Raw genomic sequence first — 132,960 nt, forward strand, 5'->3', positions numbered from 1 at the left:
AGAGAAAACGTATCTCAAACCCGTTGCACACAGTTTCCAGGAAACATGTCGTTTAACCTGTAAATCGTAGCAAAGCATAGCGCACCGGTTTAAGCTTGAATGTGCCCCTGGTCACCCCTGAAAAAAAGTTCGGGGAGCCAAAATAGAGCCCTGTGGAAGGCCACAGGTCATAGTTGCCATGGAAGAGGAGAAATTACCCATCTTTACAAAAAACTTTGTCAGAGAGGTATGATTGAAACCATTTCAGAACAGTAGCTTTTAGACCCACCCAAGACTCTAGTCTAGGTAATAGAGTAGGGTGGTCAATAGAATCAAAAGCAGTCGAAAGATTTAAAAGAATCAGAACCGCAGTGTCTCCGGAATCAGTAGAGAGATAAATATTGTTTAACACTCTCAGGAGGGCGGACTCAGTGCTGTGAGCAGACCTAAAACCAGATTGAAAAACCTCATAGATACAATTACTTGACAAAATGTGTTGGAGTTGATCCAGCACAATTTTCTCCAATAGTTTAGAAATGAAAGGTAAAACAGAAATAGGCCGAAACGGAAGGATCTAGTGAAGGCTTCTTAAGCAGAGGAGTGACCTTAGCCATTTTAAGATTGGCAGGAACAGAGCCCGTTTGGAGGCACTTGTTACCATACCTGGCCCAATGAATCGCATCAATAATTAATTTTAAAAATCTCAGGTGAATGATATCATTAGGACAAAATAAAGGTTTGCGCTTGACAATCACTTCCTTCAGTGTCTGGAGGTTGATAGGTTCAAAAACCTTCCAAAAAGCAGAAAAAAACTCAAAGTCTTCACATAGAGCATCAGAAGCAACAGACAATGTGTTAACAGAAGGATTTACAACAGACTGAATAACTGAAAACAGAACCTTTGGTTTAGAGTGACTAGATTAAATTTACTAAGAAAAATGAGCAGCTTTCGCTGCATTCTGGTAAGATGTTAGAGAGTCTTTGAACATTTGAAAAGAGACATGCAGTCTGTCCCTTTTCTATTTGCATTTGCCTTTATACAAATTTGTCTTTGGCGACGGGTGTCAGAATGTTGCCACAGTTCAGATTTTGGTTTGCACTTGTGAGGCTTAAGGGGAGCAGTCACATTTGATACCTTAAGCCAGGCCAAGTTTAAAAGGCTAAGATGTTGATCCGCATCCAGGTCAGAGAATGGTTGATCCAAGTGCAGCTGAGAGCAAAGTTCAGCAAAGCACATACTGAAGTTTGCGCTAAACTGTGGAGAGTAGAACCGAGACAATGTTACAGGTGTAATAGAAAATTGAGAGAGATCCGGAAGAGACAGTGAGAATAAAATAGGCTTATGATCAGATAACAGAAAATCTGAGAACACAATATCAGTGACATCAAACCCATAAGAGAGTACAAGATCCAACGTATGGCCCTGAATATGAGTAGAGTCTTTGATCCACTGCGATAGATTAAAAGCATATATTAGGTTAACGAACTCCTGCGACAAGGGATTAGACTGTTACGTCACGTGGTAGTGGACATAGCAGAAGACGAAGGAATGATAATGATCTTTAATGACAAAACTAAAACTTTGACAAATGTTTTACAAACTAAAAAATGACAAAACTTTAAGGAGAAAACCACACTAAACATTGACGAAGACTGAGGGAGAACACAGGGTATAAATACACAGAGCAAACAAAAGGAACTAAATTAGATAATTAACAGGACACAGGTGAAGGAGATGACTAATTAGACAGACGGGAAAACTGGGTCACAAGACTAAACCAAAAACACTATAAAACAAGGGAGACAGACCATACATGTAACAGACAGACAGCAAACATAAATATTAAAATTGCCCACCAGTAGGAAGCAATCATAATTAGTAGCAATATTGCCGATAAGTTAAGTAAATTGCTGTATAAAATGCTTAGTAGAAAGTGGAGAGTGGTAAATCACCCCTAGACAGACAGTACCATTCCAGTCTATGTGGAAAAGCTGGGCTTCAAAACTGGGGAAGGCCGTTACAGGGTCAGACTGGCAGCGTGCAGAGAGAGAGTTTAAAATTGTAACTATCCCAACCCCACGTCCACTCGGACGAGGGGAGTTAAAAAATTTACAATCAGCTGGAACCAGTTCCAAGACAGGTGTTAGATCACCAAACTTTATCCAGGATTCTGTGATGAACATAAAATCCAGGTTATGAGATGAGTAGAAGTCATTTAATAAAAAAGGTCTTATTTACCACGGAGTAGGAATTTATTAATGCCATCTTAGGTGGAGGAATAGTGACAGGAGATGAAGACGCTCTCCTCAATGAGCGCAAATTTCCGTGAGTTACTGCTTGTCACCGGGAGCAGAGGCTGACTCGGTGGAGATCAGCCCGAGTGACAGGACTCAGGTGCAGGGGAAGAACAGAGCGGAGCCACCGGTAAGCCGAATCCAGCGGGTGCCAGGCAGCAGAGCTGCACCGAAACGACTCGTGCGAGGAATTAGAGTAAATGCCAGCCCATAGATGAGCCCTCAGTTTCACGATATATCCTCCATGGTTTCCTCGTTTCCTCCTTCAATTTCTCTGCGAGATGTTCAGAGGCCACCGGCAGATATCGTGCGGGATAACCATTCGGAGCGACGCATGCGTTTTGTAGATGGGGCAGTCCACAGTTCATCAATCTTACGAGACACATACAATGGCCAGGCTTGGGAGGGTTACTTTAAAAAAGTGTTCCGTTACAGTTACAAATTACTTCATAAAAAAAGTATTCAGTAACGTAATCCAAGTAGGCCTACCACAATTGACAGTACTTTCTTAATTTGCCTGACTGAACTAGGGGCGTTGGCAGTGGCACTTCCCCTACATTACCTAGACAGCGAACATCCCATTTAGAAGAGATTAGGAAAGGACATTTTGGGTAGGCTACTAAATTTCTACAGATTCCATCATCGCTAGAAATTTACAACTGTGATCATACAAACCACTGAATTTTAAAGCAGTAATAAACACTACATTTTAGCTATTGGTTGGATGTCGAGTCCTTTGATAAAGAAAGTGTTTTTGTTGCTGGAAGGCACAGTTTGCACTGTACAACCATGTTGTTTGCATTTTCTTCTTTGAAAACAAAATAGCAGCGGAATTTCCATGAATTGAAAGTGTTTTTACCCGCGGGGAGCATCGTTTCTTCTAGCAGCAGTGATTCAATCTGCATCTGAGAAGATTGTAGACAGCTGTTATTTGCGCATGCACCAGCACATGTGAGTCATTACTGGCAAAAGAACCAGGAACTACTGTATAATCAAGCAGCGCTTAATATAGTGTTATTTTGCCAAAATACTGATTCATTTGGTTTTAAATTAAACCATTGTAATCCTGAAAGTATTCCCCCTTTTTTGTAATTAAAATGTAACTATATTCTGATTACTACGTTTTTTTAAGTAACTGTTATGAATTACAGTTACTGGATTTTTGTATCCTGATTACATAACGCTGTTACATGTATTCCGTAACTCCCCAACCCAGACAATGGCACATACAATGACACATGAGCCAGGGATTCAGAGGGAAAAATATTTTGATTCTAGCCCTTTCAGTTATTAGCAGAAATGTAAGTGCTACTTTAAACAGTTGGTGGCACTAGAGGGATTAAGTTAGAGACTCCAAAATTGTTGTGGTTAATGCGGGAAATGTGGGAAAACCAACTGATACAATAGGTGCCTAAGCACCCCTTGGTGCTTGGCCTCTAAAAATCATGTCAAGTTGTATTTGCATTATTACTCTCTTAATTTTAAAATTCTTACCAATATTCAGCCAACTTTGTCAAATAATGTCAAATTGGTTACATAAACAGCACAGTTTTGACATAGTAACGACACTTGATCACAAATAACTATGGATTTGAACATTCAAATAGCTCAAAATAAAAAGTAAAATGACAGTAACAAATATATTTCCTCTGTTAAGAGACTAAATTAATAATTTCTGGATTTATTAGTGTCACTTTCCCTATATGATATCACGGATTTTTGCATATGTCCCCTCAGACTCATATTAAGCACCACCTCTTTCTGTTTCCTTCCAGGGTGAGTGTTGTGAAACGGGGTGATGATAGTCCAGGACTCTCTTTTGCCATGCCTACGGCAGTTCATGAAGCAGTCGGCTCAACTTCTCCTGCTGGCCCTGCTGGTCTGGATGCTGCTCTTCTTTGCTGCTTTTTCCTACTTCACTGACTCCCAGGTGAACCAGCTCCATAGGACGACTTCCGTCTTCAACTCTGAATCTCAACACTCAACCCATGTTCAGCGTAGTTCCCGGGCCATCATGGCGTCCCATAATGTCCCCTGGGGTATGTTTGCAGAGAAGAGGGGTACTTTCCAGCGCAAGCAAGTGTTTCAACCTCCTCGTGCTATAGAAGAGTTTAATTTCAGGAATTTTGGCAAATGGTGGGCAGAGTTTAGGAAGAATGTGATGAAGCCCCCTGAAACTGAATTCAACACCCCGTCGTTGGTCCGTGGTCTGTGGAAGGGACAGGTGTCCTCCAAATTGCTAGGCCAATGACTACAGCAAGTCAAGAATAACTATATTCTCTCTAATGAGCACAAAGTTTTCTATAAAGGCCAACGTAAGGCAGACAAGGGTAGGCAGGAGATACTGTGTCAGATAAAAGAGCAAGCTCAGCTCAGGACTCTGAATGGCTCTGAACAGCCCTTTGCTCACCTAGGTTTTCAACAGCTGGTTCCTCCTCAACTGCAGCAGGCATACAGGACATGTGCTGTGGTGACTTCAGCCGGGGCAATTCTTAACTCATTACTGGGGCGTGAAATTGGTGAGTTGGGTGGGGATAATATGCGTATATACTGTACACAACTACCAGTCAAAAGTTTGAAATTTAGATTTTAAAATATTTTTGAAGTATTTTATGCTAAGACCGCATTTGATGAAAAATACAGTAAAAACAGCAATATTGTGAAATATTATTACAATTTAAAATAACTGTTTTCTGTTCATTTTAAAATGTAATTTTTTCCTGTTATGACAATGAATTTTTTTTTAGCAGACATTACTCCAGTTGTCAGTGTCACACGATCCTTCATAAATCAATCTCGTGCTGATTTGTTGCTCAAAAAACATTTCTTATTATTATCATTGTTGAAAACTGTTTTTTGCTGCTTAACAGTTTTGTGGGAACCATGAGACACTATAATTTTAAAGTGTAGGGTAAGTGTTTTTTCAGCAAGGATACATCAAAAGTGATAGTAAAGTCATTTATAATGTTACAAAAGTTTTTTATTTTAAATAAATGCTAATCTCTTGACCTTTCTATGCATCAAGGAATCCTAGAAGAAAAATCATGGTTTACACAAAATATTAAGCAGCAAAAAAAGTTTCTAATACAGCTGTTGCCGCAATGCATTCCTATATATTTGTTCCTCTTTTAGAATGTCGTTAAACAATTCTTTGTGGATTTTTAGCTTTTGCTGATGGAGCATAGGAACAATAATCTTTGGTTGTAAATTTTATTTGCAATACAGTTATGTGTTGTCTTTGATATTCATCAATAATAAAGCATAACAAATATTTTGCGCGGCTACAGAGTGCTGCAGGGATAACATATTGTTGTCGGTCAACCCGGAAATCAGCATCACCCCCCCTGCGCAAAGTTACCTCCAGATGACGTAGTTTCAACGGTGTGCTTGTCCGTCCTATGTCGGTATCAGGAGGGTGCAGACTGTGACGCCAATCAACGTATTTTTCCGCCGTCTACCAAACTTCCTGTATCGACTTCCACAGGACTTCTGTTTAAGGGCTAAATGTAGTCCAGATATGGTCGTTGTGGACGTCTCATTTTGGTCCCCTATGGGTGCAGACTGTAACGCCAGACAACGTCTTTTTTTGTCGTCTAATGATCGTCCTGTACTAACGACCAGAGGACCTCTGTATTGGGCTAAATATACTCCAAATGTGGTCATTGAGGACTTCCAAGTTTGGTACCTTAAAGGTGCAGACTGTGACGCCAAATGACGTCTTATTTAGTCGTCCAACAAACGTCCTGTATTAACGTCCATCGGATCTCTGTGTAAGGGCTAATTGTACTCCAAATGTGGTCATTGTGGATGTCCCATTTTGATACCTTAAAGGTGCAGACTGTGACGCCAAATGACGTGTTATTTAGTCGTCAAACAAACGTCCTGTATTAACGTCAATAGAATTTCTGTATAAGGGCTAATTGTACTCCAAATGTGGTCATTGTGGATGTCCCATTTTGATACCTTAAAGGTGCAGATTGTGACGCCAGATGACGTATTTAGTCATCTAACAAACGTCCTGTATTAACGTCCAGAGGACCTCTGTGTAACGTTTAAATGAAGATAGAAGATGCAAGTGCAAGAACTCAGGTTTATTGAATGAACACGTAGAAGGAGATATAAGGCACACAGTCCAATAGTCCCTGGTAGCGCAGGATGGCAGATGGGCAACCCGAATCCCGTGGTGTGAAGAGGTAAGATGATATCCTTGATGAGACAAGCTGACGGGAACACAACACGAGTCCGTAGTGTGAAGAGAGGAGACAGGATCCTTGGAAGACGACAGGCAGAACGAACTCGACACGAACACCAAACCGGGAAATCAGGAACACCAACGAAGACCACACTGCACAGGGGAAAATCCCACAACGATCTGACAAACACAAGACGAAAGACAATGAGCTTAAATAGAGATCGCTGATCAGAATCAGCTGGCGCTGATGACAATCAGCGGCTGATCAGCGACCACGCCCACACACACACACACACAAACACAGCGTGAGAAAGAGTCAGTGAATTCATGAACCGTGACACTCTGGAGGTGCAGACAGTGCTTTTATACTGCACTGTTCATAACCTTTGTCTCATTTCAACTGTTCCATATATATATATATATATATATAGTGAGGAAAATAAGTATTTGAACACCCTGCTATTTTGCAAGTTCTCCCACTTGGAAATCATGGAGGGGTCTGAAATTGTCATCGTAGGTGCATGTCCACTGTGAGAGACATAATAAAAAAAATAAAAATCCAGAAATCACAATATATGATTTTTTAACTATTTATTTGTATGATACAGCTGCAAATAAGTATTTGAACACCTGTCTATCAGCTAGAATTCTGACCCTCAAAGACCTGTTAGTCTGCCTTTAAAATGTCCACCTCCATTATTATTTATTATCCTAAATTAGATGCACCTGTTTGAGGTCGTTAGCTGCATAAAGACACCTGTCCACCCCATACAATCAGTAAGAATCCAACTACTAACATGGCCAAGACCAAAGAGCTGTCCAAAGACACTAGATACAAAATTGTACACCTCCACAAGGCTGGAAAGGGCTACGGGGAAATTGCCAAGCAGCTTGGTGAAAAAAGGTCCACTGTTGGAGCAATCATTAGAAAATGGAAGAAGCTAAACATGACTGTCAATCTCCCTCGGACTGGGGCTCCATGCAAGATCTCACCTCGTGGGGTCTCAATGATCCTAAGAAAGGTGAGAAATCAGCCCAGAACTACACGGGAGGAGCTGGTCAATGACCTGAAAAGAGCTGGGACCACCGTTTCCAAGGTTACTGTTGGTAATACACTAAGACGTCATGGTTTGAAATCATGCATGGCACGGAAGGTTCCCCTGCTTAAACCAGCACATGTCAAGGCCCGTCTTAAGTTTGCCAATGACCATTTGGATGATCCAGAGGAGTCATGGGAGAAAGTCATGTGGTCAGATGAGACCAAAATATAACTTTTTGGTCATAATTCCACTAAACGTGTTTGGAGGAAGAAGAATGATGAGTACCATCCCAAGAACACCATTCCTACTGTGAAGCATGGGGGTGGTAGCATCATGCTTTGGGGGGGGGGTTTCTGCACATGGGACAGGGCGACTGCACTGTATTAAGGAGAGGATGACCGGGGCCATGTATTGCGAGATTTTGGGGAACAACCTCCTTCCCTCAGTTAGAGCATTGAAGATGGGTCGAGGCTGGGTCTTCCAACATGACAATGACGCGAAGCACACAGCCAGGATAACCAAGGAGTGGCTCTGTAAGAAGCATATCAAGGTTCTGGCGTGGCCTAGCCAGTCTCCAGACCTAAACCCAATAGAGAATCTTTGGAGGGAGCTCAAACTCCGTGTTTCTCAGCGACAGCCCAGAAACCTGACTGATCTAGAGAAGATCTGTGTGGAGGAGTGGGCCAAAATCCCTCCTGCAGTGTGTGCAAACCTGGTGAAAAACTACAGGAAACGTTTGACCTCTGTAATTGCAAACAAAGGCTACTGTACCAAATATTAACATTGATTTTCTCAGGTGTTCAAATACTTATTTGCAGCTGTATCATACAAATAAATAGTTAAAAAATCATACATTGTGATTTCTGGATTTTTTTTTTTTTTAGATTATGTCTCTCACAGTGGACATGCACCTACGATGACAATTTCAGACCCCTCCATGATTTCTAAGCGGGAGAACTTGCAAAATAGTAGGGTGTTCAAATACTTATTTTCCTCACTGTATATATATATATATATATATTCTCTGTGTTCAGCACATGATCAGTGACTATGTGGAGTGAACCCTCCACCTCCACTTCTTTGTGGTGCGTGTTTAAGGTGTTCTGAGGTGAAAGTTCTAATGGAGTCCTCCGTAGCAGTTTGGTCGAACTTCATAACTCCATCTGCACAAGTACAAAAACACACATAATTACTATCATACAAAGGCACTCTGCAGTCATACATCAAGTCCCTCATTCTTTTTTTATCTGGCCTTACCTTGTAGTGCTCTGTATATTTTTGTGTTTCCGAAAGGCCTCTTGCCTTTTTGCCCCCTCCCCTTCATATTAAAAGATGCCATCACGGCATTAGAGAAGAGTCTAAAGGAAAATAATTTACATTTAGAAATCAGTAGGAGAAAGTATGTTCTGTGGCCACAAACACATACACAAATAATATTCTGCATACACACAGTCATGTCAGTCAGGGAGGTTTACGCCATGGAGGTATTAATATAACTGGAGACAGTGAGAAGCCCTGTTAGAATAACTTCATAAGTCAATAAGGTTGACTGGCCCTCCCCAAAATAACCTAACAATGAGTGAGTGCATTGTATTGTATAAAGCTAGTTATCTTTTACTTCCATACTTATAAAAGTACCAAAGCATCATAGGCCTCCGCATCATGGAGACATTCCTCTTCACGGTAAAAGTCCTCCAAAGTCTCCATCCTTTCAATGTTTACTGGTGAACTGGCAGGTTGGCTTTGCTTTAAGCAAGATCTTAGGTCAGCGAGTATGTCTAGGACTTTTTTCTGGTACACTGAAATCAATAAACACAAATGAAGATCACAATCATTACAGTCATCTCCAAAGTTATGGGAACAGCAAGGCAAATTTCTTTCTTTTTGTTGTACACTGAAGACATTTGGGTTTAAGATAAAAATATGAATGTGAGACTAAAGATCAGAATGTCAGCTTTCATTTCCTGGTATTTACAGTACATCTAGATCTGTTAAACAACTTATATCACCCCTTGTATGGGAACATGTGACTGACAGGTGGTTCTCGTTGCCCACGTTTACTTTTAGGTTGATTGTTAGAACATTAAATAGAGCTGCATGACTAGTGTTTATTTTAGCCTTGAGTTTTACCTATACAGTTTGCATTTTTATGACCAACATTATGTTTCGTGATGTTAATGGGTCACTGGCATAAGACAGTTGCAAGCAAGGGTTTTGCAACTAAATGTTAAATGTTATTATTTACTGTAAGATGAGACTGTAAGATATAAGACTGTTTGTTCTTGAAAACGTGGTGGTCTGATAAAAAGGTGATATCTCCTAAGACGTTTCAAACTAATATGACCTGACATGATAGAAGCCAGTAATCACAACACTCTTGCTCAGTGACCTGACACTGTCACACTTCGATAACCTACCACTCCAAGGCAATGGGAAAGTCCATCTTCTGTTGGTCACTGCATCTGCACCACAGAAAGTCTGATTCAGCAATTACTACATCACAACATTTTCAAGATATCGGGGGCCGCCTTACAACCCCACCAAAAATGGGTTATATTCTAACAATAATGCACACGTACTACTCACTGCACTACTCATCTTGCACTTCAGAAATAGAACTCACCATGCCTTGGCCTGCCAAGGGGTGGTGGGGTTGCTGTTGATCTTATGCCGTGATGTGTGCTGTGATCATTCCTGGATCTCACAGTGTGTCTTGCTTCATCGCTGTGCCGCGACCCCCCACTTCTGGATCTCACCGTGTGTCTTGCTTCATCGCTGTGCCGCGATCCGTCGTTTCTGGATCTCACAGTGTGTCTTGCTTCATCGCTGTGCCGCGACCCCCCACTTCTGGATCTCACCGTGTGTCTTGCTTCATCGCTGTGCCGCGATCCGTTGTTTCTGGATCTCACAGTCTGTCTTGCTTCATCGCTGTGCCATGATCTGACACTTCTGCTCACGCTGGATCCACCACTGGACCTAGTATAATTTTAAATTATTTTTATCACTTGGCAATTTCATGACTGACACTGTGCCTTTTTAGTATTCTAAATAATTATCTTCACCCCCTGAATAATAAACTGGGTGAACACTGGAGCACTTTCAGTGAAAGACTAATCACTCCAAAATGTTCATCTGTGAGAAACAGTAAGTACTTCACACCATCAAATTACACTAATTTTCACTTCTCTGATACACTGCTGCAACAGAAGATTGTTCTCTTGAAAACTTTTTGCCTTTTCTTCTTACTCTTTTTTTATAATTTTATCTTAATACAACTTTTTACACACTTTAGAGATTGCTTTTTGTGACAAAACAATTTCCTTTGGGATTAATACAAAGATATTCTTATCCGGAGTCCTTACCTGGAGCGATAGTCTTCCCTGGTACAACCTCTTGCTGCATCACGAGACCCTGAAAAACGCAAGGAATGTTTTTACATTTCACTAGGCCTGATAAAATAAAAAATAAAAAAACATAGTTTAAAGTGTGATGAGATGAATACTCACTGGGTGTTAATGGGTCTCTTTGCTGAAGTGCTGTGTTTGCAGGAGAGACTGAAAAAAACTCAAAGAATATTGAAAGATGCACAATTACTGACAGACATGGCTTCATCTTCAGAGTCTGAAACACATCAGTCAGCCTGTATTTATCATGTTGTACACACAACATTAACATGCTTCAGAAATTGTCATCAGTACTCACATGCATTATGTAACATGCTGCTGTCCTGAATGGTCGGCAGCTTCTTTGGTGCAGTAGGGTAGTCAGGAAGCTGCACGCCTATAGAGAGAGTCAACATAAAGTAAAATAAGCATATCCATGGCATAATTTAAAGAATTATATTTATTTGGAAACTGGATTTATGCATAAATGCATTATAAAAATACATTACCCCTAACGCTCACATCCTCAACAGTTGAATCAGTAGATTCTGCAAAAATCATTGACCACCCTATTCATCAACAGATTTTATATTCCTAATGTCAGAATTATTTGTGAATGATAAACATACCATTTCTGACAAAACCCTCTGGCGTTCCCTTTTTAGGCCGGGTCCTTGTTGATCTAATCACCACCTCTTCTTCTTCTTCCACCTCCTCCTCCTGCTCTGTCTGACTGGTTATGTTGTAGTGATTGCATTCACTGCGCTTAGCTACAAATAGAAAAATTCAACTTACAAAAGTAACTTACGTTCAAGTTTGTCTTTAATTGCCTTTTCAGTTTTTGTGGCACTTAAACTGCTTGGCCATCTAACAGTTTTTTTGTGTGTATTAATCCAGTTGTGAGGAATTACTCCCTCTTCCTCCTCGTCTCCTTCCCGCCAAACGGCCCTTGAATACATGACCTGGAAAAGACAGCATATGCATGTTACTAAGTTAGGGAGTTAGGACGATTCAAAGGGCCTGGCACTGACTGGGGGCCCTTTGAGGGCTATTAATATTGAATATTTAAGGGCCATTTGGATTGAAGTTACTTATACTAAAGAAAGGTATGCTGCATGTAAGTGGCATCAACATATAAAGGTTAATAAAAGTGTTCAGAGCCAGACAAAAACAGACTTGAATTTAGTTTGCACGGCGTTCGTGGCTCGACTAGTCGAGACTGTTTTCCAAGATGACGCCTGCCTATAAACGTGTAATGTACTGTCTTTATAAAGTATCTTCTTATTAAACTGTCTGTACACTTACAAAGTTCTCCATGCTTCGTTTTGCATGTAGGGACCCTCATTATGCTACCGTGTTAGGGTGAGGCTATTTTGAGCCTTGTTAGTGGTATTAACTAGCGATTTACTTTTACTTGCACTGTGCCCCATATACTAGTGTTATAAGCTAATCTGTTTTTAGAGATAAAACTCTTTACATTCGATTATCATGAAAACGCATCCCAGGGAACGATCGACTCGGTAACCATGTTTTAATTACACCTAGGTTCATTTTTCACCGGAATTGTCCTTTAAATTAGGGAACAAATCAGTGGCATTATAGCCTACCACAGTTATCGACTGATTTCCAAATTCTACTCACTGATAATTGCTTACCTCATCTTCTTTTTGATCGCACATGAATATTATTCCTGGGTCTTTTGACGCTTACCTTCACTTTGCACTACATCAAAAGCAAGCGTTTACATAGGATTCCGCGCTGCGAAATGATTTGGATTTGCAAACATTCTGTTGTCGGGCAGATTTGTTTTAGTTTTCTTTATGACAAAAAGGCAGTGGCAGACCACAAAAATCGCGGCATTAGTCAGTTTAAAGTATTGCCATACAGAGAACCAAGCCATAGTGGCCTTGGAATGTGGTATTTTTAAAGGGCAATCACGGCCAGATCATTGGGCGACCAACGACGGCCAAAATGAAACCCCAGCAAATGTACTGGTCGCACATGTGCGACTAGATGTAAAATTCAGTCGCACTGTCTTGAATTTTGGTTGCAGTCTGGAGCCCTGAGAGATATTTGTGCAAAACATGTAGCGGAATGATGTTAGCTGCTACTTGTTAAGCTTCGGTGCAGTGCGAAAGTTGTTTTCAAAAGTAGGCTAACTATGGCCAATGTTAAGCTAACGCTAGCTGGTGGAGATGCACTCCCTCCCCCACAACAGGTTTAGGTAGGCTAGTTTAAGACAATAACGCTAAAACAGCTAAAATTAGTAATGCATAATTTAACATAAACTTCACTAAGTTGACCGAACCTACCTTGAAAACAAGGATTTTTCAGATTTATCTCTTGCTTGAAGTTGCTGCCGTTCACTTTTCCTGTGGTGTTTCCTGTGGAACTACCATACCGCAGGCGGGACTTCCTGTTCCATATATATATGCGGACCAATTCCGGACATCATCACGACGTGCAAACTACTTCTGCTTTAGTCCTAGGCTACTCATGAATCACGTTGAAAAACAATGTTAATATTTAACATTAAAAAATGCATTCACGAAGCTAAGCATGTCAATGATTAATGCCTCAGTCAATCAAACATTTCCCTACATTCATTGTTCATGTCAATTTCCTGCACCTGTCTTAGACGTCCACATGGCGTCACAGTCTGCACCTTCAGGGAACCAAAATCTGACTTCCAAACATGACGTAGAAAAGACCTCATTTGGAGGTAACTTTGCAAACCTAGATCATGTCAATTTCCTCCACCTGTCTTAGACGTCCACATGGCGTCACAGTCTGCACCTTCAGGGAACCAAAATCTGACTTCCAAACACGACGTAGAAAAGACCTCATTTGGAGGTAACTTTGTAAACCTAGATCATGTCAATTTCCTGCACCTGTCTTAGACGTCCACATGGCGTCACAGTCTGCACCTTCAGGGAACCAAAATCTGACTTCCAAACATGACGTAGAAAAGACCTCATTTGGAGGTAACTTTGCAAACCTAGATCATGTCAATTTCCTCCACCTGTCTTAGACGTCCACATGGCGTCACAGTCTGCACCTTCAGGGAACCAAAATCTGACTTCAAAACATGACGTAGAAAAGACCTCATTTGGAGGTAACTTTGCAAACCTAGATCATGTCAATTTCCTGCACCTGTCTTAGATGTCCACATGGCGTCACAGTCTGCACCTTCAGGGAACCAAAATCTGACTTCCAAACATGACGTAGGAAAGACCTCATTTGGAGGTAACTTTGCAAACCTAGATCATGTCAATTTCCTCCACCTGTCTTAGACGTCCACATGGCGTCACAGTCTGCACCTTCAGGGAACCAAAATCTGACTTCCAAACATGACGTAGAAAAGACCTCATTTGGAGGTAACTTTGCAAACCTAGATCATGTCAGTTTCCTGCACCTGTCTTAGACGTCCACATAACATCCAGAAAATTACCTATTCCGGCATTCAAATATTGAACATTATATTGACGTCCAGGTGGGGTCATGGTTAGATGTCCAAATAGCAGACCTAGATTGCACAATATAGACATGATCTGCCTGTCCAATAGATGTCTGATGTTTAGTGGGCCTGGTTCCCTTGACAAAAACCCAACAGGATTTTTCCATTGGCTTTTGGATTATTGCAGAAAATAAGATCTATGACCAACAAAAGTTTATGTTTCTTACACGTTCTGTTCAAGATAATCTTCTCAAATTAACACAACTTTTATGAACTTTGAGGCCTAACCAGAGGTAAAAAGTTAAAGTAAGGCTAAAAGAACATCTCAGGTTACGACTGTAACCTATGTTCCCTGAGAACAGGGAATGAGACACTGCGTCGAAATTACGCTAAGGGGAACGCCTCAGGCGTGACAGGTGTCTGAAATCACAATCAAATCACGGCAATCAGATTGACCGGCGACAGCCCATGAATCAACAGCGTGCGACCTGAAAGTATAAAAGGGCGCCTTGCAAACATGATAATCACCTTATCGTCAGGCAGGCCTTGAGGCATGGCGAAAAGACGCAGTGTCTCATTCCCTGTTCTCAGGGAACATAGGTTACAGTCGTAACCTGAGACGCAACCTTGGCTAAATTAATTATACATGAGATTAAATAATGATCTGAGATGTCATCGCTCTGCTGCAGAATTTCAACGGCATCAACATTGATTCATGTGACAATATTAGATCTAAAGTATAATTATGACAATGAGTAGGTCCTGACACGTGTTGTCTAACTCCAATAGTGTTTCCCAATGACTCATCCCAATGAGTCTTTTTTTCATTATCTACATGTATATTACAGTTTTTCTCCATTGGTTTGGACCATTTCTTGAAGCAGAAATTACATTCTCAAAACTCTAAGATCATTTGGCAAAACAGTCTTACAGTTCAGCACAACACTAGCTCACTTGCAAAAGCTCATATCTCTCCTAAAACTGTTCACTCATGCTTCAAAACTAAATTTGTTTCCCATATAAAGAGTCAGTGCCACGAAAATGGCAAAGATCCTTCTCAATTGCTTTGGCTCATTTCTTGAAACAGACCGGACGTTCTCAACACTCTTGGTGCTTTTGCCAAAATAACGTGGATGGTTCGGCACAACACCATGGTTCACCTGCAAAAGTTCATACCTCTCCCAAAACAGTTCACTCATGTGTCAAAACTAAATTTCCTTCTCATTTAAACAGTCAGTGCCCCCAAAATGCTTCGTCCCTTTGGCATTGTGTAAGCACTTCAAGTCAAAATGTTTAGATGTTTTGTCACTATGGCAGAGGACCATTGAAATATCCCTCATGTCCACCTTTCAGTCTTAGCCCAGTCCTTCACTGACAGTGGTTACTGTACTGTTTTTTGTCTAGCTAACAGAATACAATTGTGTATAAAACTGAAAAAAAGAAATAGGATTTTAGGGTAAGAGTAGCCTCCAAGGTTTGACATCACACATTGCACTCATACTGCCAAGGAAATTGTAACCATTATCATTCACACACATAAAGTAACTTCCATACATCAGAGTAAAAAGAAAATGTATACAGCATAATATACTGTAATATAAACACAAACAAAAAACAATGAAAATGATATGCAGCCTACAGTGCTGTAAATAAAGCTGGAGTTTCACAACTAACAGTTCTTCACTGGTTGCTGTCCTCGCCCTCCCTCTCCTGGCCACCATCCTCACCCTCCTGGCCATCCACACGCTGCTGTCTGTCTGGCCACAGATTCTCGTCCAAATCACAGCGTATATTCTCCCTTGCGATGCAACGAGGGAAGAAACGGCGTGCATGTCGCAACCATCCCCTACACTGATCTCCTGTAATATCCTCACACGCAGCGTCCATTGCATGGAGCAGGGACCTCTGATCTTGAGCCCGATGCTCATACACTCTCCACCTCCAAGCAGATAAATACTCCTCAATAGGATTGAGGAAAGGAGAGTAAGGTGGTAGAAACACCATGACCATCCTTGGATGAATAGTGAACCCGGCCCTGATGAGCGGGCCACGGTGGAAATTCACATTGTCCCATACAATGGCATATTGTGGTAGCCCTACGAGACCTCTCTCATTTTCAGGGATCAAATCAAAATGAAGGCGGTCCAAGAAGATGAGGAGCTTCTGTGTATTGTATGGGCCAAGACTGGGGATGTGAGTGGCCACACCATTCTCAGATATGGCAGCACACATAGTTATATTGCCCCCTCGCTGGCCTGGGACATCCACCGTGGCCCGGTGGCCAATAATATTATATATTCTCTCTTGGACTTGGATTATATACACTCTTGGAGGTGGAGAGTGTTTGAGCATAATATTCATGGTATTATGTTCTTGACTAATTTTGACAATTGAACAGACTATTGTGCATGTGATGACTTATACAATGAAATGACGCTGACACGTTTTGGAGCGAACAACCATTAGACTGAGAATCAACAATCAGTTTAGATCAACAAGATCTATTCACTTGGAATTTGTGCTAAATGTAGGCTACCTGTACTTAATCATTTGCAAAGATGTACTGAGACATTGAGACATGTACTTAGACATTTGCAATTTGATGAAATGAATGAGAAATTCAATTCTGTTGTGAACAATTGCCAAGTGGTTTGGAGGTTTGTCCATGTTGTTTTGAGAATGTCATTTCTGTTTCAAGAAATGAGCCAAACCAATGGAGAAAAACTGTAAAATCACCAACAATTAGGACTTTATCTGCAGCCAGTACTAACTCTGAAAATCAGCAAATTCTTTGATTAAAATATGTATAGTTTTTTTCACATGCTGTTGCAACAACTAGTAACGTTAGAAAAACTACAACACCACACCGGATCTAGCTAGACCGGAAAACAAAACAACAGGCATGCCGCACACACTTGTTTGAGCTTGCGATCCGGCCAAAGAGTAGTAGGCTAAAGGGGGTCGCACACCAGACGAGAAGCGCCGCGTCTTTAAAATTCGAACACATTATTCTCTATCAGTGTACACACACCGGCGGCGCCATTCGGCGTCTGTCCGCAGCGCCCAGCTACGGCTCAGGACCTTGTTCAAAATTCTGCCGCGCCACAGAGCGCCATTTACATAGTTTTATATTAAATTTACATGTATTTGTCTCAAATCTTCGTTAATGTATACTGACTTCACCCTGTGCTGCAATATACATTTAGTTTTACATTCATTTACAGAAATCAGCTGCGTGGATGAAAACTGCTGATGTTATCGGATTTTTATCTCACACTTTAAGTGTTAGATAAAGTACCTCACACTTTATCTGAGGTAAAGTGTTCAGACTGCAGACTTAGCAACGATTGTATTTAATTGTACAGTACAATCATAACATAGTACAGGCATTATCTTAATTCCACGATGTCCTTAAACATAACAATATTGCTGGCCATAAACTGAGAAAGTTTTCATTGTGAACTGAGCTATCATCGCAGCATGTCCAGTCTGAAATACCACTTGACGAGAATGCGAATTCTCTGATGCGATTATTTGCTCCAAGTGTGAATGTTAGTGTGAAATTGAACACTACCGTATATGCCAATGTTGTTTTCAATAAAAAAAACATTTGCACAAAGCAAGCCGATCCACTTTTCCATGTTGATAAGAGCATTAAAATGAGAAAAAAATAATGGGACAAAAAGAAATCAAGGGACATTTAGAATAGATAAAAATGTGCGATTAATTGCGATTAACTGCGAGTTAACTATGACATTAATGTGATTAATCGTGATTAAATATTTTAATCGTTTGACAGCACTAGAAAAAATATTTATTTTTTTTGGGGGAAGTTGCATTCAAAATCTTAGCCTCAAAAATCTGTGTACAACGCTTCTTATTACACACTTTTACAGACTTTTATTTGCCAAACCGCCACTTGTTTTGATAGTTGCGCTCTCTTTCTTTCTCTCTCGATTTTACTTTCTCTCCGTCATGCAATTTCTCAATTCATCGTCTCTCTTTCTTTTCTCCTTGTTAGTCCTTGTTTTGGTCTGCTGTTGAATAGAGACATTGATGCACAGAGTCCTAATTGTTGAATGTGTTGGAACATGAATACTGCAGCTGACAGCTAATGGCAGATAGGGGAGAGTGGGGTAAGATGAGCCAGTTTTTACTTATGTGGACCTCAAGGCAAGGGAAATTGAGACAGAAGTGCAGTGAAGACATCCACTGTTAATTTGGGATGTTGCCTATAAACTGAAAATTAAAAAATGCACCTATGACAAAGAGCCTTGAAAATATGACCTCAGAAAAAAAAGTGTTCATGTGACTCAACTTACCCCAGGCTAGGGGTAAGTTGATCCCAGTCAGTGGGTAAATTGAGCCATCTGGGGGTAAATTGACCATCCTATCTTTCACTTTTTTATGCAAGCATAATAATAAAAAAACTTGCCTCTTTAAAATAATAATTTAATAAGACACTTACCTTTCTAAACAATGTTAACCCTCTGGGGTCTGAGGTGTTTTTGGGGCCCTTGGGATGTTTTGAAATGCCCTGACATTTGTGTTTTTTTCAGTTGCTTATACACATATTAATGGCAAAGGTGTAAATGCACTATTTAGCACAAAACAGGGCTACCATAATATGTGAGCAGCATGTATGTACATGTTTGTATTTTTGAGAGAATAATGTTTATGCGTGGTTATTAAAAAAACAAAATCTTCTCCCCAAATGTGTCACTAATATAAAGCACAATACAAATAATTTAAAGAGAAGGCTTATATTGACCTTTTAAGATGTAGCTTACATCTACCTTGTAAATATATGTTTTGCTATTTTATTAAAAAGATTACAATTACAACAACAATTACAATTTCAACAATATTTCAAGTGTACTTTCTTTGTAAAAAATAAATTATAGGCCTACATTTTACTATATGTATTCATTTATTTGAATATAGCCTACATTGGAACAAATACTATAGTAACATCTTAGTTGATGACTTTATTTTGACAAAAAAATAATAATAATACTGTGCATATATATATATATATATATATATATATATATATAACATATGAGCAGAAATTGCTAAACAAAAGCTTATTTGATGTGGCAGTAGTCTATTTTAAAAAACTTTATAATTTATCCAAAACTAGTCAACAAAATATTGTCTTTCATATTTCGGCCGACTGTATCGTTTTTATGAAATATTAGGGCATATAAATGTTAATTGCAGTTTATACCATGGTCTGGGTGAATACTCGATTCTGATTGGCTGCAGGGTGTCCATTAAAAAGTGATAATGTACACCTAGGAAAGGCGTCCCGTCAATTTGCCTGATGACAGTTCTAAATGATTGCGCTGGCTCAAACTCACTGATCAACTGCTGCGGTCGGGTCGCTGTGGCCACGTTGCTTGGCAAAGCCTGTATACGGGAGATATTAAGTGACCATGTGACCATCGTAAGTGACCATGGTATTACCTGATAATGGACACCTCGTCGGGCATTAACCCTTACTTAATATGTTGCTTATACAAAGACATTTTATTTCAACACATTTCTGTCGATTTTCTCCATTTCAAAAAGGTTGAACCACTGGTTCAATTTACCCCACATCATTTGGCTCACTTTGCCCCATAGTCACCATTTTGGTAAAAACGGCCTAGCTTAGCAATTCAGGGTAACCTTTAGCTTAATGATTCACATGGTTTTAAATGTTGACAAATCACCAACATGTACCATACACAACTTTAGACCTAGATCAATTTTCTTTGACAAAATGGCTAATATACCTGAAATGCAGAAAATTTACTTTAACAAGCAAAAAAGGTGTTTTTGTGGAAAAGACAACTTCCTTCTTGCCCCATGTGCTTCTCCTCTTCACAGCAATATAGAAATGATGGAGTCCTTCAAAATGTATGGTCCCATGACATCAAATGTGCATAGTTGCCTAGAAACAGGGGGTGGGTCAACTTACCCACTGGCTCATTTTACCCCACTCTCCCCTAAGCATGAGAGCAGTGCTCCCTGTTCTCTGGAAGCCCTTGAACAGCATTGCCCTGTTTCATTGTCAGAAAGAACGAGAGCACTGCTGTCACACAGTCTTTACGTGTTTTTGTTTATTTGTTAGTGTCTTATTGGATGTTTTATTAAACAGGTTCAGAAACTGGACATGGACTTATGTCTAGAAACTTACAGCATTACAGCAACATATTTTACATTTCAAGCCACCACAAACGTGTGTTCTGAATTGTTTATTTGATCGTAAAATTAGTTTTACTTACATTAATAATAAATTGAAAACTTGTGATGTGAGTCTAGAGCAAATGGTTTCTGTTGCCAAGTGAATTGTATTTTGCTGCCATCTAGTGGCGATTGAATGTCTTGCACGTGAAATATATTGATGGAAGAAGATAATGCACAGCAGACAGATTGTTTTGATTATTCAGGTCAGTGAATACGGAATTACTCCGTTTAATAGGGATATAGAAGAAGAAAAACAATCCAATATACCTGTACATCAGGCTCCTGTCCATTAGGAGTTTAATATGATAGAATTTGCCTTACAACATTTTTTTTTTTTTTTTTTAACAAAAATCATTTTCAAATCAAAAAGGAAAACTAGTTTGCCACACAACTGGTTTGTCACACCTGGTGTGTCACATATAATTTGTTCTATCTCAATAACTCTGGTTTTGTGTCAAATGTCCTATAACACATGCTTGTTTTATGTTGGTTTCAAATACTAAAAACCTTAAGTAGAATTAAGAGTTGTTTGTGAATATTATTGATATCATTATTATATATACATTTAGACAATACATTCAGACAAGAGTCAACTATTATGCAGGTATTTTGGCTGAAAGGTTAAAAGGTTAGTCTGTTATCTCAGAATTCCAGACAAGGGTATGTTTCATGTCTGGTCAGGGCAAGTTTATTATTATGAAAATTAAGTACATTATTTTGGGGTAAGTTGTCAGATGTTTCAATGTATGCAATTTATAAAGGTGAAGTAAGTGATTTCTGAGAAACACTGTTTATATTTGAAATCAATACAATCACACCCCTCTCTTCATTGCTCTGCCCTCAAAATACATGAACACTCAATGTAAGAGTGGATGTCTCTTTATAGTGGAACTTCAGTGAAGCAAAATAATGCTTCACAAAAAATAAAGCAAAGATGACGAAGGAATGACCGGGAAGAAAAACAAAACAAAAGAACATACAGTACACAAGAGTATTAACAAGCAAGAGTTGGTTGTTAGTCGCCAGCATCACCAGTTCCTGACAAACAGTGACACTCAAACTGTTCTGTTACTAGGGCTAACATAACTACAGCCAATCTTGCATGGTTCTGTGAAATATAGAAAAACCAATGTTACTCGCGTATAGAGCAAAAACAATGCAATGTCGGCGTCCGTTTTCAGGCCTTCCCGTTTAGGTCTCTCCAGTGCTGGAAAGCTTTTCTATTATTAAAGGTGCTCTAAGCGATGTTGGGTGACGTCACTTCTTGTTGACGTTCGAAGTATTGTCAAACAAAACGGAGGTTAGCTCGACCCTCCCTCCTCCTCATCCCGTCCCCTCCCCCTCCCTTTCGTGCTTCCTGAAACAGGCTTTTACGATGTAAATTCAGGACTTCGTTCCTTCTCCTTTTCCCCCTTCTTTGCTATTTGTTCATCGGAACGTCGTCTCTTTGGTCGTGTGTCGGCCATATCAAAATTCAAGAGAATATAATTCTAACGTTAGTCGTTGTCGATGTCTAGGACATCTCTCCTCCAGCTAACTTCCCTCTTCATGCTTCTCTCTCCTCCACCTCTCTTCTTTTACTCTAACCATTTCTCTTTTGTAATGTCTCCCAGCCAGCTCTTTCTTCAGATCTTCCTCTTGCTCACTCTCTCTACTCCTCATCATGAGTGGATACGCCCCCTACTGCTGATTGGCTACAAGTGTGTTGTGGTGCTCGGTCCGATCCACTTTCAACAGCGTTTCTCAGAAATTGCTTACTGTACCTTTAACCCTTTCACACATAAGTTTAAAATATTCTGGCTGACCCCCCAGCGTGAGTTTTTCAAGGCGACGTTATTTAGAATGTGTCACTTTATGGTGTCCATGGTGACGCGTCATTGCTTGTCACGTGACACACCGCAGCAACAACAGAGCTGAATGAATGATGATCTGCTTTTATGTCATTTTTCCTTTTTTATTCAAAATATTCACAAATTTGTTAGATATGGCATGAAATATCTGATATTCCGATTGTCAAATATATGCAAGTGGAAGTGTTTTGTTGTTTAAACACCTTTATAACGATCGCGTTAGTTGAGCTGTATGCGCGATGGGCGCCGCCATCTTAGTTTGTGCCGCAGACGCAGTTCAGAGAATCGGATCAGTTGGATTGTTTACAACACGTGAATTCATCCACTTCTCCCGAAATACATAAAAGTAAGTGGCTGGTGAACTGGGAGAAGAATAGAGTAAACTTTAAAGTTACTTACACAATGTGTATCTGATATGAATAATAATTATAATGGAAAGGATTATTATTGCCTCTTCCTTTGACATCAGTGTGTATTTTACAAACTCTAAATGTATTGTTTTTTTAGTACTTATATGTCTGAAACCTAAAATAAACATTATGTGGTTGAAAACACTGAAAAGTTGTGATATATGACAGCTCTGAGTGCGTCTGTCTCTGGCTCAGCGCCAGCCAACGCGCGAAAGCACATTTGAATTTAGCAGTTGATCACGTGATGCGCTGACCGTTCTAATCACACCGGTGTGATTGTACGCTCCAGGGACCAGCCTAGACTGATCACACCGGTGTGATCGTACGTGTGAAAGGGTTAACTAAAATATTTTTTCATCAAAACAAGGAACTGATATTTAAAGGAGAAATGTATTTCAATTAATCATTAAATGGCCCTGATATGTCACTAGACATTAAGAAATCATGTTCATTTCAAATACTTATATCACTGACAACAGTAGTCCGGCCAGGATATTGTCATTTAAAAAGTGAAGTTGCAGCCCTTAACTGATGTTGATGTTGTCATGTTGTGTTTTGGCCTGAAGCGCCACCCTCCACCTATCTACCAATCATGAAGTCAGTAGTGTTTCGGCATCCGGGTTGCCAGCTCAGCTCTAGTTACCACAGCTGCAGCTACACACGTTCGTGCTGGATCCTGCAGCCTATCTGGCAACCTCGAGTCAGGGGGAGGGGATACACCGCTCTACAGTAATTTGAAAGTGATTGCAGTACCAGTTTTGGCCACAATCTTACATACGGCTCCTTTAAGTATGTTTTATAATTATACTGTTTAAATTTACAGCAGCTAAAAAAAAGCATGCATTGCTGAATAATGACAGTGTGACTGTAAGAGATGGCCCAGTGGTCAGGGAGAATAATTTGAACAAGCGGGCAGAGGTTCAGTGGATCTCCAAACGGTGGTTTATTATAATGAGAGAAAAAAAAAATATTTACATTAAAAGGTACAAACAAGACAAAACAAAAACTGCAACATTGTGCAAAAAGGCTACACCAAATAATTCGGTCCAATTCGCAACAGCATCACACCTCCAGCCTTAACAGACCAAGACTGCCTAATAGTCTCTACAGTTCCCTATTTATAAGGACTAACTCCACCCTCAGCCTGTTCCAAATGAACAAGCAGGGAATACACATACAACACATTATACACCAAAAAAAATAAAAATAATAAAACACTAAACATATTCACAAATAACACTGTGTAAACCCATGGGTACTTAACCACCAACACACTAAACCAAAAAAAAAAGGAAATGAAAAGGGAAAAATTGTTTACCAGATATTCCCCCACCCCCATACAAAATTACCAATGGTTCAGTCCAATTAGGCAATGCTAATGCTACAAAAACATGTTTGAATCAAACGGGCTGTTTGATGGTGCAGCATGGGATGAGACCAGTAGGCCAACAGCCAAAACAAAGTTTTGGGGGTAATTCTTTCAAGAAATAAAAGGTAATTCTGATTGCAATTATACCTGGTTGTGAAGTTATTAAAGAAAATTAATCATTGAGTTAAACAGAAAACAAAATGTATATCAGATTCATTTCAAATGGGGGAAACACATTACAACATCATTCTGATCTTAAAAGATGGTAAATGCCGGCATAATCAGATAGTGATGTGTGCATGTGTATCAAGTCCATGTAATTCATGTCCTGTCACCAAGCTTAACTTGTGACATTTTCCCCCCCTTCTCCAGACACCTCGTGAGGTGTCCGTGAAAGATAGTCCGCAGTACAGTTTTGGGTGCCTGATCTATAAAGGACTTCAAAATCAAATGGTTGAATAGCTAAAAACCACCTTGTAATCCTAGAATTAGTGTCTCTCATTTGCCCCAACCAGGACAGGGCCCGATGATCAGTTTCCAGTCTAAATTTCCGGCCCAGCAAATAATAACGTAGGGAGTCCAGGGCCCATTTAATAGCCAAACACTCCTTCTCTACCGTAGAGTACCTAGACTCACGGGGAAGGAGCTTCCTACTAATATAAGCCACCGGTCTTAATTGTCCTGACTGCCCCTGTAACAAAACGGCTCCAATGCCGTGCTCAGAAGCATCGGTTTGCACAGTAAACTCCTGTTCAAAATCGGGACTCTGCAGTATTGGCTCCTTGCATAGAGTGTCTTTTAAGCCCTGAAAAGCAAGTTCACATTCATCAGTCCACACCACCTTGTTTGGTTTGTCCTTTTTGGTGAGACTGGTCAGTGCAGCAGCTTGTGCAGAAAAGTTTGGTATAAACCGTCTATACCAGTGGTTCCCAAACCTGTCCTGAAGGACCCCCAACACTGCACGTTTTCTTTGTCTCCCTAATCAAACACACCTGATTCAACTCATCAGCTCATTATCACATGGGTTAATGAGCTGATGAGTTGAATCAGGTGTGTTTGATTAGGGAGACAAAGAAAACGTGCAGTGTTGGGGGTCCTTCAGGACAGGTTTGGGAACCACTGGTCTATACCATCCACTGAGTCCAAGGAAGGACCGCACTTGTTTCTTCGTCTGTGGTCTTCCAGCAGACTTAATAGCCTCAATTTTGCTGACTTGAGGCCGAATCATTCCATGACCCAGAACGAATCCAAGATATTGTGTTTCTTTCTTGGCCAAAAAACACTTGTCAGGGCGAAGGGTGAGTCCTGCACTTTTAATCCCCCCTAGAACATCTTTCAGATGAAGCAGATGTTCTTCCCATGACTTGCTATAGACGACAATGTCATCTAGATAAGCCGCTCCATATCCCTCTGTACCTCGTAGGAGCTGATCCATCATTCGTTGAAAGGTGGATGGTGCCCCATGGATGCCAAAAGGCAATACCCGGAAGTGGAAGTGCCCAAATGGTGTTCGGAAGGCTGTCACTTCCTGACTCTCTGGGGTCAACGGAACCTGCCAATAGCCTTTACACAGGTCTAGGGTGCTGATGTACTTAGCTCGTCCCAGTCGTTCCACAAGATCATCTACCCTGGGCATGGGATAGGAGTCAAATTTACTGACGCTGTTTACCTTCCGAAAGTCCAAGCAGAAACGAAGGCTGCCATCCTTCTTGGGCACCAAGATGACTGGACTACTCCACTCACTGGCAGATGGCTCTATGACCCCCAGATTCTGCATGGATTCTAACTCCTCTTTAAAGGCAGGCAAGAGTCGTTCTGGTATTCTGTAAACAGGTTGGCGAATGGGTTTAGCATTGTGCAGGGTAATGTGGTGTGATACCATTTTGGTCAGACCAGGTGTCTCTTTGAATAGACCCGGTGGTATCAGGTCCAGTAATTGCTTTTTCCCATGTTCGGACAGTTGGCACAAATCTAGTTGAGCAGATTGGCGAGGAAGAGGGAAGTATTGTTCCTCTACCTCCTCTTCGTCCTCCACTGCTCGAATGAACAAGGTTTCCTCTGGGCTTGATCCACTGGTGCTAGTTGGAGAAACAGAGGATGGAGGTCGCACATGCCATCTTTTTAGTAGATTAACATGAAATGTCTGCAAAGGCTTACTTCTCGATGGAATGTAAACTTCATAGGTGACTGGGCCTACCTTCCGTTGGACCCGGTAAGGGCCCTGCCACTTGGCCAGTAGCTTGTTTTCTGAAGTAGGCAGAAGTAACAATACCTCATCTCCTTCTTCAAAGCTGCGGGTTCTGGCTGTTTGATCATACCATTCCTTTTGACGTGCTTGGTTCTGAAGAAGGTTTTTTCGAGCCATAGCTGTAGTTTTCTCCAACTGTTCTCTCATCTTTAGGACATAAGAAATAATGTTTATTTGACCTGGCTTTGCTGATGCTTCCCAGGACTCTCTTAAAACATCAAGAGGACCTCTGACTGGGTGAGCATAGAGGAGTTCAAAGGGAGAGAATCCTGTTGATGCTTGGGGTACCTCCCGATACGCAAACAACAGGTATGGCAACCACTTGTCCCAATCTTTTCCAGTCTCTGAAACAAACTTTTTCAGCATATTTTTTAGAGTTTTGTTGAACCTTTCAACCAAGCCATCTGTCTGAGGATGATAAGGGGTAGTTCTTACTCTCTTAATTCCTAAGAGTTGATAAACCTGGTGCAGGGTGCGACTCATGAAATTTGGTCCTTGATCTGTTAGGACCTCCTTAGGTATGCCTACTTGAGTGAAGAATCTGAGAAGTGCAGTTGCTACCTGCTTAGCAGTGACTTCTCTGAGAGGATAAGCCTCGGGATACCTAGTGGCATAGTCACAGATAACAAGAATGAACCTGTTCCCTGACTGGCTCCTTTCTAGTGGACCTATCACATCTACTCCAATACGCTCAAAAGGCATATCAATGACAGGTAATGGGTGCAGCGGTGCATAGGGAGGTTTATAACTAGTTGTGAGCTGACACTCGGGGCAAGACTTACAGTACTCTTTCACTTCAGTATACATCTTAGGCCAGTAAAACCTCTTAGAAACTCTCATAAGGGTCTTCATGAAACCTAAATGACCAGACCAGGGAATCGTATGTCCGAGCTCAAGCACCTCCTTCCTGTATGCTTTAGGTACAACCAACTGAGTTCCTTCCTCCCTACTCTTCCTATAGAGAAGGCCCGCCTTGAGAACATATGTTTCTCCCAGGCCATGCAAGAGACAACCCTTTTCAGCTTGCTTAAAGAACTCCACCAGAGAGGGGTCTTCCTTTTGTAACTTAGCTAAGTTGTTGGGTATAGTTACATCAGACTCGGTTAGTTCAGGTTCCCCTAAATCTAGATCAACATGGTCAGCGTTGTCAATAAGTCCCTTCACCTCCTCCCTACGCCTCGCTAACCTCTCTTCATCAGTGGGCTTAAGCTCTGCCTCTATGTCAGCAGTTGAAAAAGGCATCTCATTCAAAGCATTAATCTCTGTCTCCTGCCTTTTATGCTGGGTTTGGGCCCTTGTAACTACCCCACACCAAGTGCTGCTCTGCACTAGATCTGACAAAATAGGGACATCAGTACCCAACAAAATGGGGAAGGGGAGATTGGTGGCTACCCCCACACCCATCAGATAAGGCTGGTTGTGTATTTCAATATATACATCTGCTGTGGGTAACTCTGTTCTATCTCCATGTACACAGACAATGGAGACGGTTTCCTCCTCATTCCACATATCTCTAGGGATGTACTGAGACTGTACCAGCGTACGGGAGCAACCTGTGTCTATTAGGGCAGTGAGTGGTTTACCATTAAGCAAGACGGTTATAGTGGGCTCTGGGTTGTGGGCATGGGTGGGGGAATGATTAGGACGGGGCACCCAACAAAGACTGGTGGTTTTGGGCTTTTTCAAGGGGCAAAAAGGGCTAGTATGACCACGTTCTCCACAATTAAAACACACAACATCGGTCCTGTCAGAATGTTGTCCTCCTTGTGGGGCCTTAGCAGTATAAGTCTTATTGTGGATGGGCTTCAGGATCTTGGCTGGACTAGTGGTATAAGAGTTTAAACCAGCCCCAGTTCCTTCAGACTTACCCCTGCCAGGATGTATCATGCCTGCATATCGATAGTTGCCAGGGCCTTTTCGTGCTGCAATGTAGGCCTCCACATGTGTAGCAGCTTCTTTAGCAGTGAAGGGATTCCTTTCTTTGACCCAAGTCCTTATTTCCGGGTAGAGCACTCGCAAGTATTGCTCTAACACCAAAGTCTCCATAATGTCCTCCTTGTCGCAGCTGTCAAACTCTACCCATTTGCAGAACAGATCCTTGAGGCGTACATAAAGTTCTCTGGGAGTTTCTTCTACTGGAGTCTCACGCCCTCGGAATCTCAGTCTATAGGTTTCAGAGTTGATTTCATATTTTGACAAGATTGCCTGTTTGACCGCATTATAATCCTGCGTCAATATTGGATCCATAGAGACAAAAGCACTCCGTGCTTTACCAGTCAACAGCTGGATAAGGCGTATAGCCCAGTCCTCCTTTGGCCATTTTACGACTTCTGCGAGTCGTTCAAAGGTTGTGAGGTAATGCTCAATGTCGTCGTTGTCTTCCAGCCTTGTCATACGTAGCTCTTGGTCCATTACTTGAGCTAATTTACCCGAAGTAGACACACCAGCCCTGGTGTGTTCAAAGTCAAGCTGTATCTGGCTGACCTGATGCTGGAGGACCTTGTATTGTTGTTCCCGACGGGCCGTTTCTCTCTCTTGCCTGTCATCACGACCTCGCTGATATTCCATAAAGCTCTGGAACATCTTGGAAAGACTGGTGATGGCTGCTTCTCCTCCCGATGAAGTAACTTCAGCAGCAGACGAACCTCCACTTGCACCTTGTCCCAGATCTTGCTCATTGCCCTCCTCAGGCTGACCCCTCAGCTTTGGTGGCATCTCAATGAGCAAAAATAATCCAGCTTGTTTATGACCAGGGTTATCCCACTTCTGACACCAACTGTAAGAGATGGCCCAGTGGTCAGGGAGAATAATTTGAACAAGCGGGCAGAGGTTCAGTGGATCTCCAAACGGTGGTTTATTATAATGAGAGAAAAAAAAATATATTTACATTGAAAGGTACAAACAAGACAAAACAAAAACTGCAACATTGTGCAAAAAGGCTACACCAAATAATTCGGTCCAATTCGCAACAGCATCACACCTCCAGCCTTAACAGACCAAGACTGCCTAATAGTCTCTACAGTTCCCTATTTATAAGGACTAACTCCACCCTCAGCCTGTTCCAAATGAACAAGCAGGGAATACACATACAACACATTATACACCAAAAAAAATAAAAATAATAAAACACTAAACATATTCACAAATAACACTGTGTAAACCCATGGGTACTTAACCACCAACACACTAAACCAAAAAAAAAAGGAAATGAAAAGGGAAAAATTGTTTACCAGATATTCCCCCACCCCCATACAAAATTACCAATGGTTCAGTCCAATTAGGCAATGCTAATGCTACAAAAACATGTTTGAATCAAACGGGCTGTTTGATGGTGCAGCATGGGATGAGACCAGTAGGCCAACAGCCAAAACAAAGTTTTGGGGGTAATTCTTTCAAGAAATAAAAGGTAATTCTGATTGCAATTATACCTGGTTGTGAAGTTATTAAAGAAAATTAATCATTGAGTTAAACAGAAAACAAAATGTATATCAGATTCATTTCAAATGGGGGAAACACATTACAACATCATTCTGATCTTAAAAGATGGTAAATGCCGGCATAATCAGATAGTGATGTGTGCATGTGTATCAAGTCCATGTAATTCATGTCCTGTCACCAAGCTTAACTTGTGACAGTGACACTGTGACAATGTACCCCATAGTGCCACAAAAGGTCTGCATGTGTTCTCCCTTGTAATTTAACTGGTCATTTGGATTGACTGCTTTTTTTGCCATTCAAGATTCTCATGATGCAGTTCTGCGTTTTAATGCTGCACCCTCCAAGGGCTATGAAAAAGATGTGAGCAGCAAGACAACCATTCGAATCATTAACTCTCAGGTTTGGGTAATTTGCATTAATGCACAGAGACACAAACCTTCACCCTCTGACTCATTCCCTGTCTCCCTGTGTGCAGGGATTAAATGGAGATGTGTTCTTCTTTTTTTATCAGATTCTAGCTAACCCCCAACACAGATTCAACAGCAGTTTGATCTATAAGAACATTACCTTGGTAGCCTGGGATCCGTCTCCTTATAAAATTGACCTGGATGAGGTATGAATATCATATCAGAGGATCTGTCAGGAGTGTTATGCTCTTCAGCCCTATTAAACTTTGCTTGTGTTGTTTTCTTGCTTGAAAAATATATTTGGTGAGGCAGGAGCAGGGTGACTTTGTAGGTGACATAATCAGCGCACTGGCCGGCAGAGGAATCATTTATAATGATTAGATCCAGAGCTTTGCTTCACTGACTGAGAATGAAATCAAAAAGCGGTGGACGTAACAAGAATGGCTAATATTTTCGCTAGAGTAGCCAATTTGAGAGGAATACAAAGATGACGACGAAACCGAGTTGGAAGGGGGAAAAAAAGATCCCTAGACTGGGACTATGATAATAAAATCTTTTGCAGTCTGGTTTTCTAAAGTAGTCTCCTGATTCACCAAGGCTGCATTTATTTGATCAAAAATACAGTAAAAACAGCAATACTGTGAAATATTATCGCAATTTAAATGAACTGGTTTCTGTTGTAATATATTTTGAAATATAATTTATTCCTGTGATGGCAAAGCTGAATTTTCAGCATCATTACTCCAGTCTTCAGTGTCACATGATCTTTCAGAAATCATTCTAAGATCAGTTCTTATTATTATCAATGCTAAAAAACAGTTTTATTGTGCAGTTTTTTTTTTTTTTTTCTTTTTTTTTTTTGGAAATCATGATACACTGCCATTCAAAAGTACAATAAAAAAAACAACAACAGAAATTAATACTTTTATTTAGCAAAGGCACATTAAATTGATCCAAAAAAGACAGTAAATACATTTATGAAATTAATAGTTATTACAAAAAAGATATATTTATAAATAAATGCTGTTCTTTTAAACTTTCTATTAATCAAATCCTGAAAAACTGAATTTCCACAAGAATAATAATTATTAACTGTAATATTATTTGACAGTATTGCTGTTTTTATTGTATTTCTGATAAAATGAATGCAGTCTTAGTGAGACTTTCAAAAACATTAAAAAGCCTTAATGTTTCCTAACTTTTGACCGGTACGGTGCGTGTTTTTATATATACCGGTGTATATATATATATATATATATATATATATATATAGATAGATAGATAGATAGATAGATAGATAGATAGATAGATAGATATACGGTCAAACCAAAAATTATTCAGACAACAGATACATTTTTTGGGGGGGATTTTTTTTACTAGTGGGTGCAGGACACTATAGTTTATAGAGAATAGCAAAAAAGTAAACTGTGACATATTATACCCAAAAATTCTTCATACAGTGGACTATCAGTAAAATTTATACAAGGGACCAAAATGTATTCAGACACTTTGACCTGACCATGTTTTGCTTAAATGTTTTTTCTTTAATTGCAAATGTGACCTTTTTACACCACAGACTGAACATAATTATAAGGTAATTGGTTGACCTAAATTGGTATTATCTAATTGTGTACTTAAATTTAGCAGCTGACAGCTATTCAACCTGATTCATTTGTGAAATATCAACTGATTTGATAACTTTGATTTCTTGTCATATTTTTTTATTACAATTTTCTAAACTATAGTGAATAAACTGTGATAATGTGAGAAATGTTGAAGGTGTCTAAATAAATTTTGGTTTGACTGTATATATATACTGTATGTATATAGATTGTTTTTTTTATGGAAGTAAAATAATGACAAATGTTTTTGAAACAAAAAAGCCAGTTGAATTGCACTACTTGAAAAAAAAAAGCATTGCATTAACCATGCTTGCATTTTAATGCATTGTATTTTTAAGGCTTGCACTTATATGGGCTGAAATTCAACATGATTGAATATTTAAGCAGTGAATATTTCAATTCAAAACATTTCAAACACATTTTCATTATTAAAAATTCAATAAAATTGAATAAATTCAAAAACATTTGGCATTATTTTACTTCCATATTCATTGCTTTTTTTGTCATGAAGGTGGAGGTAGATGAACCCAAAAGCAGACAGAATGCTCAAACACAATTTATTGTAGACAAAACAGAGAAAACAAAACCCACGAGGGGGCAAAACAAGACAAAAGGCAAAAGCCTTGACTAAGACTTGACGATGACTAGACAGAAACTAACAAAACAATTCTAATAATACGTTGAACAGGACTCCAGACAAAATACTCACAGCGAGATATAATAAAGATAGACTGTTAGACAAAGCTTGACAGCTTCTGACAACATTTGACAATGAACCGACCAAGGACAGAGAAACACAAGGGGGTTATAAAGGGAGGCTAATGATGAGGGCAACAGGTGATAATGGGGAAACAATAATGACTAAACAAGGATAACAAGGGGGCGGGGTTACATGACGAGACAACGCAAGCACATGGCCAAACAAATGGCCATGTGCTGCACATGAAAACATGGGCCTGTCATGATTCTGCCACAAGACAAGAGAAAATCAAGAACAAGATGGCAGAATCATGACAGAACCCCTCCCTTAAGGAGCGGCTTCCAGACGCTCCCAAAGGGGAACTAAACACGAGACATAACAGACTGTGACAAGGACATGAACCAACAAAACATGACAAATAACAACAATGGCAAACATGAATAAACAATTACAGGGTTAGGGTGTAGAATCAAAAACAATAAACAAGGCAGAGGAGGTGGGGGGAACACAAAGTCCTTGGGGAACAGTCCAGGGTGGATGGGAGGACAGGGGGTCTTGGGTCTCCGGGACGAGGGCTGAGGACGGGGAATCCGGGGGAACTTGGCTGGAGACACATGAGGAGATGACTTGGGAGAAACAGTCCGAGGCTGGGAAATGACAGGGGTGCTATCTGACAGAGGAACAGAAACAGAAAGCGGCGGGACAGGAATCTTGACGGGGGACACAGGAGGCGACACAACAGGAGACAAGACAGGGGATGCTGCGGGTGACTGTGGAGCAGAAGCTAGAACTGAGCTCCCCGAAGACGGCTCAGTATCAACGCTCCCCATCTCTGAATCGGGGAGATTGACGTCTGAAGCTGACTGGGGTACGGCGCTCACGGCAGCTGACTGGGGTACGGCGCTCACGGCAGCTGACTGGGGTACGGCGCTCACGGCAGCTGACTGGGGTACGGCGCTCACGGCAGCTGACTGGGGTACGGCGCTCACGGCAGCTGACTGGGGTACGGCGCTCACGGACTCAGGACAAGACATGACTGACTTGACGGGGACTTCAAGAATTTGGACAAGACGTTTAAGGTACTCAGACAATGTTTCGGCAGCGACGAGGACAGGCATCTTTTGATGAGCTGAAACCGAGCGCAAGACAGCTTCAGCAGCTGAATCGGCCGCGACCCTCTCTGCAGTGCTCACGACAGAAGACTCTGGCTCCGGGACAGCGCTTGCAGTAGCGGGCTCCGGGACAGCGCTTGCAGTAGCGGGCTCCGGGACAGCGCTTGCAGTAGCGGGCTCCGGGACAGGCAGAGATGAAGGACGAGAGGCTCCCTTCCTCCTCTTCTTTCTCCTAGGTCGTGGTGTGGAAGTCATAGCCGGACTAGTGACCAGTTGGAGAAGCTCAGCGGGATCTGTGACTTGAGTTGGACGGCCAGTCTCAGGCAGCACTGACTCGGTCGAGGATGACTCCGACGGAGAATCCCACGAAGTCCGTCTCCCCCGTTTGCCACGAAGATCAACAGGAGTGGATGAGACCTCGGGAGAAGTGGAGTGAGCCTGCTCCCCTTGAGAAACAACAGCCAGGACCCGACCCTCCAGGATCACAGGCAGCTTGGCTGGTGGCGACATCACGGTGGGACCCTGCGGCTCCTTTTGACATAGACAGTTCACCATGTCCCGGAACGGGCGGTGGACCAGCTTCTCCCGTTCAGCCAGAGGTGGGGGAACCTTGAGGCCAGCAAGGAAGTAGCGATTTAGGAGGATGTCAGGTAAGAAAAACCTCCTTTCTTCTGCGACTTGAGCGTACTCTTTTAGCAGCAGCTCACCCTGAGGGGGAATTGGGAGCTTGCCCCCCCTTGAGTCGGAAATGGTCTTGAGCCACCAATCCTTAAGAAGACCCAATTGCCGATCGCCAGGAGAAGACAAACTGTCTGCTGGGTTCTGCTTTGGTCGGTTCATTCTGTCATGAAGGTGGAGGTAGATGAACCCAAAAGCAGACAGAATGCTCAAACACAATTTATTGTAGACAAAACAGAGAAAACAAAACCCACGAGGGGGCAAAACAAGACAAAAGGCAAAAGCCTTGACTAAGACTTGACTAGGACTAGTGATGTTACGCCTGACACCGACGCTCCGAAGCTTGCTTCAAACTCGAACGGTCCTTGCAATGAACCACTGCTTCGGAGCTTGTATCATTACGTCACTAGTCACGTGAAAATGACTTCTGAAGCAAACACACTGCTTCATTCTTGTAGTGAACCACCTGACTGCTTTGATTTGCCCAATCCAGTGTTGACAGGTTTGAAACCTGGCGGATGTATTTCTTATAAAAGTGAAGCCAAACCATGGCAACACCGTGGGTTGTAGTCGGTGTTTGGATTGGCGTTATTGTTGAGGAGAGTGGATTGAGTTTATTTCAGTGTTGTGCCAGCGAGAAAGAAAATAAAAATAAATAATATTTCTGAATAAAAACCATACCATTTAATGAACACTTTGTCTAAGCCTTCTGCATGTACCCAAAGCACAGCCTCTGACACATTTTTTTATTATTATTAATTAGAGAACATATGAGCATTGTTACATAAAAACATGCATCAAAGACAGAAACTTCAAAAACCCTCTGCTACATTATACAAGTACAACACAAGCACATCCTTTTCAACATATAAAAATATCAGTCCCACCAGTTAACAAGTTATAGAGTACTGCTTCCCACAGCTAAACAAGATAAAGCTTTCACACATGATACTGCCCTGCTAAAAAAAAAAAAAACAAACAAAAAAAAAACTATAGAAACCATTATAGAAATTCTAATGGATTTAATGGTTTTCATGGGAATTTTATTGGTTGTAATGGGATTTATAGTGGTCTCTGTGGGTCTCTACTGATTTGGGTTCTATTGGTGGGGGCATTAAATCCTAATGGAATATATCCCAAATACCATGGGCGAGGCTAGCCCCTTTTTAGGGGTGCTTCAGCACCCCTAAAAAGGAGCTCAGCACCCCTAAAACTTGGAGTAAGAAATGTTGTTATTCTAAAAAAAAATATATATATTTTTTTTGTCTTTGACAAGGTTAAATAATGTTCTTCATCTTCAATCCGCAGCAGCGCCAAGCAGAGCGCAGGTCAGAAACAGAGGCGCGCGTGTGTGTGTGTTTGTTCATCTGAGCCTCATTGGTCTTTCACTTCTCGTCAATGTCAGAATATTTGAGATGACCAATCAAATCAAAGTAGGCGGGCTTTATGTTCACAGAAGCTGCTGAGCGCGAATTTTAGCAGCACGACTGACGCTTCAGTTTACGGTCAAGTGCGAGTTAAGAAGATGTAAGTAGCTAAACTAAACATTTTATATTTGACAGTTTTTTAGGTCATAAATGTTAAACGAATGACAAAAATAATTAGAAAACTAATAAACCTTTGTCTAATTTCGCCATTTTGAGCTGAAAATAGGCCTATAACGTGTAATTATGTCATTGTGAGGGGACAAGAAACATTAACAAAGCCGTTTTCATAGGCACAAGATTAATAATGCATGTGTACATGTTGAGAATTAATATAATACAATTTGTAGCCTTCAGTAAATTAAAAAAGTTCAGCTTTAGAGGGGAAGAGACAGGGCAAGATCAGGAGACTGAGAGAAAAAGACAGAGTAATGGAGATGAGGAGAGAGCAGGTTTTAAATCTATTTCTTATCCTTTTTTGGCCTCAAACGTCTTGAAATGCACATATCAGAGAAATAAAAATGTTTAACCCCATAACAACCTCAAATTTATGACCTCTTTGATTATAAAGCCCTGTCAACGGCCATGTATTAGGCCTAGATCAATAATGAATGTGTACATATTGTGAATGAATTTAATAAACCTAGCTTTCCTGGTAGCTTTGTCTGAGAAAATGATTCATGAATCAACCTATCAGTTGACCCTATGTTTACTTTCTTCACTGACAGACAAAAATGAAAAGCCTATATCAGTCAAAGCTCAGCTTTAGGAGGGGAAAAGACAGAGCAAGAGAAAAACAAAGAGAAAAAGAGTGTGATGCTGATGAGGTGAGAAAAATAAACAGCTGCCCGCACATGGTTTTAAAGCTGTTGTTATTCAATTTTTTTGGCCTTCAAAACATCTTAAAATGCACATATGTAGATCAGAGAAATCAAAATTTTCTCGGGGAAGCATGCCCCCGAACCCCCCTAAATACCGCACATTCGGTACCTCAGTGATTATAAAACCCTGCCATATCCATGTTAATGGATGAATGAATGAAACTAGTTAATAATGCGCATTAGACCATAAACTAACTTTTTTTTTTTTAAATCATACCCTCATTGGGGGCTGAGCACCCCTAAAATGAAAATCCTAGAATCGCCCCTGCCAAATACACTACAAAAAATAATTCTTTAGTGGTTTAAATGGTAAAAGCCAATGGTTCCTACTGGTATTTTAATAGAAACCATTAGAATTTCTGTGATGGTTTCCAACTTTTTTTAAGCGGGTCTGATCTTCTGTCCTTGTCTAAAGAAATAATTACACATACACATCATGCTTAATGTTTTATTATCAAGGTGAACACATGAAATTCATCAGTATCTGTAAAATTCACCTACATAAATGAGTTTCACAGCACTAACACTGGTTCAGCTTTGATCGCCTCGGTAAACACGTCATAAACGGGGCGTTAACATATAAGCCTTTGCATTTTATGGTTGTCAGCTTTGTTGCATTACATTTACTTCACCAGGAGATGGTGCTGTAATTTCTATCTGAATGAAGCTTCGAGTAATGAACCATTTTCGACACAATTGTATCAGAAAGCAATAATGCTTTGAAACGCTTCATTTGGCCATCACTAACTAGGACTTGACGATGACTAGACAGAAACTAACAACAAAACAATTCTAATAATACGTTGAACAGGACTCCAGACAAAATACTCACAGCGAGATATAATAAAGATAGACTGTTAGACAAAGCTTGACAGCTTCTGACAACATTTGACAATGAACCGACCAAGGACAGAGAAACACAAGGGGGTTATAAAGGGAGGCTAATGATGAGGGCAACAGGTGATAATGGGGAAACAATAATGACTAAACAAGGATAACAAGGGGGCGGGGTTACACGACGAGACAACGCAAGCACATGGCCAAACAAATGGCCATGTGCTGCACATGAAAACATGGGCCTGTCATGATTCTGCCACAAGACAAGAGAAAATCAAGAACAAGATGGCAGAATCATGACATTTTTATCTTAGTATTAACAAAATGTTTTACCAAATTACTTGATAAGGCTTTCTTGATAATGCTTTTTTCTTCATTTTAATATCAGCACAGCTTTACCATTTTTTAACTTTGTCTTCCAAAACTGTCAAAATGATTTTTTATTCAGAAATTAAAAACATGTTCATCATAGAATAGGTCTATTCCAGCCAATCTATTTATGGATTTAATTTTTAAATAAATCAATAGATCCAGACAAATGAGCATCATGTCATTGACCATTTATCAAACCATGCAACTAAGTGTCAGTACTTTATTTTTAAAGGGTTAGTTCACCCAAAAATGAAAATTCTGTCAGTAATTACTCACCCTCATGTTGTTCCAACCATGTAAGTCTTTCGTTCATCTTCGGATCACAAATTAAGATATTTTTGATGAAATCTGACAGCTTTCTCACTCCTCCATAGGCTTTCAGAGGGACCCAAACTCGCCGGCCCAGAATAGTTATTAAAAACATCGTTAAAATAGTCCAAGTGACTACAGTGGCTCTACATTAAGTTTATCATGAGACGACAATACTTTTTGTGCGGAAAAACAACAAAAATAACGACTTTATCCAACTATTAGTGTTCTTCAATGTGGGCCTCTGACGAGAGTTCACGGGAGCGCCAGGACACATGCGCGAGAACTGAGATTACGGCGTTCTTCTTCTACTCCTACTTGTTACTGGCTGCTCACTCCTATTACCGCCATCTACTGTACAAGATGACGCCCCGACATTTCCGGAAGCGCAAAACGGTCTGTTTATAAGCAGAGGAAGACGCGCGCTGTATGTAAGCTATTGAATTCGACACTTATTGTGATTTACGTCTCGATGAACATGATGTCGGGACGTCATCTTGTACAGTAGATGGCGGTAATAATACTCCCAAGGAGTGAGCAGCCAGTAACAAGTAGGAGTAGAAGAAGAACGGCGTGATCTCAGTTCTACCAGAAAGACTCGGGAGAATTATTTCAACAAATCGTACATTTATTGACAGCTCAGCAAGCTGATAACAAAGTCATTTGGCGTAGGCCCCATCCGTAGTGCATAATCCGAGGGTATCGGATCTGCAATTCCTGCCTAAAGATGAAGGCAGGGGCGCAGCCGACCCCCCCGGGAGGTATGGACAGGACCATCCTGGTGGTGGTGGGGAAGATGGGGGTAATCGTCGCTTCAGTATCTGCGAACTCAAACATGTGTAAGTACCGAGCTTTTATACAGTGAGCATAAGAATATGATTGGATAGAAGTGAAGCAATAGTTGACGTAGTAATTGAGTCTTCCCGGCAGAACTTATGCTAAAGCTTTCATTTCTCGCGCATGCGTCCTGGCGCTCCTGTAAACTCTCGTTAGAGGCCCACATTGAAGAACACTAATAGTTGGATAAAGTCGTTATTTTTGTTGTTTTTCCGCACAAAAAGTATCGTTGTCGCATGATAAACATAATGTAGAGCCACTGTAGTCACTTGGACTATTTTAACGATGTTTTTAATAACTATTCTGGGCCGGCGAGTTTGGGTCCCTCTGAAAGCCTATGGAGGAGTGAGACAGCTGTTAGATTTCATAAAAAATATCTTAATTTGTGATCCGAAGATGAACGAAGGTCTTACATGGTTGGAACAACATGAGGGTGAGTAAATACTGACAGAATTTTCATTTTTGGGTGAACTAACCCTTTAACATAATATTTGACTGTTTTCTCAATGTTCACAGTGGTACCAGAATCCCGATTATGACCTTTTTAATCCATACATAACTCACAGGAAGAACTTCCCTGAGCAGCCATTTTATATCCTGCATCCTTCATTTATCTGGAAACTTTGGGATATTGTGCAAAGCAACACACTGGAAAACATTCAACCCAACCCTCCTTCCTCAGGATTTATAGGTAAGTCTTTTCACCATTTACATATTCATACATATACACAATATCTATCCTATTTTGATCCCTGCACTCAAGAAAATTGTTGTGCCACATGTTGTGACAGTAATTTTAGAGGGATTTGCCATGCTGTGCAGTTGACACACACATTCGACCCTAATTTAAGCAAGATCAAATGTTTCTCTGCCTACTTCTCCAGCGTCTTCTGCTGACTTACAAATTATAATCACATCTGTTTGTATTCACTGTTCCTCTTGAATTCATGAATTCATTTATGTCTGAAGAGTGCAGGATGTGTGTGTGTGTGTGTGTGTGTGTGTGTGTGTGTGTGTGTGTGCACTAATGCTAAAATGTGTTGAGGTAATATCACTTTGATAGATGCCAGTTTGGGTGCATGAAGTGATTATTTCAGTCAGAAAGTCAGCTCATGTGGGGAAAGTAAACTCTCCATAAAATTTCTAGAGGATACTTACCTTGCCGGAGGCTGTACTGACAGAAACAGTGCCCGGTGCCTGTGGCAACAAAAAGCCCATGAATGTTCATGGAAACACACATACACACACTTTCTTGTTGTGTCCTTTTGTTTTGCAAGTTTATTGCTAAATCTTAATGAATGAATGAATGGAGGTTTGGCTTAAAACTCTGAGAGAGGCACACAAGGAAATTAACAAATGTTATGACAGTTAGCATAATTGTAGGTAGTTAGTTTATTTTCTTGTATGACTGACATATAATCAAGATCTGTGTGAATCGGTGCTGTTAATACAAGTTGATGGCTCTCAAACAGACAATCAACATTCCTACACCCATCAACATCATTGGTGCTATCAAAGGCACAATCCAATATTGCCGGTACTAGTATCTTTGTTTGTCCTCTTTCATTGTATTGAATGTGCAGTATTGGATTGTACCTTTAACATACCATTACAGCTTTGACGTAAAGGAATATTGTCATCATTTACTCCCCCCTCATGTCATTCCAAAACCATATGACTTTCTTTCTTCTTCGGGGAACAAAATTTAGCATTCTGTGATTCTTTTACAACAAAACAAAAGTAAACAATGCTTTTATATCAAAAAGCTTTTTTTTCTCTCTTTTTTTTCTTATGTTACATAGTGATATTTCACAAGCTCAATGCCAACTCGTTTTTGCATAAAGGATTATGGGTGATGGTAGAATATACTTGATGCATCCTTTAAAAAATCTGAATAAAGGACGCGAAACGAAAGCTGCCTTCCAGAGGTCTTGATTACGTGGAAGCCCAGATATGCAGCCTTACTAGGGCTGCGTTTAAGTCCAAATTTTTACGCCCTTCCCTCGCTAACTTCACTCCGTCTCTTTCACTCGGATGTACGTCATTGCTTGCATTGCACGAGTGCCCACTACAGGCGGAACCCTTGCAACCCTTTATGCACCATTCTATAGGCCTGATGTTAAAAAATTAAATATCAACAAATATTAAATATTATTATATTAATATATTTATATTCAAATATAAAATTATTAAAAATACAATAAACTATAACTGTATAAAAAAAACAGCCAGCTTAAGGTAGCTACAAGCATTAAATATGGTTAAATACAAAAATAACTCCAATACACACTAGAGTTGTGTGGGGTGGGGGTAAATTAGGCGTGACCAGCTGTGATATCACAATCATGGTGCATTGTGGTCTATGGTTCTGCTTGAAGTGTACATGTTGAGTAGACTCGCTCCCTCTGTCGAGGGGTCGAGGGTCTATCCAAATAAACTTCCCCGTGTTCACTTGATGAAGTTGAACACACTTCAAAATGGCATTGGGGATTCCCCCGAGGGGAAGTACTTAGGGAGGTTTGCAAGTTCATGTCTGAAATTGGACTTGAATGCAGCGAAGGATTGAGAATATTTGTTTTGGTGAATTCAATACCGTGACAGGACATTGCCTCCCTCTGGACTGGAGGGTGATGTGCAGGATGGTGCAAAGAAGGACAGTGGTGTCTGCCATGAGAGTTTTTCACCAGAAATGGTCAGATAGACCACTTGGTAAATGATCAGTGAGCCACATGGACTTTTATTTTTACTTATACTGCCATTGTACTGAATTCACCCAACCGGATATTCATTAAATTATCCATGTTCAGCAGCAGAAGAAGAAAAAAACATACAAGTTTGGAATGAAGGATTTTCCTTTTATTAAACTATTCCTTCAACATCACCACTAGTGACCAAGTTTGGATATACTGTCGTGGGTCACTGGACTACTTTGAAGCAATGATGTGACTAATGATCCACTTGTCAACATCCTTGATCTCCAGCAGCTAATGGTGAGATTAGGATCAGGGTACAAATAGAATACAAAGAAGTCATGGGTGGAGGATTTTGCCAGTTTTGTGGGTGTTTCCTTGAAATTCACAGCTTTATTCAACATCTTAATAAGACCTGGCCTTAAATGGGTTGGGAACATAAAAACAACATGGGGCCAAGAACATTTATAAGTAATGCACCAGCACATGATCTACACATCCAATTTAACAAGTCACCAGTAACTGGTTGCACTTTTCTCGCTCTTTGTAACATTTATATTGACAAATCACATACAAATACTGGTTGGTGTGTTAGGTCAGACAACAGTTTGACGGCTATAGAGATCACTTTGCTACAGTTCTGATTTTCAGCTTTTGATTGGTAGGCACTCAACAACACTACACAGACGATTTTGTCATAATTTTGTCAAATATGTATGTCGTGTTTTGGGTAGGGTGGAGCTGGAATAATAAAGGTGTGATTTGTGTGTGTGTGTGTGTGTGTTTGTGTGTGTGTGTGTGTGTGTGTGTGTGTGTGTGTGTGTGTGTGTGTATTGGTTCAGCCCGAGACAGGGGTGCTGCAATCATTTTGGAGACCAATGGAAGGAGGTTCGTTGCCAGCCGCTGGGTTGCTATAAGCCCTTCGGTTGAGCTGGATGACAGTAGTTTTTGAGGGCAAAGAGGACTGTCCATTCTCTAGAGAGCTGTGTTTGCAATGAAACAGGATAAGGAAACACCTGTAAAACTGCACAAAACACAATAAATTACCACTCATATTTTCAGAGACACAAAAGATGCAGAACCATTAAAGATTTTGTACATTTGTGTGAAATCCTTTGAATTGCACCTTCTCAGTACATTTTAAATGTATTTTTAAATGTCATTTTTTGTTTCATTCTTTTTATGGCCAGTTGTAGTGGGAATATCTTAATAGTAAGTGTTCACAATAAAGCAACAGACAAATAATTAAAAAATCAAGTTTAAAACACGTGTGCCAATTTTTTATAATGTACTCATTTTAATGTTGGTTTCATATGGTTAAAAAATAAATAAATCTTTAAAATCTTTATATCTTACAAGTAATACATCATGGAAGTGTACATATCTTAATCATTATTTTCAGAGGTTTTATAATACATAATTTTACATGAATTATTTATTAGTATCATGGATTATTAATTCATGAATATTATTACATTTTAAAGGGTCATCCCACATGACATAATTATTGAATGGAATGTTTTGAAGCACTTGTTTCTTATTTCTGATTAGATGTCGGATGTTAGGTGTGTAGAAATAGCTGTTTACATTCAAACCTATGTGTGTGTCTCTTCACAGGTTTTGTAGTATGCCTAGGGATGCTATTTAAATTCAATCCAGTCCACATTGGCAGGACCTGACCTACAGTAAACAACATAAATGATAGTGACTCAAATGATAGTTGCAGGGTTGATGCTAGTCAATACACTTAGATCACTTTGTCACCTTGACAACCTATAGATGTGTGCACCGAACAAATGGTCTAAGGTGATTGGCTATCCCAAGGGGTGGATGCCCTGTTGTTCATCTCATGATACACATTGTCTGATTGGCTGGGTGAGTGGTCTCGACCCATGCATCTAGGCCCCTGATTGGCTTTCATATTGCATGTGGCTACACTGCCAAGTGTTTGATGTGTGTCCCCTGCATGTGTGTGTGTGTGTAGTGAGAAAACTCTGTGTCTGATCTTGGCAGGGTGCTGTCAAGCTGTGTACTGTATGTTGACAGCCTGCAGGCAGATGACAGAGTCTTGATGTAAAACAAAAATTCAACAGTTCACAGAGTTGGCCAACATTAGACCACAGTACACACAGCTGACAATGTGTAGCGTGTACTAACATAGATTTAACCACAAGATCTTTGAGTAGATTCTTTCATTTACTCACCATCATGTCATTTCAAGTATGTATGACTTTCTTTCTTCTGTTAATGTACTGGTTCTTTTTTCTTACAATGACTTGGGTCTGGAGTTTTCAAGTTTCTTATGAAGTCTTTTGACATATCTACCTTATTCCTGACAAGCTAACTGCGTTTTGAATTATGGGTGGTACTTCCATTAAAAAAGACCGAAATTAATCATTTCAAATCATAAGGTTGCCCTACAAATAAAGCTTATCTATCAGTTTGACTGAATGAGCTGTCAATTTTCCTTCATGTTTTATTTTCTGACATCATGACGTCATAACGTTACACTTGGTATTTTAACGTGACATGATATAAAAAGGATATCTATGGCAAGAGCTATTTTCATAATAGCTATGGCAAGAGCTATTTTATATTAGCTATTAAATAGCAAGAGCTATTTTCATGATATCTATGGCAAGTCGCTGCATTGTGTAAAAGTATGAAAAAGGACAACATATACTGCACATTTGTGGTCTTTTCTCACGATTTATTTTATGATATTCTCCATTAATAACTCACTAGAATGCATGAAGACTCTCTTGTTTTTCTCCTCAAATCCTCATATCTCTTTCCAGGTTTGTTTTCGCAGGTAAATACAATTTATCTGTCAAAATGACGGAAATCACTTTGAACATTTAATGAAATTTTTTTATTAAGGCAACGTATGTTACACAATACAGATATATATTACTACAGTGATATTTAACCCATCCATTATTGCTGTGGAAAGAATCGCGCTTTTGGGGTTATTCATGGTCTGTTAAAAGTACCTTGTTGACGCTTTTACACTTTTAAATGTCCTTTTATTGTTCGATGGTTCGAAGGGTGAGTAGAATAATGTCATCTCATTGTACCTCATTGTTTTTAAAAAACAAAACAAATTATTGCGTTCATAGAGCGAGCCTTTCACTGATTGTTTACAGCTTAACGGAAGTTACACCCATAATTCATGCAAAGCGTCATGGAATAAGGTGGATATGATGTATGTTTACAGTTAAAGTACACAAAAGATTGTGTGAGGAACAAACTTAAATGCAAGTCATTATTCACTGACTATCTTTCCATCTGGTTCCTTTCATTCTTCACTTGGGGTAAATAGTTCAAAATACTTTGCAGCAGTATACTATTAGCAAACATCCGACGCTGCTAGGAGCAGCGTTTAGGTGAATATGTAAATATGTGCTGCCTTTCTCTCAATAACAAAATACTACAACAAAAGTGACAGCAGAGAAAACAGCAGTTAAGAAAGCATCTGATTATAGCGATGTGAATGTTTGCATCAGCTGTGCAATTCAGCACTCCAGTCAAGTCACATTTATTTAACATTTTATACAACAGATTTCTTTAAAGCAAGCATATTTACTGTATTAAGCAGTGTCAGTGTCACTTTCAATTAGAATTACAACTTACAACTACAACAGTTTATAAAGCAATTATTGAGTGTGTTCATGTTTTACTCCCATCTAACCTCGACAAAATGAACAGAATAAATGAACCGGTGAAGATTAAACCTACCTATTTTGTAATTGCCACGGATCAGTGGTCATTCAAAAGTGTTTACCATCTGAAGCAAAATTTTCTGGAAAGTTTGCTTTGGCAAGCTGTTTCGAACTCACAAAATTAACCCCAAACAAAAATATTTTAATAATTAAATGCTAAATATAACCGTCACTGGGGAATGAGCAGATCGTACAAAAATAATAAGTCATATGAATGAGAATGTTCGAATTCATATAGTTACAGATTGTATACTGTTTCACTGTATTCCATTTATTATAATGAATATATCAACTTTATGTGTATCTGTGTGTTTATGTGACAGGTATCATCCTGATGATGAACCTTTGTGAGGAGGTCCATGTGTACGAGTATATTCCTTCTATGAGAACAACTGATCTGTGCCATTACCATGAGAAGTATTACGATGCAGCCTGCACATTTGGGGCATACCACCCTCTGCTTTATGAGAAACTGCTTGTTAAGCGCATGAGCACAGCTTTTGAGGAGGACCTCAAGAAAAAGGGAAAGGTCACACTGCCAGGATTCAGTAAGATCAACTGTCCACTGTGATTTAAAGACATATCACAGTACAAACCCATCTGATCTAAACTAACACAGACTTTTGTCATCTAATAGGGGTTTTACATATAGTTTTTATAACAATCTGAGACAAGACATTATAATGAGGAGGATAATTAACAGCACTTTCACAGAAGTCTTGATGGGAGGCTTCATCTCATATGGCCCTTATACTAAAAGACTGGCAACATATTCAGAACTGACCTCAACTCACAGATGCTGTGAATACAAAACATGTTTGTGATGCAGGACAAGACGAGAGTTTCAAAGTAAATTCTCAATTTACTTGGACGAGCTACTGAAATTAGCACAGAGATTGTAAATATAAGGATCCACTTACACTATTTCCTGAGTGGAATCAAATTCTAGTTTGTGTTCTAATTATAACAAAGAAAAAAAGTGTGAAGAGAGGATTGAATAACGTAAGTTTTAAATTTCCCAAACGTTGGGATTTTTTTATCATTGTCATTTAAAGGTGCAGTGTGTAATATTTAGTAGGATCTGTTGACAGAAATGCAATATCATATACATAACTATGTTTTCAGTGGTGTATAAAGACCTTACTTAATGAACCTTATGTTTTTATTACCTTAGAATGAGCCATTTCTATCTATATACACCGCGGGTCCCCTTACTTTGAAATAGCCATTTTGCGCTGACATGTTTCTACAGTAGCCCTAAACGGACAAACGCGTTTCATCACAATGTTGTTCTTCAGGTAAAGAAGCTAGCTAAAGTTAGCGAATAAAACACTGATACAATGATGAACAAGTAACAATAATATTCGCAATTACATATCAATTTACTGAATAATTAAGTAAACCTAATTTCTTAATTTATTTTGTAAAGAAATGTCATTGCTTAACTAGCTACTCTCTGCTGTCTCAGACGATGACATCTTTTCCTGTCAGTCACCGTAACTTCAGTTGGTTGCAATTCGCAACCTCACCACTAGATGTCGCTAAAAATTACACAGTGCACCTTTAAGGATGCTCACATATTGTAAAGGATGATTACCTTTTTTTATTTGAATGTTTAATGTGGTTAGTGGAAAGAGATTTCTCATTTCTGTGCTGTTCTCATAATATTTTGTGGTAAATTTTGATTAAATCTTTTGCACTTCTCATCAATTAGATGAAACTTTTAAAGCTGTTATTATATTATAGAGCCAAGATAACTGGATTTTAACTGTAGATAACTGAGAAATGTTTTTATTTATTTAATTTAATTTAAATTTCATAAATTACTATGAATACTACTGACAGATCTCTCTGAGAAGCTGGACTCATGTGCATATTTCTATTATACTTTTTTATCTACTTGTTGCTCTTTATAATTAAAAACTTGGTACATGTATTTTAAAAACCTGCAATGTATTTTCGCAGAAAGAAAGTTTTAATTTAAGCTGCACCAATACTTATCTGCTGTTATTGTCTAAAGAACTCACATTTTAATAGGGCAGTGGTCGGCAACCTATGGCACCTATTTACCGAGGGTTAATCACTGGCACGAAAGCAAAAGAGAGGTGTATTTATTTCATTCAGATAAAATACCTCATACCTGCATACAGATGTAAATGGTGTAAATGGAACAATTTTACCAAAACAGATAGCCATCTGATAATTTAATACGCATGCATGACCTGGTATAAATAGGCCCTTTGGAAATCTGTTCTTCAAAGTCTAATTTAAACCTGAAAACAAACTAAAGGATTTTGAAAAATGTAAAACAAATTTTATGAAAAATTGCTTCAGGAATATTTAAGGTTCTGTTCTAAGTCCTAATTTCTATGTTAGCCATTATGAATATTTAAAATGTGTTTATGTGGGGTGGGGTTGTGGCACAGTGATTAACTCAGAAACGTAAAAATGGCACTTCATGACTAAAAGGTTGCCGACCAAGGGTTTAATATTATTTATAATTTCTTACAATCATTCCAGTACTTGACATTGTTACTTCTATTGGGTGGTAATTTGTTTTCAGTTTTTACTGAGTAAAGACAATGAAATCAATGTATTTAGTGGAAGGAATGTTCATTTAAGCACCCATGTGGTTATACATTGAGAAATATAAGAAAACATATCCTATGATTCAGTGCTAAATAAAAAGTTGGAAATGTCTAACCTGTTTGTTCATAAGGATGTAAATAAGAGGGTTGATGACTGTGCTGCTTTTGGCAAGGAGGGATGGCACCACGCTCGCAATGGGTGTGATGATCCCCGGATGTCCAAACGTAGCCATCATTGCAACAACCCCATAAGGCATCCAGCACAAAAGGTAGCACACCACTGTAGTGATGACCATAAATAAAATGTGGTACTCTCTCCGTCTTGCTGCTGTCTTCCTGATACGCCCTACCTGTGGAAAAACATGTAAATTAGATTGTATTTTTTGTTTGCACCAGCAGATGATTCAGAACTAGTCTTCAGGATACACAAATCCCTCAAGAAAGAATTTCCGATCCACTATAGAATGAACCTACATTGTGGTTTAGAGGAACCACTGACTCATCAGCTTCATGAACATAATTTACTGATATTTATACGATTTCAGCAATTTCACATATTTATGAGTGTATGAAAAGATAAAGTAAAATGCATTTCAAATATAATGAACCACATTAAAAAAATTGTTATAGGTTCTTCTTTATTATGTTAATGCACAATGTTTCATGTTCACTTTTAAAAGCTAGAATCTAGAGCAGTACATTCTTAAAATTAAAAGGTTCTTTATTGGCATTGATGGTTCCATGAAGAACCTTCAACATCCAATGAACCTTTCCATTATACAAAAGGTTATATGTTAGTGTGCTCTGTGCTCTGTTAGTGTGGTTCATTTGAATAAGTGTTGAACCGAACCCTGGTGCGCACCAAACAAGCGGATCAAGACCCCTGAAAAGATGGGTCTCGGTCCACTTCCATATGAACTCTGGTGCGGTCCGAATTAAATATGAACACAACATGGACCAAAGACATGTAAACGACCCAAAAGTGGGACATTATGTCACAAGATGCGACCCTAAAAAGGACAGAATGCTCAAGCATACCAGTTTTTTTCTCGTCATAGTCGCGATGTTGCCCATCTCAGTTCGGTTCAGGCATCAGAACAGCGTCTCCTTGCAGCAGATCCTCGTTTGTGTGTGTGGCGGAGGGATTCCTGCCGCTGTTCTGACTCCTTTACACATTTTATAAGCTCTTCGAGAGTTCTCAGCTGTTTAAAATACCATCATATATAGGCTACGCACATACAGTAAGTGCATTTAGCCCAGCATACAGCATTGTTTTGGATGTTCGGTAAGTTCCGTCATTAAATAGTATACGTATAATAAAAGCCGACCAATCAGGATGTGAACATATCCCAATGACTTTAGGTTCCGTATCTTTAGGTTCAAATGCTAAGCGGACCAGGATTAAATGTTTTTTGTTTTGTTTTTTGGTCTGGACCAAACGGACCAAACGAACCAAGCGAACCGAACTACAAGTGTGAACACCCTTCACACCCTAAAAGGTTCTTTAGGGAACAACAAAAAAAGTCCTTCTATGGCATTGCAGTGAAAACCCCCTTTTGGAAACTTTATTTTTAGCACTGACTTATCAAAAAAAATATAATAATAATTAGCGTAGAGAGTGTGGATTCCAGATATCACTGACTTAAACATAATTTGAGGCGGTTTAAAGTCTGAGATACTGACCAAGTTTAAGCTAAGAGAGACATAGTTTAATTCCAAAAAGGATTGTAAACAGCACTGCAGGCAATAGTTTTGAGTTGTGAAATCTGACTTTTTTAAACTCCTTACCCTGTTATGTAGAAATTTTACACACATAATTATATTGTAATATTAACTTTGAATTGATATGTTTTGATGGAATTTACCTGTTTGACAGCACAGAGGAGTCGACTGTAACAATACACCATGACCAGCACGGGGAGTCCCAAACAAAAAATGAACAGGCAGATGATATAGGAATGTGACTGGGGGGTGTTGGCGGTCCATGTGACCGAACAGCTGGTTCCTGCCCCTTCCAGTCCATAGCTACTCCAGCCCAGCAGTGGGGGAACCGTCCAGAACAGTGAGTAGAGCCAGGAACCCCCGACAGCCAACAAGGGTTTGCTGTAGTCTGGGGCTCTCTTGTTGTAAACAGTTAAAGTGCTGTAACGATCATACGAAAGGATTGCCAGAGAGATCAATGATACAATCCCTGTTAAAAAAATGAAAAGAGAAATTAGGCTGTATGCTCACAGTTACTACAGAGCCACAGTTAAATAGGAGGTTATTCAGACACTGCATATCTGTTATTATTTAGCATCGGGCTTTAAAACTATCATGTGATATAATGTATGATCAAGAGCATGTAATATTATATGAATTATTATAATGACATTAATTTATTCCCTCATAATGCCAAAATCACAAATATGATGACTACCTCATGAGGGACCCCCTTTCTAAAATATAAAGAATGTTAAATATTGTATCAATAAATATTGTCCCAAAGCAATTTTAGAGAGAATATTCCTTTAGAAATTACAGTGATGAGCAGTGTTGGGGAAAGTGACTTTTAAAAGTAATGCATTACAAAACTGCTTTACTCCCTAAAAGAGTAACTTAGTTACTTTTTAAGGAACGTAATTTATTAGGCCTTAAAAATTGTACATTATGGCACACCATTCTGGATTGCAGAAGAATTGGGCAGGAGAAGAAAGTTCAACAATCTTTCTTCTAAAAAAAAAAGGAAACACAAATGTAATGTCATTTTTGCTTATTAGTATGTAAACTAATAAGGGAGTAAAACCAGCAGCAGTGGGAAGTGTCTTGGGAGGCAAACAGATCTACCTGTGCGTCACCAAACTGTTCCCAGATCAGCTGAACCATCTGGGGATGGACATCACCTGACCCAGGGAGCGTGCCGTCACCTTCGTCGCCCGTAGAGCGAGGTCAGTGGTGGTATGCAGCTCTTGCATGAGCCCTGGATCAGCCCTGCCCTCGTACATGTTTCTGAGCACCCGTGCCTGATATACTTGCAGGATGGCCATAGCATGCAAAGAGGAGGCAGCCTGCCCCACAGCTCTATAGGCTTTAGCCATGAGAGTGGACAAAAACCTACAGGCTTTGGAGGGGTGCTTAGGGTCACCACGCCAGGTGGAGGATTGGGGACTGTGGAAGAAATTTAATGTTCTATTATGTTTGCACTTAATTATATTCATAGAATCTTAGAAATATGATGGTAATTAGATTAATGAGGTGTCGAGATACATATTCTTATTAATATATGTATGTGTATGTCCTTGTATATGACCGGACAAAAGTAAATGTGACTGAATGTATGACCGAGACAGAGAGTCTCCATTCAAGGGTGTAATATGATTAAGTATGATAGACAAATCTAAACAATATGTTAGTTATGGCTAAGATGTATCTTGATGTAGCCTCGGGAAAACAACCTTGGGGGAGGAACAACTATAAAGAATGAAGGATACCCCCCACTCGCTGTCACACTCTGCAGGCACTTTGTAATGACTGTATGACTGCTGACCTTTCCTTGCAAGGGAATAAATAATTGTTAAAGACAATTGATCCATGTTTGTCTCTTATTCAGTGATGTAAAATTGTTTGCCACTACAATTTGGTGTTGTCGGCAGGATTCCTTGGATGTGTCTCTTGGACCCGAGAGCGGACGGTGTTTGGCCACCTGGACTGAGTAGTTCCAGCCCTACCTCGCAAACTTGAGAGAGAGGGGCCGACCGCAAGGGCCCAAGAGAGACACCACTGGAATCATCAAAAGAACTGAGGTGGCGTAAGATTGTTTGCCACTACAGGACACAGTTGCATCGGCACAGAATGCTCCACCGGGAGGACACCAGTGTACCCTTTGGCCACAGCCTCATCGAGGGCAGAGGAGGCGGAAGAGGTTGCTGAACGGTCGCGAGAAGTCAAAGGAGACTTCCATGATCTCATGACCTCTTCATGCACTTCCGGGAAGAAAGGAATTGGGGGCGGCCCCAAAAACCAATCATCAAGCCTTGAGCGCTTGGGACATGGCGGAGGGTTCCACACAAGCCCGATGGTCGCGGCTGCCCGGGAAAGCATGGCTGTCAGTTCTGGATCAGACTTGGGCAATCCTGGCACCCCCGAAGGAGGCAGCACAGCCGAGTCTTCATCTCCAGATGACTCAATCCCACCTTGTGATGCGGCGATAGACATGACGTCATCTTCCGGGGCACCAAATGAAATGCTGGGCCTGCCACAAGACGGGTCAGCGACCTCACAGGTTGCAATGTGCTAGAGGGGGGTGTGGCCCGAGGAGGATTCGTCGGGTTGTTCCAGACTGTCACCCTCAAATCACCTTGGCCACCAGCCAAAGTATCCCCTCTCGTGGAGGGAATTGATTGGGGTGTGGCGGAGGGGACTCTACCTCTACAGAGGTCATTGAGTCTCGATCGCAACATTGCGATGATCATATTCCTGCAATGAGAACATGACACATCCACGAATGCTGCCTGAGCGTGATTCAAGCCCAAACACATCAGGCAGTGTTCGTGCCCATCAGCAGAATTAATCTGTCTACTGCACCCAGAAATACACGGGTGAGACATCTTTAAAAAGATGCGCCGTGTGCAGCTCTTTTAGAGAGGATAAAACTCAACAGCAGTGCTGATACGCCCAGGGAGAAGACATACAGTGTTGGCAGATCACTGCACAGACCAGCAGCAGGAATGAGATCTCACTGGAACACGCCGTAACACCAACACCGCTGAAGAGTCGCTCGTCTCGTATCTCAGAACTCGTAGACAGCTTTGCAGTGGAGAGAAGTGAAGAAACACTCGGCTCCGAAGCAGAAACATAATGTGAGGTTGCACGCGCAGCTCCTTATATACCCACAAGGTGGAGCGGAGTTGCGCTATGCAAATTCCGCAGACCCATGGCATTGTTTTGCCATTGGCTCGTTTTGTAAGAACTCGAAGGTGATAGGCTTCTAAGCGAAACCTCCATTCTGTCAGTCACTGACGTAACTCGTAATGACTGACTGAAAGGGAACTTGCGTTACTTGTAATGTGTAACCCCAGCACTGGTGATGAGGAGAAAGTTCCTAGAAAGACAAAACAAAGGACTATTTTTCAATGTTTTTACAAAGAAGGAGAGATTAATGTTTACAAATAAATAAATAAAAATTACAAACCTTTATGCACTATTTGTTTTTTATTTCTTAATGTTTGTCTTTATTTTTTAATGTTAAAAACTAGAAAAGTAAAATGAAATGATAACATCAATATTGTCACAATTATATTCAGTTTAGTTTGGTTTTCTGTCCTTGTTTTCTACTCCTGTCTGTGTGTTCAGTTGCTATGGTTTCTGATTTAATTGTATTATCCTGTTCAGCTGAGTTCACCATGTTAACCTGTGTATTTAAGTTCCTGTGTTTGAATCTTAATTTATCTGTTATCGTCAGTGTTACGTGGTCGTACTACTTTGCCAATCTGCCTTTATATGAGTTTGTTCTTTGAATCTTTATTATTAAAGACTAATTAGTATCTTGATCTTTATCGTCGTGCTTTGGACTTCCAAGAGTGTGACAAAAATAGTAGGCCTACATGCTACTTTTTCCTTTTTTTTAACAATTTAAAATCCCTTAAAATAAAGAACCCCAAAACCACTGAACACCCTAAAGTGAAACCCCTATTTTAATTAATTCACCTCTTGAACTTTAGAATAATAAATGATCAGGAAAATAAAATCAGCACCGGTCTGATAATAAAAGCAATTTAGTTTGAATGTCTGTTTATCTGCATTTATGTACATCATAAAAATGGATAAGATAAAGAATATTTCAGACAATGCACATAAATTCATTGCCTGAAAAAAAGCAAACATTATATAATAAAACATTTGGGTGTGTTGTGACATGTTAAGTAATTTGGAATAATTACAGGGAATAAAATACAATCTGCCTCTCTATTCACTTTGGCTTCCAAGAAAATAACTTAATGTCAAAGTGATGTTATGATTTAAGAAACAAAAATTAGAAATGACTCCCACGTACATATATTTTAAGAAACAAAGTGGGCTATTTCAAGCATAAAGTGGGAAAAATCCCACAGTCCCATTTTGTTGCTTTTACATATTAATTAAAATGCCTTTAAGCAACATTCATTCACTGATGTTCTTCAAAGGGCAAGTGTGGAATATTTCAGACTGGGTGATGAGACATATCAAACATTTGTATGTAAATAAGTTCATTCATATCATGCCAAAACAGATTCTTCTCCAACATTCAGATATGAAAATTCATTATGGACATTAATTCACCAGATATTCACCAGAATATGAAGGGGACATTTACTGTTCCTTTGTTTTCTCCCTTTAATTATGTAAAAGCCTGTGTTAATAAAGATGTTTGAGTCTGTTGATGGAATCTTAGGCTGTCTTATTTGTCACTGTGTATGCAAGAAACGGCACAAGAGCTGAACATATTTGCACTCCAGAAACACACAGAAGAGGATTACGGGGTAATTTTCATATTCTGTTGTTGAACATTGTCAGACACTGTAGCTTACATTCTGAAGAATGTTAAAGAGGACCTATTTTTTTTCTTAACTCATATATATTATATATTTATAAAATATACTTTAATAATATATAAACAATGTAAATGTATATTACATTCTAAGAAAGATTAATATTCATTGATTTTTAGATGCAACCCCAACTCCAAACGTTCTTGGAAGCAGATAAAGACAAAATTTTAAAATATAATTCAAAGTGGTGAGTATTTACCACAACCTTTTATTATTTTTGTGAACATTTTATCACAAACGCTTGTTTGCAACAAACAGAAAAAAGTCTGAAATTCGGAAAACTGGTGGAGGGCCACCTCCTCCAGAATACACTTTCACGAGTTCACACTTACATATAATTTGAGGGGGTAAAGTTTAATGCGTATTTGGCGTGCTGTCCGGAGGGAGGGCTCCGAGCTTGGAGTTCGGCCCGAACCCAGAGTACTCCCCCTGTATGTAAGTGCTTAGGACTAGAAGCGTGGAGAAGGGGTGGTGGAGGGATGCTGCAAAACTGTCAATGGAATGAGGTGAGACTGCTGAGTATATATACACCTCTTACCATTGATTGCTGAGTGCTCTCCACTTGTGTTAATTATCTGAATGTGCTCCTCCCGAACCTTGTTAATAAAACATCATGTGGTGAAGGAATTGTATCTGAGTAGCAATAAGGGACGGCCATTTATGGATGGGATTACAGGTGCTGTACAATCTGACCCTTGTGCTGGCTCCTCTAAGCAAGTAACACTGGGTACGTGTGCAATACATTACTACTTTTTTAAGTTTTAAATATGGCTGTCCTTATGTTCTGCAGTAGAGGGAAATACAGTGTACCTGTTGAAGCAACTGTCTCCCACACAGAGGTCAGTATGCAGCAGACAGAACACCATAAACATAACCTGCTTTACAACAGTTATGTTTTGTATTGGCCTACTTTTATTTATTAGGGTGAAGCAAATGATGGAGACATTCTGTCTGTGTGTTCTGAGACAGTTGCTGAGGTGAATGCACTGTTTTTTTTATTATGGCACACATTTGAATGTGTGGCATAAAAAAGTGACTGGCCCTTACACATCTCTTTTATTGTAGGATTTTTCACAACCTGCCCCAGAAACTGAGGCCTCTACCTCAAAGGGCTTCAGAAGAAATGTGAACAAGGTAAGGATTTAAAACCCTTGACATAAATTACAGTCAGTCCTGTGTTGAAAGGAAGTCAAGAAACTTTTTGTGACCCTTTACAAAAAGAGCCTAGAACTAAACTGCACACTAAATGAGCTGAGGAGGCTCCAAATTTAAAATAAATAAATTGGAGATCAAACAGCTGAAAAAAAAAAAAAAAAAAAGATCTCAGTATGTGAACTTATTTAACCAAGTAACACTTTAGTATGGATACTATGAATATTTATAAATGCAACTTTATCTTGCTCTCTTTCTCCATGTCCGGGGAACACAATGAAGCTATTAATGTACCCCTGCAGAGTGAGGACCACCTTGCGAATGGTTCGACAAACCGTGTTTTTCCCTAGGTTCTCCGTATCACCGACCGTATACAAGTATGTACCACTTGCAAAAAAACGCAACGCAATTCATACCATTTGCGGTACAAGTACATGGCTTCGATGTGTCACATTTGTTATGTGCGGCTCAAGAAGTTCGCAAAGATAAGATATTCCTTCCGCAGAAAACCTGTATCTTTCATACAAGTACCAGGAAATGCAAGGGGATTTTGTCTGTCCCTAAAAACTCTTTCTCTACGAAGTGCTCGTCTAACAGTTTGCGCTGAGATGTTCCCAGGATTTGGAAGAAAAAGTAAAGCCACTGCAACAGACACTGGGAATTAGTTATGTCACCTATGTTTCTTTGCTCACAGCTGATTGGTCAAACTTCAGTTTGAGATCTCGAATCCAGAACATAACCTGCCCTGGAGCAGGTTAGCCGTGCAGCGTAAGACACCAATTAAAGCTGAGCTACCTTTCATAGTACCTAAAACCCAGGGTTGGCGCAAACTAATCTTAAACCACCTAAACCGGCTTCATGGTACAGGCCCCAGGTAGATGAATTTACATGTTACTGACATACTGCATAATTTTCAGTGGGCTATTGCTTTTTTTTCCAACAGTTGAGTAAACAAAAAAAAAAAAAAAAAAAAAAAAAAAAATTCCAAACCAAGTCAAAGCAGAATCAACCATTGTGTGTCTCAAAACAATGACAACAAAACATTAGTTCCAGGATGTATCAAAGTGGTGTTGTTTTTTTTGTTTTTTTTTTTGGTTCAGTGAATGATTGAGTTTTTGTTCATGAAGACTAGTTACTGGTGTAATATAGAAAGAGTCAATGAAAAATCCCCACCATTAAGGCACAGACTGACAGCTTACTACTATATGTGGAACATGCAAATGCAGACAAGCGGAATAATACAAACAGTGAAAAGTCCCAGTGGACTAAACTCTTGGAATGCTACTCAGCCAATCAAATTAAATGATCGGAACTAAATTTTGTCACAAATGTTATCAATAGAGCTGAACTTGTATTCAACCTGAGACATTTATAAGCTTCACGAGTAAGTTATATGTTTGTAAACTCTGGGGTAAAGATGCCCAGAGAAACAGATGAGTCAATTTCTAATACCATGTTTATGTTCTTAATGTTTGCTTTTTCAGTTCTATTATTGGTCTTTCTGTACCCCTTAGGGATTTTTTACATACTTGCATACAGCATACACAAAGCCAGCTACAAGGGGATAATAGCATGCGTCAGTATGGCTGCATTAGCATTTGCATATCAGTTTTATCAGTTTTAGTAACTGACTTTAGAATCTCTATAAAATAAGTGGGAGGTCTGGAGTTCAAACATTGCACAAACCACCTCAACTGACCACCAATATGACCCCTCAAAAAAGGTGCTTAATATTAAATAAAAGTGTAGCTTATCTTCAAATTCCATTATGATGTACCTGTTCTAGCAATTCTTCTTCAGAAGGGACAAGATTCAGTCAGCTGGAAAGAGGCTCTAAAATGTCTTCTTGATTAGGACATGCTCATTACATCTAGCATCTAGGGATTTTTTTTTTTTAATCTGAAGATCTTTGCTAAACCCAAATGCATATTGACAGAACAATGCAAAATATAAAATATCTCTATACTGTAGCTACAAATGCACAAACATTAATTTACTATCCAATTATTTTTGTTTTTGCCTTAGAGAGCAATGTATAGTTGAAATCTGAAAACTACACCCATCCATAACTCTGATTTTACAAAACTGAAATGAAGATGAAAGGTTTTCTAATCTCTGCAAGCTATGCATCTCTTTGGTAGACTCCCCTCATCCAGGCCTAGTTGTTCACCAACAGTTCCTCATATTAACTGAATCTGTAGAAACATCTATGAGACATGCAAAGCTCTAGGGGTGCCCAGATCAGATATCTGCTGCTGTAAGTTATCCACTTTAAGTTTTGACATGTTACATTCAGAGATGTTTGAACCAGTCATAATTCTACTCTAATCCCTATTATTAACAAGTCATTTTCACCACAGAGCTGTTGATATCACTGGAATTTTGTTCCCTTTTGGGAATGCAGTATAAGCTTTACAAATTTGCCCACAGTAGCAGAGAGGTCCTTTTGAAACACAAAGTGAAACTAAAGTCTGGATCAGTAACGTTACCAACTCTCTTTGGCTCAGCTACACACCTCGGACAAGTAAGTCAACTAATGATTTAGTGTGTTGCTTTATTGTTTATGGTTACCTAGCTTGTTACACGTAGAATGTGGCTGTAACATTAGCTATGCAGCTATGCAGTTACTTGCGCTAATGTAGGGGAGAGTGGGGTGAGTTGTGCCAGTTTTTACTCAAAGTGACTTTAAAGTGAGGCCATGGCAGTAATGCCTTCAACTTAAGGATCTACATATATTTCAGGATGTGGTGCATCCCTGAGAACAATAACTTTGGATCTGAAATAAATTGTTTCAGAAATATAGCTCTTGGAAAAAAAGTGGTCTCATGGCACAACTTGCCCCTGGTGCGGGGGAAGTTGTGCCTTTGGGGGAATACATTGGGGGTAAATTGTGCCAGTGATTTCTGAAGTAAAACAGAACATTTGAATGTTATGAACCATACTGCTATATGAAAGCAAGATAAATTCAATACAAAATTACTAATTTAAGGTTTATTTAGATATTGTCACCCTGGAATACCATAGCATGCGTTTCTCCTACTATGGTAAATTGCATAGGGATTTTGTATTGAACATAACTCTGGATCACAGTGTCATAGAGACAAGGGGGCGGGCTCATTTTACTCAGACGACCAATAAGTCTCTCAGGATCATTGTGAAGCTATCAAGCTACACCCTAGCAACCATTTAGAGCACCATAGCAACACAATATATGATATTTGTGAATCATTTCAGGCAAAGAGGCTTTGGCAATAGATGCCTGTTGACATAGCGCTGTCTGTCAATTATGTAACATATAAGAATAAAGTGACTAGGCTAATTTCTAAACATCCTATTGTGACATAGGCCACTTAAAAACGGAATAAAACTTCTCTTTAATAACATAGAGCAAACTCAAAACTGAAATCAGTGTTAGCTAAATTAAACAAATAACAGGCAGGCCCAAGTAAAACAATGATGAGGCATGCCCATCTCCTCACTTCTCAAGATTATCCCCTGTGAGTATGTAGGTCTCTAGGTGGTCTGGATCTGGCACAACTTAACCCAGGCCCTTTGGCACAAATCACCCCAGACCCACAAGTTTGAAAAACTAGCATGATCCAGCAGTTAAGAGCTAACATCATGCTAACTGTATAGACTCATTGTGTAGACTACTAAAGCACTAAAACATGTGTGAAATGTTTTCAAACTTGTCTACAATTGTTCAGACACTACAATCAAAAAACCTTAATCATAGAAATTTTACTTTGAAAGGGAAAAAACAGTTTTTTGCACTAAAATATGCTTAACTCTCATGCCATGTGTCTCTCTTCTTTGGAGGACGAGTAAAAGTGATTGCTTTTCAAAATTATGTGGTCACATGACCAATTTCTTCTATGGTTTTCCAGAAACAAGGGTGGAACTACTTCCCCCCCTGGCACAAATCACCCCACTCTCCCCTAAAGGTAGACAGCATCAAGTATGTGTCTGAATGCACATACACTGTAACGCGAGTGTTGTACACTTTGTTATTTGGATAACCGTTTTCCTGTTGGTTATATGGCGCGCGCGATATCCGCATTTCAAGATCACAGAGCTTGATGTAATTGTAATAAGATAAATTACAGATGTTACAGATCTCTCATGAAAAGGCAACAGTAGGTTAGCGTTAGCTACATGATAATAACTGTAAACCATCCGAATAAAGTACCGTATCCAGACATAATATTTTAAACTAACCATTCGGAAACGTCCTGCTGGAGCCGCTGAGTTGCAACTTCTTCATCCGTTGCTTCTCCATCTGGATCAGATTCTGGGTCAAACAGAAATGTTTGTTTTGAACGACTGCGTGTCTTCGTGCCATTGCAATATATCCAATGTACATGTATGGTACCGTTGCCGCAAGATGGTCATGGCCACACCCACCCTCCACCTTGCCCCTTTCTCCTCTTCATTAGCATTTAAAGCTACAGACACCAAAACGGCCCGTCTGAAGGAAGCTCATTCTGGGACTGGCTTGTAGTGGCTATAATTCTGCACCGAGGCTGAATTTTTGGAAAGAGATTTCAGATACAGTACTAGGGACCACTAGGCCTATATTAAAGCCTACAAAAAGTAGCATGTCATGGGACCTTTAAAATCACATTTGACAAGAGCACACAAACAGACTGCTGCAGTTAAAGAGCACTTTAATTTTTCGTGCGAGTTATGTGATTTTTGTCAACCATATCAGAAATCATTTGAAGACACATGGCACAGTCAAATGTCATTTTAAAGATTGTGAGCAGACAACCAATGTCCTTTCAATTTTAGTCACATAACTCGTAGACATAAGTCTCAAGGTTTTAAAGATTTTAGCTCTTCTGTTACATTTAAAACAGACGATTTGGAAAGCAATGAAGAGCAATGGTCAGAAGATACTGGAGATCCTATACCAAATCAACAGTCAAATGTTACATATATCACTGTTCCTTTAACTCCTTCTATACCTGAAACAAGCTCGTATTCAGAGTCTGTACACTATACAAGGCTAGAGTGCAAACTTGCATCATTGATCCTGACAATTTTACACATTTCAAAAAATGCAACTCAGGGCCCAGTTTTTCAAAAGTAATCCAGTGGGATTTCGGATCACGGATTGGATCAAATCTTGGAAATGGGTTTTTCAAAAGCAAAAGAGGGATTCTGAACTAAGATCAGATCATGTAATCCGATCTTAAATTTGATCTGGATCAAACCTGCCCTTTGGGTTTTTCAGAACTTTGAACTCGGTTTGGGATCTATTTGATCCAAAAAAACAGGATTATCCTGATCCCATCAGAAGGGTGGATTCAGTTGTGATTTTTCGAACCAAATAAAACCAGAGAGTTTTGATCACAAGTGAATGATCACAAAATCAATGTTTACTGATGATATATACATTTCTTCATATTTGAAGCATATATGAAGCATGTCACATCTAATGAGATATGGTAAAACAACAAAATCTACAATTTAACATTATAACAAAATAAGGAAAGTAAAATGTTTCTGTTTATTACAGTGTTTCTGTTTCTTAAAATTAAAATAAACAATGGTTATTTGTGGCCACCGGTATTTTGCCAACTGTTGTTCTTTGCTAAGCCAGTAGGCTACACTGTTGGTTCCATTTAAAGGTGCTCTAAGTCATGTCACGCGTTTTTTAGGCCAAAACATTTTTTGTCACATCACATCTAGACTCACCCGTACCATGAAACACAGCAAACAGTGCTCCAGCCAATCACTGGCAAGATGTATTTGAGGGTTTGGGGGGTTAGTGCGCGTGCACATGAAGTGGGTGTGGAGCGTGTGGAGGAGAGAGAAGTATGAAGAAGGAAGTTTGAATTATGGCCGAAACACGACCAAAGAGACGACTTTCCGATGAACAAATTGCAAAGAAGAGGGACAAGGATAAGGAACGCGCGAAATACCGAATTTACATCGGAAAACCCTTTGAAAGGTGGCGAGAACTCCGCCGGCAGAAGGGCTTTCAGTAGCCTACGACATTCAATTGCTCTGTTTTTGCTGAACAGGTAAATCCATATTTCTTTCTAAACTGACGTTCATGTTCGCCAAACCAACACAAGGATGTAATTAGCTAGAACTATGCAGTCAGCGTTAACTTTGGTGAAAACATACAACATATGTTTCTAGCAGCTAGCGATCAATCTCTATTGTAAATGATCAAGCAAATTCACAGTAGGGCGACAATTTGTGTGAATGATTGTTTTGATCCACTGTTTGTTATGAATTTGAATGTTCATTTATAGGCTGTTGACAACTTTGACTAAATTTGTTTACGACGCTGCCGTTGTTTATGCTCACTGGGAAACGCGAAGCTAACGTTATCTTGTTATTATTGCGTCCTTGTATGGGAGCTATAGTAACCTCAGGTGGCGAAACGATTTTAAGATAATGTTTCTCTTTTTCTGCAATATATAAAACCCTTTATCTAACTTGGCGACATTACACATTGAATGAAGTATCAGTGAAACTTAATTTTGTTGTACTAGTGACTACTTTGACTTTCCTTTATGCCGGAAGGGAGGGGAGGAGGGAGGAGACGGGATGAGGGAGGGTCTAGCTAGCCTCCGTTTTGTTTGACAACAATTCAAATGTCAACAAGAAGTTATGACTCCCGGCATCGCTTATAGCACCTTTAAGGCTCTAGTAAACAGGATTTGGTAATCCTGAAATTTGGTATTTGGATCACAGTGATCCAATCCAAGGTTCCTTTAAAAAACTGGCACAAAAGTTAAATGGATCAGGTGATCCTGGATAGCAAAACATGGGATTTCCAAATCCGGATTCAATTTGATTCACATTTTTTGAAAAACTGGGCCCAGGAGATATTAAGTTGGATGGATGATATTGTTTCGTTGTATGCAGCAAAACAATCGATCAGGGATATTTTAAGAGAATAAGAAAGCCACATTGAATGATTCACCATGCAATCACGCAAAGGAGCTTGCTAAATTGATCAGCGGAAGTGCTTAAAACAAATCTCAACAGACTATAGAAGGAATGATTATTTTAAAGAGCATTTTCAATTAATTGATCCTGTGGAGTACCGTTTTGATAGGCTACAACAAAATACCTTTGTGTATGTCTCAGTGTTGAGAGTTCTTGAAGTGTTACTCAACAGAGCTGATTTCTTGGATAGAGCTGTTTTTGTTGAGAAGGAGTTACCAGGACAGTACACATCTACTCGTAGTGGGCAGTATTACAAAGAAAACCAACTTTTAGGTGTTCAAAGTGTTTGGATTTCAGTGGGTATCTACATTGATAATTTTGAGGTTTCCCTTACGAAAAAGAAGTATACTTCAAGTTAATTTTATGAAGTATACTTAAGTAATGTTCAAGTATATTTTTAAGTATACTTTATGTAGTAAGTATACTAATATCAATGTGTACTTGTAGTAAACTTGTAAGTGTAATGCTTAGGACTAAATTGGCCCACTTTTAGTATATAAAAGTATACGTTTAAGTGTACTATAAGTGTAAGAGTAGTAAACTACTTAGTTTACTATTTTAATACAAGCAGTACATTTTTTAGTTTATGAAAGTACACACTGAAGTGTACTCTCAGTAAACTACTAGTTTAGTAGTTTATACTACTTGTAAGTTTTCTTTAAGTGAACATAACATTATACTTATAGTTTACTATTTATATATTATTTTTGCACTTGCAATATACTACTATGTTCAAATGTAGATATTATTTTTTATACTTGAAAAATACCTTTAACTGTACTTTAATTTTAAAAACTTATTAGCTTCATGCATCCTTTTTTTAATCAACACTTGAATTTCAGTAAGTTTCATAAAGAAAGGCAACATTTTAAACAAAAAAGTTGAGAAAATCACATTTTTGTCAAAGACTACGCCTTGATCAGATTCAGAACGATGATCAAAACACAGATGGAGTAGATAGAGTCCAACACCCCCAAAGCTTCACAGTCATTTTCTCTTCATGGGTTACGCTTCATTTCATTTGGTAATATTAAGCAGTTTTGATTCATCAATGTTTGATGATCACATTATTTTACATTTGAGTGAGCAATCTTCTATCACTAAAAAATTAATATATTTAATAGGATACTATACTATATGCTCGATCAAAAGAGTTAACACAACTACAAGCCAAGTATACTTTGAATACTTAATTATACTTTTAAGTATATCTCGATCAAAAGATTGAGTACAATTACAAGCCAAATATATTTGGACTTTTCTCTCAGTATAATTCAAGTACACTTAAGTGTAATTTTAAGTATATTTCTGAGAAGTACATAAAGTATATTTTTGAGAAGTATATAAAATGTAGACTGAAAGTATAAATATACTTCTTATTCGTAAGGGTTGCAATCCCCTGGGCACTTCACAAAAGATTCACAAGATCCAGCTGTTTGTTGGGTGCTTATAAATTTTCCTGCCAAATTCCGTTCTACACTTCCCTCGATACAACTGGTTCTACATACTAACATTTGGCTATGACTAATTTTTCGATATATATATAAATTCCCCCGAAGCCCCCTAGCATTTACTGTCGCCCCCAGGTTCAAAATTGCTCCTACGCCCCTGATCTTACCCAAACATTGGAGTGTCTGTGCTCAACTAAGGCAGAGGCGGCATCTATGCCGGTGAACCGAACAATGGTGTAATGATTCAGTTCGACTCCCAAGACAAGACGATGCTCACCCGACTGGCCAATAGGAACGTGGCCCCGCCCATGACACCATTTTCACAGCAAAAGCAAAATCCTGACACGAGAGCAAGAAATTGCATCGAGAGCAAAGAAAAGCGTTTTGAGAGAAACTTTTTTTTTTTTGAGAAAATGTTTTCACACTGATAGCAAAATACATATATTTGAGAGTTTTTTTCAAAGTATTTTGAGAGAGATTTTTTTTCTCAGAAATAATTTTAAAAATTTCAAATTTATATTTTATGTTCTATGAGAAAATACTTTCTCTCAAAACTTTGTCTCAAATATTATTTTTTGCTATTGGTATGAAAACTTTTTCTCTCAAATATTCTTTTTTCTCTCATGAAATGCTTTTTTGCTATCAGTGTGATAACTTTTTCTCTCAAACTTTTTTTTTCTCTCAGATCATTTATTTTCTCGCATGTAATAAAGACACAATTCTAGCTCCATAACGGTCTTGCTAGCTTTCAAGAAAGCTTTTTTTAAGCTAAGAACCAGTGTAGATTTTGCCAAGTCAGCAAAGATGACATATAGACACAAGATGCTAGTTGTTTTCAGCTTCGAACAGCACAACTCCATTACAGATGAACTGAGAGACCACCATGAGCTTCAGAGCAGACTTAAAAAAGAAGGTGTTCTCATTAAGCACCTTTCTTTCACCCAATAACTCGGTTCCCACCAGATGTCCTACATGACACTGGTGGGAAGGTCTATTTGAGTTATAAATTTGCTTGAAAGAACTCATCTCAAAGGGAAATTTTTACTCTTCTTACTCTGAACAACTGTATTAAATCCTTATAGTTGATTTTTTTTCTCAGTGATCAGTCTGATAGCACAAATTCAACAATTGTTATACGAAAGCAAAGAAAATGGAAAATTACTGCTTCACAACACTGTTCTGAGACATTGAAAACCTTGAGATTGAGACATTCCCTCTGATCTTCAACCAGTGAAAGCACTACAGCACACAATCATGAGATTAAAATGTGTAGCAATAGTAAAGAATAAATTAAATTAATATAATATGAAAGAATATGAATACAGCAGATATAGAAGAAATGTTGTTTCAATGTTTCAAACTCAATTTTCTTTCTTCTGTGGAACTCAAAGATATTTTGAAAGATTTACGAGGTGTTTTTGCCAATACAATTCTTTCTTTTTCTTTTTTTTTTTTTTACATATTTAATCTCTTAAACAATATAAAAGTGTTAGATCAACATGGTTGTGTATTCTGCTGCCAACGGGTAATCGCATCAATGCTGATATGCAGTCTAACAGTACAATTGCAAGTGTGACATTGTTTGGGTATATAGGCATCAATTATTTGTTTTTAGTGCTATGGCTGAATTGGAACAAGCTTCAAAACATGACCACCGTTACTTTCCAAATGAAGTTGTGTAGGAAGATGTTTAACACTGGTCCAGCAGAATTCAATCAATAAAAAAAAAAATGTCTTTTTACCCTGTTTTTATGCAGCTTTTTACTCCAGGACACAGAGCCAGGAGACAATTACACAAAAGGAATGAAGATCTTAGGGTTAGTTCACCCAAAAATTAAAATTTTGTCAGTAATTACTCACCCCATGTTGTTCCAACCTCATAAAACTTTCGTTCATCTTCGGAACACAAATTACGATATTTGATGAAATCAGAGAGCTGTTTTACTCCTTCATAGGCTTCTATTTAATTTCATTATGCCGGCCCAGAAAAGTTAGAAAAGACATTGTTAAAATAGTCCAAGTGACTACAGTGGCTCAACCTTAATGTCAGGTTTGGCTTAGACGAAGCAGACAGAATGGTAAGTTAAATGCTTTAATTTGCAGAATGGATCGGTACAGCGAAACAGGGGAGTAAACAGTAAGTTGAATTTCAGATGATAGCTTAACTGAAGTGTAACCAAGTCTCTCTCTCTCTTTCTCTTGCAGATGATGATGAAGGAGTTCCTTAGAAGACGGAATGGTGACTGGCTGAGAAGATCAGGATCAAAGGTAGGTATTCAGGTAAGTATGGCAGAGAGTCTGTGTCATGTGTAGACGAGATCAGACAATGACTGAATGTTTGTAGCAGGTATATATGGGTGAACTGATGATGAGGTCCAGGTGACGGTGATTAATAATCAGGTGACAATGAGCGTGTGAATGACTGAGTGGGCGGAGTGAGGGAATGAGTGGAAGGAGATGGTGATGGAATCCTGACACTTAAAGGGATAGTTCACCCAAAAATGAAAATTATGTCATCATTTACTCACCCTCAAGCTGTTTCAAACCTGTATGAATTTATTTTTTCTGCTGAACACAAAAGAAGATATTTTGAAAAATGTCGGTAACCAAACAGTTGATGGACCCCATTGACTCCCATAGTATTTTTTTTCCCTACTATGGAAGTCAATGGGAATGCATCCAGGAAATGCACACTTTTAAACCATTTTAAACACTACATCGAGACCCATTTGCGTCATCTTCTAAGTTCTCGCTCATGCGTCGTGGCGCTCTCGTGAACTCACTTGATATGGTTTCAATGGTATTGTTCTCTGATGAGTCCACCTTCACTGTCTTTCCCACATCCGTGGGAGTTACAGTATGGAGAAAAGAGACTTAACATCCAGACTGTTGCGTGTCCAGAGTGAAGCATAGGAGTGGATCAGTGATGGTTTGGGCTGCAATATCATTGTATTCTCAACTGTGCTTGATGGGTGCGTCACTGCAAAGGACCACTGAACCATTCTGGAGATCCATGTGCACCTAATGGTTCAAACATTGTACCCTGAAGGGGTGCCATGTATCAGCATGATAATGCACCAATACTCACAGCAAGACATGTGACAGAATGGTCTGATGAACATGAAGTTGAACATCTCCCATGGCATGTACAGTCACTAGATCTTAATATTTTTGAGCCATTTCGGGGCATTTTGGAGGAGCAAGTCAGAAAATGTTTTGCATCACTATCAGCATCACAGTGACATGGCCACTGTTCTGGAAGAGGAATGGCTCAAAGACCTTCAGGGCACAGTGAAGGACTTGTATCTGTCATTCCCAAGACAAAGTGATGCTGTTTGACAACAAAAGGAGGCCCTCCACCACACTAATGAAAAGATGTTTCAGTTTCATATATATATATATGTATATGTATATATATATATATATACAGTATAATGGCCATGGAAAGTTTACTGTATTATCTTTTACTACATGGACAATGAAACTGAAACTCAATGAAACTCTTCATTTGCATAAAGCTAAACATATTTCATATTTGTTGCATCGCTGGACATGCCTACATCCAGTCACCAACGGTCACTGTGGTTTGTGTCACCGGAAATCGCCAGCTCTCCATTGAAATTAATTTGATCATGACGCTATGTCACTGCATATCACTGGTGGTATGAAGCAGGCTTTAAGTTGTCGTCGCCTTTGAACCTATACCGTGAACCTGGTTTAGGTAGCTAGCCATGTTTCAGTTTAGTTTGCACAACCCTGGGTTTTAGGCACCATGAAATCAAGCGTATAGCATTAGTTCTGTTAGGTCACATTAAGCTTGTATCAGCCTATCCACGTCTACCAACAGGAATACGACACCTATCACAGCATCTATATATATATAAGGTCCATTCAGTATTATCATCAGCTTATACCCATACAGAACAAAAATCTATGGGAATATACTGCAAAATATAATGCGATATATTACATAATACATTTCCATATATGGGAAACTAGAGCTATTATTTTTCAATATACAGCAATATAATTAATTGACCATGTATGGCTATATATTAATAAATATTAAATATTTATAAATGAAGACAAAAATAGCATTGCATCTAATATTCACAAAGTTTTATCCTTTATTGTGTACATATATTGCACACACGTTCTCATATACAGTATTACACATACAGTACCATATCTGATTACATATACATCTATATATTATAAAGTGTATTACTGAATATAAAATTACATACATTATGATATTTTAGTAAATATATTGTCACATATTTTTCAATATATGAAAAGCGTCAATTCCTTATGTATTATTTAAAGGTGGGATCAATAGTTTTTGAAAAACACTTTTGGCCAGTGTTGATATTTGAAATCACCAAAACAAACACGTCCCTACCCCAAAAGGTTCTCGCCCCTAATTTGATAGCTCCACCCCACACTTACGTATGCAACCGTAACCCAGGCAACGACTATGGCGAAATCTGCTGTACCTGCTGGCCAAGGGTATGATGTCATGCAAGCAATGTGATACTATGGTAATCCATGTCGAATGTGTTTTGGTAGTAATGTGCGTTTTAACGCGTCAATGGTTCAGCTCCGTTTCACGTGGAAGACGACGCTCAACACCCATCCCCAAAACACAAAGTTATCATGATCAACTCGATAGCATGAGCACGACAGTTATAGTAACAAATATATTACAACTGTAACAAGATTAGGGGGTTATATCAATCACTAAATGAGGAACCAAAGGATACGAGTTCTCACTTACATCATATTAAACAGAGTAAAGATTATGCGTATTTTGGCGTGCTGTCCAGGGGAGGGCTCCGGGCTCGGAATTTGGCCCGAACCCAGAGTATTCGTTCATTAATAAACACGCAAAATCACTGTGAAAACACAGACCGGACGTCAAAAGACAACGAGCGCAGCGCTGAAAAGGGGCGGGGCTACATAAGGTCTATAGGGAATTTTTTTTTTTTTCATAAGGGTAGCGTTGCTCAGCAGCTAGTTAAACTGCAAATTCGGCGGCCGAAATAAAAATAATAAATAATCTAAGATTATCTCGTCCCGGGCCCAGGCAAGACTGTCAGCTGGCCTGGTTGCAAGGCTTGAGATCATATTGATTATTGACAATTTGCCTTTCTTATCTGTTGTCACTGGCAATGTGCTTGTTGCTGCCAACATGCTGTGTTTAAACCCATCAAGTCAGGTCACTTGTTTGTATAGCGTTTCGTACAGTGCAATTGTTTCAAGAAGCTGGCAGTCAGTGATAAACAGGAAATAGTGATTCAGTGATGCGAACAGAATTTTATTCTGCTGTAAGCAGCTCTAAAAAGACAATAATAAACAGTCATTATTAATTGAAATCAGATCAGTGCTGATTATAGCCGGGTATCGGCAACATGTTTGTAATTAAGACTATCTAGGTGTTGTTGAAAACATGCTTGTCACTTTAGGCTTATCTGGTGTCATTGCAACATGTCGTGCTAAGCTTATCTGGGTATCATCAACATGCTTACTGTTGTTATCAAAACTTTCTGTTACTTAGGCTAGTTTTATTGTCAAAACACTGTACTAAGCTCAGCTCATATTTGTTCCTTAAGCTTATAATGTATCAGAAAATGGCCAAGGTTATCTGGTTGTATTGGAAAAACGCTTGTTACTCAGGCTTATGTTTATCATTGTAATCCTGCTTGTTGCTTTAGGCTTACCTGGCTATTATTGCCAACATGCTGTGCAGCATATTTGGAAAAATATATTACAGACCAGAGGTTACAGACCTTACTCCAATAGTGTGCGGTATTTCCAGGTGAAGAGGATATTTGAAGAGGAAATCTCCATCTCTCATCTCTAGCTTACATATACTAACCATAAGCATGCAGCGCTTCATTGATGTTGATTACTTAATCTTCACTTTCTTTTATTCCAGACAGCATGTAGTTTATGGAAATATTACATTGAAATGCTCAGAAGAAGAACCCTTCTGTCTGTGCCTGCTTGACTTCAATGTTTGCCTGTTAATCACTTGCTTTTTTTTCTCTTGCACTGGTTGCTAAGCTAAACAGTCTGGGTAAGGGCAACATGCTTGTTGCTTAAGGCTTTCTGGCTATTGAGGCAACATGCTTGTTAATGGTAACATACCCTTAATCCATTACAAATGTAAAATTTTAGTTGATCTATTATTAAGCACTTAGTTTAAATGAATATAAATATAACGATAATATAAATAAGCTTTAGAATCAATTGATAAAGCAATAACAATGACTGCATGTGAGTTTAAATGTTCAAATCTCTCTCTATATATATCAACTATATAAACAAACTTCACAACTTTTACTTGCACTGATAGAGCAAGATTTTTGCTTTTAGTTGTCTTCTTTCGTAGACAGCTCTTTTCTTCTTGCTATGTAAATTTATAATTCAGAATCATAATATTCTGCAGAAGAGATAAGTAAATCGCACTGCTTCTCTCACAAGAAGAGAAGTTTCACTGTTGCACGGCATGTGATTGGCTGTTCGCTGCTGATGTCACACCTAAACTCCTATACTCAGGATCAAAGGCTGATTGGATTGGTTTGGTTTTGTCAACTCAAAACTAATCCTGTAGCCCTGAGTTTGTTCAACTACCATCATGATATAGGCCCCTGCTCACTTTGGAAAGAAATTTGGAGTTGTTTTCCCTCAGTTTGTTTCTGTCACCGGACCTTCTTCAGAACCGGTGCCCAGTGAATCGATTCCTTGGAACCGTTAGCATGCCTGCTTAACGATTCCGCTTACCGGTTCCGCTCGTTCAAATGTGACACGACGTCACACACATGCTGCGTTGTTTTGGTTCAGAACGTAGCAAACACTATGAGCAAACATGGCATCGAGGCAGAAGCACTTTGACCGCGTCCTAACTACATGCGACGCGACGGCGCGACACGCGATAAAAAGTATCACTTTCCATGTTAATCAAAGTTTAACCAGCCGCGACACGCGGCGATTCTATTTGAAACGGATCCTATTTTACTGCGACGTCGCGCTGGAACAACAATCTCAAAGTGTGGCAATGATAATATCATGTACTATTTATGTGCTTAATGTTAAAAGCGTGTATAATGTGACTGAATATCATTTAGTGCTCACAGCTTTGTAGCTGTAAAAACAACAATGGATAAGTCACATCAGATCTTGAAATTAAACAAATGGAAACAAAAACGTTCAAAATGTGAAGAAAACCTGTGTATTATTTGACAAAGATTGTTTTAGTAACTCAATAGCCTAATCCAAAAGAGCACTGTTAATATTCCAAAAGGCACAAGCTCTTCCTTAACTGTTTTCAGTCTGTGTTTTTAGTTTTTATGGCACATAAATGGCAGTTTTATTTTGTTTTTTTGTCCAGACCAATGAATGTGAAAATTATCAATTTCCTAATCCTAAAGCACTCTTCTTGATAATCTTTCAAGGCACACACTAGCGTGCCATGGCATACTGGTTGAGAAACACTGCCCTAGGCTATAGGTCCCTGGACTTTACTTTGAGAAGTAGCTCACCTACTTTTAGGGTTGTTCTGAGGTTGCTACACATAATTTGTGTATACTCTGTGCTGTGTCTTCTGATCAGATATTAAAGCGAGTTAATACAAACAAATTTGTACTTATTCCCTCACCCAATAAGAATCGATAAGAGAATTGATAAGGAATCGGATCGATAAGCAATATCGATAATGGAATCGGAATCGTTAAATTTTTATCAATTTCCATCCCTAGTCACCGTGAGCAGGGAAAAGGAGAGGCGAGGATCTAATCACAAGCAGTATTTATTAAAAAAAAACACACACAAAGAAAGATAATTCAAACAGGGAATGCTGATGACAATGATCCACACGTAATAAAAACATAAATCCAACAAGGAAGACGAGAATAATCCAACGAGGAAACAGCTGACACAACAGCCTTAAAAAATGTGTAAAGACAATGACTGACAAACCAAGACTGAAACACAGGGGTAGACAATTTTTTTGAGGAGACACTTTTTCTTAGTTTTTTGATATACACATTGGGCCCTATTTTAACGATCTGAAACGCAACTATCAAATGCGAAACACAAGTAACTTTGTGGGCGGATCTCGGGTGTTGTTGCTACTATACTGGTGGAATAAATGACTCTTGCACCCGACGTAAATCTAAAATGGGTTGGTCTGAAGTAGCTACATTATTCATAGGTGTGGTTTGGGCGTAACGTGAAATAAACCAATCAGAGCGACATCTCACATTCCCTTTGTTGTTCTCAGGCGCGCTTGTTCCATGGCAGGTTGCTATTATAACGGCGGATTTGCCGGGCGCACTCCAGAAGCGGTTCACAGCCAAGGAGACCAACGTTCTCGTCAGGGCTGTAAAAGACAGAGAAGTGACATTGTATGGGGATGGGAGAAACCCACCCAAATAAGCTTAGGTTAAACAGACGTATACTAAATGTGTAAGCTCGATTTATGCCTATTTTTTCACATCTTCATGGACACCACAATGATTTACCTCATGTGGAATATTTTTCCTTGTAATTATGTATGGTTTGTAAAAATGGCAACTGCTACATCTGTGTGTAGATGAGAGAAGCAAAGTGTATGCGCGTTGTGCACACGCTACATTATGGACAAGCATGCACCCTTAAAATAGCATCTGAACGCGCCACTGAAAATGCACCACTGACTTTATGGAATTAATTTTGTGCCAATAATAATGAACGTAACTTTTCAAGAAACTAATGAAAATATAAATGAAACTGAATAAAATATCTTTGAAACTGAAAAAGAATAAATCGCAGGCAAATTTTTTGACTTCGTTTTTAATACACTGCATGTTTTGCTAACTATTTCTCATATTTCAGTCGTTGTTCTGAACTTACAAATGCGCTTCCAGAGTTTTCATTTACACTTCTGAAGTTTTCGTTTACGCTGCCTTAGTTTTCGTTTGCTGTTCTGACACATTTCTCTCGTGGGGGCGGGGCTAGTAGCAGTGTGTTCTCATTGGCTACTGAGGTTTTTATTGACAGCTTCTTGACCTGGAAGTGAAGACGTCAGTGGTGTGTTTATGTGTGGATTTGAGCGTCTGTAAGCGCAGCTTTCTATTTCATTTTAGTGATATTAAGTTATGTTTGTTACGTTTACGCTGCCTTAGTTTTCGTTTGCTGTTCTGACACATTTCTCTCGTGGGGGCGGGGCTAGTAGCAGTGTGTTCTCATTGGCTACTGAGGTTTTTATTGACAGCTTCTTGACCTGGAAGTGAAGATGTCAGTGGTGTGTTTATGTGTGGATTTGAGCGTCTGTAAGCGCAGCTTTCTATTTCATTTTAGTGATATTAAGTTATGTTTGTTTTTTAATTGTATCTGTATTTACCTGCTGCTACTACTTTGTCGACAGAAGCTTTTAGGAGCACAAGAGATCTATTCAGTCTATTCAGGTGTAATTGTACATTAAGTAAGGAATAATTGACGACAGGCCGTTGAATTATTAGAAAAATAATGCACACCCGAGGTGGTAATGCGGTCACGACGCGAAGCGGAGTGGCCGTTCACCTCGGGTGTGCATTATTTTTCTAATAATTCAACGGCCTGAAGTCAATTATTCCGCTTATACTACAGTTACCACACCTCGAAACATTGTTCAGATTATGTATTTCAAGACGTTTGTAAAGTTTTTGTCATTAAAACGCTCTTGTATGTAGGACTAATTTCTTACGCATCTAGTCCAATGCCTCCGTTGCTAATTCCAAAACGTCATTTTAGAGTTAGTAACGGAGGTTTGAGCCACTGATAGCAGACTAAAGCTGGGGACACACGACTAGCTGACACATTCTCTGACTGTTTTCATCGACTGCAGCAGATTTTAAACACCGACTTTGAACACAGACTGAACGCGCTGGACGCGCGTTTGGGCATTATCAGTCATAAGTATCAAATTGCATTCATAACCGGCCTTAAAGTGTGTCCCCGGCTTTATGCAGTTATTAATGCAGTTATTAGAGAGAGATGTTGCAATAATGAGACAGAAAAGCATGTGCGTCAGTATTATTAGCCTATTTATTTATTAATTTAATTCGTTTTAATTAATTCGTTCATTCTTTTTTTTTTTTTTTTTTTTTTCATTGACAGATGACAGTAGACTATAGCCAAATAAAAGAAACACAAAGCCCTTTTAACAAGTGGGCCTATAAATAATTATTTATTTATTATTATCTGCAATAAAAATCCGTACTGCAGGACTATCCATTTATTTAGCCTATATTCAGTTTAATTTTCTATTGATTATAATATAGACAGGACTATATACTTTATTTATTAAAATTAAACTGCATGTTTCCATTGATTGTGAAGCTAGACATTGAAAATTGCAGATCAAGCGCATGGGGCTAAATGCTTTTTCTTGTTATGAATTGTATCCTATTTTCCGTTATTACCGTTAACTACGCGAAGTGATTTGGAACTGTAATGCGGTCAAGACCTGCCTGGAACTACTTTAGCCGTGCGTTTCCCTGAAAATAATGCACACCTTAGAACGTTCGTCAACCAATCAGATTCAAGCATTCAACGGCCCTGTAGTATAAAGTACTGTATATAATACTTAAAATATTGTATAGTGTCCAATGTTTTCGGAGAATATTTGTTTATTCCTGATGATTCTTTTACATGTTAGGCTCTGATTAGGTTGAGCTGTTACAATTTAAAGAGAATACTAGCAAACGTGTGTGATATATTCAGCCATCAAGAAAGTTTCACTTCAACCAGGTAATCAAGGTTGGCAACCATGGCCATCACACTACTCATTGTTAGCATGATATACATTTACACCATCAAAATTAATGATCACTTAAATAAGAGGAATTTAAACAATATGAAAATTACAATCGTGGCCTGCTGTCAGATGATACAGACCTCAAAGGGCATTTCATTACATATGTCACACAAAGAATGTTCTTGTTGCCATTTTTTTATTGATAATTGTATTTAGTTATTTCATTTAATTAATACTATCTTCTAACATTTAAAATTGTAAATTTATTTTAACAATCATCAACCGTTTCAATTGTGACTTATACAACCAGTTAAATGAATGTAATTGAAAATATGAATTCAAATAAATTTACATTCTTTATTGTCACTAAAGCATATACACAAGTATCAGAGTGAAAGTCTTGGATGCAATTATGTTGTGACAGGAAAGAATCCAAAAAACATTAACTGCATACTATACATGTAATGCACAGTATTCTCATGATATACAAAATGCAATTACAAATACAGAATACATTTTAAAAATGCATATACATTTTAAATGTTGCAAAGATTCTTTGAACATTTCCTGTTGCAGTACAAGTAACAAAGCAATCCCAGATGTATGTGACTTTCTTCTTCACATAAACATGAACAAAGATTTTTAAGGAAATAATCCATCTCTGTGAGTCCATATAATACAAGTGGATTGTAACCCACGTACGTAAGACAGTTGGTCGGAAGTGATTTTTAATATTTAAAACAGTTTACATTATTAGTATTTATTTTATCTAGCCTATTGTTTCACTTCAGAAGGCATTGATTCATCCACTGAGGTCGCATGGATTACCTTCACGGTCACTGTGTGTGGTTTTTAAAGCGTCTTTAGGACTCGCAGAGATGGATTACTTTCCTTACAATCTTAATTTGTGTTTATCTGTAGAAAGAAAGTAAAATGCATCTGGGACAGCATGAGTGTGAGTAAAATAAGTTAGAATTTTATTTTTGGGTGAACTATGCCTTTCTTGGTATGCTAATCCAAGATCAGCATAGACTCATAAGAATAAAGTGCAACCTCTTGTGTACTTGTGAACTGTGTTTGTTTTAATCTAGAGGAAATTAGAATATTTGCTAGTTTATATTAAAATAAAATAAATCAGGTGTCTGAAGATCAAGATCCCAGTCATTCAAAGGTGATGTGTCTGAACAAGGTAAGATTATTGTCTGATGGGGACAGTGGATCTCTGGTACTATCACTCTATCCTGTGTCAGCATCAGAATTTTGTTTATGGAAAAGTTGCTCCACTCCCTGGAAAATGAGAGAGGAAATGTATTATAATATAACAATACAAACTGCTTTGAACTCCCACATACAGTAACAAGTTGCAGACTTAAAATATGTATTCCAAACAAATTATATAAATGTTTTAAGGGATTTTACAGTACTAAATATTTACATCGGAGTCATGCAGCATTTATCATCTGTAATACTGTTGAGTAACCAGTAGATGGCTGTATAGCCCTATATATATATATACTGTATATATAAACATATATCCATGGCTGTGTATTCCCTAGTTTGCTGGATGTTTTCAGCCATAATTACTTGCATGTATTAAGTTTTTAATTTGGACATATATTTATTATTAAAGACTATTAAAGATTAAACATTTTTCTCAGAAATGTTCATTTGAAGTGCAATTTTTTGCATTATTATTAGTCAAATATGGACACAGAAAAAGCATTTTGTTACTCATACTAGCTACATATAATAGCTTTATCAGTCATCTTTATTACACAAAAGTAATCAGAATAAATATTGCGACCAGGATAATTGATAATTGATCAAAATAATTGAGTGTTTACATATTATGAACAGAGATGTGTTCTGTGGTGAAGTCATGTCTCTCCTCTTTCAAAAACTCTGCATCGCAAATTAATCAGCAATTGAGAAATTCAGGTTTAAATAGCTTTATTGGCATGGTAAAAAAAAGGCTTTACATTGCCAAAGTTGAATCAGGCAGTGATTGACAGCACTCTGGTCCTATGGCATCGGTTATTGACTGATACAGTACTTTTTGTACTGTAGGCTACAGTACAGATACTGTACAGTACTCTAGCCCAATGTTGTTTGGGGTAGCTGGGGGGAAATATGATCTAATCGAAGACTGTAACCGAATGTAGATAAACAAGTCATGTACTGATTGGGCTAAGTTAAATCAAGACAACACAGCTGTATAATGTTATGGACTCTCACTGAGCTCTAAAATGCCTCTCCACCTGAAAAAAGCCAGTACTGTATTATAAATAGTATTAGTATAGTATTATTAAAAAAAAATAAAAAAATAATCAGACTTACCACGAGTAGGCTATCCAGTATCCTGATAGGGACGATGACTAATGATAATGATATCATTCATCTGTACTCTTCCTTCTATAAGAAATCATCTCAACAATATAGTGTAGCAGCAAATAAATACAGATATAAACTTAATATCACTAATATGAAATAGAAAGCTGCGATTACAGACGCTCACATCCACACATAAACATACCACTGACGTCTTCACTTCCAGGTGAAGAAGCTGTCAATCAAAAACTCAGTAGCCAACACACTGCTACTAGCCCCCACGAGAGAAATGTGTCAGAACAGCAAACGAAAACTCAGGCAGCGTAAACGAAAACTCCAGAAGCGTAAATGAAAACTCTGGAAGCGCATTTGTAAGTTCAGATCAGCGAAAGAAATATGAGAAATAGCAAAACATGCAGTGTATTAAAAACGAAGTCAAAAAATTTGTCTGCGATTTATTCTTTTTCAGTTTCAAAGATATTTTATTCAGTTTCAATATACATTTTTATTAGTTTCTTGAAAAGTTACGTTCATTATTATTGGCACAAAATTAATTCCATATGACTTTAGACTAGGTTTTTCCTGGTCTGTTGCGGAATTGTTTCATGGAACTGCAAAATAGCACCAAGGAACGTTTGCGCCGGAACACGGTGCAAAATAGGAATGATACATGCGTCGGTGTACAAAGTCAATTGCGCTGGGTGCTAGATATGGCCCATTATATAGACACACATGAATATAGTTTGTCAAGTTTAGAGAACTCCTGCAGATATTTCCTGCTCAGTGTATAGGGAGCAGTAAACTCATTGTAAGAACCGTGTTAATCAGAATGCAGTCTCTACAACCACACACATGGCACGCATGTTCTAAAGATCCACTAGTACATCAATCCCATAAATGTCATGAAATCCAATGGCAATTCTACAGTATTTGATCTGACAGGCTCCAACAAGATCACTCAATATCTGTACAACAGGGTGATCATTGTGCTGTTAGTCTTAGTAGTAGAAAATGCAAAATTATGGAACAAAATACAGTTCCCTTTCGTGGTCACTCCGAGTTACGTCGGATGACGACGAATGGGGTGGTTTTGCTTAGAAAGCCTCTCACCTTCGAGTATACAAAACGAGCCAATGGCAAGAAAATGTCGTGGGTATATAAGGAAGTACGCTGGCAACATGCAGATATGTTTTCGCTTCGGAGCCAAGAGTTTTCTTCACTCCTACAAGCCATTCTGAATCATCTTCACTCTACGAGACGAGCGGCTCTTCAGTGTGTTGGTGTGACGGCGCGTTCCAGCGAGATCGCATTGCCTGCTGCTGATCTGTGCAGTGATCTGCCGACAGTGTGTGTATTTCTTCCTCTCTCTAAAAGAGCTGCACGCGGCACGTCTTTTTCAAGACGGCTCGCCCGTGTATTTACTGGATGTGGGCGCGTGATTCATCTGCCTAACGGTCACGAGCGCTGTTTCGCGTGTTGGGCTTAATCATGCTCGGCAGCGCTCGTGGATGAGTCATGTTTTCATTGCGGGAACATGACCATCGCAATGTTTATAGATCGAGACTCAATGATCCTTGTGTGAGAGTCCCCTCTGCCACACCCCAATCTATCTCTTCCTCGAGAGGGGATACTTTGGCTGGTGGCCAGGGTGATCTGAGGGTTGGTGTGGCATAATTCCGACGAGGCCCCTGTCATGAGAGCGGAGGTCGCCACCCTACTGGCGAAGGGTGCGATCGAGACTGTCCCTCCAGCCGAAATGAAATCCGGCTTCTACAGCCCCTACTTCATTTTACCGAAAGAATCCGGTGGGTTACGGCCAATCCTCGACCTGCGCGTCTTGAATCGCTCCCTTCACAGGATGCCGTTAAAGATGCTCACGGCCAAACGCATCCTCCAGTGCGTGCGGCCGCAGGATTCGTTTGCAGTGATCGACCTGAAGGACGCCTACTTCCATGTCTCCATTTTACCTCGACACAGACCGTTTCTTCGGTTTGCTTTCGAGGGGTGGGCATACCAGTACGCGGTTCTCCCATTCGGGCTAGCCCTGTCTCCTCACGTCTTCACGAAAGTCCTCTCCGGGAACACGGGGTTCGCATCCTGAACTATCTCGACGACTGGCTGATCCTAGCTCACTCTCGAGACCAGGTTTGCGAACACAGGGACCTAGTGCTACGGCACCTAGCTCGTCTGGGCCTTCGGGTCAACTGGGAGAAGAGCAAACTCTGCCCCGTGCAGAGGATCTCTTTTCTCGGTATGGAAATCGACTCGGTCGTGCAGTCTGAGCTGACTTGCCTTCGTCTATTCGAGGGCAAGAGTGCGGTTCCACTGAAACTATTTCAGAGGCTCCTGGGGCATATGGCATCCGCAGCCGCAGTAACGCCACTCAGATTGCTTCATATGAGACCGCTTCAGCTTTGGCTTCGCGATCGAGTCCCGAGTTGGGCATGGCAACACGGCACGCTCCAAGTCCCAGTGACTCCGGCCTGCCGTCAGACCTTCACCCCATGGATGAACCTCAGTTTTCTATGGGCCGGAGTGCCCTTAGAACGAGTTTCCCGGCATGTTGTTGTATCAACAGATGCCTCCACCACGGACTGGGGCGCCATGTGCAATGGACATGCTGCCGCGGGCTCCTGGACAGGACCCCAGCGCCTTTGGTATGTCAATTGCCTCGAGTTGCTGGCTGTACGTCTCGCCCTGCACCGCTTCCGTGCGTTGCTCAGGGGTCAGCACGTACTAGTCCGATCAGACAATACCGCGACAGTAGCGTACATCAACCTTCAAGGTGGTCTACGTTCCCGCCGTATGTCGCAACTTGCTCGCCACCTCCTCATATGGAGTCAGAAGCATCTGAGGTCGCTTCGAGCCATTTATATCCCGGGAGACCTGAACCTTGCGGCCGACGAGCTGTCTCGGCTTCGGCCTCTCCCTGGAGAATGGAAACTCCATCCCCCGTAGGTTCAGCTGATTTGGGATCAGTTCAGGGACGCACAGGTAGATCTGTTTGCCTCCCACGACTCGTCCCATTGCTACCTGTTTTATTCCCTGACCGAGGGCACGCTCGGCACGGATGCACTGGCGCACAGCTGGCCGCGGGGCCTACGCAAGTATGCGTTTCCCCCAGTGAGCCTTCTTGCGCAGACCTTGCACAAGATCAGGGAGGACGAGGAGCAGGTCGTCCACATCATCGTCCACGAGACATGCCTATGCGTTAAAGTGGAACCTCTTCGTCAACTGGTGTTCTTCTAAACATCAAGAACCCACGAAATGCCCGATCAGTGTCGTGCTTTCCTTCCTGCAAGAAGGGTTGGAGCGAAGGCTGTCTCCCTCCACCCTGAAAGTGTATGTTGCCGCCATTGCCGCACATCACAACGCAGTTGATGGTAAGTCTCTGGGAAAGCACGACCTGATCATCAGGTTCCTGAGGGGAGCGAGGAGACTGAATCCTCCTCGTCCTCCCCTCGTACCCTCTTGGGACCTCTCAGTGGTTTTAACCCCCTGGGGTCGGCGGTATCGCCGGCGATACCAGCTCGCTTTTTTTTTTATCAGTGTAAAAGAGACTCATAAATACTCTATTGACTTTGATTTTCCATAGGAGTTTCATACATCAATCAATTCTGTTAAGTGTGTATTTTTTTTGTGTATACTCACAATAAAAACAAAGTGAAAAATAAAGAAAAATAAACACGAAGCGAGTTCTGCCTTCTCTCTGTCAGTTAAGTCTGAATTCTGAAACACGTCCGAAAATGAACCATAACTCAGCGAATACTCAGTCAAACAGTCACACAGGCACACAGGCATGAAGCTTGAATTCTCTTCTTTTAAATTAAGTAATTTTTATAAAAAACAAATATTCTCTGTTTATGTAATATGAATGAAAAGAGAGAGATGTCAGTCGTTCTCATCTCAGCTCATTACGTTTTAATTTGACTCCGCCCACGGAGAGCGTGCGCTATTCAAACGCAAATGTGAGGCGATCCATGCAATCCTGTGAAACGCCCACATCAGCTGGATAACACACACTGCGAGTTCACTTTCAGACTGTACTTTACGACGCTGTGAGGAATAATCTTGATAATAATCCTGGAAAATTTACCTCAGAAGTTCTAGAAGTTTCATTTCGAGGAGCAACAGATCCGGCTGAGGAATAGGTCAGTTCTATATTTGCTTTGTTCTAATCGCAAGTGTCTGTACACGCAAAAAGACTGTTTAAATATGAATCAGTTTTCATAGTCTTGCTTTATCACATATTATTTTAAGACATTCTGTGCGTGAATGAATGAATGCACAGATGCGCGCTGTTGTGTAGCTACAACAGCTGGCACAAATACTGTTTCAAAATGAATCGCGTTTCTGTGTGTGAATGAATGAACAGCTTTTAGCAAACTCTTGCTATACTAAGATGAGTAAAAATCGTCTACAAAAATCGGATAGATTATAAAGTTTTTACTGTAAAATACTGCCACATCAAATAAGCTTATAATGTTGCCAATTTCTGCTCATGTGTTAAATATATATATATATATATATATATATGTGTGTGTGTTTTGTCAAAAATAATCAACTAAGATATCCTTAACTTTGAAATACGTATGATAAAATGTATTTATATATATACATACATACATACACACACACACACACACACACACACATATATATATATTAGTGCTGGGAAAAAATTAATCGCGATTAATCGCATCCAAAATAAAAGTTTGTGTTTGCATAATATATGTGTGTGTACTGTGTATAATTATTTTGTATATATAAATACACACATATGCATGTATTTATTTAAGAAATATTTGCATGTATATACTGTATATACATTTATACATAATTTATATTATATATAAATATAAATAATTTATATATAAATAAATAAAAGTCTTAAATATATACATGCATATTTGTGTATTTATATATACAAAATAATTATACACAGTACACACACATATATTATGCAAACACAAACTTTTATTTTGGATGCGATTAATTTTTTCCCAGCACTAATATATATATATATATATATATATATATAATACTATTTTTGTCAAAAATAAAGTCATCAACTAAGATGTTAGATGTTCCAATGTTGGCTATATTCAAACTAATGAATACATATGATAAAATGTAGGCCTATAATAATTTTTTTACAAAGAAAGAGTACACTTGAAATATTGTTGAAATTGTAATTATTGTTGTAATTGTAACCTTTTTAATAAAATAGCAAAACATATTTACAAGATAGATGTAAGCAAAATCTTAAATGGTCAATATAAGTCTTCTTCTAAATATATCTTTGGTCCTTGCATTCATTCTTGTGGCTCAGTCAGTGTCACACCTGAATGAATGGCTCATTATGCAAGTCATTACACATAATGGGTGGGACATTGTATTCTCAGGTGTAAACCACTCCTCCTTCACGCCCCCCTCGCATATTGGCTTTCCAAGCAAAACCTGTCTTACACAATTTAAATCAATGTATTGTTTTATGTGAACGATAAAGCAAGACTATTTTCACATAATTTTGAAGCCAGAACTCGAAGCGACAACATCCATTAGTCAAAAGTCTTGTGGACACATATTTAGTATGAGTTTTGTGGTCTTATTTCAGCAACTTTCGTTTTTATTTAATAACCACGCATAAACATTATTCTCTTAAAAATACAAACATCTACATACATGTTGCTCACATATTATGGTAGCCCTGTTTGTGCTATATAGAGTGAATTTACACCTTTGCCATTAACATGCTTATAAATAACTGAAAAAAGCACAAATGTCAGGGCATGTCTTTTCACCAACAAACAACAATCACCAGAGACCTGCTTATCATCCTCCAAAAAGGAACTTTCTGAACAGATTTTGTGATTGATGTGTAGTCATTTGGATGGTTTTAAGCAGTGGATTGAGAAACTGAAGGGTGATATTTGGTGGATTGAGATTGGGCCTGCCGGTGGTAGTGGAGCCATTTTCCTCTACCTGGCCGGCTTCAGGCTTCCAGCCACCACCACCAGGCCGGCTTCAGGCTTTCAGCCACCACCACCTGGCCGGTTCCAGGCTTCCAGCTTCCAGGGTTAGTAGAACATGGCTCCTCCAAAGTTGAGGAACACAGAGGAGGAATATGCAACCATCATTCAGGTAAATGAACTGTTACAACAGCAAAAAGATATGTTCATGGCTCTGTTAAAGCAACAACAGGAAATGTTCAAGGACTTTGTTAAAATTATTATGGACTCAGTGAACACCAGAATGGATAACGTTTCCAAAGAATTACAAGAGCTAAAAGCAAGTTTACAATATACACAGAAGGACGTAGATGAACTTAAAGTCACTCAAGCTAAACAGTCTGAGCATGGAAAAATCACAGAAACTGATATAGTGAAAATCTGTGAGAGTCTGCAAGTTATGTGTGACAAACAAGAATATCTTGAAGGTCAATCAAGGATAAATAATATTGTGATTGATGGTGTTCCTGAATCCACTGGCGAATCCTGGGCAGACTCTGAAGAAAAAGTGAAGGACATTTTTAGGCAAAAACTACAACTACAAAGAGACATGGAGCGTGCACACCGAATAGGAAAACCTGAAGCTGCTAGAAATAGACCAAGATCTATTGTTGTTAAATTTCTGAACTTTAAGGACAAAGCTGCTGTTATGCAAAGAGCAAAGAACCTCAAGGGCACAAACATTTTCATTAATGACGATTACACTGATGCTGTGCAGTTAAAAAGAAAGGAATTGATGCCAAAGTTGAAAGAAGCACGTGACAAAGGAGACATTGCCTACCTCAGATACGACAAACTCATCATCCATTCCCGCACTAGCACCCCTAAGTAATCTCTGCGCAACTCTGAAGGTATGACAGCACATAAAACTCATGTACTCATTACCAAGAAAAGGCTTAAGACTAGCACATATTAATATAAACAGTCTCAGGAATAAAATCAATGAAGTTGCTGAACTGCTAAATGAGTATAAAATACACATTCTTGCTATCTCGGAGACTCACTTGGACTCTTCCTTTGATGACACAGAACTATTTATTGAAGGTTACAACATATACAGAAATGACAGAAATGGTTTTGGTGGTGGAGTAGCTTTTTATATTCAGAATCACTTGCCAGTAAAAATAAGAACTGATTTAATGAGTTTTAACATCAAAATATTATGGTTGCAAATGCATCTACCTCACCGAAAGTCGATACTTCTGTGTTGCTGTTACCGGTCACCAAGTGCCAATTGTGAATATCTTGACACTATCTGTAAAATGTTGGATATAAATACTAATGTAAGTCAGGACATATATTTCATGGGTGACTTAAACATTGACTGGTTTTCTAAAGACTGCCACTTGAAAAAAAAAACTGTTAACTACTGCAAATGCATGTGGACTTACTCAACTTATAAATAAGCCTACAAGAACATGTTTTAAGAGCGACGGCTCCAGAACATCTACCTGTATAGATCATATTTTCACAAACCGTCCTGAACTGTGTAAAAAGGTACTGTCTATTCCCACTGGTAGCAGTGATCATAATCTGATCATTTCTGTTTTAATAACCAAGCTGAGTGGATCTGGAACTGCAGTCTTATTTAAAAGATCTTATAAATTGTTTAAAAATGACAAGTTTATTGAAGATGTTCAAGCTATATGTTGGTCTGATGTGTTGGCAGCTAGTAATCCAGAAATTGCCCTCTTTAAATTTAATAATTTATTCTTGTCATTGATTGAGAAACATGCGCCTTTAAAGAAGTTTACTGTCAGGAACAACGTCACACCTTGGTTGGATGATGAACTGAAAAATTCTATGAAAATAAGAGGTCAAATGAAAAGAACAGCAGTTACTACAGTAAATAAATGTGATTGGGACCTATATCGTAAAATGAGAAATTCTGTTACTAAACTTAATAAAAAGAAGAAGAAAATCTATTTTGATAATCATGTTAAAAACATAGGTAATGATAGTAGGAAGTTACGGGATGTTTTAAATCAATTGACTGGTAAGAAAAATAAAATAATTCCATTTTTTCTGGAAACAGGGGATAAATTTATAACTAAGCCAATAGATATTGCAAATTATCTTAATGATTATTTTTGTCACATGCCTGTCCTGTCTTGTGCTGCACATGGGTGTTTTGTTATTTTGGGCCATGTGCTCATGTCATTGTCTGATCCCTCCCACTTGTTATCTGATTATTGTTTGAGTTCTTCCACCTGTTCCCTCCTGATTAGTTTCCCTTTATAAGTCCCCTCTTGTTTGCAGTCTGTGTTGGTACATTGTCTTATGTTTCCTGTTCCCCGTTATCCTCCAGTAAGTTCATGTTCTGGTTTTGTTTTGTATTTACTAGTTATGTTTTCCCCCTCGTGGGTTTTGTTTTGTGTTTGTTTTTCTTTTTGTAATTAAACTATCATTCTCCTGCACTTGAGTCCTTGCACCTTTTTGTATTATATTCAGCCGTGACATAATGTACCGACCAACTGAGGACTCAGCAGAAGATATGGGCATCTTCCTTTTCCCATCTCCCTGCCCCTCCGCTCAACAAGTAGATCATCGTAGCAAACTCCTTTCGCTTCAACAAGGGAATGCCAGCGTAAAGGAGTTTGCTCACCAGTTTGTGGTTGTAGCGGAGGGGCTCAACATCAGCGATGCAGAGCTCAAGGACACTTTTAACACCAGCCTTAATATGCCTGTGCCTGCCTGGGAGATGGGAATGCTGGGTATATTGTCATTCTGGCAGTTTGTGGGGTATGTTTACCATCGCGGATGGGGGGGTGGTCTTCCGCCTCTTGGCCCACCTCCCATTTACCTCACAAACTCCCAAGTCCCCAGTCCTCCGATGACCCCTTCGGGGAGAGGGAGGAGGAAGAGATGCTCCGGCCCATCTGTCACCTACTCTGAGGTGGTCCCAGTTCCGGTGGTCCCAGTTCCGGTGGTCCCGAGACGGAGGAGGAAAACCTTCTTCGTGACAGTTCCGGTGGTCCCAGTTCCGGTGGTCCCAGTTCCGGTGATCCCGAGTCCGGTGGTCCCAGTTCCGGTGGTCTCGAGTCCAGTGGTCTGGAGGAGGAAGACTTCCTGCCTCCCCAATGGCCCGGAGGCTGTCCCCTCCGAGCAGCCCGCTGTCGTCCCGGAGGCCGTCCCCTCCGAGCAGCCCGCTGTCATCCCTGAGATCGTCTCGGAGCCGCCCACCATCAGTCCGGCCACGGCCAAGAGAGTGGTCTTCCTTTTTATGCAGTGGCGGTACTGCAGGCGTGGAGGAAGCACAGGACGTCTGCCGATCCAGAGACTGTTCCTGAGCCTGTGTCTTCGGACAAGATGGTCGCTGCCGAGTCTGTTCACGTCACGCCTGCCGAGCCAGTGTCTTCAGACAAGATGGCCGCCGCCGAGCCTGTTCACGTCACGCCTGCCGTGCCTGGGTCTTCGGACAAGATGGCCGCCGCCAAGAGTGTTCACGTCACGTCTGCCGGGCCTGTGTCTTCGGACAAGATGGCCGCCACAGAGACTGTTCACGTCATGTCTGCCGAGCCTGTGTCTTCGGACAAGATGGCCGCCACAGAGACCGTTCACGTCACGTCTGCCGAGCCTGTGACTTCGGACAAGATGGCCGCCGCCAAGCCGGTGGTGTCTGTTCCTGTTCCTGAGCCGGTGGTGTCTGTTCCTGTTCCTGAGCCGGTGGTGTCTGTTCCTGTTCCTGAGCCGGTGGTGTCTGTTCCTGTTCCTGAGCCGGTGGTGTCTGTTCCTGTTCCTGAGCCGGTGGTGTCTGTTCCTGAGCCGGTGGTGTCTGTTCCTGAGCCGGTGGTGTCTGTTCCTGAGCCGGTGGTGTCTGTTCCTGAGCCGGTGGTGTCTGTTCCTGAGCCGGTGGTGTCTGTTCCTGAGCCGGTGGTGCCGGTTCCTGTTCCTGAGCCTGTTCCTGTTCCTGAGCCTGTTCCTGTTCCTGAGCCTGTTCCTGTTCCTGAGCCTGTTCCTGTTCCTGAGCCTGTTCCTGTTCCTGAGCCTGTTCCTGTTCCTGAGCCGGTTCCTGTTCCTGAGCCGGTGGTCCCAGCTCTTTTCAGGTCATTGACCAGCTCCTCCCGTGTAGTTCTGGGCTGATTTCTCACCTTTCTTAGGATCATTGAGACCCCACGAGGTGAGATCTTGCATGGAGCCCCAGTCCGAGGGAGATTGACAGTCATGTTTAGCTTCTTCCATTTTCTAATGATTGCTCCAACAGTGGACCTTTTTTCACCAAACTGCTTGGCAATTTCCCCGTAGCCCTTTCCAGCCTTGTGGAGGTGTACAATTTTGTCTCTGTCTTTGGACAGCTCTTTGGTCTTGGCCATGTTAGTAGTTGGATTCTTACTGATTGTATGGGGTGGACAGGTGTCTTTATGCAGCTAACGACCTCAAACAGGTGCATCTAATTTAGGATAATAAATGGAGTGGAGGTGGACATTTTAAAGGCAGACTAACAGGTCTTTGAGGGTCAGAATTCTAGCTGATAGACAGGTGTTCAAATACTTATTTGCAGCTGTATCATACAAATAAATAGTTAAAAAATCATATATTGTGGGGGTTTTTTTTTGTTTTTTTTAGATTATGTCTCTCACAGTGGACATGCACCTACGATGACAATTTCAGACCCCTCCATGATTTCCAAGTGGGAGAACTTGGAAAATAGCAGGGTGTTCAAATACTTATTTTCCTCACTGTATATACATCAGCAAGTACACAAATGGAACTAGAAACTGTTTTAAATATAGAATTACAATATGTAGTAGACTGGATCAAATTCAATAAACTGGCACTAAACAGTAAAAACTAACTGCATGATTTTAGGTTCAAATTATAACATTAATCAAAATCCTGTAATTAATACTAAAATTAATAACGTAATTATTAAACAGGTGCACGAGACCAAACTGCTGGGTGTAACAGTTGACTCTAGATTATCATGGAAAAAACATATTAATAATATTATTGCAAAAATGGGAAGAGGTATATCTATTATGAGAAGACATGCAAATTTTTTAACTTCAAATATTATGAATTATGCGATGAAAGCACTAATATTGACATACCTCGACTATTGCCCAGCAGTTTGGTCAAATGCCACTGGTGAATATATGAATAAATTACAACTTATACAGAATAGAGCTGCTCGTGTAGCACTTAGGTGCAGCTATAGGAGAAATATTATATTAATGCACAAAGATCTTAACTGGTTGTTGGTCGAAGATAGACTGTTGTATTCACTGTTAATTCTCATAAGAAACATTTCCATCTCAAAATTGCCTTCTGTTTTGTTCAAGGCATCTTTCTTTCAGTGTAGACAATCATCAGTACAGTACCAGACATGCAACTAAAGGCAACTTCACCTTACCCATAGCAAGAACAAATGCCATAAAAAACACTGTTATGTTCAGAGGTATGAAGGAATGGAATAAACTGCCAAAGCATATCATACTTACTAACAATGTCAATAAATTTAAATTATATGTAAAACAGCATCTATCAAAATAATACATCTGACTGTTTATATTTATTTATATATGTGTGTGAATATGTGTGTACATGCACATGTGTAGGTATATTTATAGGCGTATGTGTATGAATGTATTTTTATATGTGTGTATATTTCATGCCCGTATGAGGGTACATATGTACGTTGATATGTGTATATACATGTGTATATGTATGTGTATATGTGCATGTGTATGTGTATTTACCTTTTCCATTTATTTGTTGTATTTTTAATGACTTTTTTATTTTTATGTACATATTTTTCAGGACCCCAGGAAGAATAGCTGCAGCACGGCTGTAGCTAATGGGGATCCTTTCAATAAAAACTAAATAAATAAATAAATGTCAAAACATCCCAAGGGCCCCAAAAACACCTTAGACCCCAGAGGGTTAACTGCCCTGCAGAGTGCTCCCTTTGAGGCTCTGCAATCAGTGGAGCTTAAGTTAAGCTGTCAATTAAGACAGTGCTCCTGGTTGCATTGGCCTCCATCAAGAGGGTAGGGGACCTGCAGGCATTTTCGGTTGACAAAGCGTGCCTGGAATTCGGGCCGCATAACTCTCACGTGATCCTGAGACCCCGGCCTGGATATGTGCCCAAAGTTCCCGCCACACCCTTTTGAGACCAGGTGGTGAACCTGCAAGCGCTGCCCTTGGAGGAGGCAGACCCAGCCTTGGCACTGCTCTGTCCAGTACGCGCCTCCGTGCTTACGTAGACAGAACGCAGTGTTTCAGGACCTCAGACCAGCTCTTGTCTGTTATGGTAGGAAGCTGAAGGGAAAGGCTCTCTTCAAGCAAAGGTTGTCTCACTGTATAGTGGACACCATTGCTTTGGCATACCAACAATGTCGACAATGCCCCCTTGGTGTGACGGCCCACTCCACTCGGAGTGTGGCATCCTCTTGGGATCTAGCGCATGGCGCCTCGCTAACAGACATTTGTAGAGCTGCAGGCTGGGCGACACCTAACACATTCGCGAGATTCTATAATCTCCGAGTGGAGCCAGTTTCTTCCCATGTACTCGCTTCAACTGGCCGGTACTAGATTCTGCTCAGGTGTCTTCGCTTGCTCGCCATTCCTCTCCACGGACGGGATACGTGCGATATTTCCTCAGGTGAGCCTAATAAGCCCTGAGCACTGTCGATGTCAACGCCAGAGTTATGCCACCAGCAGCTTTCGCGCTTGGCTAGGTGCCTCCATGTGCATGGTTCCCCCTCTGGGCGACCCCCACATGTGTATTTCCACTGTAAGCCTAGTCTCACGACAGGGAGCTCAGACTTACGCAGGGCACTGGAAGACAGCCGAGGTGGCGTGATTAGACTGGGGACCCCATTCGTCGTCATCCGACGTAACTCGGAGTGACCACGAAAGGGAACGTCTCGGTTACGTATGTAACCCTCGTTCCCTGAGTAGGCTCGTTTTGTATACTCGAAGGTGAGAGGCTTTCTAAGCGAAACCCCATTCGTCGTCATCCGACGTAACGTCTCTGTTCCCTACTCAGGGAACGAGGGTTACATACGTAACCGAGACGTTCAGTATAGTCCAGGGACCTTTCCAAAGAAGAACTCAATCTACAACTACACACTTTATATTAAAGCACTTTATATTAAACGTAAGAGCAGACACGGCTATGTTTTTACTTGAATGTGCAAGGCTTCCAGTGTCAGACACTTCCATAATACTGTCTATTATGCTGCTTGAAGTTGCAAACGGGTATTTGCTATCATATCATTTAAAAAAAAAAAAAAATCACAATCGCTGGATTTTATCGCATACAGTTTTATGTTTACTGGACTTTTTGTTATTCACCTATAGTGGCTAATGAATCGGAAATTGTGCTCATTCACAGGAAATAGCTTCCACATTGAAAATAGGTCTGGACAAAGGTGAATAGGTCTGGACAAAGAATTTGACCAATTTCTCATTGTGACGGGAACATTCTTTCATTCAAGTAATTCCAAAGGCCTGGAAAATCAAAACTGATACCCTGCCCATTATAGTTATAATAAGACTGATCAGAAATGGAAGCCATGTGGGTGTCATGATAATACATAATGTCATCTATTGAAGATGAGAGACTGTAATTATCATTATTATAATTCTGGTGAGGAAATATTCTAACAGCATTAATCACCTGATTGAATCAATTTCTAATTAAAAAAGGTAGAGACAGGTAGATTCACATATTCATAAATACTTTTGTCACAAGGACCGATCCTGAGCTTCTTCTTGGCCTTAGATCTGAAGTTCCTCAGTCTTGGCTTTGGGAAGAGGTGAGTTATGCAATCTATTCCCTAATGTTCTCAAATCACTTCTCGGGCCTCTCTTATTAACAGGACAGCATGTTCTAATCTTCAAAGCTGTTTAATCATGTTTATCTGCGCTTAAGAGGATACTCTGCTCATAAGGATTTAGTCCCAACATGCTTGAGTGAAGACAAGAAATAAGCACAATTTGAGATTAACATGGATACACTGTATGCAGCTCTCTAACCGGGTCTCTCACACATACTAATGAGCTATCACAATATACTGTAAGAATGACAACTGCCAGATTTTCTAATTAATGTTTTTAACAAGGATGTAATGCAAGAATATAACAGTGAATATACCAGTCATCTTTGTACCTTTAAGGCACTGTTTACATATGGTATATTACGAAGGGTCATTCCATGTCAAATCAACCAAATTTCAGACACTTCCTCAGCTTATTATGTTAATATATTTTTTTGGGAAAAAAGACTATAAATAGCGATGAAAACCAATTTATTAAATGTAATTAACGTATATTGACTGAGTAATCCATTATTTTGTAGAAGGGGTCAAAATGTAAATTTTCTGCTGAGAATTGGAGCCAAATTACAGAGGGATAAAAATGACTTTAGAAAGATGCCAGCCACCCTATTTTATTTTTACATAGGGATTGGTAGGTCTATTAGTTAAATCTGTTTACTTTAGCAATATTTGTTGCAAAATTATTAATTTAAATGTTAGTGCATAGTAAAGACATTAATATAAAGTGGGACAAAGAAATGTGTCTTCTAAGTATGTGTCTGTCACTCACTGTGGTAGTCCTGATAATGTTGTATTTCATTACTTCCAGATGACATGCTGCACATAATGCAACATGGGGGAAATGTATTAATTTTTAAATACATGTAAGACATGGACAGCATCACCTGTGAATTAAGACAGATTACGAGAAAAACACTGTGCAAGCACATGTTACAGTATATAGTGAGAAACATCTTGACATTTATAAAAACCTTTTTGGGGTCAACTTGGAAGGAAAAGGGGGGACAGTGGCACAACACAACCCCACTGTGTGTTTACAAAAATGTTACAAAGTTATTTGCCTACTAATTTAATACCATCTGCAGTCTTGTGTTCCACAACTACATTTCAGCAGCTGCTTTCCCATGCTTTAAAACTTAACTTTCTTGTCCAACTTCCAGGGTACTGTGATGAAATTAAACGTAGTATATTTTTCACCTAACATTTATAGCATTTATAGCACTCCAGGGATTAACTCCCTGAAAATAATTCAAAATGTATTAGTCACTACATGATTTAAATGGCATCACTTATGCATGTGAAACTTTAAAAATACTTTTCAACGATTACAGTCTGATTTACACAGGGAGGTTCAATGATGGCTTTAAAAAAAATAAAAATTATAAATCAATAACAAAGCTTCACTGACATATTTAATATAAAACTGCAGTCTGCAGTTTTACTGTATATATTGTGTGTGTGTGTGTGTGTGTGTGTGATTGGTGTGGTCCTGGTAGACCCTATGTTATGGGTTATCCCCAGAAAGATGGCAATATCCAAAATCCTTGTCCTTGAGGGGACATTTTTTGGCCCCCATGAGGATAAGCCTTTTTCCTCATGGGGGCCAAAAAATGTTCCCTCAAGGACAAGGATTTTGGACCCGAGTCATTAGTGATGTTTTTTGAAAATGTAAAAATGCAGATTTTCTGTGATGGTAGGTTTAGAGTTAGTGGATAGAATATAGCTTTTACAGTATAAAAATCATTATTTATAGAAAGTCCTCATAAAAAAATATTTTTTACATCAGGCTTTTTGCTCATATAGTGTGATATAAGAGAATATGGAGCTCATACTCAAGGAGAAAAAAAAAACCCTTTTATTCAGAGGTACCAACTGAGTAAAAATATCCAATTTGGTGCAGTGGCTAATATTTCTATGACCAAAACATATGAAGTTCTGATAGTTTGTAATGTAAATCAGTGAGATCTGTATAACAGTATAGGCTATAGCAGATTACTTACATAAAATGCATAGATATATCAGTTGTCAATCTAGATCCAATAATATGTAGTAAGATAAGATTAAATAAAAATCTTAAAAAGTTTTATGACCAAAGCTCTGTAGTTTTTGTTGGGGCAAAAGAAAATGCAACGCATCACATTTTAACATTTAAAAAAAAGAAAAGAAAAAAGTGTTATATTGATAAACATAAATTGCTTCAGTCCAGGACAGAGTTCATCTTGAAATATCACTGTCTAAGAATATAAAAGTTATTCTTAATCAGTAAGGATTCCACAGCAAAAAGGCATGTGCACGACCTGCGAAGGGGAACATTTTTTGGAATTATTCTAAAAGGCACTTTTCTTGCTAAAGAAGTATAAACTATTAATCAGACGACAGAAGGCAGTAGACTGAGTACAACAGGTTTTTTGTGATTGTTTTTTTAAACAAAAATTCTGTTAGGGAATGAGTTAAGGTTAGCATAAAAAACAATAGAAGCATATTGGAAATTTGGAATGTTCCAATTTAGATAGCTAAGTAAACATTTATAACAGAGACAGGCTATGTTATGAGTTATATTCAAACCCACAGTTCAAGCTATTATCACCTCCTAACAAACCTGTATTTTGTTTGCATCTTTTCAGAACATATCATTTGATCTTTCCAGTTCACCCCTACAGTGACAAGACTAATACAATGTCACAAATCATCAACACCTGACCCAAGGTTTACGACTCAACACTCTTATTGGCAAAAACTGGGAACTTAAACTGCTTTTGCATTTATTCTGTGCAGTGTTGTATGTCATCCATAACAGTCAGCTGAACTAATAACATTACTTCACTTCTTGCGCCCTCAATGACATTTGTTATACATTTGTTAAACACAATCATCTCATTTTCCTGTGCGGATCAGAAACAATAAAGCAACAACATTGAAGAAATTACATTATAGCACAAATGCAATAGAACAAGGCAGAGATGTTATGGAAGATCATATTATTTGACTAGCATCATCCTAAATCATATTCTTATTTATGGGTGCAATTTGCACTACTGAAGCATCATACCCATTCAAACTGAGTAAGAACTTTTTGAACCAAGTGATGCAATTTCCAAATAATAATAATACATAAATAAATAAAATAATGTAGACTATCTTTAAAAATTAGACACGAAAAGTGGAAAAATAAAATGTGTTGGCTGAATTCACACATTCACATGTCTAAATTTGAGTTCTGAGTAACATGTTTACCAAGTCTGAGTAAAAGTGTTTAATGTCTAAATAAATTTAGACATGTGAATGTGTGAGTTCAGCCAACACATTTTATTTTTCCACTTTTATTTACTATAATCATGTCTAATTTTTAAGGATAGGCTACATGATTTTATTTATTTATTATATTTTTTTGGAAATTTCATCACTTGGTTCAAAAAGTCCTTGGTCGCTCAAATAGAGTTGCATTTTCTGAAAATGATTTGCTTTAAAAATCATTATCTACCCTCTTCTGTATCACTTGAAATTTGTATTATGTTTTTCCCTTTTTTTCACATAACACAGAAAGAATTAGGCTAATATTGTTAGCTAATACTGAGCTGCCTTTTTACAAACAGCAAAAAATATAACTAAAATGCATGTACGCTGAATTCTCGATATCACAATCTCGATTTAAACAGTAGCCTACATATAGCGACAAATGACTGTCACTGTGAGTGTGTCATTGAATCACTCATTCAACCAATTCATTCAAAAATGCTAATTCATTCAGGAACAAAACAGCAGTCTTTAAGAGTGAGTCATTGATTTAATCAATTTGTTAAAAATTATTTGTAGCCTACATAAAAACACAAATAAAATGAACACATCAGGGAAGTTTTAATCATATATTCCCTGATTCTCTTTAGTTGTGGCAAACTAACTTAATAGGAAGCTAAATATTTTATGTAAACTTTTAATTAAAATATTTCATTTCAATATTTCAAATTTACTTGGACTGAAAAATAACATTTTCTCAGAACCTTTGGTAAATTACATGTTTTGTTTAGTAGCTTTACATTCAGGTTTTAGAACAATGACTGACTTTTCTTTAGAATTTTGAGAGAATATTGATCTCTTTTTTAAGCAAAAAAAATAAAAAATAAAATCATTTTCAATTTATCCAGAATCATGCAGCTCTAAAACTGTGTAACTATTTTTGCTCAACATACATCAATCAATCAAGCCAAAGCAATTGTTGACCACAGTCAACACACATTAGTATGGCGTTTAGTTCCTTAATGAATCGTTTTTTGAATGAATCTTTTAAATTTCGAACTTTTTGATTGTTTCTTACTCACCAAAGCACGAGTTGACAAACCCGTACCACATGCACCCGTGTCTCCCCACCAGCCACCGGCCGCGGATACTGGCTGCGAAGCTGAGCGTGGTGCCGAACAGACACACGAGCATGTCACTCACACTGATGTTGAGCAGAAGCATGTTCACAGGAGTCCGCAGGGTCTTGAATTTACAAAACAGAACGAGGACGATTAAATTGTTTAGGATCCCGAATACCAGAATAGATCCCAAAATAACAGCGACCACATTGTGTCCCGTCCGTGACAGTTTCTCAGCTGGAGTGTCGCTCCAATTCTGATCTAGCGCGGACAGCGTGTCATCATCATCCGTGCCGTTCGAAGTGTAACTGAAATTAGCTTCTTCAGAAAACATCTTTGCTTTACTCAGTTCAGCTGATATCACTTTTATTGCATGTTTGATGCATGGAGGAAATTCTTTCGGAGCTTCCCCACACCTGAGCGTGGACCATGCCATTCACGAGAAGTTCTGTGAAGAATCGCAATTCATGCTTCATCTAATACTGTGGTCAAATCCTCACACAGCGCGAGAATAAACTTGCTGGGCTCAGCAGCCCACATAAAAAGCCTCCCAGTCCATCACAAACAAATAGGATATATAGGTTAAGCGTGTATGTTAAGCTTCATGTTGGTCATTTCGGAGGATATGATGCTGTCGCAACGTGTTATAAATTCAAGTCTGCAGCTAATGCCACTGCTAAATGTAAAGCAGAGTCTCAAACAGGTTTTCTACATACAAACAGTCAAAAGTCGAAAAAATTAAGTTAATCTTATCTTTAAATGCTGAGTAAAATAAACAGCAAGGCACATAAAAAGTAACGGTTACCAAGACACGTCCTTGTTTTTCCTGCTGCTAATGCGTTAAACGGCGAGGCGCTCACATCTCGAGTTTGCCACCTCTTCAGAGCACTTGTAGAGAGTGAGTGCGCATTTGTGTGTGGAAGAAGCCTTGAGAGTGACGTCGACACTCCATAGTAGCTAGCCTATGATCATCATAAGTAGCCTAGTGCATTACATTTCCATGTTGTACACAGCGGACTATTTGCACATAGGCCTAAATAGACATTTAAGTTATACTGTATGTGTTAGCTAGACTCTGGGTTTAATATTTGAATATTAAAATAGGCTATTAAATTTTTAAAGAGCAAAATGTAAATGGTAACGTACAAAAATATTAAACAATGTCCAAAGGGCAGCACAGATTATAATTAATGAATTGTACACATACAATTTTTGGCTACACTTTATTTAAGGTTTCATACACTGTAACTAGGCTATACATTTAAGTACTGAGTAATGTTATGTACATAGGGTTAGGATTAGGGTTTGGTTTGGTTTGGTTTAGGATTAGTTGCATGTTATTATGCATAATTTATAGTTATTCCTATAGTAACTACATGTAACATAATGTAACAATGACACTGTAACATAAAGTGTTAACCTTTATATATATATATATATATATATATATATATATATATATATATCCCCAGGTTTTCTAAGGTTTTCTAGTGTGGTTTTATTATGTTCACTTTCTTCACCAAGCTATATAGCAAACATATTGTATTGTTTTAATGTAAGGAGGACAGAATTCACTATACTGTACATATACAGTATATATATACAATATATATATATATATATATATATAATATATATATATAAATCAACAGGAAAAACCACCTCTAGGAAAAAATATATATACAGTATTTGTGTAATTCGATCTTATAGCCCTTGTGGCAACTTCCTTGTGTGACAATAGCCTTTTTCTTTTTTGAAAGCTGCTCAGGGCTCATTTTAAAAGTGAAAAATTCCTGTTTTATGCATCTCAGAAAAAAAGGTACAAAAGCTGTCACTGGGGTGGTACCCTTTCACAAGGTACTATACTATTTAGGTACTAATTTATACTATTTATACTAATATACCCTAAAGGGGTAAAATAAATAAATAAATAAATAAATAAAAATAACAAAGATACCATTTGAAACTACGATAGCTTTTGCACCCGTGAGTGTGGATGGCTGAGATTGACAGGTCACTAGGTGGTCATTCAGTTTGGTCTGAGGATGCAGAAAGTTTGCAAGAAACATCGGGCCCATCCCATGCATTTCATCTCCTATAGTGGTGATCAGAAATTGTTTTGGGCTTGAATACTGTGTCCACATGATCAGACCACCTGAAATGGCAAATAATACTCAGTGAGTGTGAATGGTGTATTTTGTACTGACTTCAGTGATCGGATTCAGATTATGTAATACTACTACTGTTACTAGCAGGGGCACTGTATTATTTATTTTTGTTAGTTAGTTAGTGCACAATTATTAGGGAGATTACAAACAAATTAGATATTGAAGTTGCTTCTTCCTTAAACTGTACAGTTTAAAGACTCTTGATATTCTGCATACAAGGAAAGATGTATTCCAGCTCAAGTTTTCTGACCTTGTCCAACCACTTGAATACCATATATTTTAATGCATGGATTTATGCTCACCATGACCCTGTCTGTTTAGTCATGCTCTGGCAATTATTTCAATATTTAAGGCTAAACTTTTTTGCTGAAGGCCTGTAAATTCATAATGCATTGATTAACCTTGTTACATGTCTTCCCACTGTCTGACATCCAGACATCAGTACAGCACATCCATACATATGTAGTAACTACACCAGAGTCACACCATCACTTGGGCAGTAAGGTTTCCAACAGGACCTCTGTATCAAAAGATGTTTATTCGAATAACTACCCATCCACATCTATTCATTGCAACATATTAAAAAAGCTCTCACTTTAAGATCCAATATTCTTTATATTTTACAGATGGATACTGCACATTAAAGACAGGGTTTCTGCACATGAAACTAAGCTCTTAAGATTCCTCAGGGCCATGACTCATCGGCCTCTGAAAAAAGCACAATATGACAATGATCTCATATTATAAGAAGTGTGACATTTGAGCTGATCCAGAGGTCCATTAATGAGTCTATCTATAGTGCTTATAATGTGTGGAGTGACTGACATCACGTATCTGAAAGAAATGCAAAACAGACCAAAATGTCACAAATCTCACAAGTCTAGCATGATTTAATAGTAAATTCGATGTAAATGGGAAACTGCAGACAGTATTGTGTAGTAAGACGCACATCCTGATTTTGCAGAGTTAGAAGTGTTCCTGGGTCAGCAAATTTTGTTGATCCTGGAGCAACATTCCTGTCCGAAAATGTTATGCTAAACCTAACCCTAACCATAAGTTATCCCTAAAATTTAGAGGGAAATTGTGGAAAAGATAAGCACCTGATCTGGTTGAAAGCCTGAACTTGTCCCTCAAATCTGATTGGTTGATTGTAATGTTGTTCCAGGATCAACAAAGATGTTGATCCAGGAACATGCTGAACTTGGTGAAGTCAGGTTCTGCTATAAGACATGGGCCTCTGAATTCAACTGGCAACAAATAATCATACAAATGATCCAGGTCAGTCAACTAACAGGTTTAAGAGAAAGTTCTTGATATATATGAGCTTCATTCTTCTCACATCATTAATCATTAACTCAGCCTTATGTTAGTTATGTGAAAACTGAATTTTAGCATTTTTCATTGCCAGCTAAATGTGATTTTATTGATGAGTTTACACTCACCTAAAGGATTATTAGGAACACCTGTTCAATTTCTCATTAATGCAATTATCTAATCAACCAATCACATGGCAGTTGCTTCAATGCATTTAGGGGTGTGGTCCTGGTCAAGACAATCTCCTGAACTCCAAACTGAATGTCAGAATGGGAAAGAAAGGTGATTTAAGCAATTTTGAGCATGGCATGGTTGTTGGTGCCAGACGGGCCGGTCTGAGTATTTCACAATCTGCTCAGTTACTGGGATTTTCACGCACAACCATTTCTAGGGTTTACAAAGAATGGTGTGAAAAGGGAAAAACATCCAGTATGCGGCAGTCCTGTGGGCGAAAATGCCTTGTTGATGCTAGAGATCAGAGGAGAATGGGCCGACTGATTCAAGCTGATAGAAGAGCAACTTTGACTGAAATAACCACTCGTTACAACCGAGGTATGCAGCAAAGCATTTGTGAAGCCACAACACTCACAACCTTGAGGCGGATGGGCTACAACAGCAGAAGACCCCACTGGGTACCACTCATCTCCACTACAAATAGGAAAAAGAGGCTACAATTTGCATGAGTTCACCAAAATTGGACAGTTGAAGACTGGAAAAATGTTGCCTGGTCTGATGAGTCTCGATTTCTGTTGAGACATTCAGATGGTAGAGTCAGAATTTGGCATAAACAGAATGAGAACATGGATCCATCATGCCTTGTTACCACTGTGCAGGCTGGTGGTGGTGGTGTAATGGTGTGGGGCATGTTTTCTTGGCACACTTTAGGCCCCTTAGTGCCAATTGGGCATCGTTTAAATGCCACGGCCTACCTGAGCATTGTTTCTGACCATGTCCATCCCTTTATGACCACCATGTACCCATCCTCTGATGGCTACTTCCAGCAGGATAATGCACCATGTCACAAAGCTCGAATCATTTCAAATTGGTTTCTTGAACATGACAATGAGTTCACTGTACTAAAATGGCCCCCACAGTCACCAGATCTCAACCCAATAGAGCATCTTTGGGATGTGGTGGAACGGGAGCTTCGTGCCCTGGATGTGCATCCCACAAATCTCCATCAACTGCAAGATGCTATCCTATCAATATGGGCCAACATTTCTAAAGAATGCTTTCAGCACCTTGTTGAATCAATGCCACGTAGAATTAAGGCAATTCTGAAGGCGAAAGGGGGTCAAACACAGTATTAGTATGGTGTTCCTAATAATCCTTTAGGTGAGTGTATCTCACAGCTTGTTTTTTTGGCCAAATAACCATGCTGCAAGAAACCCTTTATAAAACATACGATTAGAAAACCTTTGAACAAACGCCTCGGTTCCCTGAAGAGGGAACGAGAAGTTGCGTCGAGATTGATGCTGTGGGAACACACTGCGTGATTGCGTCGTGAAGCACTTGTGAAATCAGTCCAATGGTGTATAGGCGGGTGACATCATGGCAGAAAGCTACAAACTGCTCTCAGACCAAACATTGTCAGCTTCTGATAGGTCGCAGCCAGTGTTGGGAGTAACGCGTTACAAAAGTAATCTATTACAGTAACTTATTACTTTTTGTTGTAACGCAGTAGTGTAAGGCATTACTAATCAATTTTCAGTAATATTTTACTCGGTACATGTTCAGTAACGCTTGCGTTACAGCACACTTTTAGCCCAAAATTTAATTGTTCAAAAAAAAAAAAAAAAAAAAAAACGGGGGAAAAAACAGCCAGACCGCGAGACATTAACGAATGAAAAATGCCTAAGTTATTACATGTTCGTGGTCAGTCAATAGCCGCGTGTGGTGTCCAAGTTTGTAAATAATGACTAAATGACAGCTTCTGATATATTTGTATGGCGATTTATTTCATTCATCTCCCTCTTGCTGGTGTACCTTTGTATTGTGTGACATAGTCCAGTAAAAGCGTGTTTAGGGCAGGTTTTACAGGAGTGCCGCGATCATGATTTCGGTCTCTGTGATCGCGCTGGCCAGTGGAAAAGCGGCTAATAATGAGAATATGGTAGAAGAAGACTGTACATTCGCAGGATGGACGTACGCGCATTACTCTGTTTGTTCTGTGTTTTCTTTCTAACCAGAGAGCAGTATGTTTTCTTTCGTTTTGAATTGTTCTGTTTAAAAGTAGACATGTCTGACTGTGAGGCAAGTAGACTCTGAGTTTCGGTTCATTTATGAGACGCGCTTCAATTCACGCGCGGGCACCTCCGTGCCCTGATTATCTCGTCTACTATATTTACTTCTTATTTATTAAATCCAAGCAATCGGTTGATGAAACATTGATTAAAATTAAGATACAATTAATACAAAATGAAATTCATTTTAAAGAAAGGCTTTGTGCTTTCTGTTTGAGGTCTCTGTGAAAGTTTTAAAGCAGTCTTTTAGTGCCGCTTTCAGAGCGCTCACGTCCGTAACTGAGAACTGACACGACCATTGTTTTTTCCTCATGAATGCGAACACGAAAAATAAAATAAAATAAAATAAAATAAAATGAATATATTATGTTCTGTGGAGAGCCAACCCTTCTTCATCCGGTGGGTAGTATTAATTTTGGTTTGCTTAGCGTAATTCACAGAATTACTAAAAAATATTTTGCTACCTAAAAGTTAAAGATTTTTTTGTGTCACGCATGCACACGTCTATTTCCCTCAGATTAAATATAAAATGCATGTGTGTAGATTGATATTTTTCTAATATCTGGTCTCCTTTATTAAGGGAGTAGCCTATGGATATATAAACAGTCGTTTCAATATATTGGTATTAAATGCATTTTCTGAGAATTTATATTTCACGTTTTTACAGCAAATGTCAGGTCCACGCTGGAATAGCTCAATTTTAAAGAATTATTCTCAACTAGTTTTGTGGTGTAGGTCCGTATTTTATAATGTTAATTTAAAATAATACTAATAGTAATTTAAAGATGTGGTAGCTTTGGATCTGGACGGGAAGGATAACTCTGGGAATTGGAAGGGGAAGTTCTGCCTTCTCACACCGCGCACCGTGACACAGTTTCGTGGATCTGAGTGTCGCGCTTTCATATCACATATCTTTACAGCCCTAGTCATTTTAGAATGTTAAGTTCTACTTCTGTAGTTATTTTGGTGAAAGTAACTCAAAAGTAATACAGGAGTAATGTAACGCATTACAATTCTGAGACAGTAATATTGTAAGGTAAAGAATTACTTTTAAATAACAGTAACAAGTAATGTATAATGTATTACAGTTTGGAAGTAACTTGCACAACACTGGTCGCAGCAAGTCGATCACAGGCACACCGGAAGTATTGCAGGGCGATGCAACAGGTTACAGTCGTAACCGAGGCGTTCCCTCAAGGGAACTCGCGTTGTGTCGAGATTGACGCTGTGGGAACGTGTATACCAACACCACCATAGTGACCAGTGCCTGTCTTGTGTGAAATAAGGCGAGCACAACAAAGACAGAATCACCTGGGACCCAGGGGTGAAGCCCAAAACTAGGTTGTAAACCCGACGAGTGTGTGCGGAAAGGAACAGCCCGCCGCATCACAGACCTCTTGTAGGGATACCCCTAATACAAGGCTACAAAGCCACCATACTCCTCCTGCTCCAACAAACCACAGAGGAAACCAGTTTGTTTCCTGTGCAGGGAGCTCTAGAGTGATCGTGGCCTCAACATCCCCCCCCCCAGAGGCCAATCCCACACTTCCATAACTCTGTTCTCCAGAACTCCCGGGAGTAGAACAATCAGGGAAACCATGTACAGACACAGCACAGTCATGTCTGCAACTCCATATGAGCTCCACCACCTTGGGGTGGAGTCTCCCTTCCCTGGGCCTCAGACCCTGCCTCGACAGGATGTCTGCTGGATCTGGATGAAAGGCTGAATAGTATATTAATACATTCATCTAACTCCTCAAAGATCAGATGAGTACATATTTAATTTTCTCAAAAATGAAAGCCAAATATCAACCAGACAAGTAGAAGGTCTAGGTGAAATGCTGAATTTAGTGTATTAATACAGACATTAACTCAGATGAGTATTAGCTTTTAATTTCATCAAAATTAAATGCAGCCAGATATCAATCAGATAGAAAACTTGGTCTGGATGAAAGGTTGAATTTATTGTTTTAATATATCTACTTTCAAAGCCAGACAAATATTTAATTGAATTTCTCCAAATTAAATATTATAATCAACACAAAAAGAACCATAAATAATCGTCTGCAAACACACATCATTAGTTTGCACACAATCATAAGAGAAAGAGAGAAAGGGAAATTCCCGTCTGCTTGGTTCCCTGTGCATATATTGCGGACCCATAATCTACACGTTGCCTCAGCAAATGTGAGATCCGAGCCACATCCCCATTCGTAATGAAGCGAAGGCAGGGAGGAAAACGCCATCCAAAATGCTGTTTTCTCACCATTGTACTCCTGTCTAGATATATAATATGCTCGTGGACAAACAACAATAAATAGACAGAGACAGTTTCACACAGAGCGCTTGCTGAAGATACAGAAGCTGACAATGTTTGGTCTGAGTGCGCTTTATAGCTTCCTGCCAAGACGTCACCCGCCTGTACGCCAATGGCCTGATTTCACAAGTGCATCACGAAGCAATCGTGCTGCGTTGCAGTACTGCGTTGCAGTTCCTGTGTTTTCGATGATAACTTTCGAACTAATCACATTGCTGATCGATTGCTCCTGTCAGTCTTGCTGCTGCTGCTGCTGCTGCTGCTGTTGAGTTGGTTTGCGTCTGTATGCTTCGTATATCTTTCGGTTTTGAATCATTATTTACTATCATTCCTTGTTGTTTATACTGCTAAATATAGCTTACTCAACATCACACATTAACCTACATCGCTAGCTTCAATCTAAATCGTTATTGCTAGCACAACACGCTAGTAATTCGCTAGCCTGTCAGCGTGCCATCCGTGCGCTCTTTATTTATTTTTTCACTCGCGCCTTTTACAAGTTCATCAAACAACTTAGGTGAGTAGGATCAGTCAACAAACATGGTGAGTCATGTCATCTTCTTCTCTTATTGTCACTTGCACTTCATGTAACATGTATAGCATAGCCTTCTCTGTCAGTACAGGATTTACATGTGATAAATGCAGGGAGATAGTCAGGCTGACGGAGAAGATTTCAGAACTAGAGACACGCATCCAAACTTTAATCAAGGCCGTGACAATTAATAAAAGTGCAAGGGCTTTAGATACTGCTTTGGATGCGACTAGCTTAGTGATAGGGGTGTGCTCAAAATATCGATTCTTAGATACATACCGATATAATAAAAAAAGATACAGTATCGACATTCTAGCCCTTAGTATCGATACTCCGCCCAGCCATTAGGGGGCGCAGCGGCGCCCGCGAGTTTAAAAAAACTCATGGAAAATGTCGAAGATTTTAGAAGCGCCGTTGTCCCTAAAGGCAGATGTTTGGACACATTTTGGTTTTAAAGCAAAGGAAGGAAACCAAGGGATCGATAAAACAAATGCAATCTGCAAGCATTGCCAGGCTTCTATACGCTACACCGGTAATACAACTAACCTGCGCGCCCACCTGCAAAGACACCATGCAGACAAGCTAGCTTCGCCGCAGCCCAAAAAAACACGGGACCCCACGCAAACTACTTTGGACAACACAACATCCAAGCTTCCATCTAACTCAGTCCGTGCACAGAAGATTACGGAGTCTGTGGTGCATTATATTTGCAAAGGTTTATGTCCCTACAGTGTTGTCGAGAACACAGGCTTTCGCTTTATGATCAACACGTTAGATCCCCGTTATGTGATCCCTACCCGCAGCTACATGACCGACAAAGCAGTACCGAGGATGTATGACAAAGTCAAAGACAATGTTAAGTCAGCCCTGAGTTCTGCCCCACGAGTGGCACTGACTTGTGATGGGTGGACATCGCGAGCCACGGAAGCTTTTGTTACAATCACTTGCCATTACGTTAACGAGGAGTGGGAACTGATGTCGCACGTTTTACAAACGCGAGCCATGCACGAGAGCCATACGTGGTCAAACATTGCAGAGTTACTGAAAGCGGCGCTGGAGGAGTGGGATCTCGTATCCAAAGACCCAGCTATTGTGACTGACAACGCCGCAAATATGAGCGTCGCAGCGGAGCTTGCCGGTATGTTGCATTTCAGGTGCTTCGCTCACACTTTAAACCTTGCCTCGCAGCGTGCACTGAAGCTTCCTGCTGTCGCTCGTTTATTGGGACGTGTTAGACGGATATCCACCTTTTTTAAGCGCAGTACCACAGCCAGCCACGTACTTCGACAGAAGCAGAAGTTGCTCGAGTTGCCTGAACATAAACTTATCACTGATGTTGTGACGCGCTGGAATAGCGCGCATGATATGCTCGAGCGCTTTCTTGAGCAGCAACCCGCTGTCTCCGCTGCTCTTCTGTCCAACGAGCTTAGGAAAACCGAGAAAGAAGTTTGCACCCTATGTGAGTCGGACATTACATCTGCGGAGGAGATAGTGGATGCAATGAAGCCCATGAAGATTGCTACTCTTGTAATGTCAAAAGAAAGCTCTCCAACACTGTCAGTTGTGGCCCCTCTTCATGCTCAGCTCATCCAGGATTTCCAAGAGAGCAGAGCAGATAGTGAGATAGTGAAAGAAATCAAAGCGGCTATTTGCCAAGATTTGAGCAAGAGGTACATGGATCAGCAGAAAGAGACCATGTATGTATGTTCAGCACTCGATCCAAGATTCAAAGCTTTGCCCTTCCTTCCTGATGATGAACGAGAGGAAATATACTTGAGAATCACTGCAGAAGCTCGAAGAATTCAAGAACTATTTCAGGTAAGCCCTTTCACTGTGTCATTAACATTAGCATTACATGGTTAAAAAACATAAAAAACAAACAAACACACACACACACACACACACACACATATATATATACACCAAGTGTAATAAAACGAAATATTCAGTTTCAAATTCATAATAGTATGTTAGAGCTTAAAAAACTAAATGGTTTCAAACATATACTTCATGTAAAGTCCACTCAGTTGGTGGAAAGAGCACCAGAATGAATATCCACTAATGTCACGCCTTGCCAAAGTGTACCTGTGCATTCCAGGGACTAGTGTCTCCTCGGAGCGCGTTTTCTCTACGGCAGGCGATATTGTAACCGCACAGAGAAGTGTACTAAGCTCAAAGCATGTTGACCAACTTCTGTTTTTGAACAAAAATCTTAAGTCATAGGATAAAGCTAGCATTACCAAGAGTATCCTCAGGTTATTGTTTTGTTGCTGCAGTGATTTTTGTTCAACCTGCCTTTTTGAGGACAAACCTGGTTTAGCCTTAAGATTTTAAAAATCCATCCTGTTATGAGGTAGATTTGTTGTTGTGCCAAATGTTAAAGCAAGATGTAGCATTTAAGTGATTTCATAGTGAAATATGTTATGGCAGTACATGGTGTCACAAAAAAGAATTATAAGAAGATTTAATAAGAAGTTAAGAATAAGAAGAATAATAAGAAGATTTTGTGCTTGTGTGAGCTCAGACTGTACCCTTGGAAAGTTAAATGTTGACTTGTGGTAATTTCCAGATTAATACAATTTGTGTACAATTAATCAGAGCACTTAAAGTTGCAAATATTTAAGCAAAATGCACTTTGTTATAATGCACTTTTGTCTTCAATAAATTGAAGAAAAATGCAGAGTTCTGTTTGTTGAGTAAATGTGTTCAGCATTAACTAATTGGCTCTAGCCCATGTATTTTTATTGAATCGTATCGAATCGTGTCACATTGTATCAAATCGTATCGAGACAGCTCTGTATCGAGGTACGTATCGAATCGTGACCTGTGTATCGAGGTATGTATCGTATCGCCAGGTTCTCCAAGGTATACAGCCCTACTTAGTGAACTCTGTACATTGTTCGGTTCCGGCTGTAGAGCCCATGCAGCAGGGCAATTGGGTGACGGTGAGACGCTGTAGTTGCACTGCTCTTCCATTCTGATTACCATAACAAATAGATTCTCCTCACTCAGTGAAACACCCACTGAGAATCCTGTTGAATGTGCCCTAGTTATTGGTGATTCTATTACACGGAACGTGAAAATAGAGACACCAGCCACCATAGTCACATGTTTGCCGGGAGCCAGAGCGCCTGACATCAAAGCAAATTTAAAAGTGCTGGCTAATGCTAATCGTAAATTCTCTAAGATTATTATTCACGTCGGCACTAATGATGTTCGACTCCGCCAGTCAGAGATCACTAAAATTAACGTTAAAGAGGTATATGAACTCACAAGTACGATGTCAGGCACTGTAATTTGCTCTGGCCCCCTTCTTGTTCGCCAGAGTGATGAGATACTTAGTAGACTGTCCTCACTCAATGGCTGGCTGTCTAAGTGGTGTCCGCAAAATAATATAGAATTCATAGACAATTGGAAAAAATTGTGGGGCAGACCTGACCTGTTGAAAAGAGATGGTATTCATCCCTCCTGGGATGGTGCTGCTCTTCTCTCTAGTAATATGGCACATAGTCTTAGAGCTCAAACATGAACTGGGTAGTGATGTATGTCTCGAGACCGGTCTCGAGACCACTTTTACATGGTCTCGGTCTTGTCACGGCCTTGACGGTCTTTGGTCTTGGTCTTGTCTTGGTCTCGGACCTCTCGGTCTTGTCTAGGTCTCGCTGTCTCAGACCAACATAGTGGTCGGGGGATTTAGCAATACAATACTACAATATCCACGACGACACAACGTTCGATAATGCAACATTATTATCCGCAACGGAACGGATTGAAGCGCGCGTCCGAGTGCTGACAGTGCGGCGTGTGCTCGAGCCACACGAGAAAACACTGTATCCGCGGCCACTGATCGCAGCGGCAACGAGCACTTTGATCACTTGGTTTAAAAAACACATATCAGTAACATGATGGGTTTTAACTTCATTAACTGCACAACTACACAACTGACAGATGACTTTGAGCGCACCGCCAACGGTGTGTGTGTGTGTGTGTTGTGTGTGTGTGTGTGTGTGTGTAACCATAGCGACAAAACGACCAACTTTCGGATCCCGCACTTAAGCCTATAATTTCGTTTTTAAAAATGTAATTAAGTATTTAAAAGTTGCAGAATGGGTTCATTTGGAGTCTGAGACTCCGAAATCGGCAGAGATAGGCAGGCATTTGCTTAGATGAATTTGTGTCTTTGATATCTCTGTGTGTGTGTATGTTGTGTTGTTGGTGTTAGACTAAATAAATGGTCTTTTAAATATCATCTGCATATCTCTGTTGTGTTGACTAAACATTAGGCCTAATCCAAGTTTATAATTGTGTATCTTTAATTTGATGTTATACGTTTTCATCTACACATTAATTATAATTTCAATTGGTTACATATTTCTCATTCTTTAGACAGTTGTTGGAGGAGCAAGATGGTGTTGGAGGTGTTTGATGTTTTGTCAGATGAACCAGTCAGTACCAGTCATGTCAGTCCTCAACAGTACACAAAAGTTAAGGGAGTCTCAATCCTCTAATAGTGCAGTAACAGCCGTCATGCAATTGCTACACATAGTTGATCTCACCCAATCTGCAAAAACACTTACAGTGAGCTCACAGTCACACACATGACATGGTCTGTCTCTGTATTGTTCTGCCTGTGTAGTTGAAGTAATACCATCTAATATGCATTGAATGTAAACTGCGGCTGAACCCTATGCTGCTGTTCTTGAATTCATACAAGTTATTGCTTAGCTTCAACACTAGTCTGTTTTTTTCCCCTCCGGTCTCGACTTGGTCTCGGTCTTGGTCTCGACTTGGTCTTGGTCTTGACTTGGTCTCGATACCCTCTGGTCTTGGTAGTGTCTTGGTCTCGGTTTAGGCGGTCTTGACTACAAGTCTAGAACTGGGGCTCAGGTCAGGAAGCAGACAGACTGGCTAAACCGACCGTCTGCTAGTTGTCTCACGTCAAATTTGCTGACTTTCTATCAGAGTTAGTACTGGCTGCAGATAAAGTCCTAATTGTTGGTGATTTTAATATACATGTAGATAACGAAAAATATGCATTGGGATTGGCATTTAAAGACATTATTAACTCTATTGGAGTTAGACAAAACATGTCAGGACCTACTCATTGTCGTAATCATACTCTAGATCTAATATTATCACATGGAATCAATGTTGATGCCGTTGAAATTCTGCAGCAGAGCGATGACATCTCAGATCATTATCTAGTCTTGTGTGAACTTCATTGAGCCAAGGCTGCAAAGCCGACTCAGTGTTACAAATATGTTAGACCTATCACTTCTGCCACTATAGATTGCTTTATTAATAATCTTCCTGATCAGTTTCATCATCTCAGCATTCCAGATAGCTTAGAAGAACTCGATATTGCTTTCAAGGCGGTAACTTCAACATTACATCAGCGTGATATATATGGGAACTGTATTAAATCCTGCCATGAGCGCAGTGAAGATAAGCCCAGATAACAGGGTCAAGCTACACCCACACATAAGAGACAGACAGTTCTTTAGCCAATAGCTGCGCTGCTTGGAGTACTCACATCTGATAGGTGGAACTAGACCAATGAGACGTCTGCTCCAAATTTATCAGAATTTGCATATTCCAATGCAATGAAAGCGAAGGCTGCACTGATCAAGACACAACACAATAAGCACTCAAGCATGAGAGTTAAACACAGTGTCGACAGTGTTTGCGCGACATCTGTGTCAATATAATAGCCATAAACACAGAGTTAGCAGCATAATGGTAACTACTGCATAGCTGGTTATAACAGTGTTTATAATACGTAACTCACCGAAAGCACTTGTGACGCTACAGAGGAAACATCCAGCTTGTAAAACCTGGCGAATGTGTTCTGAGAAGACCAGCCAGCAGCAAGACATAAATCATGGATAGACATACAGTGAGGAAAATAAGTATTTGAACACCCTGCTATTTTGCAAGTTCTCCCACTTAGAAATCATGGAGGGGTCTGAAATTGTCATCGTAGGTGCATGTCCACTGTGAGAGACATAATCTAAAAAAAAAAATCCAGAAATCACAATGTATGATTTTTTTAACTATTTATTTGTATGATACAGCTGCAAATAAGTATTTGAACACCTGAGAAAATCAATGTTAATATTTGGTACAGTAGCCTTTGTTTGCAATTACAGAGGTCAAACGATTCCTGTAGTTTTTCACCAGGTTTGCACACACTGCAGGAGGGATTTTGGCCCACTCCTCCACACAGATCTTCTCTAGATCAGTCAGGTTTCTGGGCTGTCGCTGAGAAACACGGAGTTTGAGCTCCCTCCAAAGATTCTCTATTGGGTTTAGGTCTGGAGACTGGCTAGGCCACGCCAGAACCTTGATATGCTTCTTACAGAGCCACTCCTTGGTTATCCTGGCTGTGTGCTTCGGGTCATTGTCATGTTGGAAGACCCAGCCTCGACCCATCTTCAATGCTCTAACTGAGGGAAGGAGGTTGTTCCCCAAAATCTCACAATACATGGCCCCGGTCATCCTCTCCTTAATACAGTGCAGTCGCCCTGTCCCATGTGCAGAAAAACACCCCCAAAGCATGATGCTTCCACCCCCATGCTTCACAGTAGGGATGGTGTTTTTGGGATGGTACTCATCATTCTTCTTCCTCCAAACACGTTTAGTGGAATTATGACCAAAAAGTTCTATTTTGGTCTCATCTGACCACATGACTTTCTCCCATGACTCCTCTGGATCATCCACATGGTCATTGGCAAACTTAAGACGGGCCTTGACATGTGCTGGTTTAAGCAGGGGAACCTTCCGTGCCATGCATGATTTCAAACCATGACGTCTTAGTGTATTACCAACAGTAACCTTGGAAACGGTGGTCCCAGCTCTTTTCAGGTCATTGACCAGCTCCTCCCGTGTAGTTCTGGGCTGATTTCTCACCTTTCTTAGGATCATTGAGACCCCACGAGGTGAGATCTTGCATGGAGCCCCAGTCCGAGGGAGATTGACAGTCATGTTTAGCTTCTTCCATTTTCTAATGATTGCTCCAACAGTGGACCTTTTTTCACCAAGCTGCTTGGCAATTTCCCCGTAGCCCTTTCCAGCCTTGTGGAGGTGTACAATTTTGTCTCTAGTGTCTTTGGACAGCTCTTTGGTCTTGGCCATGTTAGTAGTTGGATTCTTACTGATTGTATGGGGTGGACAGGTGTCTTTATGCAGCTAACGACCTCAAACAGGTGCATCAAATTTAGGATAATAAATGGAGTGGAGGTGGACATTTTAAAGGCAGACTAACAGGTCTTTGAGGGTCAGAATTCTAGCTGATAGACAGGTGTTCAAATACTTATTTGCAGCTGTATCATACAAATAAATAGTTAAAAAATCATATATTGTGATTTCTGGATTTTTTTTTTTAGATTATGTCTCTCACAGTGGACATGCACCTACGATGACAATTTCAGAACCCTCCATGATTTCCAAGTGAGAGAACTTGCAAAATAGCAGGGTGTTCAAATACTTATTTTCCTCACTGTACCTCTAGACCAGGCCAGCGAGGAGGCGATCGCCCTCGTTGAATGAGCCCTGATGCTAAGGGGCAATCTTTCCCCTGGCATTCGTAAGCCAATGCAATAGCATCCACAATCCAGTGAGAAAGTCTCTGTTTTGAAACAGCACGTCCCTTAGTACATCCACCAAAGCACACCAACAGCTGGTCCGACTGACGAAAGGTGGCCGAGCGATCCACGTACATCCACAAAGCCCTAACATGGCAAACAGCACTCTGAGCGTCAGCATCACGTGAGGCTGACGGCTCAGCAGATAAGGCAGGCAGGGAAACAACCTGTGCTCTGAACGGTTTCACGAGTTCACACTTACATATAATTTTGAGGGAGTAAGATTTAATGCGTATTTGGCGTGCTGTCCGGAGGGAGGGCTCCGAGCTCGGAATTCAGCCCGAACCCAGAGTACTCCCCCCGCATGTAAGTGTTTAGAACTAGAAGTGTGGAGAAGGGGTGGTGGGGGGATGCTGCAAACTGTCAATGGATCGAGGTAAGACTGCTGAGTCTATATATACCCTCTTATCATTGATTGCTGAGTGCTATCCACTCGTGTTAATTATCAGAACGTGCTCCTCCCGAACTTAGCTAATAAAACTTCATGTATTGAGAGACTTCGGAACGTAGCCTGGTCTCGGCCGGAGAGTGACGCTGCAGTCTCCAGGTCCGAAACAGATGTAATCGCCGTTCACAGAGAACGCGTGTAAGTCTCCAATGCGCTTCGCTGAAGCGAGAGCAAGAAGTAAGGCCGTCTTCAGGGAAAGCTCCTTAACCACAATCGAAGCTAGCGGCTCGAACGGTGGTAGAGATAGAGCCCTCAAAACTAGAGCTAAATCCCACGGCGGCACGGAGGGTGGCTGTGAAGGACACAATCTCCTCTCTCCCCTGAGAAATCTGATCACCAGAGCGTGCTTACCGATCGATTGCCCGTCAACCGGGGAACGAAAAGCAGCAATAGCGGCCACATACACCTTCAGCGTGGAAGGCAAACTCACGCTATCCATTCTTTGCTGTAGAAAGCGCAAAACATCCGACACGGAACAGATCCCCGGGTCAATATCGATGTCCTGGCACCATTTTGCAAAAACTCCAGAACATTAAGGCGCTTGGTAGAAGGCGTGTGCGCCTCCGCGAGTGTGATCAGCACTTGTGAATGCAGAGTGTCCCACTCATCTAAGGTCCCCGCAGCGGCCACACATAAAGGTTCCTCAGCTCAGGGCTGGGGTGCCATATCGTGCCGTTCGCCTGAGACAGCAGGTCCTTCCTGAGGGGGATTTTCCATGGGGGAGCCACCAATAACTCTCTCAGGTCCGCGAATCAGGGCTGATTCGGCCAGTTCGGGGCCACGAGGATCACTGACGCTTTCTCCTCCCTGATTTTGCACAACACCATAGGCAGAATCTTCACCAGAGGGAACGCGTAAAGGCTGGCCAGCGCGATGTCAGAAGAGCATCTCCCGTCAGCGGGGAGTGAGATAGCAAGAAGAACGTCTGACAGTGCATGTTCTCGCTTGTTGCAAACATATCCACTTTCGACCCTTCCGAACCGATCCCAAATCATTTGGACCGATCCAGGGTGAAGCCTCAACTCTCCTTGAGGAATCCTGTTGCTCGAAAGCATGTCCACTCCATGGTTCAGGAGACAGGATGTGCGCCGCTCTTATGGAGAGAAAGTGGCGGCCCGCCCACAACAGGAGACTCACTGCCTGTTTGAACAGAGCTCTGGAGCGTACCGCCCTGACGATTTATGTACGAGACCACAGACGTGTTGTCGGTTCGAATCAGTACATGTTGCTGCTCCAATTTTGACCGAAAGGCTTCCAGGGCTAAGGACACCGCCTTTGACTACAAACGGTTTATGTGCCACCCTCTCTGTGACTCCGACCACAAGCCTGAGGCAGGCATGCCTAAGCACACTGCTCCCCAGCCTGAGGTTGACTCGTCCGTCGAAACCACGGTGCGCTGCGTCACAATACCCAAAGGAACTCCTGGGCTGAACATATCCGGGTTGCTCCACAGTCTCAGAGTGCAGATGCAACTGTGAGTGACCGTAATGCCCTTGTGGTCTGAAGACCACGCTCTCGGCAGAACTCGAGTTTTCAGCCAAAACTGCAGCGGCCGCATATGCAGCAGGCCCAGATGGCACACTGAAGAAGCCGCCGCCATCAGTCCCAGAAGCCTCTGAAATTCCCTGCCCTGTCTGAAACGGCGCAGAGTTGATGAGATTGTCTCTATGCGCTCTTTAGAGTCCAAACATACTCCCAGATCTGTTACAGTCTGACTCGGTATAAACACACTTTTCTGCATATTCACACGCAGTCCCAATCAATCAATCAAAATTAACTTTAGATGGACAATAACTTTATCGTAGAGCTCTTGTAAAGCCTAAACAATCTGTTACGGTAATTTCCTATTATCACTGTAAAGCTGCTTTGAAACAATCCATATTGTTAAAAGCGCTATATAAATGAAGGTCACTTGACTTGACTTGCAGTTCTCGACAACACGAGTTCTCTTCCGTCAAGAACGCCGGTGAAGATTCCCCTGTCGGCCACGGGAGGTCTCACTCTCCTGAGTACTAATGTTAGCTTTGGACTCCATTTCCCAAGAACCCACATACAAGGACTGATTACTGCACACCTGATCCTTATCACCAGACTATTTAAACCCTGCTTGTTCAATCACACATTGCGAAGTCTTGTTTGCCCCGGCTGCATTTCTGAGCGTTATTATATTATTGTATCTTCTGCCTGTGTTTTGACCCAGCCTTGGATTACCGTTTACGACAATTCTCTGCCTGCCCTTGATCTCTGTTTACCTGGACTCTCACTTCTGTCGTTGGCTGCCTGCCCTGTACCACTGCCTGTTTTGACCACGTTTGATGTCCTGTCTCTGATATTGTTGTTCTCCCTGGTATTTTCGACCCACGCCTGTTTGTACACTGAGCTTGCGCTATTTAAATAAACTGCACATGGATCCGACTCAGCCTGAGTCTGTGTTACACCTTGAAAGGGAACCTAAGATCTGTACTTTTTCTCTGTGCAGCATATTTTGTTTTTATTTTATTCTCTAAATATAATGGGAGTTTCCACCTCAGGATAAAAAGGTAATTCTGACAAACTTTAAAATAAGAAATAAAGCCACATTGTGACTACAAAAAATATATATTGTAAAAACTGAGTGACACAACACAAGTCACAAATTTGATATCTAGTCACAGTTAAAAGAAATATTCACAATCATGAAAAACAACATCACCGTACTACGGTACAATATATAGTCACGCGGTTTGCCCTTTGATTGCAACCTTTGGAGTTCCATCTCCTGTCAGCCTTTAAGCCGTAGACAGGCCGATGCTGTAGCTTTTGCATCTCTCCTCGCTAGGCGCAGAATACTGTTATCTTGGACCTCCCCACAACCCCCTTCTATTTCAGTTTGGCTCAAAGATTTGGTCTTTTTTTAAAAACTTGAAAAAATTAAGTACAATATCATAGGTATGGGAGAATCTTTTGGCAAAAAATGGCAACAATTTATTACATTCTTTAATGACTTACCAACCTTAGACGTGGAATGAGTGGGGGTTTATATATATATATATAAATTATTTTTTATATAATATATATATATTTTTTGTGTAATACCATCTAAATTTTGCATGTATTGTTGCTTGTATGTAGATATACATTAATGTATGCACATATGTAATTATATATATTTTTTCGATCTTCAGATGTCCTGTTTATCAGATTGGGGATTGCTTTGTTGGGGCTGGGTAGGGTTGTTTATGGTGGGTGGGGTGGTATAAAATGTAAAAATGCAGTTTGCAACAATAAAAATTCTATGACAATATATAGTCACAATTACTACAAATAGTCACAATTGTGAGATATAAAGTCACATTTTATAGATATACAATTGCAATGGGTATAAAGTTGTAATAAGAAAAAAGTCACTTTAAATAAAATTAAATAAAACCTGGAGCAGGGTAAAAAGGTTTTGATTTATTACAAAAAATACCTAAGTTATGCTGAAACACAGGATATAAACAGAAAAAAGAGCAGACTTTACGAGTCAGTCGTTGCGATAAACAAAAAGATGAGAAACATGCATGATGACATAAAACAAGGTGTTAGAGAACTGTTTTCCCTTTTTTATTCCCAAGTCTAATTGCTGGTATAATTATTCCATGTTATAAGCAGGAATGAGGGTTAAGGTTTGATGGTTCACCAAGTAGCATTTTAAGTAGTGAATACAGTTACAATAATAATTTTTCGCAGATTGTTGCTTAACCAAAACGTATGAGGGGGTGGCTCATTGCTCTTCATAGAAATTGTGTTTCTTGTCGGTACACTGCATTGGCAGCAGAACATGTCATGACTCAGGTGAGAGAAGATATCCGGGCATCGACTTTTATAGTGAACCGGGTATCGACATTGTATTGCTTTACAGAGATTATTTCAGTGTCAGTTTCTGTATGGTATATAGATCTTGTGACTTTTGCACATTTGCACAATATAAAGTAGGATTGAAAAATATTAGATTCACTTTACACAAAGGCAAACCTTTCAGCAAAATGGTAATAGAGAGAAATGCCACTGTTGTGTTTTTTAATGAATGTTATGAACAAAAGGTGATATATGCATTGCTTAAAATGTCACCTAATATGTTTATCTGAAAGGCGATGAAATAGACATATATTATAATCAAATTGCACAAAATTAGAATGAAAATTATCCAAACATTCAGTACATCTCTTTTAGATGACTATGTTGTATATTGAATGAATGAAGGACCTTTTTGTATCATTATGAGTAATCATCATTTGTTACACATTCACACATTTAGCAGATGTATGCATTTACATGCACAGAATCCCCCTGATGAGTAGGTCATTAAAGTTGGTATAAACTGTGTAAAAAAAAATCTCAATGTGTATTTTGAAAGTTGTTTGTTTAGCCAGCTGAACTCTTTGATAAATCATGACGTTCTTCTGTTCCCTGATTCCTGAAGTCTACTGCCATGCCAAAAATGCAGAGAACAGTTTCTAAGGTTTGCATCCAAATCTTTAAGGACTCGGTGACCCATGTGGCTCGGTGACCCATTGAAGGCTGATTAAAATTCATCTCTTTGGGAGATTCAATAGATTACAAAAGGGATCTGTTTCCCTTGAGAGACCAGCAAACAAACAAACATTTACACTACTATAGGAAAAACAATGAATCATCATACAGGCAGTCACAGATGACCATGAACTCTAGCTGACCCAGCTAGATTGAACTAGCTATATGAAATTTGTGTAAAGAAGTGTTCTGCCAGAAAATGTAGATACCATTATATACCATTTTACAGACAAATTCATCACAAGATGTTGTCATGTTCTATGTTATGGTCAGATGACCCCACTTTTAATCATTTGAAAGCAGAGAATTTATTTTCCTTATAATAAAAGCTCCTTAAAAAATACTTAAATTCAAGTTTTCCTTTCCTCGTGAAACTCCTGAGATGTTTGCCCTCAGGATATGTTTAGACTACTTTTAGATATCCTTGAGTCTAGCATAACATCACAGTCAAAAAACAAACATCACTGTTGATCATCTCATCCTGTTTCAACTGTAAAAATATAGGCAAATAGACCTTCATTACATCATTGCATCATTACAACCATCATTACAACTAAACAACTTCCAAAGGATATTACCAAGCAAGATATTTGCTTGATGTTTCTTTAAATGTCACATTGCTTATGGCAAGAAACCATAGCCACCTCATGGGATGGAATGATGTCAGTCAGTCAGCGACTGTATGCTGGGATTTTCAGATGTTTGCCTGCCTTTCAGTAATTCATTATGCTGTTTTCTGATAAACACGCGCACACGCACACGCACACGCACGCGCACACGCACACACACACACACACACACACACACACACACACACACACGATGAGTGTCCATGTTTTATTTTCATGAATTTCCATTGACATAATTATTTTTATACTGTACAAACTGTATCTTCTATCCCCTTAAAAGCTACAATATGTAAGACTTTTGTAATAAAATACCCAAAAATCACTTGCACACTGTGCTATATTTCCTGCAGTTGTGTAAAGTTCCCAAAGATTTTTAATTTCAGAGAAATTCCAATTTTAAATAATGGCTTGTCCATGTTCATTTGTCGCCTGTCAATGACGTAATATCCGCGTTATCCCTGGTTTCCGCTTGCACTGCCATAGTAACCATGGCGACAGATGTGGAAAATTGCGTTACATCTAGCGGCACGCTCACGCTGTTGTTGTTTCGTTCAAACATTATGGACCATGGAAAACAGACTTTGGGACAAAAGGAGAACAAAAAAAAATGTCTCCATGTCTGTGACATACTTCGACTAGACAGAGACGCCATTCTTGCATGTACTTTATTAGACAGGTGAGAAAATGTACATAAAATGAATCATTGTTATATAGCTCAACATGATGAAATGTTAGAATATGATCAGTATGTTATTCTAATGTTGATCTAGCTTACTGCTAGTCTCATACAGACAAACTAACACATAGAATAACATTATAACTTTCAACACAGTCAAATGCAGTTTAGTGTGATAGTGTAGACCAAGTGAAACAGCGCTGCATTACCTCACAAGTTTCATTCGTCTAATAAACTGACCTGTGTGAGTATTAATCAGCACTTGCGGGTAGTTCGGTTGAATGAAATGTCCTTATTCCTTTATATCCACAGGACTCGCGTGTGGTGCTGATATCTGTCTCTCATTAGCAATTGTGACCTGCTTCATACCACAGTCATGTTAAAAACATCAGTGTATTCACTCATCCATAAACATTATTAGATCCATCAGCATGACAAGTTCCATAATTCCACGTCATCAACCTAGGCCTTTGTTTTTGTAAGAGGTTAGCGACCCCTAGCGGCGAAAAAAATTACATATTGTAGCTTTAACCTACTATTACCCTACTATTTTTAAAAATAAATACCTATTCAACATAATGAGGTGGACATGGTCCAAAAGGTTCAAATGGATAAAGAACATTTTGTAAATGCTTTAGTTGTCACAGAGACACAAGCTCCCAATCACCAGATTACTGATCAGCACCACCTGCACCCAGTCATCATCACAGTCACTATATAAGCCAGTACTCATTAGTTAACCTTTGTCTGGTCTCGTCGTTCTTCAGTCTTCTGTTCTCATCTCATCCTCCAGTCTTCCCGTCACCTCTCATCTCTGGCTGCAATAGATAAGAACAGTCACTTCCCTGCTAGTATCACCACATTGATATACATTCCAGTTACTCACCTGCTAATATCATCTTGTGTGTCTCTCAAACTCTGTTTGGATTTTACCTGTGTCAGCATTCTTTGGTTCCATAACATTAGTAGGGAAAAACAATTAAATGTTGCATTTTTAATTTACAATTTACTGTAACATTGAACGTCTTGTTTACTGTTGTAACCGCCGTTCCCTGATGGAGGGAACGGAATGTTGTGTCGAGGTTGTAACACAAAGGGTTGTATTTGGGAGCCCCAAACACCTCTGATAGTTCAGTGGGTAAATCAGTGTTGTGGCAGAAGGGGCATAACGTCTCATTCCCTCCATCAGGGAACAGAGGTTTCAACAGTGACTCGAGGGGTCCCTATACAAAACGCCACAACCAGCTGAACTGTGTTACGAGGTTTGGCGGTGCAGATGTCGGCAGGTTGCTGTGTGCCTAGTAACAAGCGCACGTGACCAAGTCGTAACCTTCCCAATGCCCCAAGTATTCCATAGTCCCCCGTAACACAAGGGGGTGGTAAGGACAGTCTTACAATGGAAATAGGTTGTGTCAGACATTTCTTGACCTTTTCTGTTTTATTAAATAAAGGATAAAAACGTACATCTATGCAGACGAGTTTGCGCTGAGGAAAGTGTTATTTTTTTACCATGAGTACCACATAGTGATTCGCCTGGCAGCAAATTTCTCCGCCTTTGGCTACCGATGAGTGCTGGAGAATAAGTGGGCGTCCAGGGTTCGCAAGACACAGGGAACTCACATGGACAAAAAAGAGCACGTTATCACAGGGAGGGGAAAGGTGCTGTGAGCAAGTAATACACCCAGCCAGTTGCCTGAAATTTACCTGTTCGTATCTGATATCACTGATAAAAATCTCACAAAGGTATTAGGTGTAGCCCAGCCCGCTGCTATACAGATGTCCATTAGAGAGGTGGCATTTGTTAGAGTCCTGGAAGATGCAACATCCCTAATGGAGTGTGCTCGCACTCTCAGGAGGCACGGCCCACCCCGGGCTTGGTACAAAATGGCATCCACAATCTCTGTTTGGAGACAGCCTCCCCCTTCTGCCAGCAGCCATATCACCCTGTAGCCCAAGACTGGTTGCCCAGTAAAGCTAAGCAGGGTTGAGCCTGGTCAGTACCTGGATGGGAGACCTCCTGAGAAAACCAGGTTGCTGCTGGAAGAGGTGTTAGTAAGGCCAGCAGGGGGTGCTCACCCTGTGGTCTGTGTGGCTCCTAACGCCCCAGTATAGTGATGGGGACAATATACTGTCAAAGAGCACTGTCCTTCGGATGAGACGTTAAACCGAGGTCCTGACCCTCTGTGGTCATTAAAAATCCCAGGATGTCCTTTTGGAAAAACAGTAGGGGTTTAACCCCGGCATCCTGGCCAAATTTGCCCATTGACATCTGTCCATCATGGCCTCCTAATCATCCCCATATATATTGATTGGCTTCATCACTCTGTCTCCTCTCTACCAATAAGCTGGTGTGTGGTGGGCGTTCTGGCGCAATATGGCTGTCATCGCATCATCCAGGTGGATGCTGCACATTGGTGGTGGTTGAGGAGATTTCCCCGTTCTTTGTAAAGCGATTTGAGTACCCAGAAAAGCACTATATAAATGCAACAAATTATTATTATTATTATTCTGTTGTTGCCGAGTGGAGCCTCATGCAGGGAGTACCATAGCGGACAGTGGGAGGATTCCTGGGAAGCGAACAGATCTACCTGTGCTTCGCTGAATTAACTGCAATCAGCTGGACCACCTATGGATAGTGCCTCCACTCTCCTCAAAGCGTCATTTGTTGCGAGAGCGCATCCACTGTGTGATTGAGCTCACCTGGGATGTGAGTGCACGGCTTACAGTGACTTCAATCGCTGCTGACTCCAAAGAATGAGATGGTGGGCAAGTTGTGACGTGCGACATGAGCGAATGCTGCCCTGGCAATTTATATATATACTGTACCACCATCACCATGTTGTCAGTCTGAACCAACACGTGCTTGGACCAGGGGTCGAAACCTCAGTAGTTGGTTACCGCCAACAATGCGAGGCTGTTGATGTGCCAACACAGTCGGGGCCCTGTCCTGGGTTCCGAGACTGCATGCCTGCTGCAGACAGTGCCCCAGCCTGTGCATCTGTAGCAACACACATTGACACTTGTTCTAAAGGCAACTAAAGGAAAGTGCGGCAACAGATCGGCGTGATGGTCATGCTATGTGTGCCATGGTGCCATACCCATCTCAGGACTCAAGTCTGAAGCCAGTGCTTACGTGTTCTCATATGCATCAACCCAAGTGAAGTAACCGCAGATCTCGAGAGTGACGGGCTGGTCTGAATACATCAGAAACTGTGAGGCGTTTTTAGTGAGCAATCAGCTTGGTGAAATTAAATGTGTCTGACCAGTGATGATTGATGCTCCGAAGTTGACTATTAAAAAACAGCACAACATTAGTTCACAAATAAAATGTATTGTTTAAATTGTTATCATTTTGGAAGAAATGTAAAACTGCTTAAAACACTTGATGACTTGATGAGATTTATACTTTGTTTTAATAAATAGAACATTAATTACATTGATTATGTAAAAATACAAAATAGAATTTTATTTGGTTTCTTTTACTTTTCTTTTTTCATGATGCAATGCTTATTTAACCAGGAAAATGTGACAACATTAATTCTAGGTATAACTGGGACATGAATTTACATTTAAGAAAAAAAAAACTGTGAGGACTTTGCCTCCTCATTTCAGAACACCACTCCACGCTACTGATATGATAAATGCATCTATATTCTTTCCATTTATAATAATAATAAGCACACAATCCCAGTTTTTACTGTCACAGTAGACATTGTGTGATAAAAATAAATTAGGTTAATATACGGTATATATATATATTTATAGTTATTCAATATATTTTATAATTCTTAATTGTGCTTGGGGTTTTAACAGTTTGCTCAGCAGTTGTGCTGACACTTGGATATATTTATTTTCATAACTGAAATAATTATAGTAGTGCAAAAATTAATTTAATGCTTGCTACAACCAGAGCTTATACAGACCTATAGGTTGAGTCTACATAAAGCGAAACATATTGAGAACCTGAGGCAATAGACTTGGCAGGATGTTGGGAGCAGAACGTTGCCAGCGGGCAGAAAGGAAGATGCAAATGTCTTGAAGTGGTAATAGCAAGAGGTTATTTAAGGAAATATTTCTGCTGCTTTGATCCTTGTTCTTTGGCCTATCAAAATAACTTTAAATTAAAATTAAAATTAGGTCACACCTGGTGGTCTCATCCAAAACCACCTGGAATGCAAACACAGTCATCCTAATTTGTTGATGCTGCATATATTTCAGTGAGACTTTTCTCGCAGTTTCTTATGATACACTATAAAAGTCAGTTTCTGACTTTTATACTGTATTATTGTCTTTTCATGCTTTATGAAGATCCCAAGACAAGCCTTTGCTGTCCTACATTTGAGAACACATGCAGGCCACTTAGTGTGTGCTTCAGGTTAAAAGCATTCAGAAACAGTATCAGACGCTGACAAGGATAACAAATCATCAATCATTTTAGTGTTTAATTAGCCGTCAAGAGGGTACAACTCCTTAGGGCAACACAGCTGAGGACACCAGTATTCACTTAAGAAATAATGAATCTGTTTTTTGCATAAACAATTTTATAAAGAATTTGTCTGTTTCCTATTAAGTTGTTTGTCAGTATAACAAATGTTTAGTGTATTTTGTCGTTGTTGTAGTCATGAGGGTTTAATGAAACTCCTCTGACTTTATCAGCCTCGGTAAAAATCATCTTGTCATGGATGAATCACGCATAAATATTTATCTGGTTCTTGCAAGCAAGAGACAGCCAGAGATCAAGATGATGTAAGGATAGAATCAGAGCTGTGTTTTACAATACAGTACATGTTACTGGTAATGTAAAAAAAAAACCTCTAATACTAAAGCATAATACACGCATCTTTCTGAGATCACACAACTAAAAATGTATGTTCTTGCTCATGTTGCACATGCCTTACTTTGTTTTTGTATGTTTGATAGCATTCTGTAATGGAAATGACATTAACATTTTTGGAATACAATGGCCAAATTATTTTTGTCTTGCCATGGCTAATCTCACAGCTTGCGCTGTTTTGTGATGCAAAATAACAGCTTGATTGGAAATTATGCCCAAATGTATCAGCATATGATAAAATATGGTTTACAAAATATGTAGTAAAGTGATATTTACCTTGATTTTTTCTGTTTTTTTCACCCATCACATGGATCATATTTCATCTCTAGCATGTTCTTCATTGACAGTTGTCTGAAACAGACGCAGTTGTAATTTCTGCGATTAATTGAAGTAAATATACAGCATCGTTTTTTCACTTATTGAGGCTAGTACGCTAATGCTATTATAACGCTGGTAAGAGGATGATTCACACGTGCCATGATCGCCGATAACTAATATCAAAGTTAATATTAATTCTCATAAATAAAAGCAACGCTAAATAAGGTATTTATTATAATGTTCATGGGATGTTATGTTTAATTAAATTAAATGAAAAGTTGTTATAAAATCAACCATGTACTGTTATTGTCATCTGATAATTTGCAGTATTCTTATTAAAAGTTAAATATATAGATATATATATCTACAGTAGATGCTTGGGTTGCCATGTTTGTGGTATAGCATCTCATGGTGTATTTTGTTTAGAAACACTATCCAGTCAGTTGTGTACTGTAGAATCTGCTGTATCTATTTAGTCCTTGTTCTCCATTTTTAAAGCTCTAATAGGAAGAACAAATCAATCATCAAGGCAAAGCATTGTGTGATAATCAGAAACATAAACTCTCTCTTTCTGTCCCTAATTACAATCAAGAACATTTTATTATACTCATAAACTTGTCTTTCACACATTCATCTTTAGCTCCCTGGCCAGGGGACCTTTTCCATCACTTGAGCACTATCATTAGTCCAGTATGATAATTTGACTGATGTTTTCTGGCATGGCTGTCCATCACATTATCTAGATGTGAGCAGAGCAGAGATCCTTCCCGACAGCTCCAGAGAACCCTGCTGAGTTCCAGACCCACTGCATAGCAGGTCCCTGGTCTGCCAGTTTTTGCATTTCTTATGGATATCTGTCTGCTGACAATAACATAAGACCAAATCGTAAGCCTAAGACCAAATCTGGTGTATCAGACTGTATGCTACTCACATTATGTTCCCTTGTTTCAGTTTTGGAACACTGGAAGGATAAAAGTTAGGTCCATTGATGAAGTCTGTCCTGAAAGTTGAAATATGAGATGCATGGCTGTCATTACTGCATATACACACGCATTTAATTGTCCCGCATTGTCCATCACTATCCAGAAGACTGTTTTCTGGGTCCTATCCAATCCATAATTTAATCATTAAGTAATCATTTTTTTTCATCTTATTTAATACATTTAAAAATATCTACATTATGCTAAATGCAACTATAAATAAATATAAATAAATATATATAAAATATATAAAGGATTTGCTAGATTTTCATGTCTCTAAAGCTGTGCTCGAGCTGTTCTAAAGCTATGTAAATAGCTTAAACAGCATAAACTACGCTGTCAGTATGTCTATATCTCAGTGGACATTCAGTACCAAACAAACTAAATGTGTAATCATTACATATGACAAAACAGTAGGCTTATACAAATATCAGACTGGCCTACATACTGTCACAAGATGAAGATGGACTGAAGACAGGATACAAATATATACAAGGTTTATTTAAACAAAAAAAGGCAGACATGCATAACAGTGTGCATGTAAGCATAGCATAGCACACATGAACAACAACCGACAAACACAGAGTGAAGGTAAGGAACTTAAATGCATATGGTGATGAACTAAATGATGAACAGCTGTGATAATTAGTGTCCATGGAAAAAGATGAGTGGCAGGAAACAAAGACAAAGAACATGTGACTGATGAAAACAAAACTAAAAGTCCATGAAAATGAAACTAACTGAATGTCACAGTGAGGCTCTGTGACTAGAGACTATTATTATGTAAAAGGACTCTTATTCTGACACTGGACTGAGAACATGCATGCATACACTTTTTATTCTAACATCATAACTAATAATTTAAACACAGATACAGTGAGGAAAATAAGTATTTGAACACCCTGCTATTTTGCAAGTTCTCCCACTTGGAAATCATGGAGGGGTCTGAAATTGTCATCGTAGGTTGTCCACTGTGAGAGACATAATCTAAAAAAAAAAAATTCCAGAAATCACAATATATGATTTTTTAACTATTTATTTGTATGATACAGCTGCAAATAAGTATTTGAACACCTGTCTATCAGCTAGAATTCTGACCCTCAAAGACCTGTTAGTCTGCCTTTAAAATGTCCACCTCCACTCCATTTATTATCCTAAATTAGGTGCACCTGTTTGAGGTTGTTAGCTACATAAAGACACCTGTCCACCCCATACAATCAGTAAGAATCCAACTACTAACATGGCCAAGACCAAAGAGCTGTCCAAAGACACTATAGAAAAAATTGTACACCTCCACAAGGCTGGAAAGGGCTACGGGGAAATTGCCAAGCAGCTTGGTGAAAAAAGGTCCACTGTTGGAGCAATCATTAGAAAATGGAAGAAGCTAAACATGACTGTCAATCTCCCTCGGACTGGGGCTCCATGCAAGATCTCACCTCGTGGGGTCTCAATGATCCTAAGAAAGGTGAGAAATCAGCCCAGAACTACACGGGAGGAGCTGGTCAATGACCTGAAAAGAGCTGGGACCACCGTTTCCAAGGTTACTGTTGGTAATACACTAAGACGTCATGGTTTGAAATCATGCATGGCACGGAAGGTTCCCCTGCTTAAACCAGCACATGTCAAGGCCCGTCTTAAGTTTGCCAATGACCATTTGGATGATCCAGAGGAGTCATGGGAGAAAGTCATGTGGTCAGATGAGACCAAAATAGAACTTTTTGGTCATAATTCCACTAAACGTGTTTGGAGGAAGAAGAATGATGAGTACCATCCCAAGAACACCATCCTACTGTGAAGCATGGGGGTGGTAGCATCATGCTTTGGGGGGGGTTTTCTGCACATGGGACAGGGCGACTGCACTGTATTAAGGAGAGGATGACCGGGACCATGTATTGCGAGATTTTGGGGAACAACCTCCTTCCCTCAGTTAGAGCATTGAAGATGGGTCGAGGCTCAAACTCCGTGTTTCTCAGCGACAGCCCAGAAACCTGACTGATCTAGAGAAGATCTGTGTGGAGGAGTGGGCCAAAATCCCTCCTGCAGTGTGTGCAAACCTGGTGAAAAACTACAGGAAACGTTTGACCTCTGTAATTGCAAACAAAGGCTACTGTACCAAATATTAACATTGATTTTCTCAGGTGTTCAAATACTTATTTGTAGCTGTATCTTTTTTTTTTTTTTGATTATGTCTCTCACAGTGGACATGCACCTACGATGACAATTTCAGACCCCTCCATGATTTCTAAGTGGGAGAACTTGCAAAATAGCAGGGTGTTCAAATACTTATTTTCCTCACTGTATATGTATATATATATTCATTTTTAAATAAGCAATAACTAAGTGCATAGTTTTAGGGTAAAATGGCACATTTTTCATCTTTTTCACTCTTCTTTTTCATGGTTGAGTTCATGATCTGCTACGGAAAAAGAGCCAGGGCAGAAATATGTTGGCTAATTCAACTGCTTGGGGGATGCAGCTGGGTGCCGCCCCAGAATGTTACGCTCAGTTGGACTGAACACACACACGGTACCTCCTGGTGCTTCAAACCAGCAGATAAGCCAAAAGTTCTCTAAGCTCCCGTGCACTCTGCCCTCTGCAACTTCTGGGAACATCATTTCCCATTATCAGAAAAATTCTGAAGTGGGGAAAATTATTTGCTGGTACACAGATATTGCTCAATGCACTTAAAGAGATACTGTTTGAGTGCTCTTCCAGCAGATTTCCAGATAGAGGAAGCAGTAACTTCCCCTGACAGTTTACATAGTTTAAACACTATTGTAAACTATGTAAATAAATAAATAAATAAAATAAAAACTTTAAAATTGTTATTAGTAGTTTGCTGTTATAGAAGAGGTCAGTTGAAAGCTTTCCACAAGGAATCAGTGAACATCAATATATATTGAAATGCAGTGCAACATAGATCAAGCTGTTCTTAATAAATCAATACAAGTAACAGTAGCCCTTATTGTGAGGTGATGGCATTTTGTGGCTGCTTGCTGAGTCTGAGAGATATTATACAACACAGTGATCCATAGAGCCAATCTCCCGCTCCCACATCCACCTCTATTCCTCCTGCCCCCACGCTAGCACTTTCAGAGCCATCCAACAGGGAGTAGGATGAGCTTTAATTGAGCTTTGCATCATCTTGTGCCTCTTATTTTCCTCAAAACACTGCCAAGCTGCATCTAGCTTGGAGAAGATATTTATGGGTTTTCACTCTTGTTTTGACAGGGTGACTTTGACAAGTCTCACCATGATCATCTGACAGGAATCCACATTGACAATTTTAACGGGTTACTTTGTCAACTTCTTCCATTTCATCACAGGGTTGTTTCTGATGATACATTTTTAGCACTGCTGTAACGAACATGTGCATCATATGGTGTAACGTGGCCTGAAGTGAATGTACCTCTCCCACATCTGCTATATCTCCTCAGGCAAATATTGGTTTGTTAATAAAATATTAGTTTTCAGTGACTGCGTGATAAATTATTTGCATAATTTACAGGCTTCTGTAAATCCAGTGTCCATATTTGAAAATATAAATCAAATCTCAATTAAGAAACCAAAAATATCCCATTTTTGATCCCAAGTGTTGCTTAATTTTAAACAGTACTGCACAGAACATTTTCAGCTTCTTTTACTATACCAAAAGAAGAAGCAGTTCATGCAATTTCATTGCACTGTCAGCATGTAGGCCTACTGTACAATGTGGCTGTTGCATGTTGTAATGTTGTCAAAGATGGAACACCTGTGAGTTACTTTATTATAATGTGGGTTGTAACACATGGCATGGATGTTGATGAAATTCAGTGAAATTGCTGGTTGAAATGTGTCATTTAGAAAATAAAGTCATTTGGATATACAAGGTAAAGTTTGATAGGAGGTTGACTCTGGCTGTAGTGCACTTCAGTTCACAAATATGCTTCCTGATCCTGGATTCTGGGGAAAAAAGTAATTGGCTGCATTCTAAACTATTTCAATGAGTACTTACTTAACGAGCGCTAAAACAATATGTATTATATAGCCTGAAAGCATAAAGTATGAATGCAATCTGGACATCCTCCGCCATGTTGACGTTATCATGTGACCTACAGTTATCACAAGTGCAACAACTTAAAAGATACTGTATAAGTGACAGGTTTAATTTATCTATCTGTAAATATCTTGATATTGATGAAACTTGAAACTTCTTGTTGAAAAAACAGCTGCCCATTTATTTTGTGATTGTAGTATAACCAATACATTTTGGGTTGATTTAAGTTTTGTTTTATTTTATTGTATTTTAAACCCTACTAATGTAATGATGATGAATTATTCAAAAATATTTAACCTTGTCATTTTTCTTTTAATCTGTGTATATAATCTCATACTATGATGTACGCAAACCCATGATGTTTTTTTTTGGCATTATGATTGTTCACTTTTAAAGATACAACCTTTCCCTGATCTAGTATGTATTTATTTATATATGTTCTGCAATAATAATAAAAAAAGATATGAGCGACAGGTGCAGAAATACCTCTCAACATCAGTTACTCGACAACACTACCTAGTACGGTTTTCCTCAGCGTTTGCAATGTTTGCACAAAGGAGACATCGTGCAGCTGCTCGAAGATCTCGTCTTTGAAGACTGTTGATTTTATACTCGAAAAATAAGTATCACTACCTAAAAATTTAAATTACCTCAGAATGAATTGCAGTGCTAGCCCACCCCAACACTTATGCACAATAATAATGATAAATGCTGACCAATACTTAATTATATATATATATATTTTTTTTTTTTACTGAAAATTATGTTTTAGTAAAGCAAAGCTAAATGTAATTTGTTTAGTTATATGCAGCTATGCATTAATACACACTAGACAGATGCAGTCTCAAGGTGAATTAGGCTGAACAAATATTATTTATATCAAATATATTTTATTTAATGACAACATTAGGAAACATGAATAAATGAGTAAAAGAATGAATAAAAGTAGCCATCACAAAAAATAAATACATATACAAGTCAACAACACATGAAATAAAACTTTATTCAAACTTACTGTTCTAACAATCACGTATTTACAGGCAGTAAACGCCTCGGTTACGACTGTAACCTCGGTTCCCTGAAGAGGGAACGAGCGTTGCGTCGAGTTTGACGCTATGGGAACGCTTTGCGTGATGACGTCTTGAAGCACATGTAAAATCAGTCCAATGGTGTGGCGGAACGTCAGAGGCGGGTGACGTCACGTACCAGGAAGCTATAAAAGCCGGCCCGAAACAGAAAACGAAAGCTTCGTAAAGTCTGAAGTCGTGTTGACAGGCATGAAGGAGATATGGCAAGGTGACGCAACGCTCGTTCCCTCTTCAGGGAACCGAGGTTACAGTCGTAACCGAGGCGTTCCCTTTCAAGGGAACTCGCGTTGCGTCGAGTTTGACGCTATGGGAACGTCTATACCAACGCCTCCATAGCTACAAATGTCTGTCCTGTGTGAAATCTGGTGAGCAGCACTAGGAAGACAAAACATGAGACCCTGGAGCAGAGTCTAGATCCAGAGAGTAGAACCTGACGAAAGTGTGCGGTGAGGACCAGCCTGCCGCATCACAAACGTCCTGTAACGAAACTCCTGATATAAGGGCCTTAGAGGCCGCCATACTCCTCGTAGAGTGCGACCGGACAGCCAAAGGAGAAGGCTGTCCAGCCGCCTCATAAGCAAGTGAGATAGTCTCAACCACCCACTGCTCATCCTTTGCTTAGACACTGGACCTCCCTTGTTAGGGGAGCAAATGTCACTTTTACGCCACAGGGCAGCTCTGTGGACATACGCGTCTAACGCCCGAACAGGGCAAAGCAAATTATTAGCCTCCTGGTCCGATTTCGAAAGGGAGGAGGACCTCCAAGTGCCACGAGGGAAACGAGATACCAAAGGGGTCTTTCCCCACAGACATTCCACCCAAAGGACTGTGGTAAGCACCTACGGCCGCCACATAAACCTTTAAAGTGGACGGGGTCAGACCTGCAGTGAACCGGTCCTGCAGGAACTCCAGAACTGTACCAATTGGGCAGTTGACTGGATCCAACCGACGGTCACTACACAAAGAGGTGAATACTCTCCAGTTCAGGGCATAAAGTTTCCTCGTGGAGGGAGCTCTGGACTGTAGAATGGTCTCAACAACCTCAGTTGAGAGACCTGACTCTATGAGCTGGGCCTCCTCAGAGGCCAAGCCCACAGGTTCCACAGTTCTGGGCGGGGGTGAAATATCGAGCCCTCCGCCTGGGACAGAAGGTCCCTCCTGACGGGTAGCTCCAGAGGAGGCCCGTCGAGGAGCGACACAAGATCGGGAAACCATACTCTGCCCGGCCAGCGCGGGGCTATAAGAAGCAGGCAAACCCGGTCCCTGCGAACTCTCTCCAGAACTCCCGGGAGCAGAGCAACTGGGGGAAAAGCGTACAGACGTAGCCTCGGCCACGTCTGCACCATAGCATCCAGTCCAAAGGAGCTGGATGCGTGAGGGAGAACCAAAGTGGACAGTGAGACGTCTCTCGAGACGCAAACAGACCCACTTATAATTTCCATATCAGCTCCACCACCTCGGGGGTGGAGCCACCATTCCCCGGGCCTCGGCCCCTGTCTCGACAGAGTGTCTGCTCCTATATTCTGGACCCCGGGGATGTAGGCTGCCTTGAGTGACAGCAACTTCCCCTGGGACCACAAGAGGATATGGCGTGCCAGCGCAAACCCCCTTGATATAGGCGACTACCGACGTGTTGTCCGTATGTACTACACATGGTGTCCCCTGAGACCTGTGATAAAGCTCCTCAGAGCCCGGAAGACAGCTAACATCTCTAGGCTATAGAATGCCAGGAACGATGATGGTCTTCCCACAGACCTTGAGATGAGCGACCCTCAGGATCGCTCCCCAACCCGTGAGGGAAGCATCCGTCGTTAGCAGTTTGCGACGACAAGGAGCTCCCAGCACTGGGCCCTGGGACAGGAACCAAGGTTTCTTCCACATTACCAAGGCACGTAGGCATCACCGCGTGACCTTGATTGTGCGAAATGGGTTGCCCCTCGGGGAAAAACCCTCTGGTCCTGAGCCACCACTGCAGGGGCCTCATGTGCAGCAGTCCAAAAGGTATCCCGTTGGAAGCTGCTGCCATGAGACCCAACAGTCTCTGGAACTGTTTGACAGTGAGTAGCTGGCCTAGCTTTACACTTCTCACAGCTGCCAGGATCGAAGCGTGGCGATGACAGGCGCGCCTGCATCGACACTGAATCCCAAACCACGCCTAAAAAAGTGGTCCTCTAAAATAGAGAAGCACACTCTTCTTGGCGTTCAGCCGTAACCCCAACTCTTTCATATGGGCGAGAACAACATCTCGATGTTGAACCGCCATCTAATGCGACTGAGCTAAAATCAACCAATCGTCGATGTAGTTCGTGATGCGAATACCCCGGAGGCGCAGAGGCGCCAGAGCTGCATCCACGCATTTGGTGAAAGTGCGGGGTGATAAAGCCAGGCCGAATGGAAGAACTCGATATTGGTATGCTTTGCCCCCGAAAGCAAACCTCAGGAACTTCCAATGACACGGACGGATGGAAATATGCGTCCTTGAGGTCTATCGTGACAAACAAGTCCTCGGACTAATCTGTGGCACGATTGTCTCAATGTTAACATTTTGAACTTGAGCTGCATGACAACTCGAAGACCTAAAATGGGACGCAATCCCCCGTCCTACTTTGGAACTATGAAGTACCGGCTGTAAAACCCGGTTTCCCTGTTGGAGGGAGGTACATATTCTATGGCCCCTTTCTCTAACAGAGTGTTTACTTCCTGTTCCATAACCAGAACCTGCTCGGGGCCCACCATTGTGGGCAGGACCCCCATAAACCGCGGTGGGCGTTACTAGAATTGTATCTAATACCCTTTTTCCACGGTCTGCAGGACCCAACGAGAAACATTTGACAGTAGCTTCCACGCTGTCAAAGATTCTACTAGAGGTACCAATCTCTCGAGACTGGTTTCTGGATTTTGTTGCTGTTGAGTAGTCGGTTCGTCGCCCTGTAACGGCGCACCGGCAGGGAACGACCAAACAGACTGCTCTAGCACCCTCCTCAGAGGGGGCGGGCATCCCGAGGCCACTACGTTTCCGGGTGGACCTTGAGATATGTGCTCGCCGGAGACCGCTGCGCCCTGTAACACCGGAGGCGGCAGGGTTGGCAGAACGGTCCCCTGAGGGCACCGAAGAGAGACGGCACCGTATTTTTCTCCTGCTGTTGAGCAGTCGGTTCGTCGCCCTGTAACGGCGCACCGGCAGGGAACGACCAAACAGACTGCTCTAGCACCCTCCTCAGAGGGGGCGGGCATCCCGAGGCCACTACGTTTCCGGGTGGACCTTGAGATATGTGCTCGCCGGAGACCGCTGCGCCCTGTAACGCCGGAGGCGGCAGGGTTGGCAGAACGGTCCCCTGAGGGCACCGAAGAGAGACGGGCACCGTGAAAAGAGGTGTTAACCGCTCTGCTTCGGGGGGACTACCCTCATTTGTCCTGAGCCCTCAGACATCAGGACTTTTTCCCAGCAGCCTTCTTGGCGGTAATAACGGTCCGCAGATCCGTTTTACCCCTCGAAGACTGCTGGGTTTGAGAGCGCCCTCCGTGTCCCCGAGATTTTTGTGGGGGAGCACGGGAGGAAACGCTCTGTTTCTGAGTGGCGCGGTGCTCAGCGCTCTTTTTAGAGGAGTGAGGCTGCTCCCGCTCAGCAGCCTCATAGAAAGAACGGCGGGGGAGAAGTTTCTGAAGTGCAGCTGCCTGTTTTGAAGCTTCTTGTGACTTCGCTACAGCAC

General features: G+C 40.0%; 2 protein-coding genes and 2 long non-coding RNA genes across 4 annotated transcripts; all 4 read right to left on the reverse strand.

Moving 5' to 3' along the window:
- Positions 1 to 8,534: 8,534 nt before the first annotated feature.
- LOC311091844 (uncharacterized protein) lies at positions 8,535 to 11,118 on the reverse strand (the record flags this gene model as incomplete). The annotated part of the gene is made up of 7 exons (XM_084127952.1): positions 8,535 to 8,669; positions 8,764 to 8,864; positions 9,145 to 9,305; positions 9,924 to 9,968; positions 10,130 to 10,482; positions 10,869 to 10,917; positions 11,013 to 11,118. 6 exons carry the CDS (start codon positions 11,116 to 11,118, stop codon positions 8,853 to 8,855), a joined length of 726 nt encoding a protein of 241 aa, XP_083984078.1. The 3' UTR covers positions 8,535 to 8,669; positions 8,764 to 8,852.
- An 81-nt stretch (positions 11,119 to 11,199) lies between these two features.
- LOC311091661 lies at positions 11,200 to 11,791 on the reverse strand. Its single transcript, XR_014608145.1, has 3 exons — positions 11,519 to 11,791; positions 11,399 to 11,437; positions 11,200 to 11,286 (listed from the first exon to the last, which is right to left on the reverse strand). It is a non-coding gene; the product is annotated as an uncharacterized lncRNA (long non-coding RNA).
- Positions 11,792 to 41,908: 30,117 nt separating this feature from the next.
- tmtops2a (teleost multiple tissue opsin 2a) lies at positions 41,909 to 96,388 on the reverse strand. The gene is made up of 4 exons (XM_084128326.1): positions 95,432 to 96,388; positions 49,940 to 50,265; positions 48,191 to 48,424; positions 41,909 to 42,788 (listed from the first exon to the last, which is right to left on the reverse strand). Exons 1-4 carry the CDS (start codon positions 95,904 to 95,906, stop codon positions 42,603 to 42,605), a joined length of 1,221 nt encoding a protein of 406 aa, XP_083984452.1. The 5' UTR covers positions 95,907 to 96,388; the 3' UTR covers positions 41,909 to 42,602.
- Positions 75,330 to 78,848, reverse strand: LOC311092053. Its single transcript, XR_014608201.1, has 2 exons — positions 77,330 to 78,848; positions 75,330 to 76,279 (listed from the first exon to the last, which is right to left on the reverse strand). It is a non-coding gene; the product is annotated as an uncharacterized lncRNA (long non-coding RNA).
- Positions 96,389 to 132,960: the final 36,572 nt, after the last annotated feature.

The sequence above is a fragment of the Abramis brama genome (assembly GCF_963993115.1).
Source record: "Abramis brama genome assembly, chromosome: 11".
In the NCBI taxonomy this organism is placed as follows: Eukaryota; Metazoa; Chordata; class Actinopteri; order Cypriniformes; family Leuciscidae; genus Abramis; species Abramis brama.

Coding starts and splice junctions, on each gene's coding strand:
- tmtops2a (XM_084128326.1), bottom strand. CDS start 95,906: ATGGCATGGTCCACGCTCAGGTGTGGGGAAGCTCCGAAAGAATTTCCT. Junction 48,425..49,939: donor TCCTCTGTGCTGTCAAACAG/GTAAATTCCATC, acceptor GTTTTTCCACAG/GTAGGGCGTATCAGGAAGAC. Junction 42,789..48,190: donor ACATCCTTATGAACAAACAG/GTTAGACATTTC, acceptor TGTTTTGTGCAG/TTTTACAGGTGTTTCCTTAT.